The 144,179-nt window shown below is 40.8% G+C and overlaps 1 protein-coding gene across 1 annotated transcript; it reads right to left on the reverse strand.

The window, feature by feature from the left end:
* Positions 1-828: 828 nt before the first annotated feature.
* Positions 829-89,492, reverse strand: NR3C1 (nuclear receptor subfamily 3 group C member 1). The gene is made up of 9 exons (XM_089531164.1): positions 89,118-89,492; positions 85,198-86,375; positions 44,884-45,047; positions 41,023-41,139; positions 37,795-38,073; positions 32,521-32,665; positions 10,962-11,092; positions 9,462-9,619; positions 829-7,616 (listed from the first exon to the last, which is right to left on the reverse strand). The coding sequence occupies exons 2-9, from the start codon at positions 86,370-86,372 to the stop codon at positions 7,464-7,466; spliced, it is 2,322 nt and encodes a 773-aa protein (XP_089387290.1). The 5' UTR covers positions 86,373-86,375; positions 89,118-89,492; the 3' UTR covers positions 829-7,463.
* Between the last annotated feature and the right edge of the window lie 54,687 nt (positions 89,493-144,179).

The following is a 144,179-nucleotide window of genomic DNA, read 5'->3' on the forward strand; positions in this document are numbered from 1 at the left end:
CAGGCCGTGGGGAAACGGCCTTTTGCAGCTTCCCCGCAGCCTGGAAAGCGGCGGATCGGGGCCTCGGAGGCTGCCGGTCTGGCAGTTGAGGCCCCGATACAGCGGGGAAAGGGGCGGGTGCACGCCGCCCCAAACGGGCGGTCTGTAACCCGCCAGTGTAAGGGTTGCACAAGTAGGACTTGGTTAAAGCTCCTGTTGCCACCCCCACATTGCTTTGTAATAGTACCTCCCTCCTCTGGCCATTCTGTTAATGATGGAAAGTGGAAGAAATCTGAAATGAACCTGGCTGTCCCCAGTCAGATGCAGACTAACAGCATCTTTTGCTGGGATCTGTTGGTGTCCTCCAAAGATTTCAGTGATGATATCATCAATTTGTGCCTGGCTACCAGGATATAGCCACACACGTGTCAGATTCCTTCTGCTCTCCACATCTACAGAATGGCAATGGTTGAAGGTTGCTATTACAGCACAATTGTTTGTTGAGGGGAGGGCTTCTGGTCATTGCGGAAGGTGGAAGAGACCATTAACCTTTGCCATTAACGAAATGAAGATACACACAGGCATAAGGTGGACTTATGCCTGTGTATGTCACTAACAGGATGTCAGCCTACAAATGTGTAAATAAACTCCAGAACCATCACCAATGTCCAGCTACCGTCTCTACAGAAACTGAATTCAGGTGCTAGAACCATTAAAATGGTTCAGTGGTAAGAAGTCAGCTTAACAATATCCAAGCAAATAAAAAGTTGCACTTAAGCTTTTGGCACTGCGCAGAACGAAACAAAAACAACCCTCCCACCCCTATTGCGAAGGTATTTGAACATGTAATGAAAAAGCAGATGTTTATTATGTCATTTTGTCCATTATTTAGCATTGCTGTAAATGGCATACATTTACTGCAACTTCTGTACAGATGTGTGGCTTTGAATTTACTAGAACAGCAAAATTTAAAAGGAAAAAAAAAACAAAAAACGCTCAACAGTTCCACACACAAGATTTTACAGTCCAACATTTCACTGAGGAGGTGAAAAGACAGTTACTACAGACTTATTCGGCATGAATAAAAAACTACAATTTTTATTTTTAAACAGGAGTCACTCGTTTTAATTTTTTACACTGTTTTAAAATTACTGTGATAAAAATAATGAAAAAAGCTTTTTAATAATGCCATACACCAGCATAATATAGTATTTGTCCCCATTATATATCTTTTGGAGAATATACAAAATAGAATGTTGACACACTACTGAATCCGTGCTATTAAAGCCTGTTTGGTGGTGCAAAATGGCTATTTTCATACTTTTTCTCAAACCAGAAAACAAACCTTCAAAAGGGGTCCTTGTATGTTTTCCACTAATATGATGCTTCATTTGTTGCCTGAAAGTATTGTTGTTATGAAACAGCAGTAGCGTAAAAAAAAAAATCTCAGTACATCCATAGCAACAGCCAAATTGATTTCAATATGGACCAGGTAGTGGATGAGGTTAGTTCTGAAAGAGGCTGAGAAATCTGGTCCCTTTCTACAAAGTACTTAAGCACATGCTTTTTAAGTTAAAGTGGCTCAAACACCAGGGCCTTGCCACCCACTTTCATAATTGTTTTATTTACACCTCCTACACTTGGGTCATAACCTACCACAAAGGCTATTAAGAAAGAACAGGTTGCACACCTGTAACTGTGGTTCTTTTTCATCTGTAAACTGATACAAATGGGCCTGATCTGTGCTGCTACTCTAGCCAGGTGCAGATCAGACCCATTTGTTTAAATCACAAAGAAGTGTTATTCTCCCCCCCATGATTTGCTCCACTTCCTCCCCATAATGCACTTTCCTAAAATGTGTGTGTGTGCCATCCAAGTCACATGCCAACTTATGGCAACCCCATAGGGTTTTCTAAGGCAAGGAATACTCAGAGGTGGTTTTGCCAGTTCCTTCCTCTGAAATATAGGCTACAGCACCAGAATATTGGGTTCCTATTACACTGAAATGTTTCACAGCCCCTCCATTTGTGCGTATCTGGTTTTTAAAGAACTCACTGAACTGACATGGGGTGGGGGCATAAAAATGATGGAAACTGCATACTCAAGAAAGCTCAACAATTAGGAGGCATTAAACACTCCTAAAATAGTCTCCATTATAATTTAGGTAGGTCTTAAGAATTGGGAGTGGAATGCAGTTCTGCAGCTTACAAGAGAGGAAGTATTGATATAGTGGTAGATTCTGTAGGAGTTTCTCAGGACACTGTCTATGCAAGTAGGAGGAAATCTTTGGATTCACTTTAACTTTGCTTCGGCATAGTAACAGCCCACCTGCAAACAGGATACACCTCCTGGAGCATCCCCTTTTCTCCAACTCTTCTGGAGGGTTCAGTTAGATTTTCAGGAATTACAGACATCCAGACCCCGTTTCATAGTATCCCTTTGGGTAAAACAAGTGTCCTTTGTGGGTGGCTATATTTACTATTAAAGGATGTCAGACTCTTAAAAAAAACTGGGGGTGGATGATTATCTGCTTGAACATTCTATATTATTAAAGGATAGTTTCTTTTTGTTTTTTTATAAGTGTAAGATGGTTAAGTTTTTTCATAATCCTTATCAGAATACACACCACATCACTGCGTGTAATTAACATACCAACAACTTTCTGCATGCTGAAAAAAAATGAAGACTTGATTGCCCAGTCTATGAATCTGATGTTCCTGGATATTTGCAATCAATCATGTTAAGGTGTATAGCAAAGAGGGCTACCCTTAGTCCTCATTTCTTCACTCCCTGTCTTATATTCTTTTGTAGTTATGTAGTATGTAGCTATGTTGGAAAGCTAAGAGGCTGCATCTTTAAAAGGTAGGTTGGCACTTGTTTCTAGACTTGTGCGCACTTTGTACTTCTCTGCTGTTTTCAAGATAATTTAATACTGGATTTTTGGTTTACTCTGGCTGACAAGATTTGCAATCCAATGGTAAGCACATCAGTCCCACAGATCTGAATCTGGTTTATCTCATAAATAGGTATGCTCAGGTTTATAGCCTAAGGCTCTCATCCTTGATTACTGGTACAGGAGCCATAAAATTTTTACTCTCCAACTGCATGCCCTAACATATCCTAAGAACAACTATTCCTATTAATTGTCATGTGCAATTCTAGCGTATAGCATGCATATCTGGGGCTATCCAAATCACTTCCATGTCAGCATGATGTGGCAAGGCACTGAAGAGACAGAAGTCAGAATTTTCCCTGCTTTATTTGAAGTGCTGATTTCTCCCAGCATGAAAAAGACTAGCCAGACAAGAAACACATTTTGCTGAATGCTTATGTACTTTTAGATGGCTTGTGTTAAAATCCTTAACAGCACATTAAAATTTTTAAGTTCTCTTCCAGAATCAGCATTTACATATTTTTTTTAAAAAAGAAAGTTCATAAACTGAACAAATACATAAAACCAAAGAATTAGAGCCTCTTTCCCACCACTAAATACTTGTATGAATGTAGTCATAGTACTGATTTCTGTACATCTCTCTTGTGTTGGTAAACAAATACACATACATGTGTCAAAGTGCACACTACTAGCTTTTGTAAGCTTGGTATCAAGTATTCAAAAGCTTAATACACATATCACTTCCCAAGTGGAACGTTCCAAATTTTCCTCATGCGTTATATTTTCAGGACTTTTTTATTTTTTGGAAACCAAATACTTGGGTCTGTTAGCATTAGCTAAAAACAGGCAGATTACACATTTTTATCCCAACAGTTTGCAAACTACTGTTAAAATACTCTCCAAAGCTTAGATAAACTGTTAAGCATACATACTTTTAAGAGCTTATTCAAGAAGAAAGACAGGTTGCTTACCTGTTTCTGGGTGTTCTTTAAGTGGTCATCTATGCAATAACACAACTGTGTTCTATGGCTTCTAGAGCTCTAGTCAGGAAGCTGGCACTCCTAAGGAAAAAGCTCACAGAACAATACACAAAACACCCCCAACAGGGCTGCTTCTCTATGGTAGCAAGAGAAATGTGTGGGAAACAGGTGCATATTCTTCTCTTTCCCAACAAGGCATATACAGAGAGGCTTGCCTCTGGCCAGAAGGAAGTGCAGGAGTGCCAACATTTTCGACTAGTGCTCTAGGAAGTTCCTAAGATGCAGTGCACAGGTGCAGCACTTCATTGTGGGAGTGCACAGAAACCACAAACAAGAATGATTACTGTTATTAAAATGTGTTATTTTATGCCCAAATATTGGCTATAACAGCTGGGGGGTGGTTCTCATTTATATGCCTAACGTTTAAAACAAGGATTAAGAAAAGACAAAAAAAAATATATAGCTCAGATAAAATTCCTATTTTTAACTAGGAATATTTTTGTTGAATTAGAAATTTATTTAGTAGACTGTGATCAAACTATGCTCTATTATTTACATATTGCTGGTACCTGTATGCATTTATTGCCAAATTTGTTTAGCTGTTTTGCTGTGCTCTGTGAGGCTATGCGTGAAAGTAACCCCAGGTAGTGTGAGCATATAGGCAAATGTGTACATACACACACTACGTCTGTTATGGGGTTTTTTGCAGTGTGTGTAGGTGGCTCTTCCAATAAACCTGCACAGTTGCTGCAGGCTTAGTCCTGGAATGTGAGGGGACCAAGCACACAGGCTGGATTTTCCTTACAGCGGTTGAACGGATTTAGGTTTCAGCCCCAGGAACTCTCACCAGATATGAGTAAGTGCCTCTAAAACAAAACAAACAAAACAAAAACCCAAAATGAAAAAGGAAAGAAACAGAAAACACCACCACCACCAACATAAACAACAGAGTACCATTTTAGAAACTTTAGAACAATGCTGCTAGGATTAATACTTCCAGACGAACCACAATTTGTATGGGTTACCATTCAACACATTTGTGACCCCTAGAAAAAATATATCACGTCATGATAAAGCAATCTGTCATCTAAAAACCGTTCTTATGATACACTATACAAGCTATTTTACAATAATCTGATAAACTGCTTTAAAAGCTGTAGTAGCCCTTCCTTTTTTTATTCAAACATCGCTACCAAATTAAAAATATTGAAAGTACAATTAGATAAAAATATATTAGTAGCATCACAATGTGTTTTGCTTGTTAATTTTTGTTAGGTAATTAAACCCTGTATTCCCACCCCCTGCCAGAAATATTTACGCCACTTAGAACAAATGCATTCTTTTTTTCCTTCCTTTAGAATGGCATTACGCTTTGAATTTTCATTCGTAAGTGCTCAGAGGATGGGCTATTACAGCTTACAAATTGTTTAAAATATAAATCAATGATAACAAGGAAAAATTCACAGGACATACATGGTTGTTTTATGGCACACTAGTAGTTTGATACAGAAGGGTTGGAGCTATACAGAGACAACGTTCTACTCTAAGCCACAAAATCAGTAGCGGAATCTTCATGTTCTCTAGGAAACAAGGCAGATTTCATTTAGGTGGTAACAAAAGTAAAAATGGGTGTGTAGCCATACATAGGTCTGAGACCTTTATTTTCTCCAAAAAAGGTTGTTGTTTTTTCCTTGTAATTTGGTCTATTTTCTTGTCTGCATAAAGGTAAAAATCTTGTTTTTTCCAAGAATCTTTATAAACATAATACATGTCGGGCATAATTACAACTATTTTGTAAATCAATGTTATTTATATATATGTATTTATATATAAAGTATGTATACATGTACATATATATATATATATATATATATATATATATATATATATGTTTGTGTGCGTGTGTGTGTGCGTGTGTGTGTGTGTGTGTATATATATATATATATATGTAGTTCCTGGCCATTAAAGTCAATAGAAATGTAGCTATCAACTTAGAATAAAGTCAGGATTGTACACGTTTGCCCCAATCCAGCGAGTGATTTGTAAGCAGAAACTGGCTTCTGATACTTGATCCATTTTATGGAAGTACAAAATGCTGCGTTAAATCATTATGTCCAAGAGCCATTTGCACTGAGCATGCACTACTCAACAGATGATGAGCACTATCTGCTCTAAGCCAGTCCAAGTGTCCCCAACCCCTTCCTAATAGATGGTCAGAGCTGGTGGTACGGATCACATCCTGGAGGAGAGAGGAGACTTCTCTGGAATTTGGCCACTGGCTGTAATCCAGTAATTCTGAGAACCCCATAGAGGCAACTTTGCACTTTGCTGTGAAAAATATGAATTGGTTACCAATATAGTTCTCCTAATATTTTTTAAAAAGAGCAGATTTTCTGCTTCTTATGTACGTGCAAGGAGAACAGTTTAGATATGCCAGTTTATGTGCACATCATTTTTGTTCTGCACACTACAGCTATCTGGATTGTGGCACTGTATATATAATATACACTCAATACACAGAAAAGTATACACTTATATGGCAATAAACTGAGTATGGAAAAATGTTAATTTCTCCATTTAGAAGTAAACTTTTAAACATTTATGCATATTTTCCTGAAGGTTTCCTGATGGGCAGTCCAGACTGATCTTTTTAGCATCAACTCAGCCTACAATTCTTAGAATTATGGCTATTGCATTAAATGCAAATATGTAGGCTGCTTTTCTTTTTTTAAAAAAGGTTTGTGTTCACACACCTATTTAAGACAGAGCTAGTTTTCTAATAGCTCACAGAACATGTTTGACCGATATCAAAACTAAGCAGTTCCAGTATTCAGATTACATTTGGAATACGTTTCAATCCCTATCCTGCACTGAAGAAGGCTGAATTTATAGGCCAAATTTAGGAGAGTTACTATGACTGTCTGCATCAGATTAGAAAAGCCGACCTATAGTATATGAGTATACTTAAGGATTAATATCTAGAGGTCATTAAGCTATGAGCTGCCCCACTTTTAAAAAACAGCTGTACAATAGGCATCTTGAAGTTTTACAAAAATTATGTAAGAAAAAATGAGCAAGCTTCACTGTATATAAAGTTAAAGGAAATTGCTAAAACCAGACAGTAATAGCTATAAAAGGCACAACTTCCCTTTTCTGATATACAGTTGTAAACTTTCTTCATGTTACATGCATAAATCAAAAAATGCTACCTTAACTATACAAAAAATCTATACCAAAACAAAAACCTATTTTTTAAAAAAAAAATCCAGCCAACTACAGAAATTCCTAGCAGAATGTTGACAATGAGGATTCTGAACTTGACACCACTGTTTTTGGTGCATCCTATACTGCCAATACGATGGTATATGTGGAGGAAAAATCCCAAGCCATATTTCCTTTCCTTCTTCCTGTAATCATTCAGTTTGAGGCATCCGCTTCTGAAACCTAGGTCTTGGCCCTCTGTAAACCACATGTAGTGCATAATTACAAAACAAAAACAAGAACACCCAATATAATTGCAAGGACAAATTAACAAGTCTTTTAGTTTATATAAAAAAGAAGCTATAGTTTGACTTTTTTTTTCTTAAGGCAATCTATCTGTATTAAGGCAGTCACTTCTGATGAAATAAGAGTTTCTTGATATTCCCATTTGAATATTTTGGTAACTGATTGCTGATGATTTCTGCCAACATTTCTGGAAACTCAATACTCATGGATTTATCCAAAAACGTTTGGAAGCAGAAGCTTAGAAGATTCTCAACCACCTGCAAATAAGACAGAAATGTGAAGCCAATTTTCAAATGCACAAAAATAACTGTATTTATAGTGTTGTGAGATATATTAAAGCAAGTTTAAATTATCAATACTTCTGCATCTATAGCAGTAGCAAATACAAAATGCCCAAAGTGGGTGAAAACACAGTAGCACAAATTAAACTCATAAAAGCACATTTGCTCAATTCAGATATTGCACCACACTACAGTATATACACTAAGATCTGGGTCTCAAATGTGCAGACAATCGGTAGTTTATGGTTTTGTCCACTCCACCCACACCCCCATCTTCTTAGCGTTCTAATTCTTCTGGCTGCCTTAGTATCCGATACACTTCTATCTGTTGTCCATACATGCATAATGACATACAATAATTAGAATAAAAAATGGTGGTAAAACCCATTCAAGACAATTGTTGTTTTTATGTGCCTTCAAGTTTAAAACTTATGTCGATCCCAAGGCAAACCTATATCGGGTTTTCTTAGCAAGACTTGTTTAGGAAGGATTTGCCTTTACTTTACTCTGAGGCTGAGAGTGCGCGACTTGCCCAAGGTCACCAAGTGGCAGAATGGGGTTTTGAACCCTGGTCTCCAAAGTCATAGTCCAACGCTCAAACCAATGCACCACATTGGCTCCATTGAAGGTTATATGTGTGAAGATTATCTGTGTGTTTGGCTATGGGTCACAGTAAGATCTTTCCCCAATCCCAGTCCTCTGCTCAGTGTAACTATCACAGCAAAGGCATGAGTCCTGGGGGTGGTGAGTGGGGAACTGTGGGGAGTTCAGTTAATAAATGTTCATCTTGACCTTATAAAAAGAAAGAAATCCAAAAATATGTAGCACCAGCTGGTAAGGCCCAAATCTGGCACATATTATTGGGTGGGTGGTGGTGGTGGGGGGAATGACAGAGCCTGTCAAACTTCTGGAATTGTTTGTTAAACTTGAATTAATACCAAAATATGCTATTTCTTATTCTTCTTCTGCATCAGAACTGATAGAGTGAAATAAACCATAAAATCCCCACCGAGTTTTGTCTGAACAGCAAGAGGCATCATGCTGTATGGCTCTTTATCATCTTTAACATAAGCCTAAAAATGTAGCTCCTTAACCGTTTTCTTGCTCTTCCTGCACTTAAATGATTAAAGCCCCATTTCAGATGCATTTTATGTGGACTGCAGTTCCCCACTCTTTAAAACTTGTTGATGTTGTTGTTGTGTGCCTTCAAGTCTTTTCCAACCTAGGCTGACCCTGAGTGCAATCTATAATGGGGTTTTATTGTCAACATTTGCTTGGAGGGGGTTTGCCTTTGCCTTCCTCTAAAGCTGAGACAGTGTGATTTGCCCAAGGTCACCCAATAGGTTTCTATGGCCAAGTGCAGATTCAAGCCCTGATTTGTAGAGTCCTAGTCTACCACCCAAACCACTACACATTGGCACTTTCAATTAAAACTTTTGTTGTTGTGTGCCTTCGATCAATTTTTGACTTATAGTGACACTAAGGCAAATCTATCATGGGATTTTCTTGGCAAGTTTCTTTAGAGGGGGGTCTGTCATTGCATCCTTTGAGGCTGAAAGAGTGTGACTTGCCCAAGGTCACCCAGTGGGTTTACGTGGCCAAGCTGGGATACATAAACACAAAATGCTCTTCCAGATAAAAACCATCAGATATCTGGTGTTGTAAAATATTCTTTAAGTTATCCACACCACAGAAGAACTTTAAATTGAAATGACAGCAATCTCAATCCCTAAGTGGCCTTGTCACTTGCCAAACCATAGCCATGTTTACAACATTCTGCAAAGCAGGAACATGTGGAAGCAATTGTGTCAGAAAACTTACATCATGCATGGAATCCAAGAGTTTTGTCAGTTGATAAAATCGCTGCCAGTTCTGGCTGGAGTTACCTTCTCTCTTCACTATGGCTTTCCCCAACTCTTTGATGTAGGTCATACGAATTTCATCAAACAAGGTCTGACTCCTCAAGCCTTCCTTGGGAACTGAAATATTGAGACTGAGCTTTTAGAGTGCCCAAAGCTTCTGTGAAATTAAACATCAACTTTGACAGAAGCGAGAAAAGCGAGGGACTTTAAAAGTTATTTTGTGAGGAAGTGCAAAGGGTTTTATACAAAGCAGATAGCATGGTTGATAGCATTCAATCCATTCAAGTCATTTTGTATTTCAAGACACTTGATAGCAAAAGAGAATCCTGATGCATTACAGAAAGTTCTGTGGTCCTCTCCAGCCATATACAGACACAATGTGGTTGTGATATTCTATAATCATGTTTCCAGAAAAATATAAATAATCATTGCTTCTCTATTTTTATTCCTCCATCATGTCTACATGTCAACTTTTTTTCTACTACATTTTGGAAAAAACCAAATCTTCCAATTTCTCACAGGACACAATTGAGCCCCAGCCACATCACAAATTCAGACTTATTAACAGATGCACCATAATCTGAGCAAAGATCTCCATTGCCCTTTATAAATAATTATTTAAAATGCTAGGGAAGTTGCAGACCTTGAAATATTGTTCAACTCTGACTCCTATCAACTGCAGATGGAGTGGTTTATATGGAGAGGGATTATATGGAGAGGGATTATATGGTCCAGCAACATCTTGGGGGGTGGGCACAGAATTCCCAGCCCTGATTTACAGAATTCCATCTTTTGCCAGATGTCTGAAACTGAAGACTATGGCTGCATCACACTGCAGAAATAATCCAGGTAGACATCACTTTGACTGCTATGCCTCAATGTTATGAAATTCTGGGAATTGTAGTTTTGTGAAACATTTCGCCTTCTCTGTCAGAGATCTCTGGTGCCACAGCAAACTACAGTTCCCAGAATTCCACAGCATGAGCCAGGGCAGTTAAAGTGGTGTCAAACTGGATTATTTCTCCAATGTGAATATCGCCTACAACAAAACAATGTCAGAACTGAACATTTCTGTGATTTGTGGAGGCAAAGAAACATTTCAACCAGTAGACTTTTTTTCTGCTGCCATTATTAACTGTTGAAATTTAAAATAAATTTAGAACATTTTTGCACCCTTTAATACAGTATGTAGAGGTGGTGTTTACAAAATGTCATGTATTCACATTATTCATTGGAAACACTATCTTTGATTGTCATAAGGCGTGATGATATGCAGTCATAACAGAACTCTTTGGAACTGGAGTATGGTAAAGTAGGTTCAAGAAATTTAAATTAGGCATAATGTACTAATTTCACAATTCAGTGACAGGGAGGAATTCCAACTTTATCATTACAAATAAATTTGTAAACAAACAAACAAAATAAAAAACACTGAACAAAAGCACCAACTTTCACCTACTTGTAGAGAGAAGCAACAAAGTTTTCATGCAGAGGTATTCTTCATATGAAACTTGAAGCCGTGCCAGCTCATTAGTAACTACCAGCAAACGTTTGCATTGTTCATACATACACGGTAAATTCATTCTCTGCCTGAGGAAAGAGCAGACACATGAACATCAGACAAAAGGACCAATCACTTCCTACTTGGGATTATCTCAGTACCTACTGAATATCCCTAAAGAGTCAATAAATGAAATAGGCCAAACAGTTTTTTAAGAGCATGATTTTGTTACTAGGAGACTTCATAATGGAATCAATTCAGGCCATGACAAATACTTGGAAAAGAATGAATTCTAGCCCTTTTCTCCATTTTTCATTTTCCACAATTCAAAGTGCTGGTTTATGGCTCACAGTATGTCCAGACTGCTTGAAAGCCCGTTATCCTCCCATATGAGACTTTTCAAGTGTTACGATCTTCCAGAGAGGGCTTTCTCTCCATTCCACCTGGTGAGGACACAAGCTGAGCCTTTACAGTGACTGCTTTCCTCCCAGAGAAGGCTCAGCTGTCCCACTCTTTGCAATCATTTCACCAAAGGCAAAGATCTTCTTATTTAAACAGGCCTTCACACTTTAACTGGTTGAAGGAAAATGATGTTCAATGGCTGTACATTTTTAAAATATGTAATATGTAGTATGTCCTCCAAGTGCTTTTAACTATTCTGAATTAATGTTTTAACTGGATTGTTTAATGCTTTTAAAACCTTTGTACTGTATGGGCCCGAACAGACAGGCCAAAATAAAGCTGCTGCGGGTCACTTTGGAGGTATGCTGTTTAAATGACACACGCATTTTAAGAGGCCAGAAGCTGCGCCAAAGCCGTGCTCTGGTCCTTAGGACTGGAGCATGGCTCTAGCGCAGCTTCTGGCCTCTTAAAATGCATGTGTCATTTAAACAGCATACTTCCAAAGTGACCCAAAGCAGCTTTATTTTGGTCTGTCTGTTCCGGCCCTAAATTGTTTTAGCCATTTTGTTTTAACTTCTATTGTAAGTGACTATGTGTCCCATATTGGGTGGAAGGATGGCTATAGGCCAAATCAAAATCAATCAATAAAATAGCAATACAAATGTTCATCATATTTCACTTTCCCCATCTCTGAGCTATACATTTCTGCATAGGCCTGGTTAGAACGATCATCTAATCTGATTTACACTTACTAAAATGTGAGTTTATTTTACACAGTTGCCTCTAAAAGGATCCTTCAAATCAGTTAACAGGAGATATAAATAAATCAAGACAAAATACTGCTACTACAACAAGAAATAATATAATTCAGAAGCAGCCTATCGGGTAAAAATGTAGTTAGAAAATATTAAAAAATAAAGAGAATGAACCAAAGTAGAAGAAGCACTAGAAAAGGTTCTCCTAAAGTAGTTTAAACTTGAAATCTAAATAGACAAAATGAGAAGACTTGTCAAGCTTCCTAGGGTGCTAAATTTTTGATTGATTGATTGATTGATATCCTGTCTTTCTCCAAAAATGGGATTCATTAACTTACACATAATTCAAGAAAGCAACTTGCTTAAGGTTAAATAAAATTTCCTGAGAATTTCTATGGCTAAATGGGAACTTGAATCTTGGTCTCCTCGAGTCCTAGTCCAACACTCAAACTAGTATACCATGCTGGCTGTCTTTGCTGCTACACTTTGAGTATCTGACAAATCACTGAATCAACGAATACAGTGGGTCCGTGGTATACGCGGGGGATCCGTCCCGGACCCCCCCACGTATGCCAAAATTCGTGTATGCTCAAGCCTCATTCTGTCCCCCTCCTCTTTCCCCCCTCCTTCCTAACTTCCCTCCCTCCCTCCTACCTATAACCTACCTACCTTCCCTCCCACCCTCCCTCCCTCCTTACCTGGGTCGCCGCCACCAGCGCGTTCTCGCTGCTGCCGCCACCGCCGCAGCAAAATCCGGGTGCTACTCCTGGAGGCCAAGAGACCTCCAGGCTGCACCTGGCCCTTTCATGGTGGCAGCGGCGGCGAGGAGGACGAAGGTTGACCTCGTCCTCCTCGCCGCCGCTGCCGCCGCTGTAAAAAGCCCGGATGCAGCCTGGAGGTCTCTTGGCCTCCAGGAGCAGCATCCAGCCATTTTGTGGCGGTGGAGGCCGAGGCCGCGAGGGAGGAGGCTTGGCCTCATCCTCCTCGCGGCCTTGGCCTCCGCCACCGCAAAATGGCTGGGTGCTGCTCCTGGAGGCCAAGAGGCCTCCAAGCTGCACCCGGCTCTTCAGCGGCAGCGGCAAGGACGGGGCCAGGCTTCATCCTCCTCGCCGCTGCCAAAGGGCTGGGTGTAGCCTGGAGGACAAGGGGCCTCCAGGCTGCCCCCGGCCCTTCTTTCTCGGCGGCGGGGGCGAGGAGGGCGAGGGCAAGCCTGGTCCTCCTCGCCTCCGCCGCTTTTAAAGGGCCAGGGGAAGCCTGGAGGCCAAGAGGCTTCCAGGCTGCCCCTGGTCCTTCTTCCTTGGCGGCGGGGGCAAGGAGGACCAGGCTTGCCCTCGCCCTCCTCGCCCCCGCCGCCGAGGAAGAAGGGCCGGGGGCAGCCTGGAGGCCAAGAGGCCTGCAGGCCACACACAGCTCTTTCGCGGTGGCAGCGAGGAGGACGAAGCCAGGCCTCGTCCTCCTCGCCGCCGCCACCGCGAAAGAGCCGGGTGCAGCCTGCAGGCCTCTTGGCCTCCACGAGCAGCACCCGGCCTTTCCCGCGGTGGCGGAGGAGGAGGCTCACGGTGACAGAGCAGGTAAGCAGGGAGGGAGGGAGGGAGGGTAGGTAGGTAGATAGATAGGTAGGTGGGAGGGAGGGAGGGAGGGAGGGAAGGAAGGAAAGAGGGGAGGAGGGAGATTTTGTCCCCAATGGTGGTGCGCGTGCACGCGTGCTGCCATTGGGGACAAAATCCCCGGATTTGCCATGCGCGTATGCTCAAATCCGTGCATGGCAAATCCGCGTATAAGGAGGGCCGACTGTATGTCTAATATGTACACACACCCACACCCCTCTCTTCTCCATATATTACATACTGTATATGCTCATGCATATAAACTGACCCCCAAAAGCTGGGTTGACTTATCCATGGATCAAAGTAAGTAGTGTATTTTAACTCTTCTCCTTCTCTGAGTAGAGTGGGAAAAGGTAAGAGCTTAGTTCATCCTGGAAACACCCAAAAGAAGCACCAAAACTCCTTTACTCTTTCCACCATGATGCTGCTTCTGGTCTTTTTGAATGCTTGGATGGCAAAATGGCAGTGGTGGCATCCCTTTGGTTCTTCCCCTTAAAAGGAACTGGGCTTAGAAGCATCTGAATAAGACATTTCTGTATGAAGACAGTAAACTTTGTCCTTTACATCCTTGGTTGCATGCTCTATGTTTTGTCCTCGACTTAGCCACAAGTCATATCAAAATCCATAATGGCCCCAAAAACTTGCCCTCAATTTTTACGTGAAGTCAACTTATAGTTGAGTATAAACAGTAAATATGAAACTAGAGTTTCCTTGTTCCTAATACTTTTATGATTGAATAAGAGAGACTACTGTACCATACCTCTCCTACTATACTGCTTGAATGAGAAAGAAAAGGAATAAGAAGATTTATCTTGTTCAAATACTTTGTGCATAGGCTTTTGGAATCTTGTGTATCCACACACTGACAATAAAGGCCTTAGCTCTACTGGACATTCCTGTCTCTGATGGTGGTTTTGGTGTGTAGGGAGTGGAGTTCAATGCAGGATTCTGCTGCGTTTAAAGTAATTTGCTCTCCCCATCACAAGATGTCAAGTCTACTGAAAGAGGAATATGCAGTTCTTTCTTAAGTAACAGATACCACATGCTGCATTTTCCACGCAAAATATTCTGAAATTATTTTAGATTAGCTACAATATAGCCTACAGTAAATTAACTGATGAGTCCCTCTTAATTTACCCTTTCCCTTTTCCAATCTGAAATTTGAAGGAAATATGGTAGTTTTAATAATAGTGTGAACATGTTTACTCAGAGAGTAAAGCTGTACTATGACTGGGAGGGTGCAGTACATATTTACAGAAGGAAGTTCTGTGATATTAATAGGTAGGCTTACTCATTTTTTTTAAAAAACCCTCAGCTTTTTAAAAAGTGCAGTACATTATGGGTTCCTCAGTATTTTGAGCATTGTAATCCATTTCTAAGATGCCTTATTTACAGGGCATAGGAAGGAACTAAACTCTTTAAGGGAATTGGAAATCTACTTATGAAAAATATATTAGAAATACGGAATGAATATAAAAAAGAATTAATGAATGAAGACTCAGTGATAATACCAATAATAATGGAAAAGAAATTCCCAAAGAATTTGAGAGGCCTGTTAGTTAAGGAATTAAAGGAAACGAACATAGATAGATTAAAAAATCAGATAGATGTAAGGGTAGAAAAAGAAAATATAAAAGAAAAATTTATGGGAATAAAAATGTCTTGGTTTTGGTTATGCAAATAGAACAATGGTTTAAAAATGGGAAGAAAAGAAATGTAGAAAGGAAAAAGCATACACAATTTGAACAAATAATTCAAAAAGGAAGAGAAAATGAAAAGAATAATTAGTAAAATGTATAAAATATTGATGGAGAATAAAGGTAAGAAGATAAAAGAAAATATTCTGGAAGAATTAGGATGTAAATTATGTGATAAAGAATGGAATAAAATTTGGAAACCCCCTCCGAGCAAATGTTGACAATATAATATTGACAAGAATAACAAAAAAAATGTTGTAGAGGTTGTCAAGAAGTAGAGTCATATATGCATATGTGGTGGCAATATAAATATGTACAAACATTTTGGGAAAAAGTGATATTAGAAATAGAAAATATTATGAATATAAAAATAGATAGAAAACCAAATATAGTTTTGTTATCATTATATAATGCTGAGGAATGGAAAAAAGAGGGAAAAGATTTGGTAATAAATTTGTTTACAGCAGCAATATTAATCATAGCAAGATATTGGAAAACAAAAATAAATTTAGAATTTGAAGATTGGTATGAAGAAGTATGGAAATTAGCAATTAATGATAAATTAAAATGTAAATTGAAAGTAAAAAAGGACTATGGAGAAGAAATGATTTTGATGAGATATGGAAAAAATTTATTGAAAAAGCATTGAGAAAAGAAGATGAAAAATTACCTTCACGAGATGAACTGAAATTTTGTATGGAATATAAGGATGGGAATGGTTTTAGAGAAGGGGAGCACTGAGGTGGTATATTAAATATATTTGGATATAGTGTATTAGAATGTAAGAATGGACAGGTTGCATACCTGTAATGGTATTTCTTCGAGTGGTCATCTGCGAATACATACAAATGAGTTGTACTGTGCCTGTGCGGTGCTGCTCGGAAAACTTCTGGAATCACTGGGCAAAATTAACTTTGCAACTTTTTGATGGTAGCTCCGCCCATCCCTTATAAGTCCCCTGTGTTCCCGCTCTTTCCCCAGTTCTGAAATTTACGCCGCGTGAACGACATGAGAATGAGCCAATGTAGAGCAGGACACTGAGGGGAGGACGGGTGGGATTTGTATGTATTCGCAGATGACCACTCAAAGAAATACCGTGACAGGTATGCAACCTGTCCTTCTTTTTCGTGGTCTCTGCGAATCATACAAATGGGTTAGACTGACAAGCTTCGGTCAGAGGAGGAGGGAGTGTCATGAAACCAAGTAAAGTTCAAATAAAACGGTGTTTATTAATCACAATAAATCACTGAACCAAGAACTGTGTCAGATGTATTCAGTACTTAAATAAATAGTACTTTAACATTTCAAGTCAAAGACACATAAAAAAACACCTTAGGTCATGCAAGACCTATCTAAACCATGGGAATGCTGTAAACCAAGCCAAATGTGGCCAAAAGACATTCCTTCAACAACATGTAAACACATGGAAATGCAGTGCAATCAATGTAAACCTGAAACCAACACTGACCTCACAAAAGATGCGTCCTATTTGGCCCTGGTGTCCAGCATGTAGTGTTTGATGAAAGTCAAGGGTTGGGACCAAACAGCAGCTTTGCAGACATCCTCCAAGAGGACCCCAGTCAGAAAGGCGGAGGATGCCGCTACCGCCCTAGTTGAATGGGACCAAACCCCTAGCCGGGAGAGGTCTGCCCAACAGTTCATAGCAGAGGTGGATGGTAACAGCCACCCATTTTGAAAGTCTCTGTGCCGTCACAGGCAGTCCCTTCTTTGGTTCCGAGTAGCATTGAAAAAGTATCTTGAAACGGCTCGAACCCGCAGTTCTGTCCAAATAGAAGGCCAGAGCCCTCCGAACGTCCAATGAGTGTAAGCGGTGTTCGGTATTGTCGGCTGAGTTCGAGGCCAGGGTAGGCAAAACAATGTCCTGACGCATGTGGAAGGCAGACACCACCTTAGGCAGAAAGCTAATGTCAGTACGCAAAACAACCTTATCCTTATGGAACCTAAGGAAAGGCTGGTCCCTCCACAAGGCACACAGTTCGTCTGCATGGCAGGCAGAGGTGATGGCCACAAGGAAGGTTGTTTTCCAAGTCAAGAGTCTCAAGTCCAAAGTGGCCATGGGTTCAAAGAGCTTGGATTGCAGGGCAGACAGCACAGCGTCCAAACTCCAAGCAGGTGCCGGTACTGAGACCGGAGGATGAAGGTTGTTGCAACCCTTCAGGAAACTCTTCACAAGAGGGTCCCTGAAAAAAGAAGGTTTGCCATCAAACTGGAAATGGGAACAGTTGGCAAAAAGGCAACACTTAATGGAGGTGAAGCACAGCCCCGCATCCAAAAGTGCCATCAGGAACTCTAGCACAATCGGTGTCATCACTCGGGATGGAGCAAGGCATCTCACAGAAAGGCAATCCAGGAACTTCTTCCATTTGGAAGCGTAGGACTTCTTAGTGGCCAGCTTCTGGGCAGCCAAGATCACCGTCCGTACCGAGGGAGGTAGTGAGTCTAGGGCTGGAGCCTCCACACCACCATTGGTAGGTTGATGATGTCCAGATGTCGAACTCGCCCGTCCTGGAGAGTGAGGCGGTCCGGATAGAACTCGAGACGAAGAAATTCTCTCCTGGAGAGGTGGAGCAGGGATGGAAATCACGGCTGTCTTGGCCATCAAGGGGTGATCAGGATGGCGTCCGAGCAGTCCCTTGTCATCTTGGAGACCACTCTGGTGATCAGTGGAAACAGAGGGAAGGTGTACAGCATCTCTCCTGACCAAGCAAAACAAACACATCTCTGAGGGAGTTCTCGTTGCGCGCTCGGGAGCAGAACTAGGGAACAGTGGCTGTTGAGAGCGGTCATGAAGAGGTCGATCCAGGGGGTTTCCCCACCAACTGAAGAGGTCGCTGACTGTCTCAGGATGGAGCCTCCACTTGTGGCAGACGCTGGAAGATCTGCTGAGCTGGTCGGCCAAGTCATTTTCCTCTCTTGGCAAGTGAATTGCTTGGAGCCGAATACTTCTCGGGATGCACAGTCCCAGATGCAGAGCATGATGTCGAGCAGGGTCTGTCACCTGGTGCCACCTTGCTTATTGAGGTAGTATATGACAGTGGTGTTGTCCATCAGTAGCAGCACTACCTTGTTGGAGAGGTCCATCTTGAATGCTTTCAAGGCTTTTTCCACAGCCAGCATCTCAAGGACAGTGATGTGGAGAACTTTTTCGTCCAGGGACCACTTGTCATTGATGAGAAGTCCTGACAGGTGGGCGCCCCAACCTTTCATCGAAGCATCCGTGACCTGAGGTTGAAGAGGAGAAAAAGGCATGCCGACTCAGACATTCTGGGAGTCGAGCCACCAGCGAAGGGAGTGGGAGACAGATCTTGGAACAGTGAGCCACTTGGATGGAGAGTTCGTCATTGAATTGAAGGCTGACAGGAACCATGCCTGGAGGGGCCGAAACCGTAGTCTTGCCCACAGGGTCACGAACGTCATGGAAGCCATGTGTCCTAGGGCTATCTGGATCGCTGCTAGCTTTCACTTGTCTGAGGGTGAGGCAGGTCCTGACCGAGGAGCAGAGAGTGTGGAAAAGGTCCTGAGGGAGATAGGCAACGCAGTCTTTGGAATCGAGGATGATGCCGATGAACTTCATCTGTCTGGATGGTGAGAGATGAGACTTCTCCAAGTTCATCAAGAGCCTGAGGGACGAGAGAAGCGACAAGGTGACGTCAATATCTCTTTGCAATTCAATCATGGAGGGGGCTGTGAGGAGCCAGTCGTCCAAGTACGGGAAGACTTTGGAGCCTTGCTGGTGAAGATAGGCGACGATAGGAGCCATGCACTTGGTGAATACTCTCAGAGCTGTGGAGAGGCCGAAGGGAAGACATTGTAGTGGTACATGTTGGGACCCATGGCAAATGACAGGAACCCTCGGTGACTCTCTCGAATCCCGACGTAGAAATAGGCGTCCTTCAAGTCGATTGTTGCGAACCACAGGACCTGGTGCAACAAGGGCAAAATAGAGGCAAGGGTTACCATACGGACTCAATGGTAGACCAGATAGGAGTTGAGAGATCTCAAGTCTAAAATTGGTCTGATCCCCCAATCGGTCTTGGGAACTGTGAAGTATCTGGAGAAGAAAAATGTGGGGGCTTGAGAGGAGTCAACAGGCGAGATTGCCCCCTTAGCCAAAAGAGTGTGTACTTCATTGAGAAGGGTGTCTGGGGTGTGTGTGTGTGTAGAAACAAGAGCTCCAGTTGGAGAGAGCTCTTCGAACTCGAGGGCATATCCCCTGCAGACAATGTTAAGGACCCAAGAGTCGGAAGTCAGGTGTTAAAGAAGGGCCTCAGAATGTCACTGAAGGAGCTGGAGGAGGGGACGGAGCACGCAGGAACTCTTCAGGATCTCTTCTTTTCCTGGTCGGTATCCTGTCTGTGATTCTTTCAGTACCGAGCAGGGGCCTGGCAGTGGCCAGAAAAAGAAGAGGACTGGGATGGTAGCACTGCCTTTGGTGCTCTTGTTGTTGATAGGGCCGGTCTTGTTGGAAAGGCTGCTGGTCCTGGCCATGACACTGCCGCTTCTGAAATGGCGTCTGGGATGGGGTAGACATACCGTGTTTCTTGGCAGCCGCCTTCATACGGTATTTCAAGCTGAGGCGTTCATCAGTCTCCCGGCTGAACAAGCCTGCATCGTCAAACGGCATGTCCTCGATAGTAGCCGTTGCACTCGGGTTCACATCTGAAGAAAGGAGCCAAGTGTGTCTCCTGAGAGCAACAGCAGCTGCCACAGACTTGGCTGAACAGTCAGTGGAGTGCTGAGCCGAGGTAATCAACCAGCTCCCGATGGAGTGGTCCTTGTCTCTGATCTCAGTCATCCGGGACGTCCGGGATGATGGGGGAGATCTTCTCCATCAAGCACTGTATGTAAGCTCCCATACAGGCATTATAGTTTGTGACCTTGAGTCCCAGAATGGAGGAGGAACAGGCCTTCTTTGCCAGACCGTCAATCTTCTTGGTCTGTTAGTCTGCAGGAGACGTGGACATCTTAGGCGTAAAAGACTGCTGAGACCCCTCAACAATCACCGAATTTTGCTTGGGGTGAGCCAACAACCAAGCAGACTGGGAAGGTGAGATCCTGTAGAGGGATTCTATCTTCCTGGTCGTGGGTGTCAGCGAGGCTGGTGCGTCCCAAGAGCCCTTGGCTATCCTCTCCAGCGACGGCAGCAGTGGGATGGAAGGCGGCATTAGAACCTTGCCGTGAACCCATTTCTCAATGGGGTCAGCGGCATTATCCTCGGTGTGCGTGATCTGGAGGTCCAGCATGTTTGCCATTTCAATGATGTGCTCTGCAAAGGTAAGCACGTCGTCAGTGGGAGACGAGGCACCCGGTTGGAATAACTCCTGTGGAGATTGAGGGGCAACCTCATCCGAGGAGCTCGAATCAATTTGAGATGCATGGGGGTCCCCTTGATGTGAGCTGTCATCATCCGATTCAAAAGTGTCAACATCCAACACCACATTAGAAGAGGAGTGTTGCGTGGCAGTGGCGACGATGGAACGTGGTCTGGGAACAGACGTGGGTGACGGTACAGGAGCCGTTGGGCTTTGGCATTGGAGGCACAGTGGATTTAGGGCCCAGGCGACTGTGGACAACTTTACAACTGACTGAGACAAAGTATCTGTCCATCTCGCTGTCGTAGTAATAGTCTGAGTCTTCCTGGCGATGGACTTGTGCCTCTTGAACTTGAACCTGAGGAACTGGGTTGGTGACCGGCGATGAGGTGACAAGAGGTGGTGTCAACCTCCTCGTCAGAGACCTGGTGAAAGGTCAACATGGCAGGCAGAGAGGCGACTGAGGCTGAGGCTGGTGTCAGACGGGTCCGAGGAGAGCTGGCTTCGAATGGTACCAACGCGTCCCGTGTGGGTACCAAAGGAGTTGTGTAGTGCTTAAGAGGAAGACCGGGTGCCTTCAGGAGTCTTGGCATGGGCTTTCTTGTGGGAAGAGCTGTGAGCAGAGGCATCTCCCGAATCCAGAGGTTTCTTCTTCTTTGGGGAGCCTTGAGGAGAGCCATCTCCTGAATCCAAGGGCCTGTGCCTCTTTTTGGAGGAGGATTTTGAGCTTGAATCCACTAGGAAGCTCATATCCTTAACATGGGCCGAATCCTTCTTGGAGCTTGAGTCCTTAGATTTAGTCTTATCCTTTTTGGAGGACTTAGACTTGGACTTCGACTGATGTGTTCCTTTGGTCCCATCACTCTTTGCAGGGGTCACGGTGGTGGCACTTGGCTCAGTGGTGGAGCTCTGGGCCACAGCACCAGTTGGTACCGACTCGAAGGCAGCAGGTGCCGAAGCGGAGCAGGAGGCAGGCGGAGGCTTCTGGACCTGCTTGTACAGGGCAGCCAACAAGTGGGAGTCGTGGTTCTTCCTAGTCTGAGGAATTAGCTACTTGCAAAAGGGACAAGCCTTGGTATTGTGGGCTTCCCAGAGGCAAAGAAAGCAAGAAGAGTGAGGATCCTGTCTGGGGATCTTACCCCCACAAATGTCGCACTTCTTGAACGGTGCCAGAGACATCGTGAGCCAAATCAAAGTCCTTAAGCAGAGTCGTTTAGATGTGCAGAATGGTCAACAATACACCGGGGGAGGGGGGGGGGTCAGATCAAGAATGGTAAAACGGTCCAAGGTCAATTTTCCAGTGAAACAAGCAGATAAAGCAGAAGCGAACTGGGGAAAGAGCGGAAACACAGGGGACTTATAAGGGATGGGTGGAGCTACCACCCAAAAGTTGCAAAGTTAACTTTGCCCAGTGATTCCAGAAATTTTCCGAGCAGCACTGCGCAGGCTCAGTAAAACCCATTTGTATGATTCGCAGAGACCACGAACAATATATATATATACACACACACACACGCACGCACGCACGCATGCATAAAGAAAAATGTTATGTATTGTATAATTTTAAGAATATTAAATAAAACATTTAAAAAAGCAAAAAAATAAAACAAAAAAGGAAGGCACTAAACTCCTCGATTCAGCTGCCAATGTGTCAAAAAACCCTCTATATTCGACCTACCGTATATACTCGACTATAAGTCAAGAAATTTATGCCCCAATATTGCCCCTAAAATCTTGGGTAGATTTATATAAGGGTCAATACATCAGTAGTGCTTAGAAGGGTCCTAAAGCAAGCAAGCCTGATCACAAATTCCTTTCCCCTGCAGTCTGTTTTGCAAGTCTTGGGCCCGTTCTACATGGGCCTTTGCCACGCCCCCAGTACGTCCTAGGGGTTGGCCGAGGACACAGTATCCAATCAGGCCTCACCCCTAGGATGTACTGGTACGTCAAAATGGCGGTGTCCTATACACATGGGTGCCGCCATTTTGACGCCGCGGATGCTTGGCATCCACACATCACGGTAATGACGCCGCAAGTGCGCCATTGGCGCCTTGCAGCGTCATAACCGCACCACAAAAAGAACCTGCTTTTTGCTGGTTTTTTGCTGCGCCAGGAAATTGTGTGGTTTGTCCGCTGCAGTTCCCTGGCGCAGCAAACACGGGTACCGGCAGAGTGCCCTTTTTGGGTGCTCTGAAAAGCGCTTTTGCTTCCTTTCTATGGAAAAACTCCCCATTTAAAAGCACTTGCATTTCTTTCTGCGCCTTTTGCAAGCATTTGTTTCCTATCAGAAGAAATCCCCATTTAAATCCACTTGCTTCTTTCTCTGCTCCGTTTTGCAAGACTTGGCTTCCCATGGATAAACCTCTCCATTTAAATCCACTTGCTTCTCTCTTGCTCCATTTTGCAAGACCTGGCTTCCCATTGAAAAATCTCCCCATTTAAATCCACTTGCTGCTCTCTCCAGTCCCTTTTGCAAGACTTTGATTCCTATAAAAAACAACTCTCCAGTCCATTTTGCAAGACCTTGCTTCCTAAGGAAACAAGTCTCCATTTAAACCCACTTGCTTCTTTTCTCAATCTGATGTTAAAACCTCTCCTCCAGCACCTGGGAATCTATTGGGAAGACGTCCAGAGAAGGAGAAGGAGAGATGGAAGTGCTATTTTCCCTTTTCCATCCTTCCTTATAGGCCCCTAAGTTTTACCTTTCACTTATCCACGGGTCATATCAAAATCCAGGATTTTAACCCTGAAACCTTTCCTCAAGTTATACATGAGATTGGCTTGTACACAAGTATATGAGGTAAACTGAAACAGGAACACACAATTTGCAAATAAACTGGTTACTAGTGCCACAATTCTTTATTTTTCTAAATACAGCTCCACTTGAAGTAAGAGTCCTGGGCCATATTTTCATCCTCCACATTGTAAAAGCTTATTATTATTATTATTATTATTATTATTATTATTATTATTATCTTAATCAACTAGAAAACAAAAATCAGTTCCATCTTGGATCCCATTGTGGGATAAAAGTGGAATATAAATGCAATTAATAAATAAATTTTAGAGCTGTATCTAATGAACTGACATTGTGACATTTCATGGAATAATTTTCATAGTTATTTCCTTTCCACACTCTGACAAGGGTGTGTGTGTAGTTATCAGTAAGATGCACATCCTGCCATATGTCTTTACTTGGAAAGGACATGTGGCTTAGCTTTTTAGTCTCAAGGTGTGTTGAGCTTCTGATCATATTTTAAATACTTTGGAAGTCTGTAATTTCAGAATGCGATATAATTAGTTTCCACAATTATCATGCATTGAACACTTCATGCTAGCAGGCTGTCCTGTAATGACTTCTACCAACTATAAATGACCAGGATGGAGAGGGAGAGACACAGCCCATCCACCCAAAGCTGTTCCCATTTGATTCTCCTAACTCTAAGAAAGCTACTCTTATGAACCATGACATAAAGGTGAAGCCATCAAGTTCCGAGGCAGCATACCGTTGAATACCAAATGCTGGCTATAAGAGCAGACTGTTGCTGCCTTCATGTGCCACTTGTTCACTTCCCAGCGGCCCTTAGCCACTACTGGATAAAATCTTATCATATACTACAATTACGATGCCACATTTAATGCTTCAACACAGCAAGCTATCTGTGGGAAGAACTATGTGGTGTAATCTACCTTGACTTCTGGACTCAGGGTAGTCTTATCTCTTTGCTTCCAGATTTGACCTTTGCTCCACTACTGAGCAGCTGAAAAGCCAGAATATGAGCAGAGGATTGGTGTAGGGGTATGGAAGCAGAAGATCTTCTTGAGGAACTCTGGCCCTTCTGAGTAAATAGTGTTATTCAATTATGTTTTGTAAGCTGCCCTGAAAACTTAAAACAAGAAATGAGGCATATGTGACCCTCAAGGTTCCTGGATGGAAGGTCTCATGGTTCCTCATCACTGCTTTTGCTGGCTAGAGTACTGCATTGTATTGTACTGTATTATTTATTACCCCCACCCTTTCAAGCTGGGATTCAAGGTGTCTTTCAACATGAAACCACAATGACAGTTTAATATTTGGAGGGTTACACATTCCCTCCAGCCCTTTACATAAAGGTGCAAAGATAGAATGCAAACCCTAAAACCATCCAACCAACCAGACAAATCAATCAGTTTGACTAAAAGCAAACTAGTGAGGTGCCTATCACAATAATTTGCTCAATATGGCAAACTAAGTTCAAGGTACAGGTAGAGTCTGAGTATTTCCCCTTCCAACATTTATTATGCCTCACCCAAAAAACATTGGGATATCTTGCTCTGTGTTACTGACTCATTTCTCACGATGGTAGGAAGAAAAAGAAAGAACAAAAAATTCAGGTAGACTGACAGAGCAATACTGCACATGCTTATGTCTCTTGACAGTATACAAACTTGCGACTGCAAGATACGGTTACAAGCTAACATTAAACAAATTCATATAGAAAACACTGCTCATGACAGCTACTGGAAACTCAATGTTCAGAGATACATGCATACCTCAGAATACCAGACGCTAAGCACAACCAACAGTATAAAACTATCACCTTTCTTCAGAGGCATTCAGATATTTACAGTGGAACTAGGATGCTGAAAAATGAGCTCTGGATTCCTCTTGGGAGTCCATCGTACATCTCAAGTTAACAACCGCATTCAATGAGAAGATCATCTCTTAATGTATATTTTATATTTGGGGAAAATATTTCATTTCTCTGTAACTTTGGCAACTTATGTTTCTTAACCCAGTCAACATTACTTAATGTTAAATGCCCGCATTTTCCATCTAAAGACCCTGAGTTACTTTTAACTGTGACTAGAAGGAGCACCAGTTAAATTAATTATGTAAAATAAACAGGCATAATAAGTGTAACATTCCTGCAGCTAACCTTCCCTTTCAGGAAAATTAACAACTAGTAATGATATGGTGCTACAGGAAATCTGCAATACATTAAACTACCCCACAATTACAATTTCAACTTCCTCCCTGTGGAATATGCTATGTGAATACACTTGTTGCTATTCTGAGGTGTGCAGATGTACTTTTAAATCACTAGAATAAAAGCTTCAAGAAGAGCTATCTATTCCAAACCAACAATATTATTTTGGTGACTTTATTTTCTCAAGAACAAACATTTTATTTATTCAAATTATTTAGCTGCCTTCCTCATCATCTGAGGGAATTACAACAGTATTCAATCAATAAAGCCATGAAAGATATATCAAAAGGGAGGCAACAAAGCAGCATACACAAGATTTTATTCAAATAACTGAAAAATAAGTTGGGCTGGGGGAAGAGGGTCTAAAACCAATGGATAATCTTAACAGCGTAGTGGCAATCTAAATAAATGTCTCCATGGTCCAACTTCCTATCATAGCTTTCCTGACCTACTGCCCTCCAGATATTATGGATCACAATTATCTAATGACTGGTAATGCTGTTTCGAACTAATGATAACTATAGTCAAAACAGCCAGAGGGCACCACATTGGTGGAAATTACACTGGTACTTTGTTTCACTGTAGCACTTCTACAAGATATTGCAGGATTTAGTTTATAAAAAAGAAGATTTACGCCAACGATTACCAATGGGCTGATCTTCATCCCACAAATGGGAGAAAGGCGGCATAAAATGAAATAAATAAATAAAGATGCAGCCACATGGCTTCTCTTTATAATTTTGCACTGCTGTAAAAATATTTAAATCCAAATCAAATCTTTGTTGTAGAGATGTAAGAAACAGCCCTGGGTAGGAGATAAACTCAATTTATTAAACACTGTTGTACCACATAGATTCAGTACATTAACTCTGGACAGTGTCCCTTTGGGAAGTTACAAATGTGTAAGCACCACAGTTACAGTGCTAATCAGTGAATCCCATCCTGATCTCCCCAATCCCCACTTACCAGACAGCAGCTACTGCAGTCAATGAAGGTCTGTTCCCCGATCAGTCGGAAAGCAGATGACAGACACACACTACCTGCCCAGATACCTTTTGCAACTCACCCTCATGCTGCTTGTGCAAGGGCTAGGGTGGGACTGTGAGCAAGCTGCTTTCTGATCAACAGGGAAATGGACTTCCATCAGTTGCAGCCTGGTAAATGGGCACTGGAGGACCTTCACAGTCCCTATGCGTGCCCTAAACTAGGGGCTATGTAGGTTCAGCTGACAGTGCATAACTCTAGTTATCCATTTGTAACTGCCCAACAGGATTCTGGCTTCTTGATTATATGCTGCAATTCTGCGGTTAGCTATGCAATGGCTATGGGTACCATAGAATTCCTGGACAGTTCTCTTGGCACCCACTGAGCCCCTATCCATCCCAATTTTAAAACATTATTGTGTGTTTTTTCTTAAAAAAGCTAGAAACTCATCTGGTCAACCTACTTTCCTTTCTCTCAATTTCCCCTGGATTCTAGGCGCATCCAGGGCATTTTTCAGTACAGAAGTGAGTAGAAAGATGTCTGACACAGATCAGCTTTTGTGAGTGTTCCCCACTGAAAAAAAGAGTTTGGGAGTGGAAATCCTAAAAAGCTGAAAAAGTTACTTTCTGCCTATCCATCCTTTAGAGGGAAAGACCGTCCCTGTATCTTCTCATCCAGTTACCAAACACTGGAAAATCTATTGCTTCATAAGCCTAAACTCTACAGCTCCCTTCCCTAAAAGTTAGAAAGACTATTCATCTTCAAATCCCTGCTAAAATGTTATCCATTTGCACAGGAAGAAATATTCCATGGGGATAAGCTTCACAATTCACTTTTTTTGATAGTTTAATATTTTTATTATTGATTATTATTATTATTAACCTTTATTTATGAAGCGCTGTAAATTTACACAGCGCTGTACATGCAATCTTTTTAGCTAGATGGATCCCTGCCTTCGGGCTTACAATCTAAAAAGACATGACACAGAAGGAGAAGGGAGTGGTGGAGGGAAAGGGTAAGAGGTCCAGCAGTTCCTCTCTACCTCCGAGGCCTGGACCAAGGCAGATGGACTGGAGGGAAGGCTTGGCTTCATAATGGATGGTTAATCTTCCAGGGAAAATACATAATCTCAAGTAGGATAATGCATATACAGTACATAGCAATACAGGAAATGGTTTGATAAACAGGCACCAAAAGAACATCAAATAGTAAGCAACAATTATGCAATGCCTGGGAGGGATTCTCTGAACAGGATGGTTTTCAACTCCGTTTTGAAGCTGGTTAAAGAAGTGATGACTCTTGCTTGTGGGGGAAGAAGGTTCCAGGAGTGAGGGCAGCAAGTGAAAAGGGGCGAATCCGGGATGGGGCAGAGGAAATCCTGGGCTGGGACAGCAGACCTTGACTACCAGAACGGAGGGCCCTGGTGGGAAGGTGAGGAGAAAGAAGGTCTGATAAGTAAGGAGGGACCAGTCCATGGAGGGCTTTAAATGTCGACAGCAGGAGCTTATACTGAATGCGGAAAGGGAGGGGGAGCCAGTGAAGGGATGCCAACACAGGAGAGATGTGGTCAGCGCGGTGGGTGGAAGTGATAATGCGTGCAGCTGAATGCTGAACAGAGATTAAAGGACAGAGGTGAGAAAGAGGAAGCCCAGCCAGGAGGACGTTATAGTAATCAAGTCGTGAGATCACTAGGGCATGGACCAGGATCTTGGCAGTAGAGGAGGAGAGATATGGTTGGATTCTGGCAATATTGTACAAAAAGAATCTACAAGCCTTGGCTGTGGTCTGGATCTGAGGGATACATGACAGAGAAGAGTCAAAGATAAAACCAAGACTGCGGGCTTGCTGGACGGGTTGAATAGAAATGTTGTCCACAGAGACAGAAAAGGAGTGTTGAAGGGTGGGCTTAGGAGGAAAGACAAGAAGCTCCGTCTTGGACATGTTGAGCTTCAAACACTGATGGCGCATCCACTGCGAGACAGCTGTGAGGCAAGACGAAACTTGCTGTTCAAGCCTTGGAGAAAGGTCAGGGGTGGAAAGATACAGCTGGGTGTCATTGGCATACAGATGGTAGGAAAAGCCAAGAGCGCTAATGAGTTTTCCTAAGGACAGTGTGTAGAGAGAAAACAGAAGGGGACCCAGAACAGAGCCCTGGGGAACTCCAACAGATAAGGGAACAGGAGAAGAAGTCTGGCCCCCTGCAACTACTGCAAAAGATCTGCCAGACAAGTAAGATCTAAACCAGTCAAGAACAGAGTCTGAGAACCCAAGGTCAGAAAGTATATCAACTAGAAGACAGTGATCAACAGTGTCAAAGGCAGCAGACAAATCAAGAAGGATGAGAACAGAGTAAAGGCCATTAGCCTTGGCCTGTAAAAGGTCATTCGAAATCTTAGTGAGAGCTGTCTCAGTAGAATGCCTTGGGCAGAAACCAGACTGAAAGGGATCGAGGATGGAGTTGGCTTCAAGAAACTCAAGACAGCGAGAATAAACAACCCGTTCCAAAACCTTAGAAAGAAAAGGAAGAAGAGAAATCGGACGATAGCTAGACAAAGAGGAGGGGTCGAGAGAAGTTTTTTTCAGAATTGGGGAAATGAGAACATGTTTGAAGTCCGACGGGAAGGAGCCTGTAGAGAGAGAGAGATTGAAGATATGGAGAAGATTTTTGAGATTTTTGAACTGTTCGAAATTGTTTTATAGCTTTCCCCCACCTCTTATTTTGTTTTGTGAATTCTTTGAAGATCTTGCAATATTCAAACTATACATAAATGTTATAAACAAATAAGATCTCCTTGTCCAGTAGTGCTGGGGGACTTCAATATCCATGCTGAGACTGCCCTTTCAGGAGTGGCTCTGAACTTCATGGCCTCCATGACAACCATGGGTCCGTCCCAAATGGTATCTGGCCCTACTCATGCTGCTGGGCACATTCTGGACCTAGTTTTCTGTGCTGGGTGAGGAGATGATGATCATGATGTGGAAGAAGCCTCCAAAGTTCTGTTGTCATGGACAGATCATTATCTAGTGAGGTTTAGACTCACTGGGACTTGGAACCTCTGCAGTGGTGGGGGAACAATTAGGATGGTCCACCCCAGGAGGCTGACGGATCTAGATGGATTCCTGAGGGCTCTTGAGGAGTTTCCTATCACCTTGGCAGGCGATTCTGTTGAAACTCTGCTCGATCTCTGGAATGGAGAAATAGCCAGGGCGGTGGAGACAATTGCTCCTGAGCATACCCCTCTTACAGAATGGGGAGCCAAACCAGCCTCTTGCTTTACCAGGGAGTTGATGGTGATGAAGCGAGTGAGATGGAGACTAGAGCAACATTGGCAGGAGAATAGAAGTGAATCTGATCAAACACGGGCTAGAACCTATTTGAAGGCCTACTCTGTGGCAGTCTGGGCAGCAAAGAAATTAGTTTTTTTTGCTGCCAGCATCATCTCTGCACATAGCCGTCCAGCAAACCTCTTCCAAGTGATCAGGCTTCTTTTACACACTCACTCTCAAGTAGAAATTGCAGACTACTTGGTGGCCTGCTGCGAATAATTTGCATGGTACTTTGCAGATAAAGTTGCCCAGATCTGCTTTGAATTGGATGCTGTAGTTGATACAGTGCCAATGGATATAACCTTGGAACCTGTCTGTCCAGTGTGAATGGATACTTTTCAAATTTCTGCAGCCTGATGATGTGGACAGGATCCTTAGAGAGGTGAAAGCCACCACATGTGTCTCAGATCCTTGTCCTACTTGGCTGATTAAACAGGCCAGAGGGGGGACTGGCTGAGTGGGTGAAGGAGGTAGTCCATGCCTCCCTACAGTAAAGCAGTGTTCCATCTTGCCTAAAGGAGGCAGTTGTGAGACTTTGTTAAAAAGCCATCCATCAATTCTGTTATAATGAATAATTATCGGTCCAAAATTTGGAGATGGCTAAGTGAAAACTTAGCTTAAACTGCTAAGTCTGACATTAACAAGCCTTACATTCTCCCCTAGTCAAGGAAGCCACAATCACTGGCAAAGGAAACCACCCTTATCAGTAACAAGCATGTTAAAACCTTTCCCACTATAAATAAGATGATTTGTGTTTATGTGTGGTGGCGCGGGGGAGGGGGGATTATAGCTGGAATTGGGACTGGAATTAAAGTCCCTTTTTTTCTCCTGAGGTTCCCAGAAAAGCCCTGTCACTCGAGTTGGTATAGTGAATGTCCCCTTGACACTGAAATTAATGGAGGGATTAAAAAACAAAACCAGTAAAAAGTCACCATAAACCTGCTCTGGCTAACTAGCAGTTCTTTGAAAGCGATAAATCATCACCATCTTGCACAAGAGCTGCTGTCTAGTTCTATCAGGTAAGAGCTTTTAGGAAGCAGCCACTTCCATACAAGATTAAAATACAGAAAACAATTTATATTTAACATCTTCCATTTTGTTGCTCATTTAAAAGTATTTACCCAGTGCCACACAAATGGCATTACTGTGTTATTAGGATTCTATGTTACAATATCACATGCACAACAGTATTAGAAATGTCACCACTGATTATGTGGAAAACACTTTGTAGAGGGCATCTGAAGGCAGCAGCTTATTCAAGAGTGTCTGACAAGGACGTTTAATGCTCTTAATGTACTATTATAGAAGGATTCACATATGTAAAAATGGGGTCAAGGTATCCAGATCAATGGGTAACAGCTGTCAACCAACACTGTCTAATATTGTATTAGATATAAAGAGATAGAAATGATACAAAACAATTTACTGTTGAATGTTATAATCAAAGCTGTCAGCATATACTTGAAAATTAGATATAAAAAACAATCAAAACCCACTATGAAACAACAAGAGAAGAGGGAATTGTGGTAGGGAGATGAGTTTCAGAAGAAGTGTATCTTCTGAGTATCTAGAGTACAGCTCTCAGCCCTGCCCATATTTAGAATTTGGGGAGCAAAGCTTGGATGAGTTACTTTTTTGGACTGCAATTCCCAGAATATCCCTCAGTCATCATAGGCAATAGCTTTGTTGGTTGCAGTCCAAAAAAGTAATTTCTAAGTTCTGCCACAGAGTTCAAGATGGCATACCCTCATTCTCTGTTTAATTTTCACAGGAACCATATGAGGGATACTAGCTTAGGAACAGCCACCCATGATCACTTCATATCTGAGTGGGGACTTGAACTGTGGACTTTCCAAATCTAGTCTGATATTCAAATCTTAACATTACAGCACTTCTCACCAACTTAAGCTACTGCCTCAAAGGAAAAACTGATCTAGAAACCTGTATTGTAATTGCTTCCATCAAGTTCTATAGCTTTATAATCAAGTATGACTTCTTTTTTTAAAAAAAAAACTTTTTTCATTTCCTCAAAGAAATAGCATTTCTCCAGTACTATAAGCATAGAAGAGCTTACTATATTCTTACAAAAAATTAAAGATGAAACAATTTTTACATGATGATTCTTAGCACAGTGAGCCTACTGTATCAGTGAACTAGTGATTCACAGATTCTACCACCTGTAGATTGCCACACTCCATATTATTCAGTGGTGGTTTGTGCACACATATGTGTTAATGTAGATGCATGCACACTACTGCCTATTGAATAATATGAGGTGCAAAAGTCCATGTTTTTTCCCATCCGCTGGGGGTGGGAGCAACCAAACCTCCATGGATGGAAAGGGTCCACTGTACTGTAAATCTCTACTTAATTATAACACAAATATTTTTAAAAGTTTACTGTTCTTCAAAAGTACGTTGAAAAGGAACTGATACTACTTACTCATTAATTATCAAATCTGGTGCAAAACAAAGCAGACTTCCATTAGATTGTTTATATGATCTCCATCCAAGAGCAAAAGCCATCAGAAACATCCATGAATACTGCAGAAGGGTCATTTGGTCATCCAAATGCAAGTTCCTGAAACCTGGTGAGAAATAAAGATGCATGCTCTATACACTGTCATGATTAAATACTGCTTATACAAAATATTGTTTTGAAATTTACAATTCAGAGTAGCTTCTTCCATATGGCCTAACTGCAACAGTGTCAAATTGAAACAAAATTCAGTCAGGTGACTTTAGGTTGTACCTTTCAGAGGAAAGGTGACAAGCCATTGAAGGGGGTTAGCATTTTCTTTTCTGGAGAAAAGCACATCCTTCTGAAAGCGCTTGCAAGAGCAAAGAGACCACTAGCACTTCACTACGCACAGCTATGGTGTGCTGTTTTGTGTGCCAATACTTAACCCAGTAATAAAACCCAACAACAACAGAAGAATAAATTAACTGGTAACAAAGGGCCCATACAGACAGGCCAAAATAAAGCTACTTTGGGTCACTTTGGAGTTTTGCTATTTAAATGACACATGCATCTTAAAAGGCCAGTTGAACAGTCCTTCCAGTAAAATTCTGGCTCTTCTGCATCTGCCCTACATTTCAAGGGTGCAGTAACTGTCTCCACCAGAGACTCTTTCAGGGACAAATGAACTGATGATGTCAAGAGCACTGAAACTGAAGTTGCCGGGATGGAACAGGAGGCTGAGAAGCAGAAGTGTTTGTTGAGGCCATATGAAGAGATTATTTCTCTGCCACCTGGCTAGCCAAGGTCCAAGGCATGCTACTAAAAGAGTGCCTTTAATCTTACCCCTCTTTCTCTAAGCCTTTAGCATAAAGGCCTGCAAGACTGCACACTGTGTCCTTTTCTCAAAGGATGCACTTACAGTGTTCATCCTTTTCAGGAATTTTAAATGTGTGTGTAAAGGCCATAATTAAAGCAATATCATTCAACACCAAATCAGAAGTCTACGAAGCAAAATTGCTATCTGAAGTCAAAATAACTGATCAGAGAGAGTAATGTTAAGTCAAAATGCTTAGAAAAACCATAGTACATAAACAAATAATGTGTAATCCAAATTACCACAAGTTGTTTACAAACGTGTTAAAAACACCAGGCTCAGGAGAGAATTGTGATGCACCCTACTAGTCACTTCTTTCAAGGATGGAAAGGAACCATTTGAGAGCACTTTCTGGGTTCAGTCTTTCAATCAATTAAACATCCAACTAACATTAGCACCGACCCACAGTTCACCAGCTTGCCTGCAAAAATATTATGTGGGATCTTGTCAAAAGTCTTAATAAAATCAAAATTGTGCCAGCATAGTTAGCAAATCCCCCCTTCCCGGTCTTGGCATGATTTTCCTTCCCATTCTCTTGTGATGGCAAATCATGTATCAGCAAAAACCATAATGGGGTGATATCACTAATGTATCTACAACATTATTTTGAAATAGAAGGATATGCTTTTTGTCAACTGTGAGTGAGCAAAATAGGCAACAGAAGAAACCTACTGTATGACGACAAACGAAAGCTCACCAGAAACAATCAAGTCTTGATAAGCCAAAACACACTAGTGAAAATAAAAAGATGGACTTCCTGATCACAGGGCTTGCCTTGATTTTAAAACTGCTGTACAAGTGGTCAGTCAGATGTATATCTGGCCAGAGTAGCCTGGCAGTCTCCAGGCAGACAGGAAGAATGAGCAAGAGGGGTGGGGGGAGGATAGGGATGCGGGGGATGCCTGGGCCGGGGATAACATCTTGGTGGGCGGAGCTCCTATTGAGGTTGTGTGGGGCAGGGGGAGGTAGGGTGGTGGGAGGAGGGACTTGCGTTCCAGGGGAAGGCGTGATAGATGCATCATATCTATCTCGCCTTCCTGTCCCCCTCCCAACCTGAAGGACCTGAGGGTCTATCCAACCGTGCCACAAACCCTGTTGCTGCTCCTGTGCAATGCCAGGTCACTTAACAACAAGACCCACATCCTCCAGGATCTGCTGGAGGACTCTAAGTGTGACCTGGCTTGCATTACCGAGACCTGGCTGGGGCCTGAAGGAGACGCTGTGTGGGCTCAGGCCCTGCCTGCTGGGTACTCGGTGAAGGACCAGCGCAGGTTAGGTGGGCGGGGGGGGGGGGGAGTGGCCTTGGTACATAGGAACACCGTGTCCCTCACCAGGAACCACATCCGACAGACCTCCTATATTGAGTGTATTTACCTGACCCTAAAGGCTAGGGACAGTCTAGGAATTCTGTTAGTGTATCGGCCACCCCGTGCATTAGCGGACTCCCTTAACGAGCTGACACAGCTGGTCGCTGAGCTGATGTTGGAAACGCCCAGGCTTCTTGTCCTGGGTGACTTCAACATCTCCCTCACGGCCAGCCAAGTTCCATCTGGTGCGGCTCGGGAATTCATGGAGACCATGGCGGCCATGGGCCTGTCCCAGCTGATACAGGGTCCTACGCATTGCGCGGGTAATACTCTCGATTTGGTCTTCTGTTCGGAAGCGGAGAATCCGTGGGCGGAAATAGCTAATGTTTCCCCCCTGTCATGGACGGATCATTTCCTGGTAGAGGTGAAACTCAAGGCCTCTGCCCAGATCCCCCCCGGGGGTGGTGGACCTGTTAGGATGGTCCACCCTCGAAGGCTGATGGAACCTGAGAGGTTCCAAGAAGCCTTAGAGGGGCTCACGGTTGGAAATGACGGCGACTCTGTTGATGCCCTTACCGGTATTTGGAATACCGGACTTTCTAGGGCTATACACAGGATCGCTCCCAAGCGCCCTCTCAGGCCCGCTTCCAAACGCAAGCCCTGGTATACGGAAGATCTCCGGGCAAGGAAGCGAGCGCTGCGACGGCTAGAGTACCGCTGGCGGAAACACCTTCGCTTAGACGACAAGACTCTCCTAGACCAACTGTTAGAGGACTATGGAGAGGCAATACGAGCAACAAAGAATTCGTTCTATGGTGCTCGTATTGCGTCCGCTGAGTCGCGTCCGGCAGAGTTGTTCAGGGTGGTTAGGGAGCTAACTCAGCTCCCTCCCACCCTGAACCAGATCCTTGAACCTTCTAAGGCCTGCTGTGACTTGTTTAACGACTTTTTTGCGGATAAAACTTCTCGTATAAGCGAAAGTTAGTGCAGAACCTAGGGTAGAAGTGTCCAGAGCCTCCGTGGACTATGTTAAACTGGATCAGTTTGAGTTGGTGAGTACCGAGGATGTGGACAAGATCCTCGGAAGTGTTCGGAAAACAACCTGCTCTCTTGATCCCTGTCCCTCGTGGTTAGCGGCCCAGGGGGGACCGGCGGTAACATCATTGTTACGCCGGATAATTAATTCATCTTTGAGGGATGGGCTATTTCCATCGGATCTTAACATCATTGTTACGCCGGATAATTAATTCATCTTTGAGGGATGGGCTATTTCCATCGGATCTTAAATTGGCCATTGTAAAACCGATCCTAAAAAAGCCCTCCCTCGACCCCCTGGTACATAATAATTATCGGCCTGTCTCGCTGCTACCATTTTTGGGAAAGCTGATTGAGAGGGCGGTTGCTATCCAGCTTCAGGCGGTCTTGGAGGAAACGGATTATCTGGACCCATTTAAAACTGGCTTCCGGGCGGGTTACGGAGTTGAGACGGCCATGGTCGCCTTGGTCGATGATCTCCGTCTGGGCATCGACAGGGGTAGCGTGTCCCTGTTGGTGCTCTTGGACATCTCAGCGGCTTTCGATACCATAGACCATGGTATCCTTCTGGGACGCCTGGTAGAGGTGGGGGTCGGGGGCACTGCGCTTCAGTGGTTCCGCTCCTACCTCTCCGGGAGATCCCAGATGGTGCAGCTGGGAGACGTGTGCTCCGATGAGAGACCCCTTAAAACTGGGGTCCCTCAGGGGGCCATTCTGTCTCCCATGCTATTTAACATTTACATGAAACCGCTGGGAGAGATCATCCGGAGACATGGGGCGCGGGGTTATCAGTACGCTGATGACACCCAAATTATTTTCTCTATGTCTCCGACTGATGCAGTGACTGGGGATGGCGTCTCTCCCCTCGTGGCCTGTCTAGAGTCAGTAATGGGCTGGATGAGGGAAAACCGACTCAAGCTGAATCCAGAGAAAACGGAGGTACTAGTGATAGGTTCTCCTGGTCCAGGAATGGCGGTGGTTCCACCTGTCCTGAACGGGGTCACGCTCCCTGTGAAGGACTCCGTGCGCAGTCTGGGGGTGCTTCTTGACTCGTCGCTTCACCTGACAGCTCAGGTGAATGCGACGGTCAGGAGCACCTGCTATCAGCTTCGGCTTATTCGCCAGCTGCGCCCATACCTGGCCCAGAGGGACCTTGAAACTGTTGTACATGCTCTGGTAACCTCGAGATTGGATTTCTGCAACGTACTCTACATGGGGCAACCCTTATACCAAACTCGGAAACTGCAAATGGTACAGAACATGGCAGCCCGGCTGGTCACTGGTGCCCCCAGGACCAGCCATATAACACCGATTTTGAAAGATCTCCATTGGCTGCCCATTCGTTTCCGAGCTCAATATAAGGTGTTGGTAATTACCTATAAAGCCCTAAATGGCTTGGGCCCAGGATACCTAAAGGACCGCCTCTCCCCGTACATTCCGCCTCGCACCCTCAGAACGTCTGGGCAGCAGCTACTGAAGGTGCCTGGGGCTAGGTTAGCCTCCACTTCTCGGAGGACGTTTTCCATAGCTGCCCCAGCCCTTTGGAATGCGCTGCCCACAGAGCTCCGCTCGTCTACTACCCTGGCCCAATTTAGGAAGGATCTTAAAACCTTCCTATTCCAACAGGCATTCCCCGAATAGATATCCTGTGGGCCTCCCTCCTCTTTCGTGGCCAAGAGGTTGGGCTATGGGGCTTTTTACTGTTGGTTTTGTTTGCTGTATTGTATGTATTTTAATTTGTTTATATTTTAATTGTTGTAAGCCGCCCTGATTGAAGGAAGGGCGGCATATAAATAAAAATTTTATTATTATTATTTATTATTATTAAGACAGACATGCCAGGAGGAAAGAGGGGTGGTGGTGGCAGAAGACAGAGACAGGGGGAGAGTGACATAAGAGCAGGAAGAAGGCAAATAGGGGAAGAGTGATGGGAGCGGCCATCAGCCTGAATGAAGTCATTAAGGAGATTTGGCAACTGACTCAAAAAGGTTCCCTAGCCCTACTCTACATTCACAAAATGTGTTATGCACTGTCATTTACCTGGTATTGCCTTCGCCCATTTCACTGCAGCTACAACTTGTCTTCCTCCTAGCATATTGAGAGTTGACATTATACGCCAAGTTGTGTCAGGTATTGTGCTGTCATAGCCTGAAAACATCACTTCTGGCTCGATGACTTCCAGTAGGGAAACCAGGGTAGGAGTTAGCTGTGGCAGGGAGGCAGGAACTATAGCCTTATTTGCAGGATTTTCAGCAGTGTCTCTCCCTGCAGTCATGCTGGATTGCTGCATTCCTTTTATTTTTTTCTTTGTCTTTCGTGCTAGAACATTTTCAGAAGATACAGTCAATTATGACAGAAAAAATGGGCTTGACATTACAAATTATATCTTTCTTTTCCTCTTCTTCCTTTCTTTTTGCACTAGTGGCACCTGACCAACGCTAATTGATCATACACATACAACCTTACCAAGTCTGCTGGTCATTTGAAAACGAAGACACTAGTACAAATAGGGTGATTAATAAAGAACTTAAATGAACTAAGATTTCGCAAGTATGGTTTCAATAATGTCTTCCCATGATACTAAATCATTACAAGAGAAGAGACAGCATAATTTGGCAATGGTTAAGCAAAATAGCATACACACTATGGAATTGTGCATACGTGCAAATGCATTTCTAGACATAAACCACTAAAGCCAGGAAAATTTTGTTTCTTGTACAGCTGGGCCAAAGATGATTTTTTTCCTTGGCAATTGCTTACTGTGGTAATTAAACTATGGAATACATATGCCAGAGGAACAACTTAAAATGTCACTTCACTGAATACTGTTTTTATTAATATTTCCACAGTAACTATGCCACCTGCATGCCTTTTCATTTTTATGAATCACATCATGAAAATGTCCTTTCAATATGTTAAAAGATAAAATCAAACTGGAGATTTTCACCCTTCCATAAGAAATAGTGCTGCAAACTGGACAGTAAACAATGCAGCAGTATACATACAATTCTCTGGATCGACCCCTCTCCTTCACTTGCTAAACTCTGTACAAACAATAATTTACACATGCAAAAGAAAATCTCTGGATTTTGCCTATGAGGGTTCATGTAACAGGGCTAATGCAGTAGCATGACTTTGACAGAAATTCTGACTTCTGTTTATCTTAACTTTTCAGACTGTTCTCAGGCAGATCTGAAGCACCTTAGCAATGACAGCAAAACACATTACTTGTAAAATGTTAACACATCTATCAAATTAAAAACTGGGGTAAAATATATATTTAAATTACTTGCACTTTATATTACATGTTCTACAGAATTACAGTACAGTAATTCTAAAAGATTAGAATTAGATACTGTGGAAGGAGCCCTGATGGCGCAGTGGTTAAATGCCAGTACTGCAGCCAGTGTTGCAGCCACAAGATTGTGAATTCGATCCCAGGGCTCCAGGGTTGACTCAGCCTTGCATCCTCCCGTATGTCGCTAAAATGAAAACCCAGGTTATTGGGGGCAGTTAGCTTACACATTATAAACCACTTAGAGACTACTGAGTATGAAGAGGTATAGAAATGTAAATGCTATTGCTAATGTTATGGTCAAAAAACAAATGGATCCTAGAACAGATCAAACCTGTACTCTCCCTGGAACCCAAAGTAATGAAAAATACTGTCTTATTTTGGCCACATGATCAGAAGGCATGCCTCATTAGGAAAAATAATAATGCTAAGGAAAGTAAGAGGTAGCAGAAAAAGATCGAGACTGCATGCCATATGGCTAGACTCAATCAGGAAGGTCATGGGGCTGAATCTGCAGGACTTAAGCAGTGGAAGACATGGAGGTTTGGAGATGTCTCATCTACAGCATCACCATGAGTTGGGGCCAACTCAAGGCAGATAACAACAAAAAATTCAAAAGGAGCAGTACATGTCAGACCATAAAAACCTTCAACAACTTTTATGTGTTGGAACATTGTGCTATATTGCATTTTCTAAGTATTTTAGGACTGTTACTTCTAATACAGTATTTAGCTGGTGGAGAGAGGGGATGTGACAATTTGGAGAAAATTTCTTAGTGTTAGCATAATAGTTAACCCAAAACATATGGCTCACTGACAGTATTTTGCAACACCACAAGCAGCCAAGCATTTCAATTGTTTACTCAATCAGGCCTATTTGACAAAAAGGTTAACTGCAAAAACCCAGCTCATCCTGCCTTCAAACTGACATTTGAACTAAATAAATTATATTGTTAGACACGTGAGCTTAAATAATTTGATTTTTACATTTTTTAAAGGGACACCAGCTATTAAATGTTCACAACACTGCTGAATAATCTCCACTGTAAGAACTCTCTAATGGGGAACTCGGGAAAGTGGAAATCATAAGGGATCCCTGCAAGTATTCTCAACAAATCTTGGTTTGGTATATAGTTTTGATTACTGAAGACACAAATCACCTGTAATTATGGAATTAATGTAGCAACAAAAAGGGATTCCTGAATTAGCACACTGAAATAATTCTGCAGCATTTGCTTGCTGAACTGAATGAGGGCAAAGGAATATGAAACTGATGCCTGTTCCTTCTTTGTGTATTCTGTTCTGGTAGCTGATTATTCACATGACATGGAGCAGATTTAATTGCCCTCCAAAATGTTGGCTTTCTCCATCTATACTACTGTCCAATGATGTTGATTTTCCTGCCATCTCACAAAGTATAATGGCTATGGTAGCACAATATGACAAATCAAGGAATGATTCTATGATTCTAATAAGAACCCTTGGTTATAGTGCACAGGTAGTATGCTGCAACATGGCAGCCAAGCGCTCATGCTTACAGTGGAAAAGTAACATACTGTTGACATTTCCACAAGCCCCATCCAGCTTTCTTTCATGAAGACAATCTACACATAACACAAGGTAGTGGGTCAACATCATTGGCCCTCTCCAAATATTATGAGGTTCCCCTAGCCGCTAAAGTCCCCATCACAGATATGCCTACATGTCCTATATAGGGAGAAAGGTAGGATAGTTATTTATTTATTTATTTATTTATTTATTTATTAAATAAATAAATAAATAAATAAATAAATAAATAAATAAATAAATATCTACATGCATAGGCTTCCTTGGGAATTGAACATCAGGGCCCAGAAACATAGATCTCTGTCTCTTTCTGTGAATAGGCTCCATGCACACAAGTAAAGAATAGAAAATAGAAAATGGAACTTGTCTGGGTTTTAGGAATAAAATCATTAAAGCATATCAAGTTACCTTCCAGATTCATGCCAGCTTGAAGACATTTCCGGTAGCGGCAAGCTGGGCAGTTCTTTCTCCGAATTTTGTCAATAATGCAATCATTTCTTCCAGCACAGAGATAATTGTGCTGCCCTGCATTTGAAAAGTATAAATAGAGATCTAGGGATGCAAGTACACACACAAGTTCTTTATATCAGACACTCAGAAATTCAGTATACATTTCTTAAATGCTATAATTATATTGAAGAATAAGATTCAAACATTCTCTGAAGATGCCAGCCACAGATGCTGGCGAAACGTCAGGAAGAAACTCTTCTAGAACATGGCCACATAGCCCGAAAAACTCACAAAAACTATTCAAACACAGTATTAAAACACTGAAGATATTGATAAAATTCTCCCATGGTCAAGGATGAAATCCAAACTACGATTTAAAAAATCTCATATACACGGAAAGCTATATGAGTAACGATAGCTCATTGCTGATATAATCTGGGATCAAAATTATCTACCGATTTAACTGTGTTAGCTAGCCTACACATTGGAGAAGAGAAAGCAATGACCTTGGGCCCATGGGAAGCACTCTCCCTCCTGTGCAAATCACTTAGTGCAAAAATCAATGAGCAAGAACAAATAAAAGGAGTTGATGTGTTTCTTTTTCTACAAAATCATGCTAGCTAAAAGCCTTACTCCATCCAAATAACTGCTCACAACAACAAATACTCCTTATTTTATTTTGTTATTTACAGCATCTACAAAGGCAGCACAATAATATTGTTATCTGGGCACTCACAAGCATATGCAACAGCATCTTAAAGTGCAACTTCATAATATCATTACTATTTACAAGTGTGGATTATTTGTATTCCCTGCACAATTTTGGGTAATCCTAAAAAATACATTGTTCTGTTTAATTATCATATATACTTGACTATAAATCAAGAAATTTATCCCCCAAAATGGACTCCAACATCCTGGGTAGAGTTATACATGGGACAATACAGTAATACAGTGAGAATCCATTGTCCCTAATGGTTCCACGCGGACTCCATGTGCCTCATTTGCCAATGCAAATCAAATATGAGGGCTTCAAGGAATTGGGAGGGGAGGATAAGCAAAATAGGCTCACAATAATTAAAATTGTGAAATAAATTCACAACAAGCAAGCAGAGTCCCCCTAGAAAGTCCTCCTTTGTTCCTGGCTTCATGTGCGAGCCCATTGCTTCTGTATCCCCAAAAGTCCTCCAGAGTGCGCTGCTGCCATCTGCAGAGGCCTCCTCGAGCCTGTGTTTACATGAGGCTGGGAGTGGGCCTGGGCCTCTTTTTAGCAAGTGAGCAATCCAGCTGCATAGCCTCTCTTCCTCTGCTGCATCATTCACCTCCAAGTGGCGAGGGGGCTTTGGTGGGCAGGTTGCCTTGTCTCTTTGTCATGTCCTGCCTTGTGATGGAGCCCCACTGCCTCAGAGGCAGAAGCAGGTGGCTGGTGTGTTCCCCATTGTGGATTCAAACAGGCCCACTGCATATTTTAAATCTCATTTATTGGCTATGTTTACATTCTACTTTCCTTCAGTGATGTCAATGCTGTCCTTCTCTCCCCTATTTATTCCTCACAACATCAGGCATTTTCTTGGTTCCCTCAAGGGCTTTCCAACCACAATGCTGCTGTCCCTGATATGTATGTATGTGTGTGTTGGGTGGACCACGTCCAGCTTGTAAGTAAGAAGGGAAGGGCAAAGCCCCCTCTCTGTTTCCTCTGAAAATGCCAATCAAATTAATGTCTACCTACCACCGGATGTGCAGCAGAATGAAAAGGCGATGGGCAGAGTTAGTGGGAAGGAGACTGGCTGAGTGACAGCTGAGCAGCCATGTGACTGGGGCCAAGGCAAAGGCTGGCTGGTTGGCTGGGCCTATACATTGCTGTTCAATCTGCTCCAGCCACAAACTGGCAGGAAGAAGCAGGAGAAAAGTCTGACTGCATTTCACGTGCAGATTTAGGCCTCAAAGCTTCTGGCTTTAGAGACTGGCACTGACCTCAACTCTGTGGCCATTTTTTTCACAAACACCTTCACATTTGCATGTTCTTACATAGGCAAGAGATACAGGAGGTGCCTCTGATTACATGTGCAGCCCACATACTTGTTTTCAATATTAATTAAGCCATCATTTCCCCATAACAATAATAATATTTAATAATAATAATATTTATTTATATTCCACTTAACCTCAGGGAATCCAAGCGAGTTACAGTAGTAAAATAACATACAATTAAAAGAGAAATTGATTAAGTTGCAAGAGAAGAAAAGGGGGAATAAAAGAGACTTTGTGGGAAAACAACACTGCATATGGATTGAGGAAAGAGTCAGAACACCACACTAAGCACCTAGAGAGTAAAAAAGAGACTCCCAAAGAGATTACTGCCCAGCAAGCACATGTGGTATTCCCAGAAAGGCAAGAAAAATCTTTGCTAATACCAATGGAGTCAAATCTCCTAAAAATCCATTCTGGATTTTTCTGACAGCCCACTTCAGCTGCTGTAATGTAATCTCCCCACCATCTGGTCATCTGGCCCCTGGACATTCTTCCTTACCAAGATGTAGTCCAGTGGTTTTGTTGGAGGAGGGCCATGCAATTCTATGAATGACTCTTTAGATGGTGAAAGAGAAAGGACTTTTCTTAGGAAGGCTATTCATTATTTAATTCCTACAAATTTCTGTTTCAGTTTGTCAGTGTGGAAAATCAGTGTGGAGCTACAAAAACAGGCTATAGATAACACTTAGTAACTGCTCATATTTTTACAATACACATCAATGAACCTGGCCTTAAAACAACTTTTTAAATCTAACTTTCTAACTTCAAACAAACAAACAAAAAAAGCAAAAACATTTTTAAAAACCTACTATGAAATATATTTTAAGGATGTCCATCAGTATTTTTTCCTGGAAAAAAATCATGTACTTTCTGCATTTTTTAAGTTACAAGGAGTTGCTTACATCAGAGGAAACTGCAAGGAAAACGAATTTGAGAAATCAAGTTTTGAAATGCTACTTTAGGATATTGATTTTACCACTTTAAAAGAGCAAAGAGGAAACTATTTGGTTTCTGGAGCCTGTGAAGTGGGCAAACTAAATCCTCTGGAATTTTTATGGAACCATAGCTTCAAGTATAAGCAAATCTTGGCAGGAAAGTAAATTCAACTACAAGTTTTAAAGAGCAGATTCCTTCCATGTTGAATTATTTAGCTATGTTAAGCATGAGGAACAATGAAATCAATTAACTCTGAAAAATCTGTTTTTTAATCATGTATCCATCAATTTTGCCTTGTTCTTGTAATCAATGGAGGGAAGGCCTCTTGTCTTTGAACCTTGTACAGTGCATATGTTCATGAGATTACAGACTATCCAAAGCTGGCTCTGTGCAAAGATAAGCCACATTTTAGTATTCCATCAAATTTTATGCTAGGGCAACTCAAGAGACTGGAGAAAAAAATGAGCACAGGTCTACCAGATGACTGTATGAACAATGAACAAAATCTGTTCAAATGAAAAAAAAATTCCTTTATTAATAAACATGAGATGGTTTTCAAAGTGGTGAACAAGAGAACAGTATTAATTATTAGTACTATCAAAATATCACTCAATTATTTGAATTCAAAGGGGAGAGTCATAAGATTTGTCATATTTCCGTTTTCTTTTAAAAGGGAAAAAACCCTTCATATGTGAATATCAGAGAAACCTGTTTACCAGAAGCTGGTCTGAACAATGACCATTAAAGAACAATAGAGGAAGGAAGTGAATAACAATGACCAGTGTAAACACCCTACGATTTGAGATGGGAATGAGAAACACCATATATTTTAATAATTAGATTATATCTTACCTTCCACTGCTCTTTTGAAGAATACTTTGCAGCTGCCACAAGTGAGGACACCATAATGACACCCAGAAGCCTCATCTGAGCAAACAAGGCAGAGCTTGGGAGGTGGTCCCGTAGTTGCTGAAGAGGTAGAGGGTGAAGTGCTTACATCAGATCTCATTCCAGGGCTAAGGAAATAACCAAAAGACAAAACATGTATCAAAACATAAGGAAAGGTAAGTAAAAAAATCTTGATTCTTAATTACAACAGCCTCTAGTACCCAGTCTAGCACTTAAGAAAAACAATTTGAGGTTTTGAAATACTATATTCATTATGTCCAAAGACCAGTGTGATTAAAAAAGAATGATGCAAAAGTAAAGTTGTTCTTACTTGGTTTTGCACCATTCTCTTTGAATCATTCTGCATAATATAATGTTTTGTGTTGGGGTTTTTTTTTTTTTAAAAAAAAACACCTTATCCTCACAACATACTGTATTAAAGTTTTAAATTATTTTGGCTTTGGGCCAGAAAGCAATTGAGAAATAGGTCTGTTGGTATGTACACACACATATACACACATACAACCAGGTACTTCACATTTTAAAGCCTTAAAATATGCAGTTTATTTCACAGAACAAGTTTTAGGACTGAATGTGCGTTTTATTTAATAGTGAATGCAGAAAGTCTGGTATTTAAAAGACTATCTAGTTCCCCCATCCCATTTATCCCTTATTTCTGAACTAGATGACAACACAATATGAGAATACACTGGAATGAATACTATCTAGTTGTGTTTATGCAAATCAATTTTTTAGCAAATGGTGTTAGGATGGTTGCAGCCAGATCAGACCAGATGCTTTTTCAAAGTATTGTCTTGAGGCTGTTAGTATCACCAGACTCTTTCAGTGCTTCAATCTGCACAAATGATACTATATGGGGGTAAAGCCAGGATTCTTGGGGGAGAAGCAGTGCATAATTAATCTAATAATATCTGAGCTGGTTGCTGAAGGAAATCATAATCTCTGATGTAATTACTACTACCAAATGAAACCAAATGAAATTTAACATTCAAATTACACAGAAAAACATGATAGATATTTTGAAGTCTTAAAATCCAAATTATGAACTAATGTGATGCTTTCCCTGTGCTAGATTTGAAACTGGCCTTCATATTTCTTTAATCTAAAAAAATAAAAATAATGAAATGTATTTCAATTTTGGCATGCAGCTCCATAGACTGACAAAGTCAGTCTATCTCCGTTTTCTTGAAAGATATTCTATGTATAAAAATGAATTGGACTTTAAATTTTTAAAGTGAATCATTTCCTCATGTACAATACAAGAAAGACTATTTAGGTTAGGGCTTTATGGTGCGTATGTGCTGTTAAGTTGCTTGTTGACTTGTGGGGACCCCATCATTTCATTTGAGTTTTCTTAGGTGAGGAGTACTGAAGAAGTGGTGTCACCAGTTCCTTCCTCTAAAATATTGCCTACAGCATCTGGGATTCCTTGCACGCTCTTTAGCTGTGTGCCTTCAAATTGTTTCCAACTTATGGCAACCCTAAGGCCCTCATGGGGTGTTCTTGGCAAGATTTGTTCAGAGAGGGCTTGCCTTTGCATTCCTCTTGAGGCTGGGAGAGTGTGACATGGCCAAGTGGTTTTAATGGCTGAGTGCGGATTCAAACCCTGGTCTCCAGAGTCACAGTCCAATGCTCAAGTCACTACACCACTCTGGCATGCTGTTTAGATGCTAGTGCAATGGGCCCTTGGTATCTGCTAGGGTTTGTTTCCAGGAATTCCATGGAGTCCAATATCCATGGATGCTCAAGTCCCATTAAATACAGAGGCACAATAAAATAGTGTCCCTTATATGAAATGGCAAAATCAAGGTTTGCTGTTTGGAATTCATACTTATAAAAAATATTTTCAAGCCGTGGATGCTTGAGTCTATGGATACAGAGGGCTGACTGTATTTCATAAATGTGTAAGAAAGACACTGTTGAAGTTCTCAAAGCTCCCTTTGAAATTACGGTAGAAGGTTCGAGGAGGCAAGGGGTTGATGCACATGCAAGGCCAAACCATGGTTGGATATTACGTGATCAAGCCCCGACCTTATAGACTCCACCCTTAAATGTGAACTAGGTAGTTACTTATTGTAGGATTACAGAAAAACATTCTGATTTGCAATTCTGATTTGAAGGATAAAATCGAACCAGTTTGTTCTACTAAGAATATTATTTGGCATTACATGCAAAATGACCTGCAGAAAACCACTGCACCTTTGCCAACTGCCTATGATCCCTTTTACTACAGTACACAGAATGACCATGTTCTACTTTATCAGAAACAGAAATGATACATACATGAAGTTATGATTTTCTCTGTGTGAAAACTGTGAATTATTGGTTTGGTCCAGTGGGTGGAAAAACCCTTAAAAAGGAGCTATTCCTGCTTGTTAATTCAGAAAGAGAGGGACAGCCAATGTTGCCAGGTGGGGTATTGTATGTAGAACAGCCCCATCAAGTCTTGCACTGGTATCTCATTGAGCACACAGAAATTTTGGGACAATTGATATGTATGTAATTTAGTATATTATTTGCTGTGTTGTTTTTAAACAATTAAAAAAAACCTTACACTATGATTGTGCTTGCAATATTCAATTATAATTGACTCCACAGAATCCAGAAAGGCATACAGCAAATATGTTTTCCTTTAAGAGATGAGGAAACTTCTGTATCTACTGGGCTTTAGAGATCTCCCCTCCTGTAAGTTATATAGTGACCGATATATTTTCAACCTGTCATTTTAAAACACCAATAAACACAACTATAAAAGTGATGGTAAACTAAAGCTATCTGAGGCGTTAATCTTTAGGGATACAAGAGGCTTTCTTTCCACCACAGTAGTCAGCAGCAGTAGTTGTAATGGCTAGGCTAAAATTATCCAAAATTATTGAGTTGATCACTTTTCAAAACAGTAGATAAATTGCTACTCTAACACACAAATCTAAAAATGCACTAATGATACTGATAATCATCCAAAGTAAACAAATGTGTATTTATATCTCAAGATTCCTTCATCATTCCACTGCCAGGTCTGCAACTCCCTCATGTTCTTCATCCATAAATTTACTTGAAGTTAGGAGCCACTGCACAGTGCAGTTATCTTAGAAGGAGGGGCTATGTCGCTCTTTAGATACCATCAAGGCTTCAATGACTACACAGTGGAAGCCACATATTCCCTGCATAGACTCTCACTTTCAATGCTAGGTAATGTGATCCAACTTGACTATCTCAGGAAGAACCAGGGACAGGCAGAAGACATGGAGGAATCCACATAAATGGGGAAGACCCGTCTCCTCCCAAAATACAGTGGCAGCTGCAGACCAAAGCACAAAACTATTGTTGGTTTACCTAATTTGTGAGAGAGCCACCAACAACAGCATGGGCCCAAGCAAAAATAGATAATCACTTTTGAGTATAGTGTTGGGTCAGTTTGCTTCACAGGTCAAAGAAGCAGCAGAATATCCCTTTGGCATCACTACTAAGAATACATATATGAATTTCACCTCATTACTGTAACAGAATACTGAATCTGTTAAATGCCTTTTATAATTCTGATTTCCAACATACCAGTAGGTTTCCTAGATGAAAATGCATACAGAGGGACTGTCAGTAGGTGTTGCTCATGCTGACATTCCTTCTTCAACACAGCTATTACGCCACCTCTGGCAACCCAATATACCTCCCTCTTTTTAGAGGTAGTGCTTTTTGAATGTTACTGGATCCATGATAAACAGATATCCTTACTGATTCAATTAGGCACTTCCCACAGTATCATTGAGAGGTTTACTTCATCCCTCGACTTTCATAGGGCTAAGCATCCCAGCAGCATGTCTGTATTCCAGACAAAATTTTGCATCGCATAGATGTAACTTATTGCAAGTTACTTCTAATTAATTTTGTAGTAACTATGGTTGAAATCTAAATTAACTTGGAATAAAATCTGTCCTTCTGCAATTTAACAGTAACTGCTTCAGTTACTTTTACATAGTTAAGACCCTGGTCTCACTGCTTAGATATGTCTTGTAAGGGGCTTGAAGGGTTGGTAAAAATATTTTTTTTTTGAAAAATAAAATAAAAATATTAAAAAGTTTAAATATTTCAAACTTTTCATAAAACAATTACTAGGGGAAAACACCCTAGGTTAGAGATATCATGAATACTAATTACACAACTTCTAACTATATTCCATGAACATGCTATTGTTTAATACAACCTACATTGCTGCATAGGGGGTGGCTCAAGTGGTTAAGACGCTGACTCTGTTGATTGCAAAATCAGCAGGTTGGCAGTTGGAGGCCCAGGTGCTGCATGATGGGGTGATCTCCCATCACTGGTTCCAGCTTCTGCCAACCTAGCAGTTTGAAAGCATGCAAATGCAAGTAGATAAAAAGGTACCACTTCGGTGGGAAGGTAAACAGTGTAATCATGCTGGCCACATGATCACAGAATAGTATCTGACAATGCTGGCTCTTCAGCTTAGTAATGGAGACGAGCACCATTCCTTATCATCAGACATGACTTGACAACCTTGTCAACGGGAAATACCTTTACCCACATTTCTGCATATGTATTAAATAATAAACAATTAAATATAAATATTTATATTTAATATTTTTTAATTTTTAATGATAAACAATGTATTTCTAAAATCTTCCCCAGTAGTGATTTACACTGTGATTCAAATCCCTAAAATTGAGTCTTTCAGATAATTAAAATTTAAAATGTGAGGGGACAGTTGTTCCACCAAGAGACTGCTGTGCACCTTTAAAGATGAACAAGTTTTATGTAGCATAAACTTTCATGGACAGCAGCCTACTTCATCAGATACAAACTACCTTTATGCCTTATGTGCCTAATATTGTTTTCCATTAAATAGTATTTTACAAGGTGTCACATCAGAGGGTAACACTGCTATACTTTCCCTCGTTATTTGGTACTTAAGTTTGCTAATCTATGGCTTGCTTTGCACTTCCAGTTGTTGCTGTTACTGTTGAGTGCATTCAAGTTCTTTCCGACTTATGGCGACCTTAAAGCAAACCCATAATTCCTTGGAATGACGTGTACACAAGACAGGTTTGCCTTTGCCTTCCTCTGAGTCTGAGAGAGTGCGATTTGCCCAAAGTCACCCAGTGGATTTCCATGGCTGAGTGGAGATTTGAACCCTTGTTTCCAGGCTCATTGTTAAACACTCAAGCCATTACACTGCACTGGCTCAATTGGGTGGGGGGTTAAAAAAAACAAATTCTCATTTCAGTTGCAGAAAGCTTTGAGGATCTACACACTATAAAATATTTTTTTATATTTATAAAAAAAGCTCTAATTTTTTCATAGCAGATGTCTGGGCAAAACCAACTGATATGTACAATTAGTGCAGGTTATGAGAAAAGCAACTTTTAGTTTAAAAATGTTTGACATGTTTCCAAAAGTTGAACTATTTATCAAAAATCCAATGTGGGCTCTGTATGTATGTGTGCATGCACATAACTGAAAGTTAATCCCCAAACACATCACTGCTGGCTAATATCTAAACTATAATACGGAATTTACAAATTTAACTCCTGCTTCAAAAACTGTTCTTGCTTTACAACTATGCAACTAAATAGCTTTCTTTAATCAGCAGGGCCAAACTGCTATCCAGTTTTTTTTAACTATTTTGTAACCTGACTCCAGTATATTTACAACACACCTAATCCTATCAACATTAACCTGCAGAAGTTATTATCATGAACAAATTACAAGTAATATCCCAGGAAGCTATATACATAAGCAAATTGATCTTGACCATACTGAAGGTTTTATGAGCTAAGTACAAAGGAAGTTCACAGGTCACATAATTAACTTATGGCAATCAAAACCACAAGGATATGGTGATGGTTGCAAGTTTTAAAAGGGATCAGTCAAATCCGTGGACAACAGTCACCAGCTATTTGCCATAATTGCCCAATGGAACTTATACATTTGGAAGCAATGCAATGCAAGACAGCAGGAAAAGAAATATGGAAAGGCCCCAGTCACATGGGAAACGGAGGAGTGAGATCTTCTGGCACAAAACATTTTTCAACTAAGTCCAATACATTCTGAAATGAGTTCCTCCTGATGAAGAACAATATAAAATCATAAATAGTGATATATAACTACCATCATCATGACTGAGAGGGCTTCTAAAATTTTAAGGCCATGCACACTGATTATAGTAAAGCATTTCTGTTCATCTTCTGTTCATCTTCTAGTTTTGTAATTGTTTGATATACCATTTTCTGTATCATAATGCTAAAAATTCTATTATGTGCTGTTGTTTATTTGGTAATGATGTTATTCTGAGTTTTGCAGTTTTGATTATTTGCAATTTGATTAATATGTTCTCTCTAGGAATGTCTAGGTCCTTCAGAGCAACTCTGCTGGAAACTGACCATACAGTTGCACTGGAGAACTTAGAAATTACTAGAGAAAATACTTCTCTAGGCATGTGTAGGTCCTCCTGTGCTATTCTGTGATAAGCTTCTGGCAGGTGTTGACTCCAGAATTGTGCTGAAGGACCTAGAGATTCCTAGATAGGTGTTCTCTCAAGTAAAAACAAAGTGGATTTTTATTTGTAGTTTTTCCACTTCCATGGGGGTCCTGTGCCCCTAACCCCAGCAAATGTGGAGGGACCACTGTATATTTATTATGTCCAATCAATATGAAGCTTACATGTAATAGGATCAACAACAACAGGGATTCTACTCTGTTCCTGAAAGATATTCATCCCATTGATCTACCAACTTTTTCCCCATCAAGATATTCAAAGACAGATAGCACACAGAAACTAGCCATCCTGAAAGCACTGAGAGAAAGACAGAAGTGGACTGATACGTACAGAGAGGTGTTATCTTGTCCAAATAGTATGTATGCTTAGCAGAATTGTAAAGTATTAAGGGCAAACAGAGGCCTTAAAAGAGGAGAGAAAAAGCATCAGTTTTGTACCTGGCAATACAACCCCTATACTGAAAAGTCTGGGTGTGCACAATGTTTGTCTAAGGCACGAAGCACACGGCTGATAAAGAGCAGCCTCTGGCTGACCACTCCAGCCAAGACTGTATAGCTTGCTCCTGAAATGGGCCACTGCCTGTGGTCCCAAGGCGCACTGCCCAGGAGTCAGTTTAAACCGACTCCTTTTTTGTGGCAGTATTGGACTGCTTCTGGTGGTGACAGAGCAGTTTCCGGCCACTTTGGGGGCATGAGTCATTTGAACACCATGCCTCCAAAGCAGCCAGAAGCCAGTTCATTTGGCCTGTGTGTTCTGGGCCTAACTTTGCCAACCAAGGGGAAATTGTGATGGCCAGGTTCCTGAACTCCCGCTTCAAATATCCCTCCACTCTCTTCAGACTATCTGACAGAAAAGGCAAGTGGAATGTATGATGGTTTGGCTGCAGCTTGGCAAAGACGCCATGATCTTTGAGAAAGAGTGTCAACAAGAACTAAAACCCAGGTATTGGAAGCATTCTGCAATAGTGCAACAGTACTACATTTTGTGGTGAAGGGGGACATTACTAAGATTTTAATTGGGTTCCTTTCCCGTGAAAGGAATTCTTGGAAATGATAAACTGTGTCAACAGCTCAAGCCAAATTTTCAACATAAGAGTGCTACAAAACCATTTTTCATAATCTATCATAAAAGAAAATGACATTGTTTAGGAAAAGTGCCAGATGTAAGGAACAGATGCTATACTTCTGATTATGGACTGATCAATTAGTAATTGCTACCACCAGCTAAAAAGCACAATTTAGAGACTGTATGGATAAATCTGTCAGATACTCCACATGGTTTGTTCTCTGAAACCATATTGTTTTGGTTTCGTATTGAATTCTTCAAAAATGAAATTTGAGAACAGCCAAAAGCTACTACTTCATAGTAGTTTCTCTTGCAAGAAGTTGCACTCACACAAACAGATAAAAATGAGGGGCAATATTCATTAGCTGTATAGACCATAGACAGAAAAAGATATCTCTTGTAACATATGATTCACTTATATTATATGGATATGCTATAGAATGTTGTATTGTATTATATTGTGCTATACCTGTGATGGTGAACCTATGGCACCCGTGCCACAGGTGGCAAGAGATGTCATTTCGCTGGGCACAGCAGCAGGGAAGAGGAGGAACAGGTGTGTGCCTCTGACTCCTCCCCCTAGCATTTCCTAGCCTCCAGCTATCTCTCTGAGGGAGCTAGAGGCTGGGAAACGGGCTCTGGAGGGCAGGAGCCAAAGGCGCACGCTTCTGGCTCCTATCTTGGTGTTTCCTGGCCTCCAGATGGCTCTCCAAGATAGCTGGAGGCCAGTAAAAGGGGAGGGGTGGAAGTCCCACCCCCAGAGGCCAGAAGTCCGGCTAGAGCCTGGTGCCGCAAAAAATTCAGTTGGGAGATGCAGACCCGAAAATGTTCACCATCACTGTGCTATACGTACTATTCTATAATGCCAAAACCAATTGAGACTTATAAAACCTTATCTCTCTCTCTCTCTCTCTCTCTCTCTCTCTCTCTGTGTGTGTGTGTATACACACACACACACAAGAAAATTTAGAAGCAAAATAAAAGCATTACAACATATAGATCTGTTAAATTGTAGCACTGGATAACCAGATCAAAAAAACCATGAAGTGCACATGTTGTATACCTTTTATTCTTTAGAAAAAATTCACCAGTCGGTCCATTATAAAATGAGTATATTTACTTCTAACAGATGAAGATAAGAGCCCTCGAAAGGTTCAGAGGACAATTTATGCAGACAAGCCAAGTTACCCAATATCATTTGTTTGTTAATTATTTAACAGAGTATTTTCTGTGAAGCCCAAGGTCCAAACATATTAAAGAAGTAGAATTAAAAACAGAGATCTTAGGCCCAAATTTCTTAATATTATATGAAAATGAAAAGACTTCAAAATGTCAGTTTTAAAGAAACAGACAACACACATACCAACTCAACAAGTTAGAGTGCCAGCTACAGCCACATTCAGACAACAAGATAAAAAAGAGACAAACAAGCTGGTTCTCTTGATCACACTGCATTCTAAGACAGCCACTGATTAACAGAAAACTACAACTTCAGCCAGGGAAGTAATCTTGCCAAAGATGTTCCACTCCAGAAGCTTCTTTCCAGTGAACCACAAAACTGATTCTTCAGTGTTTGGTAGAGACTCTTCATGCGTATTTTGGCAATATTTCATGCATATTCATTTCTACCTTTTAAGTGCTACTTCCTCAAAGGAAACTACTGTTCAAAATAGGAAGTTACAATTAAACTACTAGATCTTATATTTTTGCATTCTGTCAAATAGGGATTTATCAAGCCAGCAATCTTCATAAGCTTCCATTTTAGCAATTTGTTTTATTTTCCATGTTCCTAACTGTTAGGCTCCCAATTGTAGCCTCCCTCTTACAACAAGAGGCTGTGCTTTGAAAAAGTAACAGCTTTATTGAAAAAAGAGATACATACAACAGAAGTGACTTTTTTTGTCAGGAATGAAAGTGTGTATTAACATATGATTTATATAACCCCATAAAGCAATCCCACCCCATCAAGCAATAAATTAATCGGATCTTTCCCGCACAGCGATGAATCTCCTCCCTGGTGATGTAATGTCCTCCAGTCCGGGATCTTGGCAAACTCTCCAAACAATTAAGTTCTCACACAGCGTTATCTCCCTACTGCACCTGTGACCTTGAGGTATATACCTAAAGCCACAACAAGACTAAGCAAGCCAGCAGATCCTCAGTGAAGGACTTGGAAGGACTATATAGTTAAGCACAACTGGAAACCCCATCATCCTGCAACCCAACATAGTATAGCAGCATATTAAAATATTATAGCAGCATAGTAAAATATAATAAACATATTAACACAACATCATATAAGTAATAGGCACTCTATGTTTCAGTTCCCCCGCCCATCACAGAGACCAAGTCTCTGCTGGCTGGGTAACTCCCTCCACATTCTAACCTTAACAAGCAAGCATTCCAACCTTAGCAAGCAAGCACATATTTTAACAGTCAGTTTACCTCTTTCTAGTACATTCTATTAACCATTATAAAATCTAACATTAAACTAACTACTAACTTAATCTAATAATATTCAAACAAAACCCTAAACTTATAACCCTCATGACAGAAACCCCTGAATGAATAAATGAATGAAGGGGATTTCTGACACTAACTCTGCTTTAAACTATGAGATGCCTCTTCACTGGTGAGATAGATAACACTTTTTCAACTATTGGTGCACTCTTCTGTAATACCCACACTAATCCCTAAATGTATGTTTCCCTACCACATAGGAGAGGGATTTATTTGTTAAGAAGTCTGCATTTCTTCAGATAAAACTAGGTTAAAAGTCAGAGCTTGGAAAATTGCTTTTAGGAATGAACATAAGGTTACCCTGAAGTCATCCATAACTAAACAGCAGGAAGTGCATATAGATTCAACCATCCAAGGCTTGAAAGTATTTTAAAACTATAGATAAATTCCAAAAAGCAAATCTTGATTTTACCATTTTATATAAGAGACACCATTTTACTATGCCATTATATTTAATGGGACTTGAGCATCCATGGATTTTGGTATCCACAGTGTGTGTGTATATAATCAAACCGCAGTGGATACCATGGGCACACTGTACTCTGGGACCCAGAACATCATCTTACCACTACCCAGTAATAGATGGCTTCAGCATGGTAGTATAATTTTTTTCTTCTTGAAAGTAGCTCTCTAAGCCTTTCTTTAAAGTTGAAGATTAACTTCCTGCCGCAGTTCAAGAATCTGCCCAATTAGTGCCTTTATAAAACTTCTGCTGCATTACACAAAAGAGTAAAGTTTTGCAGAATAAAATACGCAATTTATTTGCTTTCCGGGGAAACTAGTAAAAATAGTAGAAAAAAATGCTGCCATTTCAGCACTGTGAACTCTTAATTGCTGGGTTAAGGGTTTCTTCCTGTATTATGAAACGAGAAGGTGACACCTACACAAAGTTTAGTTCTTAACCTCTCTATACAGCAGCTCTTTTTCAAGTATGAGGACAAACTGCCACTCAAATAAATATTTACCACTTACAATTATAATCTTATTTTTAAATTTAAAAAGTTTATGTTTTTACATAAAAGCTGCCTGAATCATTCCACTGGATGGAAAGAGGAAACCTCTATATGACAGTCCTCCTGGAAGGATGGCTAGTATGTTGTTCCATACTTTTGCTCTTACCATAAGGTGGTGTAGAGACTATTGCTCAGCCTCCTAGTCTTATAGGCCATCCTGTAACTCCATTACAATGACTCTGGGATACGACTTCATGCTGACTTTCCCAAACTCTTGTTTTGTTCTTTATTCCACTTTTCACAATAGCTGAAATCCAACTGTTAGTCTCATCTAGGGCAGACCCATTGAATCAATAGAAGTTACATATGTTTTGACTTATCACATTCCCTTTGATTCAATGGGTATAACTCTAAATGGAACTAGTAACTGGGTTTACGCCCACTCTTCACTTTTCACAGCATTTGCTACTCTACAATATTATCTGATACATTTCTGGCAATTCCACTTTATTTGGCTCCGCAATAAAAGTTTTTAAATGTTATTTCTTCATGCAATCTTTCCTCACTCAATCTATTCTGTGCCCAAAGCATTACTTCTGACATTTATTTATGTTCTTATATTAATTATATTATTTAGACAATCAAGTCCTTCAATCTAACTGACCAATTTCTTCTCATCTTTCATGTAACCTTACAGACAGCCAAAATAAAGCTGCTTCGAGTCACAGTGGAGGTATGATGTTTCAATGATGCATGCGTCCTAAGAGTCCAGAAGCCACACCAAAGCCACACTCCAGGCTGGAGCGTGGCTTCAGTGCGACTTCTGGACTCTTAGGATGCATGCATCATTGAAACACCATACCTCCACTGTGACTCGAAGCAGCTTTATTTTGGCTGTCTGTAACAGGCCTAAGTCTCACTGTAGGACTTATTTCCAAGGTTTTTTTTTTTTGGGGGGGGGGGGATCTGCAAAGCACTGTGCTGAAGAGTACAGGGCAAGGTCACTCTTAGCTCTAGACCAGGGATGGTATTCATATGGGCCGGGAGCCTCTATGGCAGTTACAAATGTGTATCCTAGTTATGCACTCATAACTTTTGTGTATTCACAATCCCTATGTAAGGGATTATGTAAATCCTCCAATCTGAATTTACTAGGCAGCAGCCATTGTAATTACCATGTACGAATGTGAGAGCTGGATAGTGAAGGAAGCATAAAGAAATAAAATAAATTCATTTGAAATATGGTGCTGGAGAAGAGCAGCTAGGATACCATGGACAGCCAAGAAAACAAACAAATCGGTTCTTGAACAGATCAGACCAGGGTTCTCCTTGGAAGCTAAGTTGACTACATTGAGATGATCGTACTTTGGCCACATAATGAGAAGGCATGGATCATTAGAAAAAATAATAATGCTAGGAATGGTGGAGGGTAGAAGAAAGAGAGGAAGACCATGAACCAGATGGATAGACTCAATCAGGTGAGTTATAAGCAGGGGCTTGCAAGGCAGTGGAAGATAGGTACCATATTCTTGGAGATGTCTCATCCACAGGGTCACCATGAGTCAGAACCGACTCAAGGGCAGCTAACAACAACAACAACAATAACAATCCATTGTAATTAATAGGGTTCCATTCCCTGTAGATCAGGAAACGGCTGGTTGACATTCCCACCCCCCACCCCCAACATGTTCTAGCAGCATGATTCTCACCCCTGTTCTAAATAAAGGAGATTAAGCAAAGTTTGTAGATATCTCCGTCAAATTACTGCAGCACATATAAAATTATCATTCAGTCTGTTGTCGCAGTTTTAGCAAAAGAGCTATGGTAAATCACACATACATACATACATGTAAACAAGCCAGTGGGAAGGAAGAAAAGCCAAATCCTTCCTTCAATTTTCTTCTAATCACAGTTAGTTGAAATAGCAAAGTTATTTTAAAAAGTGGGTTGTTCACTGGGCATATAGCAATTTGACTTGTGAATGATAACATAAAAATGATACCATATTACGATTAAAAGGGGGATGTTTTTCTTTGAACAAACCTATTCTCAAAGGTTACCTATTGGTGTGTTCCTGTAACATGTACAGTAGGTATTTTACACACACACACACACACACACACGCCCTCATTACATGGAAACAGTAACATTATCCTCTTTTTCCAATTACAATGGTGTTTAACAGCAAAGAACGTCAGGAAGATGAGACTGCATACCAGAAATTTGGATTCAATCCACCTGATGACAACCAATGCAAATACTTGGAAGCTATAACTATTGAAATACACCAAGAACAAAAAGCTTGATACTCAAGTTGAAATTCCAAAAGCTAATGTTTTGAATTGAAGAACTTAACAAACTTACACAGAAATCTCATTCATTTTTAAGCCTTCCAAGGCTAAGAAGTCTAGATGAATTCTAAATACACTCATCCCTCCATGTTTGTGGCTTTGATATTTGCAATTTGATTATTCACGGATTTGATTACAGTTGTCCCTCCATATTCGCTAGGGTTAGGGGAACAAGACCCCCGTGAATATGGAAAAAACACAAATAACAAAAACACTGTTTTTACCCGAGAGGACACATCTCTAGGAATCTCTAGGTCCTCCAGTGCAACTCTGTGGTCAATGTCCAACATACACTGACCATAGAATGGCACTGGAGTAGCTACAAATGGTCTTTCAGTGCAACTTTTAGTTAAAGTTGACCACAGAGTTGCACTGGAGGACCTAGACAGTCCTAGAGAGAACATATTAATGAAATCCATGAATAATCAAATCCACAAATATCAAAGCCGCAAATATGGAGGGAGGACTGTAATATGTTCTCTCTAGAAATATCTAGGTCCTCCAATGCAACTCTATGGTCAACTTTAACTAAAAGTTGCACTGAAAGATCTAGAGATTCCTAGTGAGAATACTCTACTAGGCCTTTGTAGCTCCTCCAGCAGTTCTATGGTCAGTGTCTGTCGGACGCTGGCCTCAGAGTTGCGCTGGAGGACCTAGAGATTCCTAGAGAGGTGTCCTCTAAGGTTAAAACATGGTGGTTTTGTTATTTGTGCTTTTTTCATATTCACGGGGGCCTTGTGCCCCTAACCCTAGCGAATATGGAGGGACAAGTGTACTATTGATTGCTAGACATACCACTCTACAAAGGAATAGTCTTTGCAAATAATTTGAAATCATCTGTACAGGAAAAATGCATTAGAATAAATGATTTAAATAGATGAACATGGTTTGCTACTTCGTCTAATTCCAAAACAAGCTACAATGCTAAATAGGGGAAGGAAAACAGAAGCCTCACTTCATTTTTTTCTTTTTCTTAAGTGTTTTGATCTGAGTGAGTACTCATAACTGACAAATGCAACATAAAATTCACAGATTAAATATAAAAACTGTACTGTTGAACATAGTATTTTATACAGCTGCATCTCATGAACATGAAAATTTAAACCCATTTCATTGTCAATTCACAGAAACAATTCATAAATACTATTATTCAGAAGACTTAAGGGAACGCCTTCTTCCTTACTGTCCGTCCCACACATTGAGGTCCTCAAGTAAGAACTTACTTCAGCCAAAAAAAGCTAGGCTAATGTCTGTCACTCAAAGGGCCTTCTCTATTGCTGCGCCGAAGCTGTGGAACGACCTGTCGGAGGAGATCCACCATATCTCCACTCTTACAGACTTCAAAAAGGCTCTTAAGACGGATCTCTTCCAGCAGGCCTTCCCAACATAGCCAATAAACTCCAGCTTCCTCCCTTGTGTATGTTCATGAATGCAGTGGACCCTTGTTATATGCTGGGGTTTGGTTCCAAGATCCCCCACGGATAACAAAATCCGTGTATGCTCAAGTCACATTAAATATAATGACATTGCAAAATGGTGTCCCTTATAAAACATGGAAAATCAAGGTTTGATATTTGAAATTTATACTTTTTTTGGAACCTTTTCAAAATGTGAATGCATGAATCCGTGTATAAAAAATTTGTGTATAAGGGCCGACTGTATGATCTCAATTTTCTGATGTATGTCTCCCTGCCCACCAAATTATTTTTAATTCTAACCTAATGCTGTATTGCATTTTATTGTTTTTAAACTCTGATTGTTTAATTCTAGTTTTAATATTGGGGAGAGGGTCGGGAAGGGACCATTTAGTATTTTATTATAATGTATTTTTACTGTTGTAACCCACCTGGATTTCTAGTGACTGGGCGGGCTATAAATAAATTATTTATTATTATTATTATATTACTATTATTTTTAACTAATCACACATGAACCAAAGAATATGCTGGAAATTTTGCAAATTACAAAAATAAACATATGAGCAATTCTTAGAAACTAATTTTTATTATTTAAGAACTTAAAATCAGAACAGCATGCATGTGAGTTCCTCCCCTTCTATAGTTTTTTGGTTGAACAAAAAAACTCCCCCATTACTTCTAGTGTACTTGACACAGATTTTGAAGGAGTGGCTTTTGTGAAGTAATGGTGGCATGTGTAAGTTTGATCAATGTGGAATGAATGAAGGTCTCAGAATGCAGAAAATGTAAGCATGCACAATATAGCTTTTTGAATCCATCACACTATCTTGATATACTAATTTACACTAAATCCATTATTTGAAAGTTTTAATCACATTAAATACTACACATTTTTAATTAAGAATTTTAATTGATTGCACTTATCAAGTACAATAAATCAATACTCAAATACACTGCTAGATAGTGATCTCAATGTCTTTAACAGGTTTTATAGATTGTTTTTGTTTTTTAAAAAATTGACACATTCTCTCTAGGTGAATCACAAATTCCCTTTCAATGAGTGTACACTACTTTGCACAAAGTCAATGCTGAAGTTAAAGATGTGGGGTGAAAAATCTGTGAAATTGTATTTTTCACTGCAGACCTTACCTACCGACCCCAACGAAGTATGTGTGCGTACATGTGTGCCTGTTTTGTTTTATCAAGCCTGTTGTTTCCAGGATAAATCATGTTAGAAGGGATAAATATAAAATATACTAGGGATGCATTGGTTCAAGTAGTTAAGACTGCTGATTGCAAGATTGGTAGGTTGGCAGTTTGAGGCCAGGTACTGCGTGATGGGGTAAGCTCCCATCATTAGTCCCAGTTTCTGCCAACCCAATAGTTCGAAAGCATGCAAATGAAAGTAGATAAATAGGTACCACTTCGGTGGAAAGGTAAACTGAGTTCTGTGCAATCATGCTGGCCACTTGATCACAGAGTAGTCTCTGACAATGCTGGCTCCTCGGCTTATTAACGGAGATAAGCACCACTCCCTATGGTCAGACACGACTTGAGACAACCTTGTCAACGGGGAATACCTTTACCTTACCTACTTTGTTATATAGCCAACATGGCTACCCCAGATGTAAACTTCTAGTTATTTTTCTAATGAGACTAGCACTGACAAACCCTAGCATTCAGAGGTACAGACTAACAAATGAATGCATTGCTAAACTTGTCTCTATTTTTAAAAATCCCTTGCTTTTCAGTCCAAAATATGCAGGGAAAAGCGGTTTTTGGAGCAATCTGGTGTCACATCCAAAACATTTGTTGATAATTCATTTAGTAACCCATAATCTATTTTTGAGGCAAACAGCCTAGAAGTCAATTTAAAAAACCAAAAAACCAAAATGTAAGATCATGCAGGAATAATCTAAGTTTTCAGCTTTGAGCTTAGCTGTTAGGAATTTCTCATTCTGGTGTAAAACAGCATTACCTCTGTTAGTTTCAAACCCCATACAATCCCTAAAGAACATACAAGCACGTATCATTATTTCTGTTTTACATCAAACTTTGCTATAAGGCAAAATCTTTGAAGTAACAACCTAGATGCAAACGTATTGCAACTTTTTTTTACCACTAATTTTATGTTTGTTCTCAGAAACATTTAAAAAATGTCAAACTGATAAACGATAAAGCTAGCAGCCAAAGAACAAAGGGAACCATGGTCTCAGGTTTATCTCCTTGTTTTGGGAAGCTCTTAATAAAGCCTGTAGCTAAATGCATGTTTTTACAGGAATTAACAGTGGACCAGAATTTATGGTTGTACATTTAGTGCAATGACACTTCTGACATTTAAGTAGTTTTTTGTAAACTCTAGTCCTGCTTGGATCCAGAAGCAGCCTTAGATTTTGAAATGTTACATAGCAAAATGATGGGCTAGTATGGTTTGAATGTTCTTGTTTGAATGCTGGAACAGGATCCTGGAAGAACAGGGTTCAAAACCATGGTCATCTGTGGAAACCCACTGGGTAAGCTTGGGCAAGTCTCATTTTCTAAGCCTCAGAGGAAAGCAATGACAAACCACCTTTGAATAAATCTTGCCAGGAAAAGCCTATGACAGGTACACAATAAGGCAGAAATTATGTGAATATACCGTATATACTCATGTATAAGTCGAGGGCAGTTTTTGAGGCCAAAATCATGGATTTTGATATGACTCGTGGATAAATCGAGGGCATGTTACAAAAGATCTAAAGGGGGAAATAAAGCACCACTTCCCTCTCAACATCTCCCTCTTTGAACCTCTCTCAAGGGTCACAGTATCAGCATGGGGAAACAAGTCTGGGTGCATACACACACGCACACATTTCTTTGCACCAGCATTTCCAGGCTCATGGCTTGCAAAAAAAAAGGGGGGGGGGGCACCAGCCTTGCTTTCTCTCTGCCTTTAAGCCCAGCATTTCCGGACCCATGGCTAGCAAAATAAAAAAAGAGGACATCAACCAGCCTTGCTTTCTCCCTGCTTTTAACCCCAGCATTTCCAGACCTTGGCTAGCAAAATAAAAAAAGGACATCAACCAGCCTTGCTTTTAACCCCAGCATTTCCAGACCTTGGCTAGCAAAATAAAAAAGGAGGACATCAACCAGCATTGCTTTCTCCCTGCTTTTAAGCCCAGAATTTCCAGACCCATGGCTTGCAAAACTGGGGCCAAGCCTGGGCATGCTCCCTCTCTCTGCATCCCTCTCCCTTCCCTCAGTAGCTCCTTTTAGCTCCAGCTGCGAGGGAAGGCTGAAGGATCTCTCTCACACACACACACGAGCGGAGAGAGGAGAGGCTGCCGGCACCAGGACTCAAACGGGGAGCTGTTTACTTGGCCACAGAGAAAGGTGGGCAATTTTTTTTTATTAACCTTATCAGCAGTAGTAACCTATTGACCCTTCCATAAGTCGATCCTTGATTTTGGAGTCCATTTTGGGGCATAAATTTCTCGACTTATAGTTGAGTATATATGGTACACAACAACCAATAGTAAAATACACTAAATGATTTAAACATATTATATTTATAAGTTACATTCCCTCTAACAAATATAAAGTCAATCTTCCTGCAAAGAGCATTCCACGTACATATCACTATAATAAAGAAAGCCCTTTTTCTAATCAGCACATGGCTAACACGTCAAAGTGGATTAGGTGGTGTAGTGTAGATGCAGACATAACACAAGTGGCAGCTGGAGGAATGCCTTTTGTGAAGGCAATACTTCAAATACTTGGGTCCTTGTCCTTAGCTTAGTGAATCATCTTTTGAGATGAAGAAACAATACTTTTTATCACAGTTTTTGCATAAGTAGTTTACCATGTGGCACTAGTATTTAGGTTTATTTTTATGTTATCACTCAGACAAAAACAATGTTCTTCTGCCAGCCTGGCCAATGTTAAAACAAGGTGCACATAGTACATCTGCTGAGCAATGGCTGAGGAAACATTACCCCACCCTCCAACATTTTCTTGGTCTAGAACAGGAGGCTGGCTTTTCAGTTTCACCTTGTATGACCAAGATAACACAGGTTCTTTGTTTTGCAGCAGCCAAGACAATTCCGTCCCACCTCTGAAGATTCAAGGATGGCAGGGAGACTGCACTTGCCAGGAAGACAGTGGCACAATTACAATTATAAGTGAAACTGTGTAAGCCTGTCTCTAGAATAGGAAGTAGTTTGTCACAAAACATTATATTGGTTAAAGTTTACCATAATGTCATGGTTACAGCTACATCTATGATACACTGAAATCTCAATTATGCGGAAATGCTCCTAATATACTAATTTGATTGGTATGATGTTTATAAATGCTCCGAACAGACTACTACAAAATTATCTCTTCATACATGCATCTGTATGTCTGGTAGAAATTCAAACACATTTCAACAACCATGGTATTAATGCTGGATTATTACTCAATTACTCATTCATAACACAAAAATATACAAACATGATTGCAATACTGTCAGGAAAAAGCAACATGGGATATATAGTCACAAGAAATATAATATGTATATGAATGTATTTGAAAGTAACATGACACAGCAAAAGCTATTGAAATGGCACATAGGTGTTGCATATAATGTAATTAGAAGTTCCTAAAAGCCAAGGACACATGTGGCAAGGACAAAGTGAAAAGGTGCAAATTGATATCACCTGAAAGTCATTGAGTGGACAGTAATGTATGATGCAATGTGAGGTAAAGATTGAGCCAAGTTTGATATGTCAGTCATAATGTATGTACACGCCCAGGAGGTGGCAACTGTATAATGAATTGAGAGACAAATGTCTAAATAAGCAATAATGTATGGCAATATTTTTGTGGGTATTGAGGAGTATAGTAGTGTGAGTTTTGTGAGTAGTGAATTGTTTTGTGCATAGTGTATATATTAGAATAAAAGTAGATCTTTTGTAGAAGACCACTGTGTTGACTGGTGTCTTGAGAGCTGCACAAGAACCAGCAGACTCCAGAGTAGATTGGAAAACAACTTCAGCCAATTCTCAGAGCTACTGGTCAAACTGGTTGTTCTTCCGCTGACCAGGGGGGTGAGAGTGAAAGCCAGGAGAAGAGCTGCAACTCCCATCATCCCTAACAAATACGCCAGTGGTTCTCTAACTCTGTGTGTTCGCGTGACACACTGAGACCCTGATTTTTCCTCTTCCTGCTCTGCTTCCAATTTTTTTTTCCTCCTGAAGGGGAACAGAAAGGTAAGGAGGGTTCTTGGAACCTCTCCCTGAAAGGGGGGAGGAGAGCTAGTTCCTTATAAAATGTTAAAATGTGAATATGCATGAATGTGTGAACGAAAATATGTACAATAAACAAATAAAATATTTTTACCATATATACTCGTCTATAAGTAAAAAAAAATTATGCCCCAAAACTGACCCCCAAATCCCAGGTTGACTTATTTACAGGTCAGTATGGTAATGTGATAGCAGCTCTTTCATCAGATTTCCCCATGCGGTCAGGAGAGCAGTTTCTTTCTCTCTTGAGCCAAGCAGAAAGAGTCCTGGGTGATTGACTGTTGTTAAACCAGCAAACACAGTCCCTCTCCCGCCCACACCACCGCTGTCTGGGGAGTGAAGGCTGAAACCAAGGCTGAAATGCTGAAGCAAAAAGCCTCAGTTAGTGTTCCTCTTGGCGCATGCACATATACAAACATGAAAGGAGCCTCCAAATTTTAGCCTCGTCTTATCCACGGGTCCTGGTAAAATCCATAATTTTGGCGCCAAAACCTGCCCTCGACTTATACATTAGGTTGACTTATCGTCGAGTACATACGGTATTCATATACTATGTTAGGGGGGACAGGATGGTGAGGTTCACATGTAGAGGTAAAAAATTGAGAACCATTGCTATATGCAATAACTTATATCATTAAAATATTTCTTATATTCAGTGGACATGCAATTGTCTAAATTTATCTTCAAAGAAATAAAACTGGCATTCATCTATGCTATGCACACAAAGACACGTGCTCCTAATTACAACACAACCTAAAAATAGACATAAAGTTATTTTATTAGTTTGTTTCAACAAATATTTACCAAATTCATTGTTTTCAACTGTATCCATTTTTACAGATGATTTTTAATGCAGCTGTTTATGATAACCCAACTTAAGAACTGTCTCAGCTGAACCATAATCAATCAGTGAGTGCACAAAATAAAAATATTATCATGCTACAACTGAAAGTATAGCAGACCTGGAGAACCTTCAACATTGCAGCTGTTCATGAGTTCAGTAACATGTGAAGGGCCACAGCCTGCTCAGTCTGCAACACAGGATCTTGGATGATTTTATTCTAATGCCATTAAAATGGGAGGGGGGATATGTTTGCACAAACAGCAAGGTAAGCTTCACTGGAAGATCTTTAAAAAACCTGAACAATATAAGATTAATAATTAAAAGCAACCAATTATACAGTTCTCTCTCATAGCATTAGCTCTCTCACACACACAGCACTACAACACATTTTGTACATCTAACTGTAAATGAGAGTGCATGCATGGAAAGAAACTAAAGCAATATTGTTACTTTCTTGGAACCACTTTAGACATTTTTAAGAGGATGAAGACATTTTTCTAGCCCAGTCACAAGTTCTAGAATAGCTGAATGCCAGTGGGCACAAATCCCATTCACAATAAATTGTTTACCTGCTGTCCAATAATGGAGCTACAAACAAACATGTCCAAGATTTCAGTGTGCAATAAATTAGTAATTAAAATGAGTTAGGATTTTTCTTCCTAGAAATTCTGCTGAATAAGCACACTACTTCAGATGACTATAAACTGAACTTGCACAGACCTCTAAGGCTACTGCCACACTTCAGAAAGAAAGCAGATTGATCCCACCTTAACTGCCATGACTCAATGCCATGGAATTCTGGAATTTGTACTACACACTACACTTGATTTTAGCCAAAATGCCGAGAAGCGATTTGTAGTTTTGTGAGATATTTAGTCCTCCCTCTCAGAGAGTTCTGGTGTCCCACCAAACTAAAAATCCCAGAATTCCACAACACTGAGCCATGGAAGTTAAAGTGGTGTCAAACATTATTTCTGCAGTGTGGCAGCAGCCTAAGATGCTAAGTAAATCACTGTCCATCGAACAGAATCTTTGGAAATTTAGAAATACATGAACTTCAACAGTCACCTGTATAGCTTGATGGTTTTTTTTAAAAATGAAATGGATGAGAAATAACTCAAATGTGAACAAGCTCTTCTCCACATCATATATGCTTGCAACACATCCTAAATGTGTGACAAATTACAATGTTAATGGAAGGTGGTATTTAAATCCCATTACAAATTTTGATAAAGTTGAAATATAAATGCATTTTGCTTCATATACTGAGGTCTAGGATGTGCAAATTAGGTTTGTTTGTATTAAAACGTGAACCACAATAATTTCTCTCCCATTTTCCTCTCAATCTGTCATATCTAGAGGGCACATAATGAAAGAAGATGATACTATTAAGGTACTGGGTGGGAAAGTAAAAAAACTGGACATCTGAGATTATTATTATGAAAATAAATGCCAAAGAATGCAATAAACTATACTCCTTAGTATTGCTGTTTCCATATTGAATTAAAAATAGCAAATGCAAGAGCAAAATTCTAAATAAAGCTTCAAATACTATACAAGTATTGTCTTTAATATACAGTCTTGAAGACATAATACAGGCTTAAAAAAGGAAGAGACACATTTAGGGATCTTTATGTGCAGAAAACATGATTCTTGTAGAATACCAATGCTATATAACTTTTTTTTTATATTCCAAAGAGTTGTTAAAATTTTAACTCAAATGAAAAAATCATGTTGCCCTTATGCCACTGCTATTCACTAACAGAGGTAAGAAATAAAATCAATTAATTTTAATGATGGAATAAAATATGTTGAATACTTGAATGAAAAGCAATATCAAATTATTGAATTAGAAAAATATGATTTGAAATCATCCCCAAAAGTGTTTTCCATAATGGAAGTATGTAATCACATTAAATGATCATAACAATATCTCTTTATAGGACAATAACAATTTGATAAACAAAATTGACATTTTGCTAGTGAGAAATCTTTAGGCTTTAAAGAAAAGATGAAGAAATACAATAAAAAAACTGGGAAATTCAGTAAATCAGAGCCAATCAGGCTGACATGAACTTGGAGAAACCTCTGAAGAAAAAGCTCTATTTAAAATCTACGTGTGGCGCAGGACAGACCGTCCAAAAAGGACCATCTCCCGGTGCCAAGCTTTGGTCTGCGGGGAAGCCGCAGCCTCCAGACCGTGGGACTTCCCTGCTGGACTGGCCTGCCGGACGAGATCCATCAAATTGCCAACCTTGAGGGTTTCAAGAAAGCTATCAAGACGGATCTCTTCCGGCATGCTTTCCCAGAATAGATCCCGGCTATGTAACGCTCACCCCACATACATATACAAATTAAGACTCTGCCCACTGTTATTTTATTATTGTAGTATTGTTTTTAGATTTTTATCTGTAATTTTAATGGATGGAATTGTTTAATCCTTTTTTAAGGGGGGGAATTGTATATATTGTATTTTTTTAAAGGTTGTACGCCGCTTTGATTGTGGAAACAAAAAGTGGGATATAAATTGAAGTTTTATTTATTTATTTATTCCCTGCGGACCAAAAAGAACCTACAAAAAGCGGGTTCTTCTTGCGGCGCGATTACAATGCCGCAGTGAGCCAATGGTGCATTCATGACGTTATAATGGCGCCACAATGTGCAGACGCTAGGCGTCCATCAGGTAATGATGGTGTTGACCATCTGTACAGGGTGCCGCCATTTTGACACCCTCATCACGTGCGAGGGGCGTCTAGAAGCGCCGCCTCTCGCACGTGACAAGGGCACCCTATTGCGCCCGTCTGGACCGGGCCTGTGAATGATAAGACAGACATAATCAGTATATTTGAGCAACGTGCTATCAGTCTGCTTTGGACACCCAATTCTGCATTTTACTGACCAAGGATCTGGAAGCTATCATCTCTGTTCTTATTCAACACAATGTCTTGAGGTAGTGGTCATACAAGTAATTCTGAGCTGAATACAGATAAATCTGAGCTGATGTGAGTGGAACATTTTCAAGTCTTGGAAGGCTCTGGTTTACCTACAGTATTTGTTCTTAGCATCTGAATTACAATGAAATCTAGCCATGTCTCCGCTGAGTACTGTTTTTGAACAGCAGGTGCTGTGGTTAGAAGAGCTGTTTTGTATCACATGCATCTATTTACACAGGTTCCACCCTTTTGGGGGCAGAGTGGATCTTATCTCATTGATCCATATGTAAGGACACATCAACTTTGACTAGCATGAAACATGGCTTCCTAACTTCTTATGAGTCTTGGGAGTCATATGCATATTTAGCTTATGTCATGTTATCTACCCTCCCTGTGAGTTAATGGATACTGTTTTATTTTGTTATATTATCTGTTTTTATCTTTTGGCTTTAATGGATGAACTTACTGGAAACATGGTCTAAAATGTTAATTAAAATTAAAAGCTACACAAAAAATTGGACTCTCTCAATAGTTGTGAAATATATTTTATACTACAGATACATGCAAGTTTGAAGCCAGTCAGTGTTTAAGCCAGTAATATGCTTTGGTGCAGCTTCTGGCATCTTAAGATGCATGTGTCATTTAAACAGCATACCTCCAAAGCGACCCAACACAGCTTTATTTTGGCCTGTTTGTTCGGGCCCTTAGTCATAAGGCTAAATACTTTTCCCAGCCAAACAAGTCAACAAACCTGATATCCTTACATCAGTGGTTCCCAACCTGTGGGTCGGGACCCCTTTGGGGGTCAAATGACTCTTTCATGGAGGTTGCGTAAGACCACTGGAAAACACCTATTTAATTACAGTTATGAAGTAGCAATGAAAATAATTTAATGGGTTTGGGTCACCACAACATGAGGAACTGTATTAAGGGGTCACAGCATTAGGAAGGTTGGGAACCACTGCCTTACATCAAGAAGTTGGCAGCATGAGATTTCGTAGACGTCAAGTCTACTTCCCTTCAGATGCTTTTGGTCCAAAAGCATCTGAGGTAATAGACTTCAGGTTAAGAAAGCTCATGCTGCCAACTTTTTTCTTTCAGTTAGTCGCAAAGGTGCTACAAGATACTATAAGGTGCTACACACATACTGACTGGCTATAGCTTTTTGAATCCTTACATCAAGTTGATGTCACTGGCTTGTTATCTTCTGGGTGCCAAATGGCCTTTTCTATTAGGGGGTACCTTTTAAATAAGCAGTTTGAGCATGTCAATTTTAGGGTCCATGTGCCTAATTTTTGAGTGCTGCAAGTTTAGTTTGGTCACATTTTATGTTGTTCACTAATGTAAAGGATTATCTACTGAAAGCACATGCACCTTGCCATTCATCTCAAAAGGTTATAAGACTAGCCTATTAAGGCTAGTGGCATGATAGCCCTCAGACTTTTAAACTAAATTCAAGATATGACACAAAAGATGAACAGGATGGGGATGGAGGAACAAGAAATCTAGTTATCGTCACTATGGGCAACTTTTCAGGTGACATGTTGGAAGAAAATACACCTGCAATTAACTGCTAATTTAATTGCTAACAGAACAGGGTTCAAAATCCTAAGTAACAAAACAATGTGCATAATCCAGAAAAATACAGTCATAACTAATGGAATCTGAAATAAATGGAACAGAACAATACCACACAATTGTCTTCAGGAGGAGTCAGTTTAAATTTTTCTGGATTGTGCCCAATATTACTATATTCTTCTTCCTTCCTGCAAGAATCTTTCTGCAGTATTTTTTCACATTTTGCTTCTTATACTTGTTCGGTTTTAAACTCACCCACACAATAGGCAAATCTTTCTTACTTCAAGCTGTGTGTTTGATGTAGCCATTTTCTCCTTTTCACCTTGTCTTCCAAACCTCAAACAACTGCATAAAGACACTACAGTGGGCCATCAACAGGCTCGACATTTGTGGTTTTGGTTATTCACAAATGTTAAACCCGGAAGCTCTAAGGCATTTCCAGGATGGGAGGGGCAGAGGAAGGGAGCGCTTCAGTCCCCTGAACCCCTCCCACCCTGGAAATGGCTGCCACATGGGTGGTGATGGTTTATTCATGCTTTTTCCACATTCGCAGGGGGCTTTTCCCCCTAAGCCCTGTGAATGTGGAGGGCCAACTGTAGTTCTGAAGGACAGCAAGCCCCTTCCTCTACTAGAGTCCTGCATAGCAAGCACAGCCTTATGCAAATAATGTAAACAACTATTTTCTTCTCAATAAGCAACTAGTTCAAAGCAAACAACATATTCAAACTTCTTTTCAAAAATATCAGAAAGAATTGAACTATGTAAGCTTGGATGAAAGAACACTCCTCAGTTTTACTAATGTAACTTTGTTATTGTTCAGCTGGGGGGAGGGAGAGATCAGTAGGGTGATGTCTAAAGGAAGATGAACCAGAATTCTGATACTTGACTTGAGAACAAACCCAAAGTTATTGGAGGCTGTTTCTACAGAACAGCTTGCTTATTTCAAAATATTTCCCTAATATGCAACATTCTGGAATCATTTTAACTGTTTGCTTTAATAGAGATGGAAAACTAATAAAAATCCCTAAATGAAAATTAACAAGTACTTGGCTCTGTCAGCTAAAATGAATATTTCTTCATATCTCCAAATGATGGACCACTGCTCTCTCTACCACAGAAGAACAAATTGGTTTGGTATGTCCTTAAGTAGGAACCACTCAGGCATACAATTTAAACCTTCAGATGCTTTTAAATTACTTTCAGGTGGCTGACATCAGTAGGATTCAAACCTGGAAACAAAGGGCCCGAACAGACAGACCAAAATAAAGCTGCTTTGGGTCACTTTGGAGGTATGCTGTTTAAATGATGCATGCATCCTAAGAGGCCAGAAGAGCTTTGGCACAGCTTCTGGCATCTTAAAATGTGTGTGTCATTTAAACAGCATACCTCCAAAGTGACCCGAAGCAGCTTTATTTTGGCCTGCCTGTTTGGGCCCAAAGTAATGTCCATGTCAAACAATGGCACAGTTTCCATGTGTACCTACTGCCTGTTTTCTTTCTTAGGACTGTTGACAAATTTACTAGTACTGCTAACGTGAAGCTCTAATACAAAAGTTAAACACGGGGTCCCTATGTCCTGGTACAGTTGCTCTACAAAATCGGTTTCAATTTCTGGTCTAGGGATAATCAACTGTATAAAAGTCATGTATTTTACTGTTTTCAGAATGCTTCTGGTCATGCTCTGCAATTCTTTCTAAATGGTAATAAGAAACAAAATGTAGGATTGGTATTCATCAGAAAGACTTCTCAAGAGCCATCTAACAGCTATTAATAAATATTTTGAGGACTGTTCTTGCGACCAACCAAACTGACCTCTTCTTTCACTCTTAGTAGTGTGCTCTTTTAATGTGGTGATGAGTAAAGGAATCTTTATTATGCATAATTGTTCGGCCTCTGAGGGAGAGAGAAGGCTGGCCCAGTACCATCAGGGGCTAGCCTGAAGAAAGAGGCTCCTCCCTCCCTAACTGTCATCGTTCGGCCTCTGAGGGAGAGAGAAGGCTGGCCCAGCACCATCAGGGGCTAGCCTGAAGACAGAGGCTCCTCCCTCCCTAACTGTCATCGTTCGGCCTCTGAGGGAGAGAGAAGGCTGGCCCAGCACCATCAGGGGCTAGCCTGAAGACAGAGGCTCCTCCCTCCCTAACTGTCATCGTTCGGCCTCTGAGGGAGAGAGAAGGCTGGCCCAGCACCATCAGGGGCTAGCCTGAAGACAGAGGCTCCTCCCTCCCTAACTGTCATCGTTCGGCCTCTGAGGGAGAGAGAAGGCTGGCCCAGTACCATCAGGGGCTGGCCTGAAGAAAGAGGCTCCTCCCTCCCCAACTGTCATCTTTCGGCCTCTGAGGGAGAGAGAAGGCTGGCCCAGTACCATCAGAGGCTAGCCTGAAGAAGAAGAGCCCTCCCTCCGGTCCATCTGCCTTGGTCCAGGCCTCAGAGGGAGAGAAGAATGCTGGACCTGATTCCCTCCCCCCTCACCATTCCCTTCTCCTTTTGTGTCGTGTCTTTTAAATTGTAAGCCTGTGGGCAGGGAACTGTCTGTTATCCCCTCTATTGTAAACCGCTCGGATTCCCAGTGATTGGGCGGTATATAAATAAAACCTATTATTATTATTATTATTATTATTAAACTGCATCTGCCATATGCAGATCCAACCAAGAGTCCATCAGTGGCCAATGCAGAGTGATATATTGCTTATAAGACTGGAGAGAAACTCAAAGGGTATTGCAGTGCTAGAACCACAAATGTGTAAGACTATGGTTCCTATTAGTGGGCTACTCACACAGGTAACTTTTTTTTTTTAGGGCAAGTGGCCTATCATTAGGAATAACTATAAAGTAAGGGACAACCTGATTCTGTATCAAGCTAGTGTTGAAGCCTTATGTGTTTTACAAACATTGAAAATTTTCCCATTGAGTCTATGATAAGACTACCTCCCGCCCTCTGCCTTCAGGACATGTAATGGTCATGTGGGCTGAAACCAACAGGTCTTGGTTTCCAGAAGACTTGAGCATTTATTTTCATGGTATATTTGAATTTAGATTTCAGATTGAATATTCCACTGTCTAAAGTCCATAACTACTACCTAAAGTTTACAAGGATTTTTATATGTCAGTATAAATAGGGATGCCAAGAGGAAGCAGCTATGAAGTAGGACTGGCCTTTCAAAACAAATAAACAGGAGGATTAAACTAAGTTTTAATGATTAAGACTATTATTTTCTGTTCTTGCATATTTTCCATTTTTGTTTCTCTAGAGCTTCTGTTTCACAAGATCAATTGTTCATAAGATGGGGAGACATACACTTGAACCACATGCAAGAATTTAAAGCTATTTTTTAAAAAATGATTTAAAGTTTATGCTGACAGCAGACATTTTACTACAGTGCATTTTACTGTATAAGGTCATCCAGAATTTTGAATAATTAATGGTGGCTGCCTTAAAATGGAAATGAAGGCTGACATAAACCTCAATCCCTTATACAGTAAACTTAAATAGCTCTACTTGGAAGTAAACCTCAAGACTTATTGGGATTGCTATCTAGTAAATATACTTACAATTGTATTAATTCATTTAACTGAAGCTTAACTGGTTGTTTTAGACCAGTAGTTCCCAAACTTCGGTTCTCCAGGTGTTTTGGACTTCAACTGCCAGAAGACCCAGCCAGCTTGGACAACTGGCAGGAATTCTAGGAGCTGAAGCCCAAAACAACTGTAGGGCCTAGGTTTGGGAATCACAGGCGCGTTACAGACCGCCCAAAAGGGGCGGTCTGCCTCCGCCTTCATTTGCAGAGCGGAAGAGCCCCAGTGTCCAAACCGCGAGGCTCCTCCGCGATGCAAATAAGAAGCGCCAAAATGGTGCTTCTCTTTGCAGCGTGGATATGATGTTGTGAGACGCCAATGGCGCACTCGCAGCGTCATATGTGCCGTGCAACGTGTGGATGCAGCGCATCCGCTACGTAAACATGGCGGCCCCCATGTGGAACGGGCGCCACCATTTTGAAATTTTTTTTGTATTATTTATTTTGTACGGACTCAGTCCGTATTAGGGTTAGGGGCATCCGGAAGGGACGCCCCTTTCCAATCCTAATACGGACCCAGTCCGTACTTTATGCCCGTTTGTAATGGGCCACTGTTTTAGACCATAAGGATGGAGGGTAGGGTATTTCTTTTTTAAAATCTACTCCATTTTATATAAGTCCTGCAACCTGGCTATATGCCAGTTACAAAGCAAGGGAAATGCACGTGTTTTCATTACATTTATAGTTTCTGCAATTATCTCCCTTCTTGAGTGACCTCCACACTACTGTAAACAAAGATGGCACTGAAGACGGAGAGTTCAGTTTTGCGAGAAAGAAGCCTGAAGAAATAACGTTATGACTATTCTAGGAACTGAGAAGTAGCTTTCTCTGCTGAAATGTAACATAAACCAATTTTATAGCTGTAGTATTAAAGAAAAGGAGTCTTCAGTTTTTAAAAATCTTCCTCAGAAATGAACAAAATTTTCTACTACTGAGTAACAAAGCTTGCAACTAGTCCTAGTAATTCTGGAATGAAGTATAGATCTTTGAAAGTTACTTTGGGAAAGCAATAGGCACAATACAGTAATTGTTCCAAGGCTGTGGTGAGAAATAATTACAAATTCCTAAGTGTATAATTTTCTGAAATGTAACACTTTGTCCCTACATTTCACAAAAGCAACTAAATAGCTACTTTAAGTCTTTAAAAAACAACAACAGCTGAATGCTGCAAGCTAATGACCAAAACACACTGAACACAAGCACCAAACACACACACCTCCCATATACTCTACCGGCTTTGATGCCAGCGAAAAAACATGAGCCAGCACTTGAACCATGTGGCATTTCTCCACCATTTAGTGAGACTGCAATTATAAAAGTAACTAAAAAGTTGGTTTAGGAGTGATATTATCTCATGCTAATTTACAAGTGTAATGCAATATAATATTGATGGTCCTTCATTATGGGGGAATCAATTTTAATTAACTACTTGTATTTTGTTTACATTATAAAGTTTGTAATTTGTCACACTGTCTGAAGCATTCTAAAGCTTAATACACAAAATATGTCTTTATAAACTAACACCAGCAAGCCACTGAACAGATTTAGATGATATGTATGATCCAAATGAATGGATATGATCACAATAGCAGCTGTCCAGTAGCACATAAACTGCACAAAGATCTTACCACTAGTGAAGTCTGAAGGGTGGAGAGAAAGCTACACACACACACACACACACACACACACACACACACACGGTCTTAGCCTACTGCATGGCAGTCATTTTACAACTTAAAAAAATTAGCCATTTATAAATGTTCAAACTGATTTGGAAATAATTTAAAAAACAAAACAAAAACAAAAAACCCAAACAAACAGAGGGGATACAGGTTGAGTATCTCTTATCCAAAATGCCTGGGACCAGATGTATTTCATATTTTGGAATTTTTTAGGATTCTGGAATACCTGTAATTGCATATACTGTACATAATCATAGAATCACAGAATCATAATGAGGCTGGAGAAAGACTGAGGATCTGTGAAATTAGAGCGAGACATCTCCCTCCAGCCTTGCAAAAGTAAAGATACATGCTACGTTACTTCTGTTGTAGCTCAAACAGTTTGGATTTGGGAATTTTGGATAAGGAATATTCAATTTGTATATAGTTGTAACTTGTATATAGTTGTAACAGTGATAGTAAGATGTAACCAATTAGATTGTTCAGCAAAGGAAACTTGTTTCTGTTTGATGATGAGCTTTAAAGTAACCTATAGAGAGGGTTGGTGGGTTAGGTGGAAAGGCATTATAGCACTGTTATTCGAACCCACAGGCTTGAAGTACCTGTAGTATAGCAATGTAGAAAGTTGTTTTGGTTGGGGGCTTGTTTTGTGGAGTATATTGAGGAGGATACTATAAAGAAAAAGTCAAAATCCAACTCATAACCAACTGAAGGAACAGATTCTCATCTTTCACCCATATAAAAAGTACTACTTTCTTAAATTAGAAGTCCCACAAGAATGACACTGGTGTCATCAAGAATAGTAGAGGCAACATGAAAACTATGTAGCTGAAAGCCTTAACTATCTCCTCTCAAACGAATATTGTGCCCTCACCAGGATTACCCAAGAAAGTAAGCACAGTACAAAAATATAAAATTTAAAACCTGCCTGCATAGGAAAGAGTTCTCAGCCTGGAAAAGTTAGTGCTCTGAAGATTTTTCCTGATTTATTTTTATTATGCAAATATCAAAACAAGAAAGAAAAATGCACTAAGAAAGTGAATCCAAAACTTTTTAAAAACTATGACCCAGAAAATAATAAACTGAAAATACACCAATGAGAAATCACTTGTGCATAAACCTCTAGAAAAAGTGAACAAAAGGCCAAATGTGCATCCATGTGAGCAAATATGTGTTATACATTCCAATTATGAAAGGATTACAAGCTCCTCCAGCCAGTAAGTAAAAGAAGTAGGCCATCTGCCTTTCCAATACAGGGATACACACTGATCAAAAGTTAAATTGCCAATTGGCAGGCAAATTATTTAAGAGCAGGCATACACCCACAAAACTCAAAGGCTGCTCTGAAACAAAACTAATCTGATAACCCTTCCCCTAAAATCTATCCTGGACATAACCCAAATCATATGTAAGAGATGCATAATCCAACAAATGGAAGAAATGCAAGATCAGAACCAAACCTTTGATTCAGAACAAGAAACACGCTATTGACCCAAAATCTCCCCCCCACCCCAACAAAACTCTTCCCATTTTTCAAATCTAGATTTCTCTGGCATCTCAAACTAGTGAACTGTCTGAACTAATTCCCACACTGTAATTTCTTATGATGTGAGAACTATTTCTGTTGAATGTACAGTACATACTATTTACTCTTCTACATGTCATACCTACCCACTGAATGTGAAAAAAACAACAACCCAAAACCCTACACATGAGTTTCATTTCCTTATAACATCAATAGTATAAAGAACAGGCTTTTCTGTGTCCTGGACCCATTAACTTTTCTTCCATTACCAACATAAAATAACTAATTAAAATAGAACCAACACAAAATAGCCAGGTACACTTTTACTATCCCAGGTTTCAGCTCTCTCAGGATAAACCAGACACAATCTTTTGTTATTAGACGGTCACCTACTATTCCTCAGTGTTTTCCTTGAAACCAAAATTTAACCAATATTGTAATTACATGAAAAGGACAGGCAAGTCTAATCTAATACTAAGAAAAAAAACACCAGGATCAAGTCTTCAGAGTTTAGCTAAGGCAATCTTGTAGGTATAATTGGCTTTCTCATCAGGCAAAGGTGTTAAAATCAGAAGAAAGAAGGGGGGGGGATTACCATGTTACTGACCAACATTTTGTCAAGATGTTGTTTTTACTTGTTCTCAGAGAGTTCATATGGCCAAAAGGGAGGATTGGCCTCTTCCTACATGGATATGCTTCTCTATAATTTTGACCGAGAATAAAAACAACATCTCGACAAACTGTAGGCCTGTGACTCTAACATTGTCATTTTTCTTTCTTTCGCTGGTATGATTTTTAATATCTTTGCCTGCTGAAGAAGTCAGTGGAACTTCGAAAGCTTGCATCAAGTATTTTGTGCATTTCAGTTGATCCAATGAAGGTATCAATGTTTTGTGAATTGTTTTGATGTTATTGTACTTTGCTGTATGGCCAACAGAACTACCTGCCCCTGGATAGGTTTCCTACAATCTTATCCAAGCCTTTCAAGATACTATAATATCCAAACTGAGCCGGTCTGCATGTCACTAGTGTAAACCATGGCATATTGTGATGTGACTGTGCACTACTTATCACTTTCTCCCCTTTCCTTCTCTAGCATAGCCACAAAGAAGAGGCAAGGCCTGTATCTGCACAGCCATGGCTCAAAGCCATGGAATTCTAGGTTTTGTAGTTTTGTGAGATATTTAGCCTCTTCTGTCAGAGAACTCTGGTGCTACAACAAATTACAAATCCCAAGCTTTCACAGCATTGGGCCATGGTAGTTAAAGCAGTGTCGAACTGCATTATTTCTGCAGTGCAGATACAGCCTAGAAGACTTCATTTCAAAGTCTGATTGACTATTGCTTGCTCCACCCTCCCCAAAATGGACAGACTGTGGCTACTCTTAATTATACTTTGCTTAAAGTAAACCAACTTTAAACAAACTAGAGTTAATATTAACCATTGCAAACCACAGTTATTCAAAACAAAGAGCAAATTCTTCTCATCTTCTCCAGTATTTTTGACAATGACAGAGGAAGAGAGTGGAAGCATACAAGCAGCATTCAAGCATATATAAAGAGTGCTAACGTCTAGACAAACAGGCAAGATATACAGAGCACTTACTAAGAATATGTCAACAATATGAAATGAGTGGCAGAACTGTATGTGGTGACTGGTTGGTAAGTTGGGGATGGCTCCACAAACTATTTAAAATTATGAACACTGATGAATTAAAATTTGTATCACATACATTTAATAGTAGACAGACCAATAAGCATACACCTGTTCAACCATCAGGATCACAGCAGTACTGCGTTTTCTAAATGGTTTGATCAGTGGACTAGGACTCTGGAGACGAAGGTTCAAATCCTGGCTTGGCCATGGAAACCCATTGTGTGATCTTGGGCAAGTCACACTCTCTCAGTCTTATAGGGAAAAATGTCATTGTTGCCATAATTCAGAAAAATATTTGAGGCACAAAAATGCTATATAAATAACAAAAATTGAGAGTTTTTGAAAATATGTACTGTAAACCATGTGAAAGTAATATTACACATTTTTTCAATTGTATTTTTTTGGGGGCATGTGCATTAGAAAGTAAAGTAACCTAGTCAAATGATCATTTCAAACTTATCATAATGTGAATATAATACAGAATTAAAATAGTTCCAAAAGTATCTGTGGAGAATCCATTCTGGATACCCTCCCACAGATACCAAAATATGTGGATACTCAAGTCCCATGTCCCCAATGGTAGTGTGTGCATATGGCCACACTGCCATTAGGGACAGCCCGTTGTCCCCAGTGGTGGTGCATTAGGAATGACGGGGCACAGGCAGAGGTACTCTGGAGGAGAAGCCCCCCCAAAGAGCAGGACTATTGCCGCTGCCAGAACCAGGGGCAGCACTGCTCCTCCAAGGCTGATGAGGCATCACTTTCTGAAGCCAGAGCTCGCCTGCCCCAGGCCCAAGACCTGGTACAGACTCCAAGCCCTCCAGCCAACAGGGCACCAACCTCCGCCTCCAAACAGCCCCCAAAGCTAAGTCTGGTCCAGATGCCTCGGAGGGGAGGAGAGGTGGAGGGAGGGAGAGAGGGAGTTCAATCCCATTGTCCCTAATGGTGGTGCAGCCACATGCACAAGATGCCACTGGGGACAATGTGGGCTTGCCGTCCGCAGATGCTCAGATCCACAGATGGCAAGTCCGAGGATACTGATGTCCCACTGTAGTTTTAAACAGCCAACCCAAAACCCTTGCAAAAATTACTGAAAACTTTTCAAAGTAACAATAAAACCATTCTAAATTGTACAGTTTAATAAGAAACAGGCATTAAGTTTTCTACCAAACACACACCAAGAAAAGAGCAAAATTTAACCAGCACTCTAAAAAAAAAAAAATGGTGCTGAAAAAGTACAATTTAAATAATATGGAGCAGCTGGATTTTAAAGCAATTGGGGGGGGGGGGCTTATGTGTTAAAGTCACCAATGCAGAAACCAAGGCAAATCTTCTAAAACATCAATGTTTATTTTCATATAAGTACTTATCTTGAAACAGGCCATGCAACTAATCATGCAACAGGCTTCTCTATATAAAGACAAATATACAGTAGTCCAAACTATACAGGATTTTGCTATTTTGTTTCCAGAGTCTGGAAGAAAACTTATTTAAGTAGAGTTGTGACATTAAAGGGAATTCAGTAAAGGAAAATAAGTGCAGCACAACTTCATGAATTTTTTTTTTTGACAAATCACCCTTTCTTGTTGATCTAAACAGTGAGTTTAATTCGTCTTGATTTAAACAAAGAACAAGAGAAACTGTCAACACTATTACAATAAAGAAAATTATTTTGCCTCCTATAGTTCTCCACAGTGTCAAGTAGACGTAAGGCACTCATTCCCATAAAAAGAACTCAGAAAAAGAAACGAAGAACAAGGAATAATATGATCTGATAGTGTACAACTGTGCCACAGTACTTTTCAGGCTAGATAATGCTGGAGACTGGCATTTGTCATCTGATGTGGAGGGCTAGCATATTTTCCTAATGTGCCAGGGACCTGCACCATATTTGTGTCCACTGACTACAAATGCTTCTTTCTTTCATGGAAACTCATCACTGATTGGCAGCTGATGGCTCATATACCAGCACTCATCCACAGGACAACCACTTTAAGAAGGACCTCTTTACAGAGCCTCACATAATAGTAGTCTGCCTGAGCAACTAGCCTTAAACAATTTGTTCATAATTCTAAAAGAAAATCTTCCACATTTTATGGAAAAATAAGATGCAGTGAGGGAGGGAAGATAGAATCATTTCCAAAAATTTCCAGTTCTTCACATTTCTATTTGTTTTTACATTCTTATATATCCTTGGTTTTAAACCCTTTTTGTGTTAAACTCTAGAATGTTTCTGTTTCATCATTCTCTCCCCCCCCCCCATTATTTCCTACCATATTACACAACCGCAAGCTCTCTTTCAAATAACAGCTAACAAAGGCAACTTAGATCTTGAAAGTTTTCTACTATCACTGGGAATGAACAATGGTAAGTAATTTCAAAAGAACTAAGGCCATGTTATCATATGCTAATACACAAGCCAGTAAGAATGGCTTTTCTAATTTAGAGGCTCAGTGTACATGTAAATGTCCATAGATCAGACCAAAATGTATGAATAAAGCAGTGGGCATGTCTTTGTGAATAAAGGAATAGCATGTGTGCCTTTTTAAAGATATTATCTGAAGTTCAGACTGTATTAACAATTTAAAAGTCAAATCGAGGCTTGACCATCCAGACCTAAAGAAAACCAGTTTAGAGTTACATTGGCGGGTTACAAACCGCCACTTGGGACGTCTGCAGGACGTCCCATTTTAAAAAGGGGGCGTCTCTTCTAGACGCCCCTGGCTCTAATACGGACTCTGTCCGTACAATATGGCGCCGGCCGTTCCACACGGCCGGCGCCATCTTTACATATCGGACGCTGTGCGTCCGAATGTGTCGCGGCGTCTGTGACGTCGCGAATGCGCCCCTGGCGCCTCGCGACGTCACAGAGGTGCCGCTTAAAGAAGCTCCATTTTGGAGCTTCTTTTTCGGTCTGTGCGGGAGCCGCGCGGTGTGGCTGCTGCGGCTCCCGCACAGAGCAAACGGCGGCAGCGGCAGACCGCCTCAAAGCGGCGGTTTATAACCCGCCATTTTTTTCTTTCCATCTGGCCAGAACTTCCTTCCTAATGCTACAGCTCCCAGTGAAGGTAGGCACACCATTACGATTATGATGATACTACTGTTGTTATCCTGCCTTTCCCCAAAATTGGAACTCAATATGTCTGATATGTCAGGCTGCAACACACCATCCTTAACCAAGGTTAGGTGTGATGGTTGAACTAAGCTTATAATTTAGTAAGTGAAAGTTACCATGAGTTGTTGGGAAGGAACATCATTTTTAATATAAAATAATATCTTCCAGAAAGAAAAAGAAGGTATGAACTAAGATACAGCCTCAACAATTAAAATCTGTTCATGATCAAACACTGCAGCCCGAGAAAATGAATACACCCAATGCAATAACACTTACAGTTCCATACCTGTCTACTCAAACTAAGCAACAATGGTTTCAGTGGGTCTTATTTTCAGGTAAATATGTAAAATATTGTAGGCTGTAACTCTTTATGCATAAATCTGGAGTAGTGGTCACCACTTCAATATGCTATTCCAGTAAGAAAAGAGAGTTTTCACAAAACCCTGTTCTTGGTTTTCTACACCCCTTTCTTCCATCTCCTAATCACAGATAGTTAGGATACCGCTGGCCTGCCAAACTGTTTTTAATAACATCCAATAACGTCCAACCCCCTGCCATGCAGGAAGTCACAGTCAAAGCATCCCCGACAGATGGCCATCCAGCCTCTGTTTAAAGACCTCTAAGGAAGGAGACTCCACTACACTCCGAGGGAGCGTGTTCCACTGCTGAACAGCCTTTACTGTCAGGAGATTCCTCCTAATGTTAAGGTGAAATCTCTTTTCCTATAGCTAGTGTTAGACGAGAGATTCCCTGTGCACAATCTGGTTCCTAAACACTAAAGTTTAAAAACTTAAGTTGGTTCGTTTTTACTTGAGCTACATGATTATGTTTTCTTTGAGAAAAACCCACTAAAAATCAGTAAAGTTAGTGACAGAGGAAGTACAGTCTAACTTACAAACACTCATTAAAGCTGCATTAGCCTTCAAGTGTAACAGGACTTCATGGTCCTGTTGTGTCCATCCACTAATAACATGGGAGAACACATTTTCCTCTCCCACCAAAGCCCCTTGTGCATAACCACCCAAACTTGCTCTGAAGTATTAGAGGACTCTCAGGGAACAGATTTGGGAGACAAGGGATTGCAGGGAGAGAAGAGTAAAAGGAATGTGCACTGCATGAGTTGACACTCAGTTGTGCAAGGCTGGATGTTGTCTGAAATAACACCTTGTATGTATTAGTTCTGCTTCACTATAAATATAAACTTGGGGAAAAAATCCAAAATAAAAACGACTTTTAATTCACCTGTTCAGTAAAGTAGGAAATAAATGAAGGGGAAATAATGTAAAGAAAGAAAGAAAAGAAGTTACCGTTTTTAGCATTCCATAAACAAATACATCCGACAAGCCATGCCAGGTATTAAGAATCCAATGGGTATAGCTTCATCGTAGAATTATAGATTTAAAGATTTAATATAGTTTTAAAATGAGAACATAATTGCACAAAGTATGTCTATTGTCCTGTGCCTTCAAGTTGTTTCTGACATATGGCGACTCTATCACGGGGTTTCCTGGGGCTGAGAGTGTGTCACTTTCCATGGCAGAGTGTGGGTTTCCATGGTAGAGAAGGGAATCAAACTCTGATTTCCAGAGTGGAAGACGAACACTCAAATTACACTATGTTGGCTCATCTCTGCCCTCCCAATATCTTATCAAAATAAGTTAGGAATATTATTCAAAACTATATTAATTTAACTATTTCTCCCTTAAGTTCTTCCAGTAGCATTTACTGTAATAATTACACAAGAAAACAACATGGTGATAGAAAGCAGCTAGTAGCAAGTACAATCTACTGAACTTTAACTTCACTAGAAAAACTGTTTCAAAAACACGTCACAAACATAGGCTATTTTTAATATCAAGCAAAACGTATTTTCAGTATCTCTATGGAGGTATACAGAGTTCCTAAAGAAATTGGTATAGGCTTAATAATACATCTTTTCTTTCATTTTCCCTTCCACACCACAGTACAGACGAATGGATGTGCCCGACTGAAAGAGGACATAGGAATTGGGAACAGGTGACTGGCATGCGAGACCCATTTGCTGTTATTTTTTTAGTCTTCTGACTCACACTGTCCATGTCTGCTCACCCAGGTAAGAGAAAGAATGAAACAAGAGCTCTTTGGAAACCATTATATGTGTGTGTGTGCGCGCACACGTGCGCAAGGATTACAGATAAATATTTTACCTCACATCCCAGATTGCATCTGAAGAAAACTCCTTATTTACATAATCCAGTTAAGTAAGTATGCAAAAGAAATCAAGTTTAAAGTAGAACATGTAAATGATATATAGATAACTAAATTCCAACATGTTGTGTGAAGTGTTGGAGGAATTAATGATGCAATCCTACAGAAACAAGCATTAAAATTAATGTGTTCTGCTGATTTATTATGGGATTTATTATATAAAATCATGTAAGTCTGTGTTCTAAGTCATTAGAAACAAAATAAAAGCATCAAATTAAAATTTCATCTGATACAACAAGAACATGGAATAGAAACCAGAAAATTACTTGTTGATGGTATCATATTTTATCTGTCTAGATTATGAAGAAATTTATTTAAATATCTTTTGCTAGATAATAAAAATATTATTAAACTTCTAAGTCCAATATTTTCAATATTTAGCATTACCACCTCTCTAAAGAAAACATTGTCTTATTATTCACTTCTTAATTTTCTAGCCAAATTCTAGATTAAAATTTAAATATCACCTTTGTATTTTCTACTAAGAAAAATATAATATGAATGTCACATGCTGTTGTTATTATTATATTTGTATCCCTTCTTTCTCCCAAAACTGGGACTCAAGGCAGCTCCAATTAATACTTAAAAGGAAACATAACTATTAAACCCGAGTTCTAAATGCTTGACATCATGGGAGTCCATCAAACTGCACATACTGCATGCTCCTTGTTTAAGCAACAATTGTAGACTAATTCACCTATTACTGTTGTTATTTTTTCCAAAAGGATTTTCTGTCTTTGGTTAAAAATTAGCCTGAACTACTTAACCACAATACCTGTGACTGTTTAATGTTCTAATTTTATTTCTCTCCTACACACATAAATGTTTAAACTATGATAAATTGCCCTTTACCGTTGATAATCTGTCCTTTCATCAAATAAATTTCTCTGCTGCAAATGCATTAACATATGCATGCAAAGCATAAGCAATCAGTAATCTGCTTTAACTAAAGGAAGAGGCAACATGAACATTACTGTATTATCCATCTTGTACTGGCTTAAAAAAATTAAACATCTCTTACCTTGAATACCCATTGGAGAAGACAGATCTGCCAGAAAAATTCAAAACCCCCATTGATGTAAGATCATCCCCGGATCCCTGGCACCTATTCCAATTTTCTGAACCAGCAGGATGAGATGGAATGGCATTGAAAACTGGTTTCTGATCCTGTTGTTGAGTTACGGATGCTGTGTTCAAGTCATAGTGATAGATCTGTCCTCCTGAAGTGCTGACACCATGAACAGAAATTGCAGATGTTTTATTTCCTAGCATATTTGACCCAGAGAAATTAGCTTGACAATAGATTGTGCCAATTTTTTCCTGCTTTATTACACCAGGGGTGCACAGTTCAATCAAATCTTCCTTCTCAGTTTTCACTTGTGGCATCTGCATTGCAGAACTGGTCAAAAGATCCCCGCTCTCATTGATTTTAGGCTTAGTGTCTGGTAAAATGGGAGGTTTGCAGTCCTCCATTTCATTTCCTTCCAGGAGATAACCCTCGTCTCCGCCGAGAGGTGAAAGCAAACTACTTTCATCCAGTACAGGGTCTATTCTCCAAGGACTCCCATTTGCTTCCTTTCCTGGTGACACTGGTGGCAAATCAAAATCCTGCAAAATATCAAAGGTGCTTTGGTCTTCAGAAAACAGCTTCAAGTTGCCACCATTTGTGCCAACCTGGCTTTGTGCTAAAGCCCCTTGATTTAAAGTAAGATCACGACTAGCCATGCCTGGGAACTCTGAATCTAAGGATGCATCAGTTGATGCAGCACCTTTTGAGCCTTCTGCCAGGCTAGAGGACTTATTCAAGCTTGCAATGCTTTCTTCAAGGAGCCTAAAGTCTGTATCTCCAGAAGATAGACTGATTTGGCCCTTCTGAGGAAATCCGAGTTCGTTTCCCATCACTTTTGTATCTGTTTCACCCATATACAATCCCATTGATAGTGACACTGCTTTAGAGAGATCGGGCTGCGGCACATTGCTTCCTAAGCCCTTTGACAAGTCGCACAGAACAGGTTGTTGCATGGAGTCAGGCTCAGAAGAGGCAGTCAGGGGAGATGTAGATGCAGGAGTCTTGACAGTAGCACCACCCCTCAAGGATGGATTGAAGTCTAGCACAATACCTCCTTTGTCACGGAAGTGGGCACTTTTTCCTGCTTCCTTCCCTCCTGAGGACTTCAATGACTCTTTGGGTTCCATTGTCTTAACAGAGGTTATAAAGAAAGAAAGAAAGAAAGAAAGAAAGATTCACTATTGGCACATAATAATTAAATCAAAAGTTCTACAAATACAAAGGTCTGAACATAAGAGATGACTATAAACCTAACATTTTTCCAGCGTTTGCTCAGCAATCCGAGCTGTACTTTTTCTTCCAATTTTTAATTTTATTAATTAAAGCATCATTAATAATTAAGACAACTACTACGTCTGAGCCATGTTTGTCACCACAGTGACAATGACAGTTTTGAAAGCTAGAGTTTAAGCTAAATCAAAATGTCTAGAGTTTAATACAGGCTTCAGTTCCCCCTGCCCATAACTGCTAAATATTATTTTCAAAAGTTCACTCAAGATTTTAAGATCCATGCAACAACTCCTGTCGCATCTGAGAGAATGCTACTGATCACAATGCGTACACCCACTCACTCAGTTTTTCATTATGAGCCAACTTCTACTATGAAAAATGCCAACACGAGATGGTATTAGCAGCCGTTTCTGCTCACTCACCCAAAAGCTCTTACTCTCTTTTCCCTCTACCACTATCATGCTTTCTGAGGGCTGTGTAAAAAATACAGTGCTAGTATCCATATATTAAAACTGAGGTTTCATCTACTAAGCAAGTACTGTATGTTATTCTGTTTGTGATCAAAACCATAGCCAGTTTTAAATAACAACTACAGGATGCAGCAAGGAAAGATATTTCTTGGAAAACAAGTGAGAAACACTCAGACAGAGAATTTGCTCTCTAAATGCCTTATAAATTACAGAGTGGCTATTATTTGGCACCTAAAACTTACAATTGCTAGAAATGAGGTTGACAGAAGTAACTTCATTTTAAAAAATTAAACCTAAAAATCACATATTGTACTCTTTTGTGTGAAAAAGAGAAAGCTGCCACACACATTGTATTCAAAGTGCTAACGCTTCTGCATTAAAGGGCATTTCCAATATGGGTAAGCACAACCAGGTATCAGAAAGCCTCAGAAGCAGATAGGGAAAGTGACAGCCTAACACAATAACCTTTAATCCAGGTTAGTTCCTTTTATTCTTTTCTTTTAATCCCCCCCCCCCCCCCCGCTTTAAGAAGCTGTGTAATTTCTGCCAAAGTGTAAGAAGCTGCAGAGAAGCTTTCCTGTCCGTCTCTTCCTTCACTTAAAGCAAAGGGCCCCAGGCAGGGTCAGTTCTGGAATATCCTCTCCTTAAAAGTTTCAAGAGACAGTTAAAGTCTCTCTGGGGCTGTGGGCCCTGTCTCTGCCTTTTTTTTTGAAGCAAAAGAGGGAGGGGGGACTGGAGCCACCACACTTGACAAGTTTCTTTCTTGCGCACACTGACACAAAAGCCATTAAATGACAGACTACGCCAAAGGGGGGGGGGATCTATCACATGACATGGGGAAGGAGAAGGGGGAAGAGGAGGAGGAAACAACCCCAGGCACCAGCTTTGCTTTGCTTTTCTTTGGAGCTGAAATTCTCCTCCTTTTCACAAAGCAGATCTGAGTAGGAGAAGGAAAAAGAAGGGGAAAAAAGAGAGGGGGGGGAGAGGAAAATGTGTCAGGACCTGTTGAGCATTTTGCTTGGCACGCCCACTTTGGCAAAAGAGCACCAGCCCTTTTTGCCTCCAAAAAGGAGGAGGGGAAGCCCCACCTCAAATTCAATATTCAACTGCTTGTCTGTTTCCAATCCAAAAGCCAACCAACTTTTACAAAGTTGGAAAAGGGGGAGAATCAATATATATATATATAAAGAGAGAGAGAGAGAGAGGGCGCTATTTTTATTCTCCCCCTCCCCCTTTAAAGCAGCCCCCAAACTATTTCCACCATTTTGGGAAGTGAGGGCGGGGGCGACGGGTGACTTTGGACCTTCTCCTCTCCAGTGGGATCCCCATCTCGAAGAAGGAGAAGCAAAGTTGCCTGGAGTTCCCAAGGTTAAAGTGTGGCGCGCCCTTAAAAATGGTAACAGATAAGAAATAAGGAAAAGCCCTTTCTTTCTTGGAGAAGAGACTTGTTTCATCTCGGAGGATGAAGGCGAGCCAAAGATGGTGGTGAAAGGAGAGAAGGAGGCATTCCTCCCCCGCCTCCACGCGAAAATACACGCACACACACACACACACAGGGGCATATATAGATACACACACACACACAAGGAAACATTTGAGTCAACTCTAAATAGACACACATCTCTGAGTATATTTGTCTGTCTGTCTATGCATACCCCTGGAGAAGCTATCTCTGAGGCTACTTTAAAGGAATCCCAGGGAGAGAGACACACAGCCCTTGTGAAAAGATCTGAGGCGACTTCAAAGGAAGCACACAAACACAGACGCCTGTCTATCTGTCTACCTCGATCTCTGCTGGAAATATCTGAGGCTACAGAGAGAGAGAGAGAGAGAGACACACACCCCTCTTCTGGCCTGTCCAAACTGAACGTGGACGAGGACGAGGGCCCTGCTGTGGCCTCATCGCCACTGGCTCAGAAAGCTCCTGGCCTGAGCGGCGGCGGAGGAGGAGGAGGAGGAGGGGAGGGGAGGCAGACATAGCTGGAAATGGAGGGAGGGAGGGTGACCTCTACGGGGGGAGAGGAAAGACGGCGACGAGGAGGACGGAGACGCCACGCACCTCCCTCCCTCCCTCCGGATCCCCCAAGTGGCAGCCCCTGGGTCTGTGGGGCCCAGGGGAAGGCGCCCTTCCCTCCCTCCCTCCCTCCCTCCCTCCCTGCCTGCCTGGCTTACCGTGTCTGCAGAGGGGCGCTGGGGCTCCTCTAGCCGCCCACTTCCATGGCGGACCCTTCGGCGGCGGCGGATAAACAACTGGGGCGGGGAGGGAAGGAGGCTCTCTCTCGGGGCTGGGAGCGGGCGGCAGAGGAGGGCCGGGGGGCGGAGGTGGAGGCAGACGCCCCTCTGCGGAGCAGGGAGAGGGGGAAGCAGGCAGCCGCCCCTCCCTCCCTCCCTCCTTCCTTCCTTCCTTCCTTCCTTCCTTCCCACTGAGTGACAGAGACCCTTCACTTGCCCTTCGGCCCCAAACACACTCTCTCTCAACCGCCTCGATTAATTCCAGTGGCACGCTCCCTCTCTCCCCGCTGGGCTCCTCCTCGCACCCGGCGTCCCCCTTCTCCCTCCCTCCCTCTCCCTCTCCCTCTCCCTTCCTTCCTCCCCTCCCGCCCCCTTCTCTCCAGCCGCTCCGTCTGCGCCCAGCTCTCTACCAAGGCTTTCCCCCCACAGCCACAAAATGGACGACGGCGGACGACGACCGAGGCTGCCCCCGCCTCCTTCGCGCGCGCCCTCTCTCCTCCTCCCTTCAACACAGAGAGAGGGAGGGAGGGAGGGCGCGCGAGCGAGCAGCCACGCGCACCGCCAGGGAAGCACGCCCCTCCGTGGTGCGCATGCGCGCCTCTCCACAACTGACAGCCCAGGCGACTGAGGAGAGGGACGGCCAGCGCGCGCGCGCCCCCGGCCAGAGGGACGAGGACGAGCGCGCGAGCGCGCACGCGCATTGCGGGGCAGCCTAGGAAGGAGGAGGAGGAGGAGGAGGAGGAGGAGGGTGCAACCTGTTGACTGAGAGCGGCAACTGCAGCCCCAAACAAGGGCCTCCTTCTCCTCTCTCTCTCCCTCCATGTCCCCCTTCTTCCCCACCCCTCCCTTCCGCCACGCTCTCCTTCTTCCTTCTCCTTCCTCCTCTCCTCACCCCGAGAATAGGGAATATTAGGGAACATACTCTTCTTCCTCACCTCAAAGGAGGACGAGGCACCCCGAAATGGAGGCCCTTCAGGGGGGAAAATGGAGGACGCATGACCAAACGACAGCTCAAACGACTCCTATATATATATATATAAATATAAACCCCTGCTTCTTAGTCCTGCTCATAATGGAGGACGATTTGGAGCTCCTCCCGGAGTGTAGGACGTGTCCTGGAAAAGGAGGACGCCTGGCCACCCTGCTTCTCTCCCCCCCCCCCCTTTTGAACACACTCATAAATATAAACCCATGCCTCTTAGTCACGCTCCAAATGGAGAGAGGGCATTTTGGAATTCTTCCTGGACAGAAGGTTGAAATAGAGGACATGTCCGGGGAAAGGAGGATGTCTGGTCACCCATGACAGGAGACTTGCAGGCCTCTCATTGCTGGGGTCGCAGTAAGTCTCAAGTCAACCTGGCCACAGTTAACAAGAAGAGTTTTAACATCCAGTTCCTCATAAGATAATATCATAACAAACAAGAAGCAACTTAGTTAAAGGAAAGCTGCAGAACCCAGACCAAATTCTTAAAATGGAGCTCAGTGGGGAGGAAGACCCATGAAAACTATGCTCAATTTCTGGACCATGGATAATAGACTAATAGTAGCTCTGGACTTCAACGTCTAGAGCTATTCAGCGGTTTCTACAATGCTACAGATGTTACTTCTGCTTGCTAGGGGACTGTACATGGGGAGAGGGCTTCAATCCTCCTCCCTTTATCCCTACACAAACTACACTGTACATCTACTGGGAGCGCATTTTATGTAGTCCTTCGAGGCCACTTTATGCCATTTCACATGACTGCAATGATTACAGGCAGTTCTGTAACAATTTTAGCTAAATCACCTATGTATACAGACAGGAAGCCAGAGCAGTGACATACAGGTGTTGGTGTCACCTGATGTGGGAGGGCAATCACGTCAAAGCACAAATGGAAGACACTGTCCCCCACAACAGCCACTGCCACTGGAGGAGCCAGTGCCAATCTCCCAGAAGTCCTTCTGGACTCTGGTCTGGCTCCCAAATACAAGGGATTGCTGTGGCTGATGGGCAAGTGAGAATGGGGTGTGATGCCCTTTCTTGCTTGCCTAGCAACTATGCCAGGTGTACCACTCCACTGGGTGCCACTCCTCTTTGGGATGTCACTCGGTGTAGTGTGCATCCTTTGCAATGCTGTAGTGATGCCACAGCCACAGAACACATGCAGCTGAAGGGCTCTATGCATGTTATTCTACACTGCACCATATCTCTTTCCCAAGCCCTTAGTATCCACAAATTATATGGTTCCTGCAGCAGTATACAAGTATAGAGTGGAAGGGAAGATTTAAGGGTTGTATAAGTTTAGTTATTCAAAATTTAACTGTGAGACACACACACCCAGCTGAAGCTACATGCAAAAGGCATATACTTAAAACCAACAAATTCTGAGTCCAGGAATTAGTCTTGATTACCAAAACAAAGTTGATACAAAGAGTATCAACTCTGATAACTCATGGTCTCTCGACACAGGTACCCACTTCTGATCTACCTCATCAATCATTTCAACAATATAATTTTGCAAGTTGGAAAAGTTATGATCTTGGATGAGCATCTGATCTGGCTTGCATTACACAGATCTGGCTGGTAAAGGTGTGTGTGTGTGTGTGTGTGTGTGTGTGTGTGAATCTCTGCCTGTTTGGGTTCTCTGGACAACAACAGGTGAGTTTTGGTGGGGAGGCAGAATTACAATAGTCTATTCAAATCCCACACCCCACACTAGCAGCCCCATCCTACAGTCTACTGGGTTTGAATATGTATATTTGAAAATGGGTCAGAATAGGCATTTTAATAGTGTATCACCCACTCTATTTCTTAGCACTCTGCTTTCCTGAGCTTGATGGGTTGGTTTTGAAAGCCCCCCTGGCTTGAGCTGGGGGACTTCACAATTTACCTAGAGGCCACTCTTGTTTGGAGCAGCTTAAGATTTCATGTAGTTCATGATGACAGTGAATCTGTCCCAATTAGTATTTGGTGCCACCTCAAGTTGCAGGGCACACTCGACCTAGTGTTTTGTGCTAGGTAGGATAATGGTCATCTGGGTGTTGATGACCATTGTTCTCTTGTCACAGATAGATCACTATCTATGACTCAAGAACCTCTGAAGGGTTGGGGGCAATTAAGATGACCGGCTGTAGGAAGCTTATGACTCCTGATGACTCTTGAATTTCCTGTTGCTTCAGCAGGTGATTCTTTCAAACCACTGGAATGGAATGAAGAAATGTCTAGGATGGTAGACAAGATTGTTGCTAGGTTTCCTGTCTCACAGAGTGGAACTAAATGAGCCACCTGGTTTGCTAGGAACTGGCAGCCATGAAATAAGTGGGATGGAAGGTGTGGAGCTTTGATGTTGGAAAACTCGGAACAGATCCGAATGAACATGGCCCATTGAAAGGTCTACTCCATGGCAGTGAGGAAATCATGTTTCTTTGACACCATTGCACCGGCACAGAGTTGCCTAGTAAGGCTGTTAAGGGCATCTGCACTTTGGCCTACAAGAAGAGAATGCAAAGTGTTGAACAACCCACTGTGAATAATTTGCAAGACTCTTGACAGACAAAGTTCAAAAAGATAGTCTGGAATATCACTATGCAAAAGGATCTTGTAGGCACCTTTGAGAATGAGAGAAAGAAGTTGTGGCATAAGCTTTTGTAAACTTAGGGGTGAAGCAGACAGGCACAATATGCTGGCCTGGGGGTGGTGTGGGGGCTTGGCACATAGATGATGCATGCCCTGATGCTGCCCTCAGGCTGGTGTCACACATGGCGGGCAGTGTTGTGGTGCAGTGTTTATATGCTGCAAGAATGTAGAAAAGTTGCCTTTTTTGGCGCAAAAAGGAGCCAGAAGAAAGCCAGATTAGGGGTATGGTGTGTGATCACCATGGCCCCGATCTGGTGCTCAAAGAGGCGGTGTCAAACCACCTTTATATGCCCGTCTGTTTCAGCCCTTAGTCTAAGCCCATGATGGCGAATCTATGGCCCCATCTCCAGAGGGTGGAAGTCCCACTCCCAGCATGCAGCCCCCTGCCTGGGGGGCAGAAGCCCCGCCCCTGGCACGCGGAACTGAAAAGGTTCGCCATCACTGGTCTAAGGCCTCATATGCATGAAATGAACTATTGCCTGAAAAAAGACCTTTATAAGCAGGCTGTATAGCCACATAAATACAAAACTTTTGGGTATAGTGATGAGGGACAACAGCAGGAAGAAACATACTGCTTAAGGCCAGGATGGGTGGATGACTATATGAAAGTGGAAGGAGTTTTGCTGGCTGTTATGCTGGGTGGACACCAGAAAGGAGATGAGATAAACTGGCCAAGGTCGCCCTCATGAGGCTGGGTGTTAACTAGCATTATAACATGTGTGGTGTGCCATTGTATCTGTTCAACCCACTGTTGTTGGACTGGAATTTGTGAATATATTCCAATTCATCTGTTTCTCAGCTACTCTGACATGGTTGCTGTAGTTGATACACACCCAGTACATGTAATCTTGGCTCCTCCTTGTCCTGTGTTGTTGGATATCTTTTGGTTTGTGCAGCCTGAGGATGTGAACAAGAACTCTGGAGTGGTGAGAACCATTGCATGTGTGCTAGAACAATGACATTTTTGGTCCATTAAAGCATCAGAGGAGACTGGATAAGCAGATAAGGAATAATGAATACCTCACTAAAGCAAGGCATGGTTTTGTTATGCCTAAAAGAGGCTATAGTGAGGCCTTGAAAAACACATCCCTGAGCCCCACCATATTAAACAGTTACTGATTATATTATAAATATTCAGCTTAAAGGACGGGAAGGTCATGTTTTAAATGTGTATGGTTGTGTATGGTCCTTTTTTCCTATTTTTCTCTTTATTTTTTGATTTAGTTCAGTTTTTTGTGTGTATACTTTAGTATAAGTTATTAGGCATTATGTATAGTGTAATATAGAATGTGTTGTGTTGAGGTTATTTTTATTTTTATTTTTATTTTTATTTTATTTTATTTTTTGAATTTTGCTTTCTCTTGTTTTTATGTTTAATTTGTATGAGAGTTAATGGTGTTTTGTGTTGTAAATAATTGTATTTGATTTTAATAATAAAATTTAATTTATTAAAAAAAAATTAAACAGTTACTGAGAATCTCCCTTTTAGGCAAGTTTCTGGAGTGTATTGTGCCCTCCCAGCTCCAGGGGTTACTGGTTAAAATGACTTATATTAATCCATTCAATCTGGATTCAGACTTGACCATGCAATGCAAAAGCTTTGGTTCTTTGGTGAATGACCTATACCTACATTGGTTCAGCTAGGCATCTCAGTGCCTTTAGTTACAATCAGCCATGGTATCTCAAGCAGCCTTATTGGGATGGAATTTGAGGGCTCTGTTCTTCAATGGCCCCAGTTCTTTCTGGAAGAGTGCACATAGAAGGTGCTGAGGGATTCTTGTTCAACACCCTGGTCATTGATCTGTAGTGTCCTATAGGGCTCAATTTTGTCACTATGCTGTTTAACATATACCCAAAACTGCTGGGAAAGTTTGGAGATTTGGGGTTCAGTGTCACTGGTATGATAGTGACACTTGGCACTATCTACTCTTACCATCTAAACCATTGTCAATTGTCAGTCATTGACTGGATAAAGGCAAACATATTGAAGTTTAAGGATGTGCTGCTGTTCAGTTGGAACACAAATCAGAGTAGAAATTCAACCTGAGCTGGATGAAGTTATACTCCTCCTGAAATCTCAGGTTCATAGAATGAGCCCTGGACCAGGAGTGAGTTTGCATAGTTAAAACTATTGCACTAACTCCCCTTATTTCTGGAGATGTCAGATCTGACCATGGTAACGCATGCCTTGATTGCATCCCTTCTGGGGATGCCTTGATTACATCCCTGGGATGCCTTGATTGCATCCCTTCTGATTATTATAACACACTCTGTTTGCACTCTGCCTTTGGAAACTGTTCAAAATCCTACACCTAGAGTGTTGACTGAGACTGGAATACATAACTTTCTAGCTTAATTGGCTATTGGTCCATTTCTCAGCACAATGCAGAATGCTGGTTATGATCTTTAATACTATAGCTTAGGTTCAGACTATGTGAAAATCTGTTATCTCGTGATAATGAATCTAACCAAGTCTTGCAAGTCAAGGAGAGGGCTTTATCTTTATTCTACCCCCTCACACAGGCTTGTCATGAGGACAAGGCTGAGCTATCTCATCGGCTGCTCTTGGGGAAGTCCCTCCCATGGCTCCCTGTTGGTCTCTTTTGACTGACAGAGTGCGGGACGGAAATTACTTGAAGGTACACAACAAGAATAAACAGCACAATACAAACTAAATATTGATATATAAAAACATAAGTAAAAGATAAATAAAATTAATGAAACCAGTTTAAAAGAGCATTTATTATGTCAAAGAAAAAACATTAAGAATATAGAATTATTTGAAATGTGACTTTACCACCATTATTAATTTCCTGGATGAAAAGTATGGCAAATGAAGAAGTCTAAACTGGATATACAAAGACCAAGAAATATTAAAAAGTGGGCACATAGAATATTTCAGTCATGCAATGAATACTGAATAATATAGATATGAATATTCAAGTTAAAAAATGAAAAAAGTGTGGCAAGAAGGGGACTTTCTTGGCTGAAAGCCTTAAGAGTATGGATTCAAAACAATGCAATATTTTTGTTGATAGTCCAAAGACTGTTTTGTTATGACTATATCCAACCTGTGAGAGGAGAGGATAATAAGAAAATAAGAATAAGCAAACTGAAGCCTTTATACTGTGTATAATTTTAAGCATAGAAAGTCCATGGCTTGTCTGAATAACAACCCCTGTGCTTGCTGATGGAAGGCCATCAGAGAAGATGGATCTCTCTTGGAAGGGAATTGTAGAACTTGGGATCGAGTTCCTGCAAAACATGCTTCAGATGTTGAAGGACGCTTGAGGCAGAAGGAAAAGCTTCTGAAGATCTTGAAACTTGGGCATGTTGTGTGTGAGAATGTGGTATTTCAGATAGCCTGAAATGTCAAGTCATATAGAGCTCAGTAGGTGATCCTTCCCACACTGAGATTGTTGTAATGTGTGAGTCACAATCACTTTGTCTAAAAATGAAATACTGTATTACACATATTTTTCAGGTGAAATATTTACTTTCAAATGTTTGTTATGTTTCAAATGTTTGTTATCTCAAAGCCAATAAAAATAAAAATTGAAGATAACTTGGCAACTTCTTTATGAGATATACAGTGGACCCTTGTTATACGCTGGGGTTTGGTTCCAAGATCCCCCATGGATAACAAAATCTGTGGATGCTCATGACCCATTAAATATAATGACATAGCAAAATGGTGTCCCTTACAAAAAATGGAAAATCAAGGTTTGACATTTGAAATTTATACTTTTTTTGAACATTTTCAAACCGTGGATGCTTGAATCCGTGTATAAAAAATCCGTGTATAAGAAGGGCTGACTATATTTTAGTATTTCATTTTTTGGGGATTATGCATTTGTCCATGATGATGAGTGTTTTTATACTTGCCTAAATACAAACTACTGTATATACTTGGCTACAGGTTGACCTCATGTACAAGTTAAGGGTAGGTTTTGGGCCAAAATTACAGCTTTTGATATAACCCATGGATAAGTTGAGGGTAAAATTTAGGGACGTGTAACAAGGCATGTAATGGATGAAGCAGAGGAAAACAATGCCCCAAACTTACAAAATTCCTGCAGGCGTAACTCTTTGTGCTTATCTTAAAGCTGGCCTGCACAACATATGGCCCAGGGGCCACATGTGGCCTGCCAAGCCATTTCCAGAAGCCCATGAGGAGGTGGGCCAAGTTCCTGTGGGATATGTGGTAGCTGGCTGCTAATGGCCAGCCAATGTTACAAGTAAGGTTCCCAAGCCTCTAGCAAAGTCCAGCCTTACTCCCAAGCTCTTCTTCACCATCTTTCCAATGCCAATGCTGGTAAAAAGAACTTCCAGCTAAATGGAGGATGAAGAGGGAGAAAAAAAACTGGGCAGGCATTTAAAAACGCTTGTAAAAGGAACTTTGCTGTCAGAGGCCCTTGTATTTTAAAAGCTTCCCAATTTAACAAGCCATTTATAGTAGGCCTGATTTACACGGGTCTTTGCGCCACCCTTGTCACGTGCTAGGGGTTGGCCGACGACGCACCGTCCATATTGGCCTCACCCCTAGCACGTGACAGGGGTGTCAAAATGGCGGCGCCCTGTACACACGGGCGCCACCAATTTGATGTGACAGACACTTAGCGTCCGCACGTCCCGGTGCCTTTGTGATGCCGCAAGTGCACCATTGGCATCTTGCAGTGTCACAAAGGCGCCACAAGAAGAACCCACTTTTTGCGGGTTCTTTTTGTTCCACGATGAAGCCATGCGGTTTGTCCGCTGCAGCTCCCTTGCGGAGCAAACCAGGGCGGCGGCAGACCGCCCTTTTTGGGCGATCTGTATCCCGCCATAGTCTACTTTAATTTCCTACTATCTGCACTTTAAAGAGAAATATCCCATGTGAGAAGCAGGCACATTTCAAACATGATTTTGGGGTACAATAAACTGATTGCTGACAAGAATTGTAATGCATCCCATTAAATGTTGGAAACAGTAAGAAAATCTTTAAAATGTATTAAAAGTTGTACCACATAGCAAAGTAATTTTTAAACATTAATGCGACTTCATGATAAGTAAAAATCTTAATAAAAGCAATTTATTAATAGTATTAGATTAATTGAAATTTCCATTTTTTATAATCTATTTTATTTGCAAAATTGTTTAATCATTCATTACACCTTTACTTGGCAAGCGAGCTGCTAAAAACCTATCTGCGGCCTGAAGAACTTTAGCCTATTTTAATTTTGGCTCTTGCCTACTTCCAAGTTGTGCAGGTCTGTCTTAAAGGATGGATGGATGGATGGATGGATGGATGGATGGATGGAGAGGGAACTATGGTAAACTGTGGTTGTGTGATGTGTGGGAAAGGCAACTAGGCCAGGTAGGGTAAGAAAATGCATACATGTCAAAAAGAATGAAAAGGCAAAGGAAAAAAAAATAATGACTACTTTAACAGGGATTATAGTCGTTAACTTTAATGCGATAACTTTGCCTGATTTTAACCCTGAAAAGCTGGCAAAGATATACAAATCTTATTCAGATCCTTCTAAAGCCAATTCTTTTAGGCACTCCTTTGAAGGGAAGCACCAAAGAGCTGCCACTGCTGCCATTTTTTCCTCCAGGCATTCAAAAAGCTCAGAAGCAGCACCATGGCAGAGGGAGTAGAGAGGGTTGGTGCTCTTTCAGGTGCTCCAGGGATGACTAAGCCTTTCACCATTCTATTGAGAGATGGTGAGGTTTCCTTTTCTAAGAGTTAAAGTACAGTACCTACATTTAACCATGGATAAACTAACCCAGGTTTTTTTTAGTCATTTTTGGACTAAAATTTCTAGACTTATACATGAGTATATATAGTATGTATTATAGAAATAGACATTCGCACCTGCTTGTGATACTCCCCATCCCCCTATAAATCTGTTCCAAAGTGTTCCCCAACTGTCCATGGAAAGCTGCACAAGAAAGGAGGAACTGAATCTGTTAGCAAGGTTTGTTCTGCTGATGGAAGGATGTTAGATACAAGTCAGTGTTATTGCACTTTCTGTTTTAACTGTAGGTAAAAGGGAGCATCCTTATATAATTCTTGTCCAACTGTGTCTCATTTCAGTGGCTTTTCTGAAGGAGCTTTGTGTTAGATTGTATCCAAGATTACTTCCAATGGTAATGCTGAGAAATTATTCTAAGGTCTGACGGACCATATTTATTTACTTCACAGTCAGCAATTTTGTGAGGGGGGGATTCAATCACTGCCAGTAATTTTTGTTTATTGTTTGGCAACCACACTGACAGGCAGCAAAAACATGCTGTTTTTATCATTACTGTCACTATGACATCTCCTACTGTTTCTGCTTATACAAAAACTTGTAACTGACTTGGTTTTTGGTTTAACACCACTGTTTCTGTGAGACAGTTCAGCCATGGCATGAGAGCAACAATGACTGGTGGCAGTCAGAATCTGCTTATGAAAACAGTAAAGTTTCCTTCCCTCCCTCCCTGGTATTTACATTTTGAGATACCATTACGCTCTCTTGTTTGTAGTGACCAAGGAAGGAGAGTTTATCAACGGTTTTGAAATACATATGACTTTGTTATCATTTTATCAGATACATCACTCCAGCCCAGCTTTTTGAGGGAAGGCGTGCCTATGAGAGAGGCACCTTTTAAAGCCGGCTCACAGACCTTTGAGCCCAGGAACATCACTCCAGCCCAGCTGTTTGAGAGGAAGCTTGCCTGTGAGAGGGGCACCAGTGACGTGGCAGTAGTGAAGGGAGGCTGTGGCATATAATTGTTACGATATGGACTCCTTTATTTAGTAGAGCCCCCTCTCACTTGTCATCATAACATCACCTGCCAGCAGTGGTGGATATTAGGCAAGGAACATGATTCTCCCTACATCATGTATATTGTGATTCTGAAATGTGATGTTATTGTTATTTGTATTCATTATAGTTTTTGCTGTAATCTGCCTTGATTCCTATGGGAAAAGGCAGAATATAAATAAATTCTATAAAAATATATATAATATCCTCCAATGAGCTCAAGGTTGCATATGGTATTTGGCTTTCTGCCTTCCCATTGTTTCCCCATAACAGCCTCGTGAGGTAGACAGTCAGACCAGCTAAGGTTTCTGAACACTTTTTGAAGGCAATCTCACGTAGAACACATTGCAGGACTCCATGCATTGCCCAAACTCTCCCAACCCTGTGAGGCAGGAAAGTCCCTCTCTCTGCTGTCCTGAGGAAAAGGATAGTATATGGAAGCATCAGTGCTCTTCAGCTGCTATAGTGGCTACTACAGTCTCCCAAAAGAGAGAACGACATAGCATATACCTGAACACTAAGAAGGAGGCAGTAGTAGCAGCAATGGTGGCAACTTTTTGCTCATCAACCAAAAGGAAAGTGGGAACATATGTAGCGTTACTTACTTGAATCCATTTTGCAGCAATTGAAGTAAGCTGATGATGAAAGAGGAAAGTGAGAAAAGAATAGAGAAATTGGGAAGGGTTAATAAACTGCTGAAAAAGTGGGACAACAGAAGATTAATTAGGACTGGTCCATTCAATATGCCCTATGTGTGCTCTTTAACACTTGTGCCCTTGTTTGTAGTCCTTCCATTGTCTCCTAACACCAGTAGTAGATGTTTGAGCCTTATTGTATGAGAAGACAAAGCAGAAATGGAGCCAGAGAGTAGCAGCTTTCTCTGTGCCCTACCACATGATGTTATACTGCCTTAGATATCTTCCCTTGGGAGGTGGTCGTCAAATCATGTCTTTTGTCGAAAAGATTTTTCTGGCAAGACAAAAGATATGTCTTTTCAACTGTCTCATGTGAGAAGAGAACTGAAGCACTATGACATCATGTAGTAAGGCATGGAGAAACTTGTTATTTGCCAACTCAGTTCTGCTTTGTTTTCTTGTGTGAGGAGGCTCTACATCTGTGGAAATTTCCATGGGCATAACTGGCATTTCTCCCACTTGCTGACATGACTTTCCACTAGCAGGGGGCATCTCTGTTTCACATTAACACCTTTGGGATGCCTTTCCAAGGTGGTTTAAATTGTTCTGTCTCATCTAAATATATATATATACCTTTGCTGATTGAATGTTAATTGAATGTGTGTTGATCACATACACCCCCCATATATGAAATCACTACTTTTTAATCATCACAGTAATCCAAATTAGATGCAGGACTTCTGATTCCCCACAGTCAGAATACAAGTTCTGGTAAGGGGCCCGGGAGGGGGGGGGGGGGAATACTGTTACATATTACTTAACTACTCCAAATATAAAGATCAAAAGAAGATCCCAGACATATTAAATAGGGCCATAGAAGAAAAAAATCCAGTACACATAGAAATATTGAAACATAAACTTACAAAGATTTTCCTTTAAGAATTTGCTTTGATATTCATTAATGTGTTTTTTTAAAAAACATTTTCTTTAAAACTAATGTAATAATTCAAAGGCTTTGAAAACACAGCCCTTAAAAGGCCATGTTTCACATTTTCTCTGAAAATGATCCACAACACAAGGTCACCTTTTTTAAAAAGACATGTGACAGTATCCATCTCTGTTTGCACCTCTTTAGTTTTCTTATAGCTTTGCTTTTTGGAAAAGGGTAAATTTATTGCCTGAAAATGTATAGTTTAAGGTGTGAATAGATAGCCTGTTGCAGTTAATATTGGATTGGGCCAGTTTGCACTAAAACACTGCTTTTAACTGTATGAGGCTCATTTCATGTATTAGAACAGCAGTGTGGTTACTGAAGAAAAACACTTCCATATGACAGAGGCTCCACATGGCTGCTGAAACATATGCAAAGGACTAACCACAAAGATTAGTAATATGTATTAAAAGTATTTGCACCAGATTACATTTTTACCATGAACCAGAAGCCTAGTTTTGTTTGTTTCGGTTCTGTCTCATGGGAATCTTAAAAATTATAAGTTAGCTGGTAAGATCGGCCTGGTCAGATTGGGGTGCTGTGCCTATAGGCCTTTGTATCTTTTAATTGGATTTATGGAAGCTCCAAAATGGGGGTTGGCAAAAGACACCCTGTGGCTTCATTGAGTTCCCAAGGATCTTTTGGTGACCCATGAACTCCTCCAGAATCACCGAGTGCTTCCTCAAAAGGCAAAAGAGAGCAGATTTTCCTTTTCTGAATATTCCAGGGCAACAGTTATTGTTTTTCAGGATCAGAGAGCCTCCCAACTAAAAAAAAAAAATGAAAGCAGAAGTGGACATCTAGCTATTTCTTGTACCAGTGGTAAAAACTGGACCATGAAATATTCCTCAGCTCTTCCGTAAAGCAAAAGGCATTCATATATCCAATGTTCTGTTTTTTTGTGGTGGATTCCCGCCCCCTTAAAGTTTTGGATTTTTGTTAAGCGATTGCTTACTTGACTCACAGTTTAGTACAAAATCAGTCAGTAATTGTCAGATAGTGTTGTGGAATTCATCCACAAACTACAGTCCCTCAGCAATGGATTGAACAAAGACAATGGTTTCCTGACACACTACACTCACTTCAACACTATCTGACCCCATCCTCAAGATAGTGCCCTATATTCATCTATTTCCCTCACCACAGGCTAGTCCCATTGCAAAACTGGATCTGCCACTTCATCTCTATGCACAAACACCAGTTTCCTATGTCTTTGTGCACTAATGACCATAGTTAAAATTGGACCTGCAACTTCATTTTCATACACAAAGGATTTATAATTTGTATTGACATCCTCACATACCAATGGCTAATAATAATAATAATAATAATAATAATAATAATAATAATGTTTATTTATATTTCCCGCCTCCCCGAAGATTGAGGTGGGATTACAACAATATAATAATACAAGATAATACAAATCATACAAATACTAATACAATCAATAAAACACTAATATTAAATTTACCAATTCCTATTAGTTCTCTAAAATCAATTTATCAGTAGTCAGTGATCATAATCGAGAGTCGAATATTGTCATAGATTTTTATATAAAGTCTGATGGGTAAGCCTGTCAGAGGAGATCTGTTTTGAGTTCCTTCTTAAAGGCCTCTAAGGTAGTGATACAACAGATCTCTTCTGGCAGGCTATTCCATAATTTTGGAATCACAGCTGTAAACGCTCTGTGGGAAGTTGTCATTAACCTGGCATTAAGGTGTTCCAGTAAATACTTCCCTGATGTTCTGAGAGTGTGGGGGGATTGTGTAGGGTGAGGCATTCCTGCAAGTAACTTGCGCCCGAGCCATGTAGGTCTTGATCCTTGTCCATCATGGTTGACTGTCCAGGGAGGGGATGCAATAAAAACATCACTACAGCCTATAATGCATCCATCCTTCCAGGAGGGAATATTTCCATCTAAATTAAAACAAGCGATAGTAAAACCGCTTTTGAAGAAACCCTCCCTAGAGCCCCTGATTAGAAATAACTATAGACCGGTCTTCCTTTTACCACTCTCGGGCAAAGTGATCGAGAGGGCAGTCGCCCTCCAACTCCAGGCTGTCTTGAATGAAGCCGATCATCTGGACCCATTTCAAACTGGCTTTAGAGTGGGATACGGAGTTGAGACGGCCATGGTCGCCTTGGTCAATGATCTCCATCTGGGCATCAGCAGGGGAAGTGTGATCCTGTTGGTGCTCTTGGACATCTCAGCAGCCTTCAATACCATAGACCGTGGTATCCTTCTGGAACGCCTGAGGGAGTTAGGCATCAGGGGCACTGCGCTCCAGTGGTTCCATTCCTACTGCTCAGGTAGGTCCCAGATGGTGAGGCTGGGGGATAGTTGCTCCTCTAAGAGAGAGCTGACATCTGGTGTCCCTCAGGGCGCCATTCTATCCCCCATGCTATTTAACATTTACATGAAGCTGCTGGGAGAGATCATCCGGAGACATGGGGTGCGGTGTTATCAGTACGCTGATGACACCTAGATTTATTTCTCTAAGTCTCTGACTGCTGCAGTGACAAGGGATGGCATCTCTCCTCTGGACACCTATCTGAGGTCAGTAAGCGGCTGGATGAGGGAAAACAAACTCAGGTTGAATCCAGAGAAAACAGAGGTACTAGTGATAGGTTGCCTAGGTCCTGGGAAGTAAATTAGTCATCCTATCCTGGACAGGGGTCACACTTCCCCTAAAGGACAAAGTTCTCAGTTTGGGAGTACTCCTGGACTCATCGCTACAATTGTCATCTGAAGTAGATGCGACAGCCAGGAGTGCTTGGTACCAACTTCAGTTGATACGCCAACTGCATCCCTACCTGGACTGAAAGGATCTTGAAGCAGTGGTACTTGCACTGGTAATCTCTCGCCTTGATTTCTGTAATGCGCTCTACATGGGGCTACCCTTGTACCAAGTTCAGAAGCTTCAATTAGTACAAAACACGGCAGCCAGATTGTTCACTAGTTCTTCAAAATTTGACCATATAACACCTATTTTGAAAGATCTTCATTGGCTATCTATTAGCTTCCAGGCGCAATACAAGGTGTTGGTTATCACCTATAAAGCACTACATGGCTTGAATGCCTCTCCCTGTATAATCTGCCCTGCACTCTCAGAACCTCCGGGAAAAATCTGCTGGAAGCACATCCAACCAGATTGGTCTCAACCTCCCAAAGAACCTTTACCTCAGTGGCTCCTAAACTATGGAACAACCTCCTGGAAGAGATTCGTCTTATTACCTCCTTGCAGGGTTTCAAGAGGCAATTAAGACGGATCTCTTCTGGCAAGCCTATCCACCCAATCGTCTGTAATGACATCATTCACTCTGCTATCCAGGATCAGAACATTTTATCTTATAAAAGTGACTGCATTGTTTTTAACTGTTTTAATGTTTGAAATTATATGTTTTATTCTTGTATTTTATTGTTACTGTTAGGTTGTAATCCCACCTTAATCCACCCGGGAGAGGCGGGAAAATACAAGAGATTACCAGTGCAAGTACTACTTCAAGGTCCTTTCGATCCAGGTAGGGCCGCAGTTGGCGTATCAACCAAACCTGATACCAAGCACTTCTGGCCTTCGCATCTATATGAGATGACAACTGTAGGGATGGACCAAGGAGTACTCCCAAACTGTGAACTTCGTCCTTTAGGAGAAGTGTGACCCCATCCAGGACTGGCTGACAAATCTCCATCCCTGGACTTAAGGTACCTATCGTGAGTACCTCCGTTTTCTCTGGATTCAGCCTGAGTTTGTTTTTCCTCATCCAGCCCATTACCGACCCAAGGCAGGTGTCCAGAGGAGAGATGCCATCCTTAGTTACTGCAGTAGTCGGAGACCAATGCATGTAAAGCAATCAGTCCAGAGTTTTAAAAATCAGAATTTAAAAATCCTTTGGATATGCCTGCCAGGAAAGACTGGTCTTTAATGCTGTTTTAAATTCAGACAGTGTATTCAGCTGTCAAATCTTTTGAGGCAGATTGTTTCACAGTCTAGAAATCACTGAAGAAAAAGTCCTCTGGGTGACAGTTGCCAACCTAGTCTTGGCTGACAGGAGTAAATGTTCACCAGAGGAACTGGGTGTATGGGGTGGATTATATAGGAGGACGCGATCCTGTAGGTATCCTGGACCCAGACCATGTAGGGATTTAAAGGTAACAACCAATAGTTTGTACCTCGCCTAGAAACTAATTGGCAACCAGTGGAGGGATTTTAATACTGGTAATGGTAGGGCATGCCAGTAGCTGTTGGGGAAGCCATGAAATTTCAAGACTGTCATAAAGAGTCAATCTGCATAGCCCATCTTGTTTAATGTACTTCCAAACAGATCACATGAACATCTTCTTGTAGAGATAACAATTTCCAGTTGTTGGATTTATATTACAAAAATACTGTAGATTTTTCCATAGTGCTTTTGAAGGAAATTCAAAACAGTTGCCAGTGGGTCAAATATACTATCCAAAATCTCCATCAAAGAGCACAGCAGTATGTAAAAATGATAAACTATTGAAATACTGTGACAAGACAACGGAAGTGCTTTATGAAGAATCCAGCAGAGAGCTAACTGGTTTAATTAAGGAGGAAAAGTCTTCTGAAGTAGTCTTTGGGGATAAAGTCATAGGCACACAAATAACTTTAAAGTGTTGTGAAAACATCTGGCAACAATATACAATGGAGAAACTTTTCTTTTTTGTGAGTCAGGTACCGACTGGATAATAAACAAAAATATATATAATTATGAATTGCATTCTCAAAAGCCAAGTGTGTCTCTACATTGGGGGATACAGGCAAACAGGACATAAAAGGCATGCAGCACAGTACACATCTGGGCCCAGTTTATCTTGAGACAAATCTAAGATTCTTTTCTCAGCACCAGCATAAAAATCCCTAACTATGCTGGGGGTAAGTGCTTACAAGAAGCTAAATTAGGGGTGATAATCATGTAGATCACATGTTAGACTGGAACTCCCAGCATACATCACACTTGGCTCTACTTGGCTAGTGGTCATGGGAGTTTAAAGTTTAAAAACATTTGTAGTCATTTCTACATGTTATTTTTATTTGGTATGTTTTTCTCCCCCCCCCCTTTTTTTTTTCTCTTTCTCTTTTCTTTTTGTATTGTTTTGTATGTAGTTGTTGTCATATAATGTTTTTAAATGTAAATTTTAATGTGTTTTATATAGTTAATAAAGATTATTTTTTTAAAAAAATTGTAAGCCTCCATGATTCCCAGTCTTCAGCTAAATAAAAATGGAGTAACAGGACAGCCAGAATGGGAAGCCAAGCAAGAACAGGTAGATGTACCAGATGCTGTGACCTTTCCCTCACCCACTTACTTCAATAAGTTGTTGTTGTTATCTGCCTTTGAGTCGATCTCAGCTCATGGCAACCCTGTAGATGAGACATTTCCAAGATCCCCTAAGCTTCACTGCTGTGCTCAGGTCCCACATGCCCATGGCCTCCTTAATAGAGTCCATCTAACTAGCATGTGGCCTTACAGGGTCTTACACAGGCTAGAAAAATTCTGTTTGAGAGACAGAATTATAGTGCTTTCTCCTCCCTCCTACTGTGAACAGCTTTCCTTTATGGGCATGGAATGGTTGTAAGACGACAGGAGGTATACTGAGAGTCCCAGAAGATGAGACAAGGAACATCTTTGGTACCTGCAGCAATCCTTCTGGACTGTTTGATGTTAAGAGCCTCAAGATGGCTTAAAGATAAAGGTTTTCCCTTGACAAGATTGTCTAGTCATGACGGACTGTAGAGGGTGGTGCTGCTCATTTCCGTTATTAAGCTGAGAAAACCAACATTTTCAAAGACAACTCCATGGTCATGTGGCCAGCTTGACTGCACGGAATGCTGTTACCTTCCCACCAAAGTGGTATCTATTAATTACTTGCACGTTTACATGCTTTTGAACTGCTAGGTTGGCTTACTGGATGTTTAAATGTGGTGTTATGCAAGGTAACCAGAACAGTAGAGAAAGGGGTGCCAGTAGAACAATCTTGAGTACTTTCCAATTTGTTTCTTTGTTTTGCAGTGGGAATGTTTTGCTTTCCACCATTTTCCTTTCAGGGCTGCCTGAATCTTAGGTCTGTCTGAATCTTAAAGCTTTAACCAGTTAAGCACATGATGAACCCCATTTTGGGTCGATGGTACAGCTGCAAGTTTCATTTTTTCATTTTGTTTCCTGTTGTCTTGGCTCAATGTGTTTCATCTTTCTATCGCCCTTGCTTGCTCAAAGAGTCCTATTTGGATGCTCGGTTTGAGAGAAGAAAGTGGCATTTTTGTTCCTGTGTCCAAGGTTGCAAACACTCATAAGTCTCAGTATAAATTGCTTCAGCCAATAATAATTACAAGTTTACTCTTACTTTGAGGAGTGAGGTTTCAACTTACACACCCTCATTATTACTGAAGGACTGTATTGTTCCATATAAACCCGCCTGGTTCATATGAGATCTTCAGAGGAAGCCTTTCTCTCAGTTTTATTACCCTCTGAGACATGTGACAGGGATTCATGAGGGAGCTTTTGCAGTGGTTGCTTCCAGGCTCTGGGACTCCATTTCCTTTGCTTTTCCTCTGTGTGCAATGTGGATTGTTGCTGGATCAGATAAACAGACTTGTCAATTTTTGTATGAGTTGATCCCCAACTCCCCAGTGTTTCAGTCACTTGATCTACTTCCCCCCTGTGAATCTGTAGACAAAACTGAAGACAGTGTCTGTAGAGGAATGGGTGTTGCTGTTATTTCTGTTTCAGTTTCTGCTCTATATCGCTGTTCTGACTGCACCCTGCCTTCTCATTCCTTGAATCTTTTCTTTAATTTTTTATCCATGTAAACACCAAAATTCCTCCCTTACTCCTTATGTGTGTTACATAGCCATTAAACAAAGACATATTTAATGTTATAATGAGAGCCCTGTGCTCCCAGCTTCAAAATAAGACCACCGGAGCTTGCCCGGGACCCAGATTACAGCCGGACTGTACTCGTCCAGTGGCTTCGGCAGCAAAATCTTTGCGGTAGGACTTGGCTGCCTCCCAATTTAGGCTTGAATTCAGAGGAGGTTATTTAAGCGGAGGAATAAGCTCCTAGGTTAGAGGCATTGTAGGAAACTGAAAGGGCAGTTTGATCCAGCATTCTAGCAATGTTTGAAGTACTCAGGCAGGGTGAAACAAAATAGAGGATTCCAAGGCTGGTACTACCAATAGATCCTGTAAGGTTCTTGCATCCCTATCAGCTGACCTACAATGTTGAGCTTTGAAAAGAACAATTATGGAATTGCATTCAATATATAGTTTTGCCAGTGAGAAGAAAAAAATACAAGCAAATTTGATACAGAACTTAGCCACTAACTAAGCAAATTGCCCAGTGGTGGATATGCTTCTGAACTAATGGCCAAATCTTAAATGGTCTTGGGTCATTCAAAAAATGCAAGCAGTATGATTAGTACAACTATATACAAAGGAATAATTGGTGTATTTCTATCCCCCAGCATTCATTTTTATAAAAAGGTTAACTTATGATTTGGGCTCTAAAAGGTCTCTCTGGTGTGGAATATTGTAGATTCAGATGAAAGATGGCAATACAGGAAAAATAAACTTTGTTTTGAGAGAAGGATTATATCTCACCCTCTGTCCATGTTAACTGTGTCTCTTGCTCTAATTCTTCAAACATAACCTGTGATTTCTGTACTGGGCTATGTGGAGGTTAAGTAAGGCATGCTAGAAATATGTATCTTATCTGGACCAAATGTTTTGAGAAAACACTTTCCACTAATAGCACTGGGTTTTGTATTTTCTATTGCAAAGGAGTCTCATAGGCTGGGGCACATATGTCCTGTGGTCATTGGGTATTTTAAACACATTTCAGTTGCCTTTAATAAAAGACATACCCTTAACCCACATTATGTAATGCAATCCACCAGCTTTCATAAATGCACAGAATTTGGTATTCTTAAGAGTTCTGCATGAGCAGTGGCTTCCCCATTCACTCTTAGGGGAAACACTTAACTTAGTGAAAGAGCATAGACTTTGTATCCAGAGTAACCCAGATTCACTGACTGGTAAAGGTGGCCTTGGAAAGATCCCTGTCTGAAATCCTAGGGAGTCATTACCAGACAGAGTAGACCAGTGCGTTTCCAATCTGTGAATGACTTGATGCTGTTATATTACAGCTCTCAGAAACCTCCAGAATTGACCATGTTGGCTGGGATTCTAGAAAATGAAGTAAAGAAGTAAATCTTGGGGCCCAAGCTTCATAAAAGGAATGAATGAATGAATGAATGTAAAGCAAAATTATGTGTCTATATTATCTATATGTATGTGTATGTTCCTTGAGGCCCCTTCTCTGTTCTCAAGGCACCAGATCCCATCTAATCTTGGAAGGTAAGCAAAGTCAGTCCTGGTTAGTACTCGACTGGGAGACCATCAATGAGTACCAAGTGCTGGAGGCTATATTCAGAGGAAGAAACTGGCAAAACCACCCCTGTGTTTTCCTTGCCTAAGAAAACTCTATGAAATTCATAGGATTGCCATAAGTCAACAGCAAGTTGAAGGCACACACGCACACACATTCCTTCAGGTCACCTGTGAACGTATGATGACTCCATGAATTTCATAGGGTTTCTTAGGCAGAGGTGGTTTTGCCAGTTCCTTCCTCTGACATATAGCCTATTTGTCTGTGATGGTCTCTCATCCAAGTATTAACCAGGGCTTACCCTGCTCAACTTCCAATGGGATCTGTTGCTTTTGGGGGTATTCAGAGTCTTGAAAGCAAAATTATACGTATCTTTAATTAAATCTATTGAATAGTTCTGCTGCCACTATATCATTTTTCAGTAGTTTGCTTAAGATAGTTTATTTGTGAGATTGACCCACAACTGAAACAGGAGCCCTCCTGGTGCAGTGGTTAAATGCCTGTACTCAAAACCATAAGGTTGTAAGTTCAAGACCAGCAAAAGGCCTCAAGTTCGACTCAGGCTTGCATCCTTCCCAGGTCGCTAAAATGAGCACCCAGATTGTTGGGGGCAATTAGCTTACAGTTGTAAACTGCTTAGACACTGCTAGTTCAGTATGAAGGGGTATATGAATGAAGCTGTTTGTGTTTTGAAACAGAGCTTAAACAAGAAAATATACAGTAGGCCCTTCCCTTATTCAGGGGATCCCCCCATGTAAGGGGAATTCCACATATGCTCACGTCCCATTGAAAACAATGGTGTGTGTGCTTGTGGTGCAGCATGGCATGCACACCATATGTTTTATTGATTCACAGCTTCAGCGTAAGCTTGAAGTCACATATAGTCCACTCGCGTAAGGCACAGGCACACTGTACTTATAATTGGCATTAATATATACACATATGAGATGAATTTAAAGAGTGGAGGTTAATATATTAGTGGAAGATATAATGTTAATACTTCAGATCCTTTGCCTTTTTCTTCATATAGTTACCAAGGAATATAGAAATCAACTTTTATTTCATTAGCAACATTTAAAATTAAAGTCCTTCTTTGTTCCTCACATTCCCCTTCCTTAGCTAATGTTCACAGCACAATGTCCCCTTTGGTCAGATGGATGTTCAACCCCAATAAAGACTGTTTTCTCGAGTTCATCTGAGCCAAGATCACAGACTCAACATTTGGGATTTAGATTCAGAGTTGCCTGCTTATTGAGTCCTGTCTGTTCCTCAAATCCAACTCTTCCAAAACTGTTATCCGCCTTCTAGCTTATTTCTTTTTAGGCCATGTGTCTTTTTTTTTTACAAGCCTAGCTTAGCTCTCTTCAGATTTCTCTCTACTTGTACCTACTCTTCTGTTTTCCTCCCTCAGACTCTTCTTTGTCCTCCTCCTGACAGTACTGTATTTGATCTATTTATTCTCTGCTGGCCACCTCAAGAGACCACCTTTCTATTGATCTTTGCCCAAGGACCAATTTTACAGTAAGTCCCATGATATCAATCCTAAATTGCCTAAAGGACCTTAAGACCTAAATTGTGCCTGCTCTCATCAGGATAAATGCAAAGGAAATTTACTTTCAGAGCTATTAATGTTCCATAGTAAGTGTAACCATAGCTTCTGTTAGCGGTTAAAGCCACATAGGTTGCAGTCTTCATTGAGATCCAAGGCCTAATGAGATTCACTTAATCTCATGTTGGATTTCAGACTGAAGCATTTAATAAAAGTGCAAGAGTTAGTATTAACCATTGCTCAAATCCTGTGCCTTTTAAAATTAAATAATAATTAATAATACATGGTTTCTTCATGCTACTTCAGTGGAGTTGGGAAATATACAGTAGTAAATGAGTGGTGAAGCAACCTTATATATGGCAACGGTGTGAGGGAGGCCAATGGTCACTGCCAGGACCAGACTGGTGGGCACAAACCAAAGAAAGTCAACATCATCACCCACTTTTCATTCATGCCAAAACAGGCATGGACAACCCTCCCCTAACTGTCTTTTTTAAAACTCTCTTTCCTTTGTCTGTCGTCCATCTTTCTCACTCTACAGCACATTTTTGTTTGTTGTTTCCCTTTCTTTTTTGAAAACACTGACCATGCTGCAAAGTAAGCTGCAGCTTTTAGACATACCATGCAGGCCCAGAGGTCATTCTGAGAAAATGAATGTACTAGGCATGACTGCTGCTTTCTTTGTGGCACACCCAGCCTTTTCTAACAGTTAAAAGAATGAAAAATAATGAAAGAAAAGGTGTCTCTGTCCAGTAAGGGAGGAAAGTATGTGATGAATGGAGGGAAAAGGTGAAGAAAAGGAATTCAGAGAGTACATACTGGGAATAGGATGGGTTATCAATCTTCCAGGCTCAGCTTGGACTGACCAGAAATTTTGGTCTAGAAGAATTGTGAGCCCTCCAGATCTTTAATGCAGTCCAGGAATTGATAGTGATTTCCAAGAAATGTGAAAAGCCACTACTGCGATCTTACATTGGCCTGTCAATTCGAGGCCTGAGCAGGAAATAATAATAATAATAATAATAATAATAATAATAAATTTTATTTGTATACCATTTTTCCCTAGATCAAAATGGTTTACAGACTATAAAACTATTAAAATCATCTCATAAAAATAGATAAAAACAAGTAATACAACTATATAAAACATAATCATTCACAGGAAGGCAGGAAAGTGTGGGGCAGGTGCAAAATAGTAAAGAGAGAGGAAAACTGTGAAATTTACTCCTGGGTGTATGTTGCAAAATGGAATTAGGACACTAGAAGAAGTACAGAGATAGTAAAAAATGGCAGAGAAGAAGAGCTGAGTATTCACAAAGATTTTCCTATACTTCTCCATACCTATGCATGTTACAACTGCCTGCTGAGCCAGAATAAGGCATTTACAATGTAGAAATAATGCAGTTTGATATCATTGGCTCCATCCTACAGAATACTGGGATTTGTAGTTTGGTGGGGCACCAGCACCCTTTGGCACAGAAGGCTAAAAACCTCGTAAAACTACTGTAGTAAGGTACTCACCCAGGTGGAGAGAGCTGAAGGGGCTAAGGGCAGCCAGGTGGTGGAGGTTGAGGGGAAGGAGGAAGTTAACCCAGAGGTGGAGCCAGTGGAGGAAGGAGGAGGAGCTGGAAGGACTATAAAAGCAGAAGGGCTGAGGCGTGCGAGGGGAGAGGATGGATGCGGAAGAGCTGTTCGGGCAGCAGTGGCCGGGGAAGGGAAAGAACAGGGTTTAAGGAGGCCAGAGAGGGACAGAGTCCCTGTGCCTCTTCCAAGAAGGGCCCTACGGCCAAAGCAGAGACCCCAAGAGGAGAGGCTACAGAACCCTCAAGAGGAGGGAGCCTGGGCTTTTGTGGGCTCTGGGGAATGGACAACCAGAGACCTTGAGGATTTGGAGGATGAGTGGTGGAGTCCACATGAGAAGCTTTGAGAAACAAGCCATGTCATAATGGGAAGTGGGAATGTCTGACTTGAAGACTGGACTTTATGTTTTGAGTTATCATCTACTGGATACAAAGCTATTTTCTTATTAAAGGTACAGTTGTACCACACTTGCCTGAGTAAGTTTGTTGTGCATGTGGGAGAGCACATAAGGGGAGGAGTCTGTTTCCTTGCAAGATGGAGTCTGCTAGGCCAGCCCCGCCCACAACTACAAATTCCAAGATTCCATAGGATGGAGCTACAGCATTTAAAGTGGTGTCAAACTACATCATTTCTTCAGTGTAGATGTGCCTGTGACTGACAATCCATTTGTTAATTTTAGAACACACAAGCTAGGGCATCAGAAGCTATTATAATTTGATCATCGCCTGATGCAAGAGGGATGCAAATGTAATATAATCTATAGTTACCTAAAATATGGGATGAAAGCTTTGCTTTGATGTGGAAACCTGTATTGTTAAAGTATACAGTGAGTTTAGCTGCTTGATTGATAAGGAAGAGCCCCTTTTGTTTGTTTTTTGAAGAAATTGTAGAAACAGAATAGAAAGATATATATTATTACAAACGAACAAGGTTTTTATCAGTTCTGTCCACTGTTGAACACATGCTACAAAACTGTCTACTGTTGAATGTAGGTTGGGAGAATGGTTTCCCTCCCCAGAATGTGTAAAGATTGTATAAAGATCACTTTTAAAGAGGAAGAACACAGATTTCTCCTCTTTTATGTTTGCTTTTTGCACAATCTATCTGATAGTAATCTTTTAAGACTCTGTGAAGAAATTTGAATGTAACAGTATCAGCTCCCCAGAACTCCATGGAAAAATGGAACTTCTCCAATCAAACCTGAAAACAATCAGAGGGGAGCATTTCTGTAGGAGATTAATTTAAATAATTTTGGACAATGTGTTTCCAGTTGATAACAGAAAATTTGAAGTGGAAGCTTATAAAATATAGACATAATGCATTGAATACTTGGAAAAAAGGCATGATGTTCACCCACACCCACACATATATAACAAATGTCACTGCTCACTGTGACGTGAAATGGGCAGATTTATAAAGTACTGCTGCCACGCTCCACACTGAGATTGACATTGATAAGATGATGACTACTATGTTTTACAACAAATAAAGGAAGAGGTTGTCTCCAAAGAGCAGAACATAGATCAGAGATGGGTGGAGGTTTTCCAGACAAATGCTAGAAGGCAGAGGCAGCCAAATGAAGAAATTGATCTCTTTCCTACTTTCTGTTCCTATATCTGATGCCTACAGTGAGGGAGTGTTCAGTTTAGGTGCCACAGCTGAAGACCAAAGACAGAAACAGACTGAGTGATGGCACTGTGACGGCGAAGCTGCAGGTGAAACTGAACATTAACATGATTTGTGGACAGATTCTAGATGTCTCAAAAGCTAACCTGTATCTGCTAAAACCAGCAAGAGGCTAGTTCAAACATAAAGGAGCTGAAGACGAGCTAAACCATCTTTAAAGTAAGGCATCATATTTTGTTTCTAGTATTTTGACATGACTTGCTGGCTACCTAGCTGCAGAGGAGAGGACAGAATTGATTTAAGAGGGTTACAGAAATAGCCTTCACTAGTGGTTGCCACTAGACACATTCCTTAGGATGCAACTTTTTTAAATTTTAAAGGATTTTGGGTGTGTGTTTTTTTTTAAATGAAAACTAAATGACATGCAGGAAAAAAACACCAGAGTACTCTGACTGAACAAATCAGAAAAGAACAAAAATAACATAAAATAAATAAATCAAATAATTAAAAGGGCATGTGTTCTCTGGCCTCCAAAAGTCTGATTTTTATAGTCTGGGTTAAACAATTAAAGAGATAAAATTATATTGGTAAAAATGGTTCTGTGAATTTAGACATGCAAAACAACATTGTAGAAATTCAATCTCAGTTTGAAAAAACCCAAGTCTTCAGGAAATTCCTCACCCAGAATTGGCAACTCTAACCAAGGGTAGGGGAGAGAGAACAAAGAGAATGAATGCATTGGTTATAATGAGGGGGGTAGTGGTGGTGGAGGAGAGAAGCATAGAAAGTGGTGGCAGTGGGAACTGGAGGATGAGAAAAAGCAGTAATGGGAAGTAAATGAGTAGGAGGCAGGCTGCATACTGTAGTACCCAGATGTGTGTGTGCAACAAGGATGGAAATAATATTGGACAAATATTTGAAAATGGTAAAAAAAATAATTCTTTTTCAAGTGTTAGGAAACCCTGACAAGAAATGTCCTGGCATGTCAAGAACCTTGCAATTTGGGAGTTATTCTGCACAAAATTCACACATAGTTCAATACAGAAGGGGAAATTTTCTGTGCAGGAAAAAGCATTTTCTGTGTGGTGAGTAATATTTAAACATAGAACTATGGGATGGGGTGGTTGTGAATGTGGATTATTTTCTATTTTACTTGTTTTGTTCGTGTATTGCTATGTAATTTGCTTTGTTAATTTTGCTGCTGCTGTGAATTGCTGTGTATTTTTTTGCTATTTTTTGCTATTGTGAATTGCTTTGTTATTTTATTGTTATTGTTTATTTGCTTTGTACTTTCTTTATTTTTGTAACCCGCCCTGATTCCTTGTGACTGGATGGGCTATAAATAAATCCTCCTCCTCCTCCTCCTCCTCCTCCTCCTCCTCCTCCTCCTCCTCACCATCATCATCATCATCATCATCATCATCACTATTAATTTCTGAACAGAAATCCTGGTTTCTGGGCAGAAAATGGAATAATTGGGGGTTTATTTTTGCACATGATTGCAATTCACACATGAGTGATTTGCATAGAAAACAGCATTTTATGCATAGAAATTAATATTGCTGCTTTGAAAGATTAATTTCCACACAGAAAATGCTGTCTCCTGTCAAGAAAATGCTGTTTTTTGCTCAAACAAATCATCTGTGAAATTTGTGCAGAATAAGTCCCAAATTGTGAAAACTGTTTGGCTTTTGAAGATGTCTCGCAGCAGGAAGCAGGAAATGAAAACTGCCGAAATTACTCATTGTTAACTTTGAGAAGAAACCAAATGAAGAATTACATCCCTGGTCTGCATGAGGTCCTCTCAGCCTTGGCAATGATATTAGCAGGGCTTATATTTTCTGTCACTTTTACAGGTGGAAATGACTTATATTTTTAAATAAAGCAGAAGCAATCCCTATGATTCTTTGAACCAAGTAATATTATCTGATTTACTTTAAAAATGGTGTAAGCATCTAATGGGTGGGTACTGAACATTAAAAAGAAATAGATGAAAATAGGAGTCTGATATAGATTCTCAATCTATATCATCTTTCATTAAAAACATTATAGAAAGCTTAGTGGAGGTGGGAAAAGCCTCTGTTTACAGAAAAGCTTTCCACATACATATGTGCTTTCTTTTTCAAACCTTTTCATTTGCGGTGTGTGTGTGTGTATATATATATATATATGAATATTATTAGGACAAACACATGTTCATTATTGGCTTCCAAGCAGTATTCCACTAATAGGAATGACATGATAGAATGTTAGAGTTATAAGGTTCTCTTCTTTTTTGTTTGTTTAATGACATTTCACATGACTCACAAATTACTTTTCATTAATGTAGATCTGCATCCAGATATGCATTAAGCATAAGGATCAAATCACTAAGTGTTTGTTCACACACAAAACTAGGGTGTGGTAGGCATCAACATTCAGCAGTCTTGTCTATCCATACAGCTGTCATTGTAACTGCTGGGAATAGTGAAGTAAGCAAAATGACCACAGACACTCTTAGAAGCAAAGGTTATATTAGTTTGGAGAGGGACAGGATATAATAGAAGTGTAAAAATTGATGGATGGGGTGGAGAAAGTTAATAGAGAAAGGTAAGTGTAGGGGGTGTGTGTGTGTTCATTTTGTTTAGAATCTGAGGGCATTCAACTGAAGCTGAGTGGTGGAACATACAGGATAGGTAAAATGAATTCCTCCTTCTATTAGCACATAGTTAAATTATAGCACTTGGGTCTAGAAAGTGTAGTGATGGCCATCAACTAGATAGCTTCAGGAATGGAACTGGGCAAACCCACAAAAACCAAGGTGCCAATGGCTACTAGCTATAATAGGGCAGAGGCAGTGTACCTCCATGTAACAGTAACTAGGGAAACACAGCACTAGGCTGTTTCCTCCAAGTCTTGCTTTTGGACTTGTGTGGATGCAACTTCAGATTGCTGGCCATTTCTTTTCTGGCCTGTTACTGAATTCAGACACTGCATTCCCACCCATAGCAGAGGTGAATCTTAAGTCCAAGATTCCCAAATCCAATTTTGCATTCTCTGGAACATATTGGTTGACCTATAAACAATGTATAGTAGAAGTGAGAAACCCTTCGTGATGCTGCTGAATTGCAATCCCCATCAGCCTTAGCCAGCATTGGCAATGGTGAGGAGTGGTGGGACTGGTAATTGAAGAACACCTAGGGGCCACATGTTCCCCACTGATGAAATGTGTATCATATGAAATTAAGATACATCCTTGGATGAATCATCTCATAAAAATACTAGGAAGTCCAATGCCATATATATGTGAGTAATGGGTGTAATAACCCTCTGCATATCTCTCTTTCCCAAAATATATTCATTATTGCCCCCCCCCCCCAAATGCATGCAGATACTGAATATACAAATATCAATGTAACCACAGGAGTTCCTGAATTTCTTGAATGTAAAATGTAAAATGTAAAATTATCTAGAGGTGATTTATAACTGAAGGTGCACATTGGAATACGAATTTCAACATAATAAAAACTTGATGAAATATGTATCCTCTGTATTTGTTCTGTGGCTCAGGACAGAAGACCAGTTGTTCAATCACCTGGGTCTCACAATGTGTTGAGTTTCACCTTATTTTGCCTCACCTTGACCAATCTGTGTTACTAGAGCAGGTACCAGGTGAAGCTAAGATGTTCTTTAGTTATTGTGTTGTGTTCTGTATCTGGCTAATGATGTTGTACAATAAAAAAGAAAAGCAGAAGGCATACAGAGGCATACCAGTACATGTAGTATAGACTAATGTTATGAGATTTTTAAATGAGTTGTGGTATTTATAATGCTGAATACTTGAAAGAATACTGGAGGTGAATGGTCAGTTCATTGCCAAGACTGTCTTGAAGGCAGCCCTAGCATATACTCAGGAGCTCAAAAGGCCAGTTTTTCAATACAGGAGCTCCGTCTTGACATGAAGCTATGGTATTAAAGAAATTCTTATAGTTAAATAATAGATGTGTGGAAAATCAAACCCATTCAGAATGAGGAATCATGATGTGTATGGTCATTCCACTGTCACTTCTGGTAAATGGTTTTATATTGTTTCAGAAATGCACAGAGCCTGTTCTATCCAGGTGACCAAGAGGCAAATGAAGAATGACTTTACAGCATGGGAAGTAGTGTTTCTCATATACCACATTATCCACAGGGAAGAGATGGGGGAGGCTTAGCTGGCTCAACAAACATGGATGGGGGGCAGCATGAAAACGTCTTTTCCAAAGGTAAGTTTTGGACCACTTAAAGGTGCATCTACACTGTAGAAATAATGCAGTTTGACACCAGTTTAACTGCCATGGCTTCATCCTACAGAATTCTGGGATTTGTATTTTTGTCAGGCATCAGCACTCTTTGGCAGAGAAGGCTAAAGACCTTGTAAATCTACAAATCCCAGGATTCCACAGGATGGAGCTACAGCACATCAAGTGGTGTCAAACTACATTATTTCTGTGTAGTGTAGAGGCACCCTAAGAGAAAAAAAAACTATTTTTTTTTTTAAAAAAAAGGAAATCTGGCATCAGCAGTGGTGAGCCCCATGGGTCCTACAATCATCAACTTTTGCCCTATTAGTCCACTTGCTGTTGTCCAGCATCCTTTCCTTTCTTTAAAACCATCAGTTTCATGCCTAACACATCGTGGGAAACTTTTCCCTGTAAGGTGCAATTGTCTGAGTGGTAGTCAATTGTGGACCACAGCCTATGGTGGGTAGATCCAGTGATGCAGAAGTGCATGACTCTTTGTCTTTGTGTGTCACCTTACCCTTTCCCCACTGCGCTATCTCCCACATACATATATATATATATATATATATATATATATACACAGAAAAAGGGGAAGAGAAAGCACTCTCTGCCATAGTGGAACTGAGAGAAACAAGAAGTCTGCAGTTCTTGGGGAGCCGAATGATACGGAGAGCCGTATGAAATTATGCTGAAGGTTTCTGGTGACCCTTGGTCTTCATGTTGACTTCCCCAGCTTTGCATGGAAGGTTTCTGTAGAGTCTGGTCTTAGACCAGTGTGGAGTGTTAATGTTGGCGCGGAAGAGGCACTGGAGCCTATTAAAGGTTTTTAAACTCTTAATAGCAACACAACTGACATAGATGCACTCCAGAATAACATCTTTTGGAAGCCAGGCCAGTAGCCTTAAACAAATGGGACAATGATGTAGGATACTACCTCATAGCAATGAAGATCATTAATCCTTCAAGCCTACTACTGTCTACTTTAATTGACAATAGCTCTTCTGACAAGCTTGGCTCTATTATTAGGCAGAGTGAAGCAGCTGTCTCAAATGCAGAGAAGCAGTGGCAAAGTGTTGGAGGACGTCAGAACTGGGTTGCCATGCAATCTCCTTGAGCCCCCAAAAGCTAGCCCTGTTTTCACACAGATGCTTTATCCAGAGATGATGGGGACTGAATCTGGAACCCTATCTCTCTATTTGCACATACAAAACCTGTGCTAAGTTATTAACTAAGTACCTCAGCACAAGATACAACTGAACATTTGCATAAGACATAAGGAAAGACTGAGCTGCATTTTCTTTATCCTAGAATCCAATGTTTACAGCTTCCAATCCCTTAGAAAGCTCAGCCTGCTATTCCAATCTGGAAATTCTTTTGTGTGCAGAATTATGGTAAATCTATCCTGGATGCATAAAGAGAGACAATTTAAAGGAAGCTATGGGTTTTTTGGACTGGGGGTGACCAATGGGTATGTGTGGTATGCAATTCTAAAACCTTTCTCTATTTCCAGCACTGCTAGTTCCAAAGGCTTATTAAACCACAGGTGCAAGCCATGCCAAAATGTTTTCTCCATTCTCTGTCAGAACAAGGAATGAAGTATCTTTGACTATGAATCACCTCCCTTTCAATACCAGTATGCATTGTCTTTTGCATATATTCTACTTCTATAATAACAGTTTGTTATTTAGAGCTATGTGACTGCATTAGGTCTGCCTGGCTGGTAAATGACACTTTGCAGTTACCATAAACTTCCTTCGATTACTTGAAAGGGTTTAATCAAGGCTCAGTATAGGTCAGTCCATTTGTTATATACAGCAATGTACAGTTGGCTCTCCACATTTGTGGTTTTGACTTTTTTTGTGGATTTGATTATTCACAGATTGATAAATATATTCTCTCTAGGAATCTCTAGGTGCTCCTGTGCGATTGTGCTGGATGTTGACAATAGAGTCACACTGGAGGAACTAGAGATTCCAAGAGAAAATACTTATAGGTTCTCCAGTATGATTTTATAGTTAACATCTGCTAGATATTGACCATTGAGTTGCACAGGAGAACCTAGAGATTTGTAGAAAGGTATTCTCTCAATTTAAAAAAAAGTGTTTTTTTTTAATTTGAGGTTTTCCCACTTTCACAGGAGACCTGTGCCCCTAACCCCAAGGAATGTGGAGGGCCCACTGTATACCTAATCTTGCAGGAATACTCTACAAAAGGACATTCCTGGAAGAATGCACTGAATGATATAGAATATAGCCAGTGAACTGCCAGGAAGTATTTGTATATGGATATTTCTGTTTGTTTGTCTCTCTGTAACTACCTTTCCACTTTCCCTTTTTTGTATGCCAAAACTGCCTGTTTAAGAAACTGTATTCATCAAAACACTAAAGATTTATGATATATTTCTTTATCAAATTAATATCCTGCCCTTCTCCCAGAATGGGATTCAAGGTGGCTTCTAATAATTTTTAAAACGTCCAGCTAAAACATTAATTTACAAAAGTAAACAATAAATTTGTTGTTGTTGTTGTTGTTGTTGTTGTTGTTGTGCCTTCAAATTGTTTCTGTCTTAAAAGCAAACCTATCATGGGGTTTTCTTTGCAAGTTTCTTCAGAGGAAGTTTTCCATTGCCATCCTCTGAGGCTAAAAGAGTGTCACTTGCCCAAGGTCACACAATGGGTTTACATAGCCAAGCTGGGATTCAAATCTTGGTCTCCAGAACCATAGTCCAACACTCAAACCACTGTACCACACTGGCTCAAAGAAATTAAATATCACTATTATTAAAAACATTTTCTTTTTCTCTTTTCAGGATAACAAATGTCTCCACTTTTAGTTCAACTCAGTTTATTCCATAAAGACAATCAAGTGCAATTTTGAATTTATCAATGTCTACTGAGTTTTGTCATACTTCTCATGAAGCCAGAGGGCACAAACATAGACAGCTGCCAAAAAAAGGATGGAAAATCAAATACCTCAGAATAATTATACCCCAGAAGAATGAAAAAGGAACAGCAGTTGGAGGTGGGGGAATGGTTGGAGGAGAGGTGACTTTATGGGTTCCACAGCTTTATGGGTTCTGTGGGAGGCCTATGGCCTGGGAAGGGTTGCGCCACCTCACAATGGTTGGATGTGCCTCCCCATACCACAGTTTCCTAGTGTTTAAAGGAACTCCCCACCAATCAGCAAAGTATTTTGGTATTCAGAAAGAGAAAGAGAAGATTAGATATCTGCATGGATGTAGTAGCTGTGCTTCTTCTGCAGTATGCAGATTTCTGTTGCTGAACTGGTGATATATTGAACTTCAAACAGCTTTTAATTATTTTATAAACAAAACACACCTAGTTACTGATATCTGGTTCTGATCAACCTTTTTTGTGCAAAGGTTTAAAAGTATGAGCTTTAAAAAAAAATCTTATGTATCTTACTCGCATCATGAAGGGCACAGAAAATATTGAAGACAACATTTTTAATGCCATCTAATGCATATTTACCTAGAAGGAAGTAATTTTCTGAGATTTACTCACAGGTAAGTATACAGTCTTCATTTAAATTTGTATTTTTTCAATCGTTCCCCTCCATTTTTTGGTAAAGTTTACACATTCTAGACAGTGTTTTGTATAAATATCATACTGCAAAAGTGTGAATGAAAGTCACAGAGTAAATGTCAGTAGAATCAAAGCATTACATGTATTATATTTTTGGATATTTCTGTTACCGTAATTGTGATTTTTAAAAAATCATGTAAAGGTAAATATAGACTTTTCATGAGGTAAAGTTAAATATAGTCAGACTTACCCAGCTTGGGGAGAAAGATACACAGAAGAGGACTAAAGCAGGACTTCCCCAAGGTAACATTAAAGGCTTTTTCATCTATCAACATTCATAGCCTGCATTCATAGCCAAGCCATGTACACTTCAAAAGAGATCACTGACAAATATCTTTGCACAAGATTATGCTGTTTGACACAATTTTCAGTCTGGGTGCTCTTTGTGTCAGCTAAACAGGGAACAAAAGCTCAAATGTATTTATTTATTTCATTTCTGGCCTGGCCTGGCCTTCCTCTACATGCACTGTAGTACAGAATGAGTTATTGGTAAAACTCTTTTCAAGTGTTTGTAAACTGTTGTCAATAAATATGCAAGGAAGAGTAGGAGTACACAGGCCTCATCGCTTCATATCAGTATTTCATTCATCCTGTATGTATGGTACACAGCTTTCTGAAAAGAAGAGACCCTCCTCTATGTGGAGGCTCTCAACATTGGCCAGTCCAAGATATTATGCTGCCTCAAGAGCAGCAGCAAATGCCTCCACCAAAGTCAAGGCAAGAATCAGAGATGTAACTGGGGGGGGGGGGGGGAATAAAGATGAGGTAATTGACCCCCCCTAAACTCTGCCTCCAGAATGAGATTTTCCTTCAGTCCCCAAATTTCTACCATTTGTAGAGAGCGAGACTCTGAAAGTTGTCAATACCTAGAACTCTTATATTAGCTGTATTTGCATTCCCTTGGTAACTTTGCCTACTTCTTTTCTTTGGATGCCTAATCTCGTTTTCTAAAGCTCATCTGAAGTTTTAAATCTGGAGACTTAAGGAACATTTCTCTTAATTCATAGAATTCTTCTTTGTGAGAGCAATGTCCTCAATTTTTCCCTCCTCTTCCCAACTATGCCCCTGGTTAGAGCACCTAAAACCATTTTGGTAAATGAGACAGAAAATCCCATAAGCACATATCTATATTACTGGCAATAAACAAAGATGAATAAGATAACTACAATTTTGCTGTCCTTTTATGACATGCAAAATCTGCTACCTGAGGCAGATACCTCCCTTTACCTAATGATAAGACTGCCCCTGCTCTATTTATGGTTTTGAGTCTTGAGTTCAAATCATGTGGCTAGACAAGAGATGAAGCCCTTTCTTACAAAGAGTTGCTTGTACACAAATAGAAGGTGATAAAAATGGTGATGGAGAGGAATGGGGCTATGATGTTTTCCCCTCTCTCAGCATTTACTGAACACAGCTTGCACTCTCTGAAGAGGGCTTCAAAGAGAATGGCGTCTACAAATAATAACAGGAACAGAAAGCTAACATACTGTAAGATCCCAGTGGAAATGTATCTGTACCTGAGCATTTGGTTCTTCCAAAGAAAGAGACAGAGAGATCGAAATAAAGGTAGAGATAGTGCCTGCTTCCTCCTAGCCATTTCAAGAACAAGTTCATTAAAAAAAAAAACACAACCCTTTTCATTGAACAGAACAGTCAGTCCCTTTCCACCAGTATTCCTTTAGGAGTGAACTTAGCTAGGTAACAAAGTGCTTGCAATCTAGCCAAACAGTTTCAGCTTTCAGTTTCTTTTCACACTGATCTGTATAGAAGTAGGGAAGGAAGCAGAAATTTGGGTTTAAAATTCAGGTTAGTAAGTGAAACCTGGAAGCAATTAGTTATAAAATAACAGGAAGCATTTAGTTACAAAATGGCTAGTTACTTGGAATCACTTGCATTTTATAACAAGGAGATTATCAGATGAAAGGGGGGAGCCGGAAGTAAAAGGTATACTTCTGGCAAAGTTGTGCGATCGTGCTGAAGACTTTCAGATACATCGCACTTATCCAGGACTTAACCCATGAAGATCCAGTAATGCTCCAGCAACAAACCATTCATGGGGAAGTCCTGGAAATGGTTTGTTGCTGGAGCATTCCTGGATCTTCTTAGAAAGTCCTGGATAGGTGCGGCATCAGCGTGATCATGCGACTTTGCTGGGAGTATGCCTTTTTCTTCCTTGCTTTTACCCCATCTGATAATCTCATCTAAAGTATGGTTTAAAGAAGTCATATGATAACTTAATAGGGATAATTTCATGGCTTTTGTAACTCTAAAAAGTTATGTCTACAATTATGGGGGGGGGGGGGGTAGCTTCACTAAATGGTGGAAGAAGAATATCACATGGTTGGTGGTAATTTGTGCTGTTCCTAGTGCTCTTTTGTGGGTGCTGAAAATGACAAGGATAGTGTGTTTTGTAGCACTGACAAGCAGCCTGTAGCATGCAGGTGATTTATTTTTAACTGAAAGTAATTGTTATAGTAGTTTTTAGTAGTTTTGAGAGTTGGAAAAGTAAAATAATCATTTAAAAATATAAGTATGAGGGTGCCTAACTACATTTTACTACAATGGCAGCTAGTTACTTTTACAAGGTAACTTTCCATACTTTAATAGAAGGGGGGATGCCAATAATTAAGCTACAAAACAATTACCTGTACAGAGCCTCAACTTCAGAGTTGTTCTGATTGTTCCCATGGTGGACTTTAGGTTTATTAAAAAAACACACGTTTTCCTTTAAAGAAAATGTGTGTCCCATTGTTCATCCAATTTTGTATGAAGCAGACGGGTTAATGTACATTTAAAGGGCTTGTATGCATCTGCCAAAAGTGCTGTTTTCCCCTGGCTTCACGTTGTCCTGTCTGAACAAAGCAGGCCATTAGCTCCGGGCCAGAATTGGCCAGTCTGGATGCTGATCTGGCAGTCCTAAACTGATCCTGGCTAAAAGGGACCTTAATCCAATCCAAAAGACCAACTGTTTGCTGTAGAGTTTCCAGGACAGAGCCAGCAGACCAAATGGCTCCATGGTCCTGTACATGCCACCTCTGTTGCATCTGTCACAAAGAGCCCTACTGTGGCCTCTGATTTTGGAAGACGGTGCCTGGCTACGTAGTGGTGTAGCCAGGTGCCCTGTTTACACTCTTACAGTAGAGGCCTTTGGGGCGGATGCAACAGCGGCAGAAGCACAGGCTGCTCAGTAGGACGGGGTCCATTATGTGGTGGTGGGCAGGCATGTAAACACTCTCCCGTCATCATGCCAGCCTGAGGAATTTCTTTGGTCCATGGTATCCTGCCCATTTGCTCAGGCCCAAAGAAAGATTGAATTGATTCTGTTACACAACAACAACAAAGAAGAAATAGAGCAAATTATTTATGAGGCCTGGAGAAGTCAAGTTTTATTATTGCAGGAGCTGACTGTAAACTGTTCCTGCCTGAATAGCATTGGTTTGCAAAGTCCAAAGGTGATTCCATGATTCCATGATGTAACACATATACATACCAAAAAAGGGAAAATGGGAAAATGACAACAGGCCAGGACTGGTCCAAAACATTTAGCTACCTTGAAGGAGATGATCCTCTTTCCTTTTATGTATGTAATAATCTTACTTCAGTGCTGGTGAGGGGACAGTGATTTTTCTGTCCTCATTTAAGAATGGTGCAGACACTGAAGTGTCTCCAAGTTAAAAAGCATGTACAAGAAATGCGTAAAGGTTTGTTGCTGACTGAGCAGGAGGAGGAATTTGGAGGAATGAATGCAGGAGAAACATGAAGAACCTGAATATCTCTCTGTCACTTTTTCATACACAGCTTAGAGAAGTTTTTGTTTTTGTTTTGAAACCACCAGAATTCCTCAGCCAGTGCAGTCATTAGTGATACTAGCTGCAGGATTCTAGGAACTATATTAAAAACAAGCAACATTTCTAAGCTCTTCATTGATACTACATTGCAAACATTCCTTAAAATCATAGATTGATAGAGCTGGATGATACCACAAGGGCCATCCAGTCCAACCTCCTGCCATGCAAGAACTCACAAAGCACCCCTGACAGATGGCCATCCAGCCTCTGTTTAAAACCCTCCAAAGAAGGAGATTTCACCACTCTCTGGGGGAATGTGTTCCACTGACGAACAGCTCTTACTGTTAGGAAGTCCTTTGAAATGTTTAGATGGAATCTCTTTTCCTGTAGCTTGCATCCATTATTCCAGGTCCTATTCTCTGGAGCTGCAGAAAACAAGCTAGTTCCATTCTCAGTATTACACTCTTTCAAATATATACAGGGCTATCATATCACCTCTTAACTCTCTTTTCTCCAAGCTAAGCATACCCAGCTCCCTAAGTCTCTCCTCATAGGGCATGGATTCCAGACCCTTCACCATTTTGGTTGCCCCCCTCTGGGAGGGAAAAGTGCCAAAGCAAACTATGGGGCCATTCACACTACATTATAGATTAGAATGAAAACCAGTTTATAAGTGGTAATTCCCACTGGTGCCGTTTTTTGTACACCCAAATTGAAGTGGATCCAGAGCAAATCCTCTTTATCACGGGTTTTTCGAAAGTGGGTTTTTCCCCATTTCTTTTTGGAATACCCATTTTTTCTGTGGTGCTGGGAAATGTGAACTTGCCCCCAATCCTGCTTGGGTCATTTAAAGGAGGAGGGATAGAGGTCAGAGGGTGGACAGTTGGGCGGAATATGCCTCCCCTCTCACCCCATTTGCTTGGCAGATGCCATTTTTTGCAAGCACTGGGTGTCAGTTTAATTTCCCGCTCCTGAACTGTCATCCATGTAATCCCTTTACTCCTATAACAGGGGGACATCGCTAGACCCATTGATTTTTTTATTTTTAAATTTGTGATAGAATATGCGAATTTTTAGTGCTAACACATATTTTTTTCCCTTTCACTTTCTCCCACCACTCCAGCCAAAAGTTCATATATGCACTTTTTGCTCGGATGTTGCCGGGGCTGGCATTTGGGGTTTTGATTTTTTTTTTTAAATAGATAGATTATGCAAACATTTGGTATGTGGTGGTCGTTTGGGTGGCATGTATTTATTAATCTTTTCACTGACAGAATATGCAATGTCTGGGATTTGTGTGTTGACTCTTGCAGGGTGTCATTCCACATTCCATCCTCAGATAGTACTTTCTATATGGCTGCAATATTACTAGATGCCGCTAATTTGCGGGGCCACTGGTGCTTCGTGTTCCCAAATTGACTGGATGTGCATATTCTGTTAGATATTTTTTTAAAAGAGAAGCCACAGGAATGATCGAATACAATCCTTAAGGTGGCTCCATTAAAGCACCCATGCAGTTGACACAAACTGCAGCAGATACTAGTGACACATCACCATCGACGACAGCAGATGCATGTCATTTGATTGACAGAACAAAAAAAAAAACCATGAGAATGGTCAAAAGTGATAAGGAAGCTTCATCTTAAATCAATACTTTGTAAGTGTGAACATCCACCAGGTTAAATTGCACCAGGGACGTTTGATCAGGGTAAAGATAGTGCGAACTTTCATTCTGGACATATTCGATCTTGGAGGATTGGGTCTGCCCGAATCTACCCAGGGCAAAAGCGCAAGTGTGAAAGGGGCCTATGTCCACTTGCCTCATGATAGTGTGACTGGAGGCCAAATGGTCCTTGCTGCTTCCACAGGTCCTAATCAATCTCTCAACAAGATAAAAAGGAAGGGGAGAAAAAAAAAGTAATGTGGCAGCACTTTTAAAACTATTTTTTTTTTAAAAAATGTCATCCTAACATGTCTACCTCTTTGAAAACTACTACAATTGATCTCAACACAATCACCAGTCATATGGATTAGGACAGAACTATTGCACTAGCAACATAAATTTTCAAAAAGGAAATAGCTACTTTTACAGTGGTTTTGGCTTGTCTCTGTTAATTAGACATCATAAAATACTCTAAGGTTTTAAGACATTGAGAAGCTTAATGATAATGAATAATGAGTAACACAAAATTAACTGCTTCCTGTGGGTTTTTGCATGTATGTGCATTGACCCCCAGATGTGGAAAGAAAACATTAGCTAAAAAGGGGGAAACAGAATTCTTTTTTTTTTTTATGCAGAGGCCTTAAGAAAACACCGGGATTTAAGATTTGAACGTTTTGCCACAAATGGACATTTTATGCTTTCCTGACAGGTCAGAACACTCCACCCTTGTAACTGGGTAATGAGGCACAAGGTCTGAGTCAAGCTGAAAGAGAAAACAGTCAGTCATTCACTGGAGGTTTCTTACTAGGGCATCACTTTCAGATGGCTCTTTAATAGTAGTATGGACAGCTTGGAGGCAGGAAAATTAGAGACCAAGGAATGGTAAAATAGATTATCCCAGCTTGTTACTAACTATAGCTTGCAAAAGCTCTCTCTTGCTCATTAAAGCCTTCAGGTCTAATAAGATAGGCCCTCCTTCAGCATCTGTGCTACATTGTAGTAATGAAAATATTTGAAGGAGATGTGGTTTACCTGTTGAAAGTAGGAATTTCTTAAAAGAACCTCTTTGCACCACCTTTATGAAGATTCTTTTGCAGAAGCTGAATTGGAGCACCATGCAAGAGACGACAGTGGACATGGCAAATGTGGGTTTCATCTCTCTCTGAAAGGTGCCACTTGAAATGAAAAAGAAAATGCTTCTGGGCAACTAACTCTCTATATGTTTGTCATCAGGAATCATGCTAGGCATGGATTTTGCAAAAGCCAGACTCTCATCAAAACATGCTCAGTTGCCAAAGCACTACCAAAGGAAGTTGAGCCTGGAACCAGAAAACAGTGTTGGACCAGGAGCCATGGGTCAAAAAAGAGAGAAAGGAAAAAAGAAGGAGCACTATTCCACTGTTGGATAATATTTTTATTTAGTTTGGGGTTGTTTTATTTAGTAAGAAATGACCAAAATCCACAACTTTCTTTTTACATTTGATGGAAATAATAATGTAGGAGAAAATAGGATTCATGCCTCCCCCACCAGTAATATCCACCAAGTGGGTGGAGGCTTTCTGGTGTAATGTCATAGATCTGCATGATAACCTATTCTAGATGGTATGGCTGGGGCCAGCATTACTCATCACAAGCAGACTTGTTTGGCTCCACCCCACCCCAGTGATGTCTGCAATATGTTCTCTGGCTTTGTTCATTTGTCTCTTGCTAACTTAAGATTGGTCATTGGGATACGTGGACTAGTCTATCATACCTCCAAGGACCACAGAGCTGGATTTGCAGGAAGCTTTCTTGAACTGCTGTGGTTGTCAGACATATGTGCAATGAAAGCACAAGAATGTTACAAAAGTTAGGTAAATAACATCCACAGTGATGCATAGAAATCAAACAGTATTGCCAAATATAAGTGCTTTCCTTCTGTATGCCTTTCAAATGGTATCCCAATATACAGTCCTCCCTCCATATTCACAGGGGGTAGTGGAATGAGAACCCCGCGAATACTGAAAAATCGTGAATAACTTCACCCCACTCAGAAGCCAGTTAAAGGGAGGGGTGGATGGGGGAAGGGGAGCAGAAGCCCACACTCCTTTTTTCTCATCATCCCATCCCTTTAACTGGTTCCCTGCCCCTTTCCTAGCCTGATCGCATCTTTCTGCAGGGGGCAATGGGGCAGGGAAAGGAAATAGGAGCCTCCACCCCCATAAGTCTCTTTCCTAGCTGGATTGCTGCCTGGACTGCTCAAGCAGCGATTGGCCTGGGAAGGAGTCCTGGGAGGCGGGATGGATCCTCCTCCTCCCTCTGCCTGCCCAGGGAGTGATGGGGCAATCAAAGGGACTTGGGGGGGGGGATGGATCCTTCTCCTCCCTCTGCCTGCCCCATCACCCTCCCTTTGGACAGCCCAGGGAGCAATGAGGCAAGGAACAGATCCTGGAGCGATGGAGGCTCCTCCTCCCTTTCCTGCTCCGGCCAGCCAGGAAAGAAACGGAGTTGGCTCCTGGGCTTTTTCTCCTCAGGAGAAAAGCCCAGGAGGGAGGGGGAGGAGGAATGCCCGGACTAGCAGCCTTGAGCTTGCAAATAATCAAAACCATGAATTTCAAGACTGTGAATGTGGAGGGCCGACTGTACTCAAATTAAGCAGGTGAAGATTGTGTTTGTAAGGCAATATTGGTCCCTGCCCATCCAATGGGAACTTTTCAGTTTCTCCAAGTACAGGACCCAAAGTGGCTTATGACACAGATTAAACCAGAGTATAACTAAAATCAATAATAGCAAGAACATTCCAATTAAAATAATCAAAGAAACCACTACCTTAAAAATGTCAATGAATAAGGAACAGTTGTAAAGCTTTTAAAATATAATAATAATAATAATAATAATAATAATACTTTATTTATATCCCTCCTCTCTGTCCATGAAAATTGAGGTGGTTTACAGATTAAAAGATACGTACAAACCCCCATGTCCCAATAATTATCACCCTCCCCTAAAACATCAAATTAAACAATTAACAAATCAAGGAAAATACTCCTCACTTTAAAAACAACAAAACCCCATTCTCAGCAACCAGCTAATGGCCAGAACCTTGTTATGTTAAAAATAGTGCTTGCTCCGTGGACAATGGAAAATTTGAGGGCTATTCAATGGCTTATGAGCAGTCACTGAAAAGGCCCTGACCAAATATGCCTGTAATGGTAATGGGACAGAAAGCCTTCTCCTAATGATTTCAAAACAAGAGCAGGCTCATAAGGAGAGGCAGGCTTTCAGATAGCTATGCAAACCAGCACAAAGGAAGCCCTGTATACGGTGAATTACAGTAGTCCAAAAGGGATGTAATTAAACCATGTATCCCCAGAGCCAGATTAGATATCTTCAGGAACAGATACAGCTGTCACACTAATTTTAATGGTAAATTAAAATCCTATGGTAAGCTGCTTTGCTTCCCAAACCCAAGAGAAGGACCAAATATAGATCAAATAAATAAATAAGCATATATAAATAAAAGTGGTGCCAGAAAAACAGGGGAGGTAAAAAGGCAACATGTTAGGCTGCCACAGACAGTGTCAACAACAGTTCTAGGAATGGATTATACAGCAGAAGCCATAGAAGAAGAGCAAAGCATGTAAAAACCTGCTTTAAAAATAGGCACAGAGGTATGCTTTGAAGGCGGACAGATCTGCAACCAGATAGATGACAGAGAGCAAGCAGATGTGAATTTGTCATCGTGGGAAACAGTTCATCCTGTTATCAGTTCCCTACAGATAGAATCTCTTGACTCTTAGCAAGTGCATTCCAATTATTCTTAATTCTGATTAAGGAGCATAGTGGGAGAGGGTACTTGAGGTAATCTTGTTCCAAACCAGGGTTTTATAGATTAAAATAATCACTTTAAATAGTACTTAGAAACAAAGCAGAAACTAATGGAGTAACATTGACTACAGGACATACATGAATATCCTGACACTTTAAAAGCATAGAGTACTACATTTTGTCACTTATTTGGATCACAGCTCCCAGAAAAGTCATGCTTGCTGGAGGATTCTAGGAGATGTCATTCCATAAAGCATTTCCCCTGATTTTTCTCCCTTCTCTTCTGTTGTTGCTTAGCCCCAGCACCCAGTTGTTAGCACCACTCTTTTTCTTTCACACTGAGCTTTTCAAGTTTGTTTTGCCTCAGGGATTTTCCTTGAGACAATAAATGTTTGAGCTTTGGTGGAATTTCCTTCAGGCATTTTCTTCAGATAACAACAACAACAACAACAACAAGCTTGGTTAGGCAGTGGTATTGTGGCAAATTTTTGATATGCAAGCACCAATCATAGCTGGCTATATAAGAGAGTCCAAAAATGCAGTCAGTTGTAACTGATCAATATCTACAAACCAGTTCTAACAGCGTCCATCCCCATTGGAAGCAGTTTTTGCAATGGATCTTAATTACTCATTCAAAACTAAGCCAGCACCAAATATTTTTTGATACAACATGGGTAGTTAACTACAGTATATTAGTGTTGGCAAAATTCACATACACAGTGCACTAAGAGAATTCTGGCTAGGTTCAGAGGGAATGGCAATGCATGGATGGAGATAAATGGTGGCATTGCCCTTGCTAATTAAAAGGTCACTTCAACCATGTGAACCTTGATCCACTACCACACTGTCTACATATAATGTCAAACAGGACTGTCACAAAAGCTATGTGAACATCAGATAACACTTAGAAACATAAACCCACATTTTAGGTCAAAAGAAGGTTTGGCTAAAAAGCTAAGAACGTGGGCATAAGTTGAGAAGTCACACAATGTGGTACATCGTCTCACTGCCAACAGTTCATATGAAATTACCAACCAGTCATTAATTGTGAAATGAAAAAGACTTTATTGATTTTTGAAGTATATGATATATCCCTAGACACATGACAGAGGCTGGAGATTAATATAGGGTTCCTATTCAGTGGTTTCAGAAATCGGTGGAAAGCATTCAGTTGCCATTCATGGAGGTTTAAAAAAAGCATGAACACTTGGCATAAGCTTTTGCCAAGTCCTTGTGTGATACTGACAGTCAAAACAGAATAATTACTGGCCAGTGGTGCAGAAACACAATTGATGCACACATTGAATTATGCTAGCAAAATAATATCATCATCTAGATTACTGAAGTGGTCACTATACTGTATTTTCTGGCCTTGAATTTGAATGAGATTAAACAAAATAGAAAGGTTCAAGCAGACTGAAAGTTTAAATTTAATCAGATACAGACTTTAAACGATAATGTGATCCATTCTAGATTGCTACCAAGGTTAAGTAGAGAGAGCTAGAGGTTAATGAAAACAATTTTGTTAGGACAAGAACAGCTTATTTTTAAAAAGTTCAGCTATTGTGTACAATAATCAAAAGGGATATGCAGCCAATGTAAACAAACACTAGAAATTAGCACCTTTAACCTTCTTGGACAAGGAGGTAGCCATGTTTGTCAAATATGTCTTTTATTGGATGAACTAACTTGTTGTGCAGGTTTGTCCCTTGTTAGAGTGCAGATATACTACCTGACTTGCTCTCATAATCACAAGAATGATGCAGTTTGTCTCTTGATATAGAAAGAACTGACCAGATTAAAAAACAAACAATTCTGCCATTTCCTCTTACTTTGTAGTGCCTCCACTGATAGGATGCCTAGGAGGCACCTCCTGAAGACCTTAATTCGTGGACAAATACAGTATATATAGGAAGAAGCATTATTTCAAATGTCAAGGTCCCATATCATTTAGGTGCATTAGATGACATCACTAGCAGTTTGTATTCAGAAGATAAATGAATTGACAGCCAGTGCAATTCCCTTAAGAATAGTGTTCTGTGTTGTCTATATGGTACTCCCATCAGCAGTCTTGCTACAGTTAGCCCTCCATATTCATGGATTCTGCATCTACAGATTCAACCACCCATGGCTTGAAAATATTCAAAAAAGATATAAATTTCCCAAAGCAAACCTTGATTTTGCCATTTTACATAAGTGACACCATTTTACTATGCCACTGTATATGAAACATAAGCATCCATAGATGTTGATATCCATGGGGGATCCTGGTACTAAATTGCAGCATATACCAAGTGCCAATTGTACTACATTTGATATTAGCTGCAGCTTCTAAGAATTCTTCAAAGGCAGCCCAACATAGAGTGCATTGCAGTAGTCTAGTCAGGAAGTTGCTTAGTCATGAATGTATCCATGCATGGACTACTGTGGCTAGGTTATTTCTGTCCTTAATAGAGCAAAATGGGAAACTGAGCATTCCTGACAGGATTTCAGTGGAGTTGCAAAATTCATGTGTTTCTTGTAGCTTTTGACTATGTGAGTTAGGATGGATATGATATCTATGGGATGTAGCCTTTCCTGGTAGACTAGTGTAGTTTTTCTGTTCAGGTTGGATCCAAATCAAGTTGGATTAACATAGGCCCAGGACACACTGCCCCAAAAAGGCGGCCTGGTGGTGGCCTGTTTCCCTCTGAAGGGATGCCACAGCCGTCAAACCGCGCGGTGTCCCTCCGGAGTAAAAAACCCCCCAGAAAAAACAGGTTCTTTTTCCATTGCTAGGTGGACATCATGAGTTCGCCAATGGTGAACTTGTGACATAAATGACATGCAGCTACATGTATATGCTATGCGTCGCTTATGTCAAAATGGCGGTGCCCGTATGGCCGGGATGCTGTCATGAGTCCACCGCCATGCCGTGCTAGCATTAGGGACCATGCGGTTGGTGTGCAGTCCCTAACCTCAGTATCGGCGGCAGCATGGCGCTTCAGGACCGCCTTTCCCGCACCTTAGTTTTGAGTGATAGCAATGGAAATTTATGTCACAACTAATTTGTCTGAATCATTTGATAGGGATCTACTGTAAGTTCAAGTGACATTGGGGCTCTGCAGCTGCCTCTTTACTGGCTAGATCGGGGCCATGGCAACCTCATGCCACAGCCTTGATCTGGCCTCTGGAGAGTGCAAAAAAGAGCTGCAAAAAGTGGCTCCTTTTTGTGCCCTCCAAGAAGTGCCATAGCTGCAGCGACGTGGCTTTATGATGTTCTTCTGGTGCTGCGTCATGGACATCATGATGGCACATGCCACGTGGACCAGCACATCCCAAAATTGTGCCCTGGAGGTGGGATTAGGGCATGCAGCGTGCAGATGCTACATCCTTACTTGACCCACAGGTTGGCACAAAATGCCTATCTGTATCGGGCCATAGTCTGGCTTTAACCCTTTGTGTTTAATGTGATTTTATATATTATTTTGTTCCATGTAAACAACTCTTTGTAATTAGGAAAAGCATTGCTAAAAAGCACTCCTAAAATATCTTTTTAAAAAAGGCAACATCTTTATCTGTGAGCAGTTTTGTAGAGCTATGGGACCTCCACTGCGCACACTTGTTGTGTATGTGCATAGAATGCACATGTTTCCTTACTTTCAATGGACACTGAAGTTTCAAGACCATAGCTTTCACAAGGTGGCTTTCAATACAGAACTGTAAACTTCTGTATCTCCAAATTATTAAGGCACATTAAATTTTAAAAATATATTTAAAATAAACCAGTTAACAACAACGAAAAATACAATTAAATATAATAGCATTCAAATATCTAGCAGCAGCAAATACAGTAAAACGTTGAGAATATCTTTTCTATCTGCATGCATGTTGATTTTTACACATAATTAGTTCTTTCAGAAGGTATCATTCATTCATTTGAGTACAAATGAAGTTTCCTATTCAGACAGATGATGAACTTGAGTTATGTGAATGAGCAGTCTTTCAAAAGACGAATGCTTTAACATTCAAGTGCAACTTAGAGCAAATTCAGAGTATGAATTTCTTTCTCATACATATTCCTTGCTAAATGTACCCAGGACTGAAGAACTGAAGTATCTCAGTTATCGGTATTTGCAAGACTGAAACTTGTGAGTTAGATCATTAGTTTCTATGAGCTAGAAAGCCACACTAGACATTTGTAGTCCTGATGAAGAGCTACAGGGGCCTCTGTTTTGTATTGATTATCTTGTAGAGAGCTCTGACACACCATCACCGATCAATTGGCTTTTTCTGATGCTGGACTGTCTGTCAATACCACCAATGAGCTCTTGCCTGTAGAATATGTTGCCTGTTTTATTTATACAGTACAGTCAGAGAGACAACACAGTAGAGCACAAAAAGATATCAGCTCACATGTTGCCATTTTAATTTTGTTTATGCACTTATCAGCCATATTTAGGCACTCATGGGCTATAGTTGCTCATTAAGAAAAAAATATCAAAAAAGTGGTGACTCTCCATTTCTATGGCTTCTACTGGTACCCCTGCATTTCCTGTATTCAGTTGTACTCTTATATCCCTCTGTATCCTGTGTTGACTGAACTTTAAGTTTTTAAAGATGCCCCTAGAGTATACCTAGCTTTCTGAACCCTTGATTATGCTGGCTAGGTTCTTTTGAAAATGTGCGTTCACCAACATTTGGGAATCCACAGCTCCCCCACCATTATCTACAGATTTGACATTTGTCTAGGTTGTAGCATGATAGGTCTTGGCTCTCCATTTTTACTTCCATGGAATACACCAATTGGACAGCACTCTTACTCAAAGTTTTCTGGAGGGATCTCCTTGAATCATATACAAAATAACTGTCTAAAGTTAATATTAAGGTGCTTCCCTCTTTCCCAGATGTTGTCCTTTCTTAATTGAAATGGACAAGACTTTTACTAATTAAATGCACACAGATTTATATTAATTTTAATTCTTCCTTCTTTTTCCTTTGTTTTGCTTATTGTTGCTTTTCCATTTTGTTATTGCAATACTATTATAAATCTGAGAGGGGAGCAGAGGAGCGTCATGTGTTTCTAGAGCTTAGAAAAGTTACATTTCCAGGCACCATTTAAAGTGCTGGCCATGAGCTGTAAAGCCCTATATGGCTTAGGTCCAGTCAAGAGTATCTGAAAGATTGTATCTCCCCATACAAACGTACCAGAACTTAAAGCTTTCTCTTTGCAGGCTCACTTGGTGAGGACACAAGAGAGAGCCTTCTCGGTAAGCTGCTCCCATCCTCTGTAACTCCCTAGGCTAGGCTGGTCCGCTCCCTGTTTTCCTGTTGCTGGCAGGCAAAGACCTTTCTGTTTAAGCAGGCTTTTAATGTGCAAGAAGAAAAGCTTTCAATTGAAATATCATTATCTATCTTTTAAAACTTTATGTTTTTAAAATAAATTTAGATTGTTTTATGTGATGATTTTAATTGATTTTAAATTTTTAGTGTTCAAGTTTTTAAATTGACTCTTTCTGGGGAGCCATCATGGGTCCTATTCTGGGAGAAAGGCAGCAGGCAAATGAAACAAACAAACAAAACATTTTGATTTTAGCCCCTGGAATCCTGCAGCCAGTCTTCCAAATTCTGCCTTTTTCTCCCTAGGCATCCTAATTCCCATACCTTAGCTGTCAGCACAGAAGTCATATGTTTGTGACTTTTGAATGTTGACTGACAAATTATTTGTAAGAAGGGGAGAAGAAAGAGGAGCTCTATGTGTCATAAAAATGAAAAATGTTGCTTTAAATGAAAAATGTTTCTCTAAAACAAAACAAAATACCTTCACCATTTTTCCCTTATTGCAGACAATGCAGTTTTTGAAAACTATTTGCATTTTCATTCTGCACATGAAACCATATATTAGGGTATTTTTGTACAGAAATCTTCTGTGAAGAAAAGTATCCACTTTCTGTATAAAAAATGTCATTTTCTCTGCAAAAAATCGATGCCCCCCACCACACAACTTAACTCTTGGACAGTGAAGTTTCTCATCTGCCCAAGATGCTGCTCATCATGATTTCCTAGAAGAATTTCCCATTTATTATTCAAATATTTTGAATATGCTTTTCATCCCTACTCTAGAATGAAGATGAAAAGTGTGTGTGTATATGTGTGTGTGCTTTTCTGTCTGTTTATCTATCCATTCATTCACACATATTTTCCAAAATTATGTCTTATACACATTGCAGTATAGCACTATGATTCTACTTTAACTGCCACAATTCTCTCTTATGGAAACCTGGGATTTGTAGTTTAGAGGGAGGGGCCTTTGGTATTTTCAGCCAGGGAGCTTCTCTGGTGCCTCTGACCAAACTACAAATGCCAGGATCCTATAGGATACAGCCAAGATGGTTAAAGTGGAATCACAGTGCTATAATTGTGCAGTGAAAATGACCTGCAGAGTTTAGAAACATTGCTTGCCATCTCTATACTAACTGGGGAAGTTATGGGAGCTGTAGTCCAGCAAGGAACTTTTTTCCAAGCTGTGACTAAAATATATTTAGCATGCACAAAAAGTAGAATAGTCTAGCAAAAGCTAAATGTGGATTTCAGTGACTTAGGAATTTATTTGTGTAGTTTACTGTTTGCCTTTACCTTCTTGGGAACAGGAAATTGTCAAGTAAGCTGATGGATGGGCCTAGGCCTGCTGAACAGGTATTCAGGGGAAGATTAGAGCAACATGGAAAAGCAGGAGAGAACAGGTAGGAGAAAGAAAGATGAGGGACAGGGGCAGGAAAAAGACTTTAGGAAGAAAAACTCAAAATGTTGTGTGAGTGATAGTCAGAGCAGATTGGGAAGCATTTGATGACCAATGGAGTAGAACTGGCCCAAGATAATTTGCTGCCAAAGGCAAAGGACACAGCCACCCTACTTCAGTTTCTTGTACAAAAGAATTTGGTGCATTGATTAGAAAATCACTTGACTGGGCATTCATCAGAAGAAATGCCACAAAGGAGATCTGAGCCGTGGAGAAGAGGTGTGGGTGGGGTTGGATCCTGTCATGGCCAGCCAAGATGAGCTCTTGGAGGATGAGGAGGAGGATGAGCCTCCTCCAGAGCAAGGGCTGATTGAGGCTACGCCAGGTGTTAGTTCTGTTCTGCCAGGTCCCAGCTGTGCTTCCCCAGCCCCAGAGCAGGAGGTCCAACCAGGTCCTAGTGCTGAGGAAAGGCCTTCTATGGTGCCACAGCCTAGTAGTGATTCGGGAGACGAGGCGTGCCTGCAAGTGCCTTCTTATCAAGAGAGAAGGGCCGAGAGTGCTTGCAGGCGCAGATCCAGGAGGATTGCAGAAAGACAATCGGCAAACCAGCCTCAGGTGGCTCGAGGGAGAGCTTCCCTGATTTAAGTGGGAGAGAGGCTTGAGTTTGTTGCTAGAGTTTATTGCATGAGCCCTTGGTGTGATTGCTGTCGCTCTAGCTCCTGACATCTTGTTACCTTGCTACCTTGTTATCTTGACCTCGGACCGGACCTCTGTTATCTCTTGGCTATTGTGACCTTGGACTGTTTTGACCACGCTGCTTTCTGGCTTCCTGACTTCGGCTCATCTTTCGGTACGCTTGACTTTCTGGAACCCTGACATCGTCTTGCTTCCTCGGCCTGCTCTTAGACTGCTTCTCCACAAGGTTTGTTTTGCTTGCACATGTTGGTTGAAGGCTTGGTTATCAGCACAAGTCAGAGATTGCTGGCAGCAATCCCGGACAGATCCCAAGAAGCACAAAATCAGTCTATGTGGCATCCTATGGTTTTTACAGCAATGTACAAGAGAAGTCCAGGTACAAACCAAGTGGATTTCAAGCTAGACATCCAAATGGCCTACATGGAATCATATGTAGTTTGGAAAACTTACTTTTTTGGACTACCAGTTCCATTTTTTTAAATATTAAATTTTTTTTAACACAAGCGATCTAATTTACAATCAAAATAATATGCAGTCTGCTCTCCATATATGCAGACTTGCCATCTGCGGACTTGAGCATGTGCGGATGGCAATCCCACAGGGGGAGGTGACGTTGGCAGAGGAGGAGGAGGAAGAAAAGGCAGGGATGAGGAGGAGGAGGGAGAAGGAGAACGAGGGAGAACGGAGAAGGAGGAAGAAAAGGAGGATGAATGGCGGCAGAGCAACAGAGGGGTAAGAGGATGTGGGGAAGAGGAGGAGGAAGAAGGAAAAGGAGGAGGAAGAGCAGAGAAGAAGAGGAGGAGGAGGAGGAAGGAAAAGGAGGACAAGTGGTGGCAGCACAACGGAGGGGGGTAAGAGGAGGAGGAGAAAGTGGAGGATGTGGGGAAGAGAAGGAGGAGGAGGAGGAGGAAGGTGGAGAAGGCGAGGGAAGTGAAGGAGGAGGAGGAGGAAGGTGGAGTAGGCAAGGGAAGTGAAGGAAGAGGAGGGCTACTTGTTCTTGAAACCTCAAGGCTTGGGATTGTGGGAGTGGTAGTACAAAAAGTAAGTTTTCTAAACTGTGGAATTGTACCACCACTTCAGAAAAGTCTTCAAAGCTATGTGCAAGCAATGGTAACTTGCTAGAAGGGAGAAAAATGCTATTAACTTAGACTGATGTTTGTTTAATTGTTTATTCAATATATACCACACGTTTCTCCCACTTAGGGATCCAAAGTGGTGTGTGTGTGTGTGTGTGTGAGCTGTAATTTCTGACCTATGGTGACACTAAGGCAAACCTATCATGGGGTTTTCTCTGCAAGATTTGTTCAGAGAAGGTTTGCCATTGCCTGAAGCTGAGAGAATGTAACTTGCCCAAGGTCACCCAGTGGCTTTCATGGCCAAGTCGGGAAATGAACCCTGGCCCTAGAGTCATAGTCCAACACTCAAACCACTATGCCACACTGGCTCTCTCAAAGGGCTTACCATCATTTAAAGTAGAAGTTGGTCAAAATGTTCTATTACAAAAGTTTTTTTAAAAAACCCAATTAGACAACAATACTGTTAAAAAGCAGATAGTTAAAACATTTAAAATGTATTTAAAATATAAAAAAAATGCCGGAGAAAAACACAGCGTATCCCTGTCAACACTGTCAATACGGTTCAGGACCCTTGTTTTATAGCAACCTTTGTTTCCTCTCCTCTGTTGGTGCCCCAATTCCCACTGGCAAAATTTGAAGCAAACAGGAAAGTACCAACACAAAGTATCCCAACTAATATTAGAAAAAATGACCAGTTGGTATTTCCACTACTTAGGAATGCAGGGGTCGTTGGTAGGAGGGGGGGGGATAGTGGGGATAGGTTGTGCACATCCATTTCTTCAATGGAAACATTTAATATTTGGTATTTAAAGGCATTTGGACATTTGTATTGGCAGCTCTTCTACATCTTACCTAAACAACCAGGGCTGATGTCAACTATCCGGTGGGCTTATCCATTGGACTCCATATAAAAGCTTATGATGATGTTCCACTCTCGACTATGATTATTGGCTACCGATGAACTGTTTTTTCTAGAGAACTAATAGGAATGTGGTAAATTCAGTATTAGTGTTTTATCAATTGTATTTGTATTATTGTATTATTTTATTGATGTAATCCTGTCTCGATCCTTGGGAGAGATGGAAAATATAAAGAAACATTATTATTATTATTATTATTATTATTATTATTATTATTATTATTATTAAAGTTAAACCAGCTGCCTGTGGGACACAGTACATTTCTAATGTTATATCAGAGGTAGAAATTTAGCCTTTATTTGCATTTTGTAAAAAATGGATATTAGAAAGTTTAAAAAAATAAATAAATAAGGGCAGAAATTTTGTTAATTTTAGTTTATCTCTCTTTCTCATTTTTTTCTGATGAAAAATCGGCATCCTATCCCTATTGTTTGTTCTTTAATGGATTTGTTTTAAAGGGCTTCAGCTCTAAGTGTTGGTATTTTAATAATGTTTAATGTTTTTATATCTCATTTTGCAGCTGTCTTAAATTGTTTCTGTTGTAAGTTTTGTAAGCCAACTTGGGTCCCAATACTGTCTAAAAGGTGGGGTGCAAATGCATTAAGTACAATAACCATCGTAACTCTAGCCCATGGCATACATTGTGGTAGAATGGTCTTCATGAAACAGCAAAATGACTGTTAGCACTGAGCATTAGAAATTGTAACTGTAGCTAGGTTTATTATCTCTTTACTCTAGCTAGTAATATTTTTTCCTCTTCTTGAATGTATAGCGAGCTGCTAATAATTTCTAATCCCTAATGATCTCTGTAGCTCTTTCTTTTCACTTACAGAAATAGGAGGTGACAAAATAAAAATCATAGTATATTTCCATGAAGGAACTTGCACTTAATTCATACCTTTAAATGAAGAGATTGCTTTTCATTTTCTTCTAACTTCCTCCCATCAAGGAAGCAATAATTTTATTTTGTTTCAGGAAAACACGTCTACTGCCATAGAAAATATGGCTGAGATTTATTAATAATGTTTTCTACTTGTTATGGAAAGACCTCTCAAAATATTAATTGTACACTGAAATGTTGAACAGATGGCAGCTTAAACCCTTTCTTGTAAACTTCATTTCTGCTTTTATCCTGGCCACCCCAGTACAAAATATCTTGTCCTTTATTTCTCATAACTTTATCTCCTCACAGTCATCAGTCTTCCTCTTCGGGCATGGCCAAGAGTTGAAAATCCAATTTAATGCTAGTGGAAGTCAAATTATACCAGATTATACCTTTGTATACGAAGTAGTGCAAAGCAGTTGCACGAACATGCAACTTTTTGTACAAGATGTTGTGTAAACATTGTACAATGGCTTGCACAACTGCTTTGCACAATATATAGCACCTTTGCATTAACTCTGAAAATGCTCAGCTGCTACACAAGGGTATTTGCATTTGTACACTGACATAATTGAATACAGACCAAGAAGATGATTGTGAGCTTTTAGTTCTACTTTTAAGCTAACTAGAGTTTCCTGGTTTGTGCAAACTAGAACAAGCTAGTTCAAACTAACTAGAGTTTCCTGGTTTGTTTCTTGGATTGCTTTGCTTCACAAAAGTCGTTGATTTCAAACTCTTATGAGATGTAGCCTGTGTAGCCAAGAGTGAAGGACTATGAAAGCTTTAGTCTGGCAACATCAGGAGAGCTACCCATTCCACATCTTTGGTTTGAACTATGAGTTGTTCAAACAAGCCAGGATCAAACTGTGGTTTATTATTCTGGTTTATTCACTAACCAGACTTCAAGAGTTTGGACATTGTGGGGAATCTTATAGCTTAGAATTACATTCTACATCATATTTTAATGCCATATGAATAAGTCCTCATTCTCACAAATATATATGGGTATGAAAAATGCCTCCCCTCTTTGGACAATTGGCATGGATGGTGCCCTTTATTCTAAGCCCAACTGCCTTGCTAAAGAAGATCATCAGAAGGCGGATGACTGGTATGTATGTATGTATGTATGTATTTATTTATTTATTTATTTATTTATTTATTTATTTATATTAAATAGCAGCAAAAGAAGTGTTTACTCATCCCTCTTCTTGTACTGCTGTCCTCCCATCTCTCACATGTGGCAAAGAGGGGGAAAGCTGTGTGAAGAAAGTCAGGGAGAGAGAGGGAAAAGTGAGGGTAGAGAATGTGAACTGATGTGCCAAAGTTTGGGCCAAAGGGAGAGAATGAGCATGAGGTAAATTAATAGATGAATGGTATGTGTGTATGAAGATGTATGAAAGAGAATGAAGGGATGATGGATGCATGAGATGTACACTTGTATATGTTTGCGAATGGATGATCTATATTTTGTGTGTGTGTATATATATATGAGACAACATGATTCATTGGAAAAGACAGTAATGCTGGGAAATGTAATAGACAGTAGGAAAAGAGGGAGACCACAATCTATTGATTTAATCAAGGAAGCCTGAGTCTTCAAGCAAGCCCTGAGCATGGCTTTTGATGACAGGGTAACTTGGAGATCTCCCATTCCTAGGTTCTCTGTAAATCAATGCTGACTTTACAGCAAGTAACAACAAAATGTGTGTGAAAGAGAGGTGACAAGTGGTTCTAACTAAACCTATCCCCATTCCTATTCCCCTTAGGGCTCTAGCCTTGAACATTCTAGTACTGCTTACATGCAGATCTCAACAGCTTACTCCTGAGGGCATGCTTTTATCAGTATAAATTTGCTCGTTGTTGTTATGTGCATTTAAGTAGTGTCTGACTCATAATGACCCTGAGGTGAAGCTGTCATGGCATATTCTTGTCCAGATTTGTTCAAATGGGGTTGGCCTTTGAGAAGGTATGACCAGTGGGTTTCCATGTCTGAGTATGATTCAAACCCTGGTCTCTAGAGTCCTAGTCAATGCTCAAACCAGTATGCCACACACTGGCTCTCTTATGATGTTACTACAACTGTATAAATGTCAGAAGGTTCTGTGTTTCCTAAACTCCTGGCATATTTTCAGTTCATTAAACATTGCATTAAATATTCTGGTTGTGAGAGGGAGGAACACATTCACCCTTGCTTCTTCCCTCCAATATCTCTTGGAATTTTACACTTTGGCTGGTCTCCCCTTTTGGCTGACGTGGCACTCTCTTTTTACTCTACAACACAAGGAAATAGTGGGTAGCAGAATGAAGTTTCTACCCTTAAAAGATGGGCTGCAGCCCAATGTGACACCATTTTTGCATGTCAGTGGTCCACTTTTCAATCCC

The sequence above is a fragment of the Sceloporus occidentalis genome, unplaced genomic scaffold, assembly GCF_023333645.1.
Source record: "Sceloporus occidentalis isolate IW3139 unplaced genomic scaffold, rSceOcc1.0.p SCAF_1, whole genome shotgun sequence".
In the NCBI taxonomy this organism is placed as follows: domain Eukaryota; kingdom Metazoa; phylum Chordata; class Lepidosauria; order Squamata; family Phrynosomatidae; genus Sceloporus; species Sceloporus occidentalis.

Bases quoted from the DNA above. Each gene is read 5' to 3' on its own strand.
- NR3C1 (XM_089531164.1), bottom strand. From the start codon at position 86,372: ATGGAACCCAAAGAGTCATTGAAGTCCTCAGGAGGGAAGGAAGCAGGA. The intron at 41,140-44,883 runs GTAAGATATAAT...TTTCAAATGCAG, and splicing joins CTTCAAAAGAGCAGTGGAAG to GGCAGCACAATTATCTCTGT. The intron at 32,666-37,794 runs GTAAATGACAGT...ATTTCTCACCAG, and splicing joins ATGGGCGAAGGCAATACCAG to GTTTCAGGAACTTGCATTTG.